At 43.3% G+C, this 116,820-nt stretch overlaps 4 protein-coding genes across 5 annotated transcripts; 3 read left to right on the top strand and 1 right to left on the bottom strand.

Annotated features, from left to right (window-relative positions):
* Positions 1-3,301: 3,301 nt before the first annotated feature.
* Positions 3,302-15,270, top strand: LOC139201352 (fibroblast growth factor receptor substrate 2-like). The gene is made up of 7 exons (XM_070830641.1): positions 3,302-3,685; positions 8,789-8,877; positions 8,994-9,085; positions 11,891-12,077; positions 12,265-12,399; positions 13,123-13,286; positions 13,734-15,270. The coding sequence occupies exons 3-7, from the start codon at positions 9,020-9,022 to the stop codon at positions 14,787-14,789; spliced, it is 1,608 nt and encodes a 535-aa protein (XP_070686742.1). The 5' UTR covers positions 3,302-3,685; positions 8,789-8,877; positions 8,994-9,019; the 3' UTR covers positions 14,790-15,270.
* Positions 15,271-30,102: 14,832 nt separating this feature from the next.
* On the bottom strand, positions 30,103-53,203 carry nup160 (nucleoporin 160). Of its 2 annotated transcripts, none has more exons than XM_070830177.1 (34): positions 53,113-53,203; positions 51,630-51,738; positions 51,068-51,278; positions 50,314-50,536; positions 50,022-50,212; positions 48,720-48,956; positions 48,512-48,609; positions 48,339-48,423; positions 46,145-46,213; positions 45,943-46,026; positions 45,090-45,260; positions 44,812-44,911; positions 43,641-43,806; positions 42,896-43,029; positions 41,787-41,947; positions 40,650-40,786; positions 40,149-40,219; positions 38,659-38,809; positions 37,939-38,008; positions 37,463-37,561; positions 37,234-37,353; positions 36,949-37,044; positions 35,694-35,788; positions 35,329-35,425; positions 35,103-35,208; positions 34,561-34,721; positions 34,373-34,433; positions 33,747-33,857; positions 33,070-33,193; positions 32,887-32,988; positions 32,308-32,449; positions 32,073-32,198; positions 31,325-31,420; positions 30,103-30,448 (listed from the first exon to the last, which is right to left on the bottom strand). In XM_070830177.1, exons 1-34 carry the CDS (start codon positions 53,201-53,203, stop codon positions 30,365-30,367), a joined length of 4,179 nt encoding a protein of 1,392 aa, XP_070686278.1. In that variant the 3' UTR covers positions 30,103-30,364. The 2 variants fall into 2 exon arrangements, with proteins under 2 accessions (XP_070686278.1, XP_070686277.1); XM_070830176.1 differs by having other exon boundaries at positions 38,659-38,812.
* A 2,370-nt stretch (positions 53,204-55,573) lies between these two features.
* On the top strand, positions 55,574-88,254 carry LOC139201162 (sodium channel protein type 4 subunit alpha B-like). The gene is made up of 29 exons (XM_070830416.1): positions 55,574-55,704; positions 60,098-60,275; positions 60,354-60,485; positions 60,746-60,864; positions 61,261-61,350; positions 63,286-63,414; positions 64,914-64,999; positions 65,158-65,373; positions 67,373-67,436; positions 67,537-67,678; positions 68,614-68,817; positions 69,498-69,558; positions 70,891-71,117; positions 73,020-73,123; positions 73,811-74,234; positions 75,192-75,563; positions 77,163-77,253; positions 77,348-77,502; positions 79,321-79,494; positions 79,633-79,746; positions 80,812-81,096; positions 81,185-81,238; positions 81,362-81,503; positions 82,906-83,015; positions 83,752-84,022; positions 85,107-85,704; positions 86,389-86,533; positions 86,610-86,672; positions 86,771-88,254. Exons 1-29 carry the CDS (start codon positions 55,601-55,603, stop codon positions 86,876-86,878), a joined length of 4,962 nt encoding a protein of 1,653 aa, XP_070686517.1. The 5' UTR covers positions 55,574-55,600; the 3' UTR covers positions 86,879-88,254.
* Positions 88,255-88,462: 208 nt separating this feature from the next.
* Positions 88,463-113,980, top strand: LOC139201163 (cadherin EGF LAG seven-pass G-type receptor 1-like). The gene is made up of 31 exons (XM_070830417.1): positions 88,463-91,982; positions 98,797-99,438; positions 99,530-99,752; positions 100,705-100,820; positions 100,926-101,014; positions 102,748-102,905; positions 103,485-103,648; positions 103,752-103,877; positions 104,586-104,749; positions 104,914-105,099; positions 105,711-105,824; positions 105,971-106,145; positions 106,254-106,395; positions 106,625-106,745; positions 106,840-107,023; positions 107,283-107,384; positions 107,483-107,577; positions 108,536-108,745; positions 108,930-109,110; positions 109,455-109,589; positions 109,823-110,006; positions 110,159-110,326; positions 110,708-110,834; positions 110,917-111,292; positions 111,448-111,560; positions 111,712-111,791; positions 111,903-112,029; positions 112,174-112,296; positions 112,409-112,494; positions 112,938-113,044; positions 113,814-113,980. The coding sequence occupies exons 1-31, from the start codon at positions 88,463-88,465 to the stop codon at positions 113,978-113,980; spliced, it is 8,505 nt and encodes a 2,834-aa protein (XP_070686518.1).
* Positions 113,981-116,820: the final 2,840 nt, after the last annotated feature.

The following is a 116,820-nucleotide window of genomic DNA, read 5'->3' on the forward strand; positions in this document are numbered from 1 at the left end:
GTTAATTTTACCTGAAAAACATGTTAAGACTGTAGAAGATCATTTTCAGCCCTGAGTAGTGTCTGCAGGCTTCCTCTCAGGCTGTTTGCCCTGAATGTTGTCTGCAGGCTTCGTCTCGTGCTTATACCCTGAGTATTATCTGCAGGCCTGTTTTCATGCTATTGCCCTTAGTATTGTCTGCAGGCTTCCTTCTCAGGCTGTTTGCCCTGAGTATTGTTGGCAGGCTTCTTCTTTTACTATTGCCCTGAGTATTGTCTGCAGGCTTACTCTTAAGCTATCTCCCTGAGTATTGTCTGCAGGCCTCTTTTCATGCTATTGCCCTTAGTATTGTCTGCAGGCTTCGTCTCTTGCATATGCCCTGAGTATTGTCTGCAGGCTCCCTCTGAGTCAAAGGAGGCAGTTTAAAGAGATTCTACTGAGTAACATCAAACTATAAATGAGGTTGACAAAAAAGTTTTAAAATTGAATTCTCCAGCGGACATTGCACAACTCCATTGAGTGTGGTTAACCTGCAGACTGTTCATGTAGTGACTAACAGCTGACAGTCTTTTATGTGGTCTGTCCTAATGTCGTAATCCATCCAGCTCATAATGTTTTCACTGGGCACACAAAAGCTTAAAATCTGTTCATGGAGCATTTCTCTGTAACAGGACACACGTGATGATGTGCACTAAGCAAATAAACACAGCTAAACATTCTTTTATTTATTAAGTTTAACACCTAGAAACTCTCTGTGGGTGTTTGTTATGATTATGTCTGATTTAAAAACACCCAGCTGCAGTAAAACTTTGATTCAAATGTTCTTAAATCTAAATCTAAACCTGAATCAGTGTGGATGAAAAAACAGCACAAGCAGAAAACGTCTCATCATGTGAAATAACTCTGAAACCTTTTGAGAAAATATGTTTTCAGGGCCTGTGATGTTCATGAAAAGTGCATAAATGTTGTCCTGTTGTACAGCCATGGCAGGTTCTTGTACCAGCGAAAGGTAAAAGTGATTTTTTCTTAAATCATAAATGTATGTAAGATGTTATTTTAAATGAGCATTGTGTATTTTAACTGTACTTTATGTTGTAAGAACACGCTGTACGTGCGAGCAGTTAATTAAACACCACAGAAGATGTAGAAATATCTCATTATTCATCCATTATCAATGCAAACCTGCTCCAACACGACTGAAAACTCACTGTGAAGGAATGTTTCATGGCAGCAGCAGCAGCAGCAGCGGTGGTGGAAGATAGAGATACTCAGATCTTTTACTTAAAGACAAGTGAAGTAAAAATAGTTTATATACCCCACCGCACAAAGTTCTCTGTTAGAAGTAAAAGTCCTGCATTACGTAAATAAAAACACTAAACACTAAAACTCATTATGCACAAGTGTCCATTTATTAATAGTTTTTATATTATTTGAGTATAATTATTAATGCACAGCTCATATATTACTTTACATATACTGATTGATAGCTTGTGAATTCCCCACACGGGACTAATAAAGACTTATTGATTCAGTTTGGTTTAATTCAATAGTTTTATTGTCATTTGCACAGATAAAAACAAGTTTCGCCGTACAGTGAAATTCTTACTTGGATTAAAAATAGATAGATGGAAAAAAGCAAATGATGAAAAATAATATGTTAAAAAAAAAAACTCTAAACAGATTTCATGTAATAAGAGCAGCTTAGAGGTCTATCGCACGTACTGCACTGACATAACAATATGATATATGTATTGATTATATTTTATTTTGTTAATATGAATCTGCAAAGTGATTAAAGATGTCAGAAGGATGTCGTGGAGTAAAAAGCACAATATTTATGTAGCAGCATTAAATAGAAATACTCAAATAAACTACAATTTGGACTAAAATACAGTATTTTAATAAAAGTACAAACAAAAAGTTTGTCTTCATATAAATTACCGTCCGTATGAGACATAAGATGATTCACATTTGATGGGTTACTCATGAATTTCCCGCTTGGGACTAACAGACTTACTGATATAGTGCAGTAAAAAGCACAATGTGTATGTAGAAGTAGAGAGCAGCATTAAATAAAAATGCTCAAATAAACCACAAGAGCCTTAAATTTGTACTAAAACTTACTTACTTTCCACCACAGAACAGAGATGTATTCCCCTAAAGAATAAATATACAGTAAAATATAAATATACATAAAATAAACAGTTTATTCTTCCTATAAATGACCCTCTGTGTGGGACATAACATGATGCATAATTGATGGATTACTCATGACTTTCCTGCTTGGGACTAACAGACTTACTGATATAACAATATAATATATTTTTTGTACTGTTAATATGAATCTGCAAAGTAATTAAAGCTGGTAGATAAATGTAGTGTGGAGTAAAAAGCACAATATTTATGTGAAATTAGAGAGCAGCATTAAATAGAAATACTCAAATAAACCACAAGAGCCTTAAACTTGCACTAAAATCCAGTATTTTAGTAAAAGTACAGAACAGCAGTGAGGTTTATTCCCCTAAATAACAGTTTATTCTTCCTCTTCCTATAAATTATAAGAGATAAGACATAAGAGGTTTTATTGTCATTGTACAACTGTTAACAGCACACAACGAAATTGCGTTGGTACGCCCGGACAAGTCTAAAGATTAAAATATAGATATGTATATATATACATACATACATCTAAAGATCTATATCTTAATCTAAAAATTAAAATATAGATGTGTGTGTGTATATATATGTATATATATGATAAATAAATATATCAATAACAAAAGAATTATAACAATCTTGAACAAAGAACAAATGAATAAATAAAGATAACAATTGGCTGCAAATATTCACATTGTCTATTATATATTATTATTATATTAGATTCATATTATATAGATAGATAGATATTGTTTATTGATCCCTCAGTGGGGAAAATTTGCTGTTACAGCAGCTCAAGGGGATAGACAAAAGCACACAGTTAAAGAAATAGAAAACTAAATAAACATAATATATACAGAGGAAAAACCTGCAGACACAAAGAAACATTACAAAGAACAACACCAGGGTGATATAATATATTCACATATCAGTTACCCTCAGTATGGGACATAAGATGATGCAGATATATTTGGATAAATCATGTATTGATGTGATTTCTGTCACTGTGCCCCCCCCCCATCCTGCTGGGAGAGCACCCCCCCCCCCCCCCCCCCCCCCCTCTCTGGCTGTCCCAAACCACACCGCCCGCGCATGCGCACAGCGGCGGGGCTTCACCACATTGGAGGCTGCTGGAACTCTCGGAAGTTTAGCCAAGTTGCAGCGAATTAGCCCAACAGGCTAGCAGGCAGAAAAGACGGTCCGACCGCCGCAAACTTGGTTTTCGGCGAGAAAAAAGTGCGTTTGGACGGATCCCCTTACCCCGCAGTGAACCCCGGAGGTCTCCCGATGGATTTAAGCCGTCTCCCGCTGTCTCACTCGCGCAAAAACGAGCGTTAGACACATTTGAAAGAAGTTGTGATTGTTTTTTTTTTGGCGCTCTAGCAGCGCAGAGGAAAGATGGAGGCTCTGCTGGTGTAGCAGCGGGCTAACGCTAGCTGGCTCGTTTGGTGTCCCGGCCAGCCCGTCGTTTTTTGGGGGGCAAATCGGAGCCGCTTCACATCCGAGTGGATGTCCCGGAAAGTTTGTCCGCGGTAATCCAACACACTGAGTAAGTATGGCGGCCTGAAAACGGCCGGTTTGGTGACATTTAGCGGAAAGCTAGCGAGCGGAATGCGTTGGTGTGTTAACGCTAACTGTAGCATCGGAGCTAATTAGGTAGCTGAAATCTGTGTTAGCTTATTCAACCAGCAGAGAGGTCAGCTTAGCTTTGTGCTAACTAGCTGCCATTACACTCCCTCATCAAACCACACTGGGAGAAGCGAAGCTAACCCCTGGCTAATTACCCCAAACCCTAAACTTTGTCCGGGCTGCTAGCTGCTGCTGCTAAAGTTCAACTTGTGTGCAAACTTGTGCAACTTTAGCTCGGCAGCCTGGCGGAGGTAAAAGCTGGTGATCACCAAACCAGCAGCTGCTCCTGGTGTGTTTGATTTGTGTGTTTTGTTGGGAGTCGGAGCTGCTCCCCTGGTAAACACCCATACATGGTTAAACTGGGAGCACTGGGAGTTTGTATGGAGGAAAGTGATAGTGAAAATTAGCTCAGCTGGATTCAGACACTGTGGCCCATTGTGTCCCACTCAGACTCGTTTAAACTTGATAAGCGCACGTTTAAAAGGCTCCATTATTGAGTAATTGTGTTTTATTTATGTCTCTGCTGCACATTTAGTCCATCAGATGTTGAGGGAAAAAAAGCACAAATGCTGTGAAGGCAGCAGAGCTCACAGAAATTAAGTTTAGACATGTTTTTACAAGCTGTAACTGACAAATGGTGGGTTTTTTTTATTGGAAACTGACTTAAATTCTCACTGATTGAATGTTTAAAGTAGAGCTGAAACAATTAGATGATCAATTGTTTAGTTGATAAAGAGAAAATAACAACAAATGTCTGTTTTCAGCTGCTTTAACACGCCAGGATTTGCTGTTTTTCTGTGTTTTGTTTTGTTTGGAGAAACTGAGACACATTTTATAGACCGAACGAATAAACAATTAATCAATGGAGAAAATGATCAGGTTAATTGATAATGGGAATAATTAGAAAGTATTGAAGTGCTGGTTTGTCCAGTAAATCAAGACATTTAACAACATAACTGTGGACTGAAGAGACGTCAGACTGAATTATTAAAATGACAACAGACCAACAATTAATCTCACTATTGAATAATCAGATTATTTTCTCGATCAATCAGGTCTGCACAAGTTAATCGGTTATTTATCACCTATGAAAATAATAACCAACTATTTTTTTAAAGTAAAAAAACATTAACTTGTTTTGGTTTCTTCACACCTGCATGACGGTAAACTCAACATCTCTTTGGGACATTTGAGGACATTTTATGGGCCGAACAGCTGATCGATTAATTGGTAAAATGATCAACAGTGATTTGCAGTCCTGCAGTAAATCAGATTAAACTGATAAATGTCCATTAGTGTCTCTGTTCACGGTGACGGTCCAGAGAGAGAAACCGAACATGTTAGACACCAGTTAATCTTTGACATGATCTCCTCATCAATAACTTAGTAACTAATTGTGTCCAATATATAATCAATAACAGGTTACTTGGTAAGAAAAAACTTCTGTGCAATAAAGTCGTCAAATTAAATTTTCTGCACTCAAGCTGCAACACAGTCATTTTCATTATCGGCTGATCTGTCAGATATTTTATCTCTTAATGAATTGATCATCTGGTCTGTGAAGCATTGATCAGATTTATCGTCTTTACTGGCAAACAGAAACACGAGAAGCTGGAAACGGTGAATATTTGACATTTTTACTTGATTGGTGATTAGAATTGATAACTGATTATCAGAATAGTTGACTGTTTATTTTCCTGCAGATCAACTTATTGATACAGTTGAATATTCGCATAATAAAAATGCAGAATATTTGATGGTTGTCGCATCTCTGATGTGAAGATTTGTGGTTTTCGTCGTCCTCCATAACAGTGATTTAGATATTTTGGGGTTTTGGACTTGGATGAAATAAATATATAGATAATAGATATAAATTTGACGCCCTGTGAACCCGTCAGCGACAGTTAATTATTATTTTTTATAGTTTTTCAGGCTGTGAAATCGTGTGTGTTTCTGGTCACTGTCATACTTCCTGTTAAATCCTGTATTAATGCAGTTTTTAATATATCGATGCAGCGATTAATCCATTAATCAATTAGCCCACAGAACATTACATGTACAGAACATTAGCAAATCAAATTTTTAATGCTAAAATTCAGAAGTTGCAGCTTCTCAAATTCTGTTTTCTCCTCTTCCGTCATTACAAACTGAATCTCTCGGCCGTCTTTCACACTTTGTTGACTTTATTGATCAAACTGTTAATCGAGAAAATAGCTGGAAGGTTAATCAATGATGACAAAGAATGTCTGGGAAGTTGCAGCCCCGTAGCAATAACAACACAGACACAGTCACCAAAACCCAACTTTGTGTTGTTATTGTATTATTTTAACTCCTTATTTACACTCAGACATACTTATTGATTCAAATGTGGGTTTTATAGTTTTCATATTTAAAATCAGGCGAGAATACAGCACTTTTAAACAATGTATGACATTAATTGTGCCTCCATCCCCTGTTTTTATCATAATAATAATAATAATAATATGAGAAATAATAAGAATAATTGGTAGATGAATCCATAACAACAGTAAGAAGTTAGTAGCAACCCTCCTTTTTCTGCACACAGATATTTTCTTGTTTTCATTTCAAGCTGATGAGAAGATCCAGCAGGTTAAATTGGACAAATTAAATTTATTTATCAAATTTCCAGGCTCCTGAGTACAGAAGTCTTTTTCTTTTTGTGTTTCCCACTGACGGTGTTTCCCTGCTGAGCTGCAGAGACGGAAAGTTTTAAGCTGAACAGAAGTCACTTTGGAAGTTATAACAGCTGAGCAATGAGTCAAATAATCGATTTAATCAGCGGACAGAAAAATACTTTCTGCTATTTGGATTATCGAGGAATTATTTTAGGTGTTTATCAAGAAAAACGGTGAGAAAAATGCAAATATTTCACCGGTTGTAGTTTATTTTTTCTGATTTTTCTCTGTTTTCTGTCTTTATTCACTCAATAATTTGGGGTTTTCTGATATTTTATACACCCAAAGGATTAACTAGGAAACTAATGAGTAGATTGATTGATAATGAAAATAATGTCCAGCATGAGGACAAGATATTTTCTGATGTTCAGCTCAAACTAATATGAAGCTGCGGTTGTTTAAATTAGACAAATAAAATCAAATTACAGTTTTTTGTGTTTCCACAGTTTGATATTCAGCAAACAAACCACCTGATGTGTTTAACTCCGACTGCCGAAGCTCTTTAAAGTAATATTTTTGGAAAATAAGGGTAGAATTTGTCCTCAATCACTTAATAATTAATTAGTTGGACAAAACAAGAGATTAAATAAATTCACTTCAGGCTGAAGGACATTTTAACAGACTCTTCTTACTGTTTTCTAATATTCTAATGAATCTGTATCAAACAGAAATGTTAGTTGCAGCTTTAATGATAGTAAAACAAACCATAGAATACTAAAGAACAAATGAAAGTACCTCAAATATAAAAGATAAGTTAACCCATGATGTACCTTAAAGTACCAGAAAGAAGTACAAAAACTGTAAAGTACCTCAAAGCTCCAGCAGGTAATTTTATTTCATGAGTACTTTGGTTGAATTAAATATTGTTAGTGACATGCAATGATCAAAATTAATAACTGAAGGGTGATTTAGTGCTCCGCTTTGTATTTATTTATTGTTTATTTCACTGGATCAAACAGCCAATCAGGATTAGCTAGCATATAACTGTCCAATCACAGTTTCTCTGTACAAACAAGGTCTCTTGTGGCTAGCCTGTTGTTAGCCTAGCGAGGCTAGCCTGCTGTTAGCCTAGCAAGGCTAACACAGACATTGTGTCAAGAGCTTGTGATAAAATACCTCTTTTGCCTACAGCTGCGTATAACTACAGCCTATGTTTCTGTGGCTAGCCTGCTGTTAGCCCCGCTAGGCTAACTACAGGCTAGCCACGGAGGGCTTTTTAAGAGTACAGGGTCGCTATGATTGGCTAGTGACGTGCTAGCTAATCCTGATTGGTCGTTTACATCAAAGTGGGTCCGGTCTGGGGTGAGCGCTCAAAGACAAACATTTTTAAAGGAACTTTTCAATTGATTAAGTAATTAAATTACTCAGATGTAATGGTCATAATCAGTTATTTCAACAAAAATATATAATGAAGTAATTTTGGATTCTGCAGCTTTGAAGTCGCTAAAGTTTGTCTTTGAGTAGAACAGGAAGTGGAGAACGTACTCACGCTGTAGCTGTGTGTGTGTGTGTGTGTGTGTGTGTGTGTGTGTTCACCTGGTGTCGTACCTGTACGGTGGGTGATTTGTCTCATTATTGATTCCAATAGGAGTCAACTTGTGTCTCGTGCATTAGTCACATTAAGGCTTAAACCTCAAATCTAAAATTGGCTTCGAACTGTTGAATCTGCATCTGTGCATGTGTGGATAGGAGCATGTGGATGGTTTTCCAGGTGTTAGTCAGACCCCAAGCTGTTTTCAGGGAGAATGCACGAGCAAAGCATTTTATTTTCAGAGCGAATCACCCAAAAAAAATATGAATTCTATTTATATATTTAGTTTTTAATACACATTAGCTGAGGGTTTGCCCTGAAACAAGACCTGCTGCATAGCAAGGGAGTGGATAGCTGTGGGTCCGACTAATACCTGGAGAACAACCAATCACATCCACAGACTCCTACAAATCCACAGTTTACCGCTACACAAAATAATGCTAGCTATAATCTGCTCGGGAACATAAATAATCAATATAATACAGGGGGGGGGGATGCTGCTCTACTCCGCACATGAAAAAGAAAGTTAAATATTCTCAAAACGTGTCATGTGATCCACAAATGCAGATATTAGACGGTCTTACTTATAATATAATTATAAAAAAATCAAATAGTTTATGCAACTGTGTTCTTGTTTTGTACGTCTAATATGTACGTTAATAAATCATCACACATTCATTCAAAAGCCGGCTGCCGCTAGCGTTGATAACAGTAATGAGATAAATCCCTGTGTGCATAAACCCGAGCCGTGGTGTCGTCGTCGGCTCTGATGTTTGATGTTTTTGTGTCTGTGCAGAGCTGCTGTTCATGTTTCCAGATCCACTTAAGCATGAGAGTCCCTCAGGCTCTGAGGATGGAACCAGGGCTACTGGAGGCAGGATTTAGGTGAGGAAGCCTTCGCACGCAGAGGGTGATGCTTTTTAATATCGGTGTGTTTTAGTCTCCCACTCGACACGCTCATATGTGTGTGTGTGTGTGTGTGTTTGTCTTGTTTCCCCCAGACATCAGATGGTGCTCTGAAGAAGCCATGGGTAGCTGTTTAAGCTGTCCAGAGAAAGAGTCAATTCCAGATAATCATCAAAGCAAATTCAAGGTGAGTTCCTGCCCCGGCCTGCCTCGACAGCGACCTTGGAGTCAGCCAGAGTCTGCCAGCCCACACCCTGGATTATTCACTAATGACTGTGGTTGTGAGCGCTCACAGTCGCTGCTCGCTTCTCCGGCTCCACAAGTGTTTTCCCCCCAACAGGAGTCTCTCCTCTGTTCCCCCTCTGGTTCGGTCGATGCTTCTCTCTGTGGTCACAGTTTCATGTCAGCGCCGCCTTCCTGGAGTTTAATATTCGATTGGTCTGCAGTTTGTTTCAGGGTGGAGCCGGACTTGTTTGTCTGAAAGAGAAACAAGAGTTTTAATTGAGTCACGTCCCACGCAGGATTAAAAGCAATTAGACGTTGTTATGCTGCCTCAGAAATGTAAAACAGGTTTTTTTACGGTCGTGAAAGAGCATGCTGGGAAGTCGAGCTGCCGCTGACTTTTTGCCAACGATTTAGACAATGAAATGTCTTTAAGTTGACTTGTTTTATCTGATTAGCTGTCCAAAAGCCACAGAGATTCAGTTTACAGCGGTTAGAAAGCAAAGTCTTAGAGAACATTTGACATTTTTAATACTTTTAATGCTTAAAAAGAGGCTGAAACGACTGAATTTGTCTGCAGTTATTTCATCTGTAGGTCAGTTAATCAACCACTTGTTTCAGCAGTCGGGAAACTTTACAGGAGTCGAGTTCAGTCTGATTTAAGAGTGCTTGAAGTTGGGAAAAGGGGCCATTGACCTCCCTCATGTTACGCCCCTGGCATAGACTGTATTTAAGAAGTGGACGTCAGCCGTTGGTTTGTTGACCAGCCGTTTTGAAGCCTCGGGTGTTGCCATCTTGGATTTTTGGAGCCAGAAGTGACGCTTGTAAATAAACTAAATTAGGAAAATGTTTACTGAGCTAATAGAAGCTATGAGCTAATAGAAGCTATGGGCTAATAGAAGCTATGAGCTAATAGAAGCTATGGGCTAATAGAAGCTATGAGCTAATAGAAGCTATGGGCTAATAGAAGCTATGGGCTAATAGAAGCTATGGGCTAATAGAAGCTATGAGCTAATAGAAGCTATGGGCTAATAGAAGCTATGAGCTAATAGAAGCTATGAGCTAATAGACGTAATAGTCATTTTCTCATTGACTTCCATCCAGTCAGACTTCTTTTCGGAGCCAGTGGAGTCGCCCCCTGCTGGACATTAGAGAGAACGCAGCTGACCAACATTTGTTTATCCACATGATCCTTCCTACTTAATCTACACACACTACTTTAAATCCTTAACCCTCTGCTCTCTAAACGCTGCGTCTGCGTCCTCGCTGCTGTTCTTGGAGGACCTTCTTCTTCTTCATGTCTCTAAAATGTGTCCAACCTCAGCTAGAAGGTTCCAGAAGTCACTAAAGCAGAATTAGTGAGAAAAGGCTTCAGATTGGGCCACATGGAGAAAATCCAGGAATCAGACCGGTTGTTCATCAGATGAGACTAAAGAGAGACAGAGAACATGTTGATCCAGAACAACAGTGATGTAGAAACATCTTCCACATCATAATAACTGGTTATTGTCCAAATACTTCTTCTGCTACTTGGCGATATGTGAGTTCAAACATAATCAGGGTGTTTCCTGTTATCACTGGGGAAAACAAACATGGCCTCAAACACACACAAGCCTCATGACTCAGTGCATAACCGAGATAAAACACAGTATCAGTGCCTGGAGAAATCACAGGAACAGTATTATAACAACAGTAAGGTGCCCTTTAGTGGCTCCTCATCAGAACGTCCAGAGGAGACCGTTTTTAGTGTTTGTAAAGGTCCATCAGGGACGAGTGTGTGTGTGTGTGTGTGTGTGAGGGCTGAATGTGAAGTGATAATTGTGAGTTAGTGAAGTACGTTGAGCTTTCAGTGTCACCAAGGTGTCTCTCTCTACCTGATCACCATGGTAACCAAAGTTGCAGATTTGCCCTGATCTGGATTCAGAGTTTCGGCTGAAATTGGCGGGAAAAAGTGCAGCCGCAGTGTGTGTGTGTGTGTGTGTGTACCTGCCTCTGACGGTGTGTGTGTGTGTGTACCTGCCTCTGACGGTGTGTGTGTGTGTGTTGTGTACCTGCCTCTGACAGTGTGTGTGTGTGTGTGTGTGTGTACCTGCCTCTGACGGTGTGTGTGTGTGTGTGTGTACCTGCCTCTGACAGTGTGTGTGTGTGTGTGTGTGTGTGTACCTGCCTCTGACAGTGTGTGTGTGTACCTGCCTCTGACGGTGTGTGTGTGTGTTGTGTACCTGCCTCTGACAGGGTGTGTGTGTGTGTGTGTTGTGTACCTGCCTCTGACGGTGTGTGTGTGTGTTGTGTACCTGCCTCTGACGGTGTGTGTGTGTGTTGTGTACCTGCCTCTGACGGTGTGTGTGTGTGTGTGTTGTGTACCTGCCTCTGACGGTGTGTGTGTGTGTGTGTTGTGTACCTGCCTCTGATGGTGTGTGTGTGTGTGTGTTGTGTACCTGCCTCTGATGGTGTGTGTGTGTGTGTGTTGTGTACCTGCCTCTGACGGTGTGTGTGTGTGTGTGTTGTGTACCTGCCTCTGACGGTGTGTGTGTGTGTGTGTGTGTGTTGTGTACCTGCCTCTGATGGTGTGTGTGTGTGTGTTGTGTACCTGCCTCTGACGGTGTGTGTGTGTGTACCTGCCTCTGACTGTGTGTGTGTGGGTGTGTGTGTGTGTTGTGTACCTGCCTCTGACTGTGTGTGTGTTGTGTACCTGCCTCTGACTGTGTGTGTGTGTGTGTGTTGTGTACCTGCCTCTGACGGTGTGTGTGTGTCTTGTGTCCCTGTCCAGGTGATAAACGTGGACGACGATGGGAACGAGTTGGGCTCAGGTGTGATGGAGCTGACCGATGCCGAGCTCGTCCTCCACACCCATCGCCGTGACGACGTCAGGTGGCCTTACTTGTGCCTACGTCGCTATGGCTACGACTCCAACCTGTTCTCGTTTGAGAGCGGCCGGCGCTGCCAGACGGGACAAGGTACAGAACACACCTGATATTTCTTCATTTAGTGTTTTGATAAAGCCGGTGGTTCGTTCTGAGCTGTGTTTGCTGCCGGGGTTTGAACGGTTCATCCTGCTGTGACCACGAATCACCTGAAACGTGTTTTTTCGGCCCTGTGAGGAGTTCTGAAGGTTTTAGTTCTGTGTTGTTTTTGCATTTTCAGGTATTTTTGCCTTCAAATGTTCTCGAGCCGAAGAGATCTTCAACATGCTGCAGGAGGTGATGCACAGCCACAGCATCAGTGTGGTGGAGGAGGCGGTGCTGGAGCCTAACCACCAGGCAGCACACACTCCAGCAGGTAACACACACACACACACACACACACACACACACACTCTCTCTACATAGTTAGACCTGTTAGGATCCTCTTCGTTTAACTACAAACAGTCGTTCTATCACTCCACCAGACTCCATTTAAAAAAACAGTAGTTTTACCTCCCTGGATGCTGAACTCGCTGGTCGTCCGCTGCCTCCATCAGTTCGCTTGTTTGTGTGACTTTGATGTTTTAAAGGGTTCATTCAGGTCCAACACAATATTTATGTAACACACAGTAACACAAACTAACTAACCAGTAGAAGCAGTAGACCAGAAAATCCTGTGTTCTGAGAGGTAAAATTACTGTTTTTGTCAATGGAGTTTGGTGGCTTTTAAGAGAGCGATTTAACAGCTGATTACACAAAAAGAATTTGCAGGTTTGTCTCTGTAGATAATAATTAGAATAATCAGTTGCTCATCTACTGCTGCTTTTACCGGTTGGTTAGTTAGTTGGTGTTATTGTGTGACTAGTGTTGTAAAGGGTTATCTGTTTATTACGTCCTAAAATCTGCATCACAGCCGTTAAAGTGCATGTATCTCTGTGTGTGTGTGTGTGTGTGTGTGTGTGTGTGTGTGTGTGTGTGTGTGTGTGTGTGTGTGTGTGTGTGTGTGTGTGTGTGTGTGTGTGTGTGTGTGTGTGTGTGTGTGTGTGTGTGTGTGTGTGTGTGTGTGTGTGTGTGTGTGTGTGTGTGTGTGTGTCAGCAGCTCTGGGTTACTCGGTGCCCACGGTGCCTAACGGTGTGACCAGGATCCCGTCTGTGGGTGAGGCTCCGTCTCACCCCTCCACCCGTCACCCGTCTGTGGCGAGCACCCGTCTGCCGTCTGTGGGCGAAGAGTCCACGCACCCTCTGCTGGTGGCCGAGGACGCGGTAAGAGATGACACCCCCCCCCCTCCGATATTAACACAACCGGTTGACTCCAGTGGCTCAAAACCTTGAGAATAAAAGCTGCCAACAGACAGGAAATTAATATCTGGGGAAAAAAACCCAGCTTTTCAAAATAAAACACATAGATTTAGATGAAAATCATCTGTTGGTTTATGTTTTGAAGCCTCAAGTTTTGCTTTACAGTCGGTAAAATACTGGTGTATCTTCCTCTAAATGGACCCTAACTCACTAAATGAACTGAGGAAGACTGTAAACTAGAGACTGAGAGCAGAAACTCATCAGGAAAATGTCCACTGAGCTGATAAATCACATAAACACACAGAAAATAAATAATTAAAAGTTGAACAGTTCAGTAATGTTTCAGTTTAAGGTCCTGTGTCGGACATGATGTCATGATGATGTAATCAAGCGTTGGTCTCGTCCGTGCAGGTTCACACCTACGTGAACACCACGGGGCTCCTGGAGGACCAGCCCAGCCCGCTCACCGTCACCACCCCTCTGGAGAGTCCCACCTCTCCCCAGTCCCAGTGCCCTCCCACCCCGCCGCCCCCGCCGAGGGCCCGCGCCGAGCCCCCGGCCCCGCCCGCCCAGCCGGAGCCCCAGGTGCTGCTGGAGCATCAGGTCGTGCGCTTCGTGCTGGGCCCCACCCCCGTTCAGAGGCAGCTGATGGAGAAGGAGAAGAGGCAGCAGGAGGCCAACAAGGGGGAGGAGCCCCGAGAGACTAACGGCCACACCGAGGCCCCCGCCGAGGCCGAGCCGGCCCCCCCGCTCTCCAACGGCTCGTCCTCCTCCACGTCCAATCCATCCACAGCTCCCCGCCGCCACCGCCCGCCCCCCCTCACGCCCGACCTGCAGAATGTCAACAACTCGGCCCAGCGGCGCACCGCCCTGCTGGACTACGAGAACCTGCCGGCGCTGCCGCCGGTGTGGGAGGCGAGGAAGCCGAGCTCGGAGGAGGAGGAGAACGGCTGCAGCGGCCTGAAGACGCCGTCGCTCAACGGCTACAACCACCACCCCCACCACGGCCTGCTGCACCACTCCTACTCCCACCCTCTGTCCGCCGCCCTCGAGTCCTCACACAACTACGTCAACACCGAGAACGTGACGGCGCCGCTCAGCGCCCACCGGCCCGACACGGCCCGCCGCCGCACCGACGGACCCACCATCTTCAACTTCGACTTCCGCCGGCCGCCTCTGCCGGGTCACCAGGAGCCGCCCAAAACCCTCAACTACATCGAGGTGGAGATGGACAACAGCGCCGGGAACAAGGGCGCGTCGGACGGCAGCAACCCCCACACGCCCCGCACCCCCACCTCCCCGCTGCCCCCCACCACCCCCACCCGCCGCACCGAGCTGTACGCCCTCATCGACATCGAGCGCACCGCCGCCATGTCCAACCTGCAGAAGGCCCGGCCGCGGGACGACGGCACGTCACGCAAGACGCGACACAACAGCACGGAGCTGCCCACCAAAAGCACTGTGTGACACGCACCTTGGACTTCCTGTTAACCCCTCGTGGTGTCTGCTAACGGGACGCTCGGACGGAGCTCCTCTTTATTCCCACACGGAGACGCAGTGGCAGACTCCACCTGAACCAGTCTTACACGAGTTAATGACTTCCTGCGTGGTCGCCTGTCGAGGCGGACCGCCACGTATGAACCTAGGTACTTGCCATATAGCAGTTTCTTCCTACGGTGATGTAATACCTCTGATGCTGACTCACTCTGCAGAGCGCCGCGGTGATGTTAATAAGACTGGACTGCATTCCTCCTCCTTATATGGTACAAATCAGTATTACTGAACAAAGCATTCCATTTAGCCTTTTTTATATGATTCACTACATGCTGCTGTAATTCAGTATCTAAGGACGACATGGTACACTACATTATGTTTCTGAATATGTACAGTAGATTCTGGCACAATAAATGTCTGTTCTGTTTTTATTTGTACTCGGTGGAGAAGAGGCCTCGTGTCCCGACTCGTACGTTATCCCAGCCGATGATGATGATGATGATGATGTTCAGGGAGGCTTCATGTGTTCGGCTTTTTTGATTAGCTTAGCATACAGGTTTGAAACAGCAGGGAAATGCTAGCTTGAAGCAAAGATCCTCTGTTACAGAGATGCTGCATTTTCCGGTTGTGTGGAGTGAAGGTGGTGTCCACTTCCTGGTTGGTGTGGATGGAGGGAAGCTGTGGAGCATCGATAATCTATCAGTAATCTATTTGAACACCAGCTGACTCCGACCTGTTCGGTGTTTAGCATCAGTCAGCTGCTGTTCAGGCCGTCTGCAAACAGCTGTTAGCCTGTTAGCTTCCATGCTAACTAGCTCTGGCCATCAGAAGCAGCTTCAGAGTCTGTGAGGACGTCAGTTTGTCTCCGGCTGCTCTTCAAACACACAAAGCTTCTGTTTATCGTCGGTGGCTGTTGCTGCACATCAGCAGCCTCCCTCCGGAGACGCTCCACGGACCAGATCAGTGTCTCCCTCAGAGCTCAGGTCCTCCTCAGGTGTCCGACTCTAACGTCCATGTCAGAGTCTGTGTGAGACAAACGACACGACATGTTCATCAGAGTCCCTTTGGATGGAGCCAGGCTAACAGTTTCCCTGCTAAGCTAAGCTAACAGGCGCTAGCTGCAGGGTACAGACGAGCGGAAGAGGATTTACCTAAATGTTGCACTGCTCCTTTAAGTGCTGATCAAAATGAGTCTGTTTAAACATAAACACTCACAGGCGTCTGTCTGAGGTCGTAAACGCCATCGATCATTTCCTCACTATTGATACTCGAGTGTGTAAAATTAATAAGAATAATAATTAAAATGTAATTTATAACACTGAAATATTTAAATCTGAAAAACTGAATTCATGTTTTGTGAAGATTTCCATTAATGTTTCGTTCATCAAATCCGATTTAGCTTCAACCTTATTAACCTTTTTATGAAGTGAATCAGCTGATCAGATTTAGTTGTTAATAGTTAAACCAGCGACCAAATCATTGATCTCCACTCTTTATTTATTTATTTCTCCTTAAATGACGTAACTTAATAATTCTCTGAAAAGGTGATTGATGGACTTTATGACTTCGGACCGATGGAGGGAAATGTTTATTAATTAATTTAACGAACATAAATTAATACCGTTTGATTCACAGGTAACTCTTTTCAGACCTGAACGCAGTTTTTATACATTTTTGGTTTGAAAAATAGTTTGTGTTGGATCCAGATTAAACCTTTAAAGTCTCAAAGTAACACAAACAAACGTAACGAACTGATGCAGCAATAGAGCAGCAGCTCCTGTCGTCTGTGAGGTAAAATTACTGTTTTTCTCAATGGAGTCTGGTGACTTTGAAGAGAGAGATATAACGGCTGTTTGTGATTTAAAAAAACATCTGCAGCGTACGTTAAGTGATCTGTTTTATCCATCAGATTCCTCCACATCATAAGTCTTTATTTGGATATTTCACTTTGCCTTTTTATGAGTCGTTTCTTCGAAAAAAAGTCGGCATTTCCTGTCTTTTCTGACACCGTTTTTTAAAACGAGGCCCTAAAACAGAGGAGAGCAGCTCTCCTCGTACTTCCATCAAAAGGAAAATGTTATTTATTTGTAACCAAAATAAATCTGAACTCTTTATTTTAATAACTCGAACAAACTGACAGATGGAGGCAGCAGCAGCTCTGTGAGGTAAAATCACTGTTTTTGTCAATGGAGTCTGGTGTGTGTGCAGAGCCCAGGGTAAAGTAAAGTAAGCGAAGCGTCTTTTTGAGCAGCTGGAACTTCAAAATCTTCAAAGTCGTCTTTTTTGGTTCTTAATAATTTTGTGTGTGTTGAACACTTCTGGTTTTATTCGTACAGGTTTTCTGATCGTCTTTCTCTCTTTATTTGTTCACTGAATCGTTTTAAAAAAGAAGCACAAAAGATCTTTTATTGACAAAAAAAACAACAACAAAAAAACCCAAACTGTCTGATTGTGAAGTTACTAAATGTGTTTCTATAAAAGGAAATATTTCAGGTTGTATTTTAAGGGACGCAGCTCTGATCCGAGAGAGAGAGGATGCTGTTTCCATGACAACGAGCATCCTTCCTGCTGACGAGTCTTCGACCTGAAACGTCGCCTCGCTGCTGCTGAACAAAGACTCAGGTACGAAAACAGACGTCACAGTAAAACTTCTGACGGTGTGTTCGTGGTCGTTGGTGTTTCTGGTGCCGTTGAGGCCGTTACCGTGGTGATCAACTGGTCACGTGGTGGCGCCGCTGAGATCACTGAACATCTGAACACACTGAAGTCTGAACTTCTGTTAAATTTTAACATGTTTTAACATAAATAAAGTCTGAGGGGAGACACACCACGGACATTTACACTAGCAGATGCAAGAAAAGGGCCATCTGGATCATGAAGGACACACACACACACACACACACACACACACACACACACACACACACACACACACACACACACCTACCTGCACCAAGTACTTCTATCTTATTTCATATAGGACCTCTATTTTCTATATTTTATGTGTTATTTGATATTTATCTTGGCTTAAAACGGGACCTGAGAATGTACTTTAGTACCTCCCCGTGTGTAAACGTGTTGGTGTGACAAATAAATAATTAATGTCGTCACAAATAGCTACTGAAGTTTAACAGCAAGTTTAAAAATGTATCTGAACACTAAATGTGAAGGTGATACAGCTCCAACTTCAATCAATCAATCAATCAATCAATCAATTCACCTTTATTGATCCCCCAAGGGGGGAAATTCCATTTTTACAGTGGTGGGGAAAGTGGGGGGAGAAAAAACAAGAGGAGAGAGAGGGGAGGAGAAAAAAACATGCGACACCAGACTGTACTCATGTGGAGTGCAGTGTGGGACCGGTAAAAAAACCTCAGCACATATTTTTGCACATCACATGACAATAACAACATGGCAACAGGGTATGGGAAAAGGGGAGTAGAGAATTCCAGCACCGCAGGAGGCAGGTCACTGGCTACAGCCCCGTGCAGGCGAGCCCTTGGACCACGCCCCTCGTACTGGAGGGGTGGAAGCTGGCGAGGGCGTTGGATATAGGGCAGGAGTAAGTCCCGATGTGTTTGCCCATCAGTTCCCAAAACCCGCCTCAGTTCATTCGCGGTCGTCGGCGATAACATGGCGGTTGCCATGGAGACGTCCCTGGTCCGGTTCCAGATAAGCCAACAAACACCAGGTGGATGGGGGAGGGATGGGGAAGAGCGTCTCAGCTGCAGTGCACTCAGAGGGGAGATTGTTCAGACAGTGACCTTGGCCAAGGCCACTGCTTAGGGAGGCCAATTCAGATTAGATGATTTGGGTTAGAGCGAGACAGCCATATTCAATAGACTTGGCTTACTCTATTGTCCATTCTGGTCACTCAATCGATCCAATCCTTTCTGCAGAGCCGAAAGCTTCTCCAAGATGTTATCCGAGCGGTTGAGAACCGCAGCCACGGCCGTGGCCTGAGCCCTGCCTAAACCCTCAATCATGGTTGGCAGCGGAGTGGGGCCCTTGACTGCTACCACCGTCTTCCAGATTTGACGATACATCAGTACAAAGCCTGACCCAATCAGCAGAGCACCTAGTATCATGGATCCAAACAGATAAACATCTTCCACGTCCTCAATGGACAGGTCCGCCAGGCACATGGTCCTCCACTTCTCCCACGAGTCGACCGTGTAGCCAGCTGGAAACGTTCCTTGAGGGCATGCCGGTTCCCCAGGCACCGCTCTTCTGGTACTGAAAATTTTATCAACTGCATGGAGAGACCAGTTCACTAATTCCATGGTTCAGGTTTAGAGTTCTAGAGAACAGTGCAGAGAGAGGCTCCTAGTCAAGACAAGACTGAGAGCAGAGCAGGAAAAGATAACTTCTGATCACTTATTGATTGATTCTGTTTCCCGTCATGCTTCAGGTGGGCTGCTGTTCACACGTCTTCAGGTTCGTCCAAATCCTCCTCCACTTTTTATTCATCTGCATCCTGCAGTTCTCCACTTTCCCCACGTTCCTGCTGACTGTAAACACAACTTGTATCAGATGGAATTGTCGTACTATTTGTCTCGTGCGGACTGAAGCGACGACACGTTTGAAGAAGAGGAGGTTCTGCAGCCACAGAGGGAAAACCTGCTCTGTGCTGAAGCTCTCAGGTAGGAGGTTTGTTCTCACCTCTGTTAGATGCCGAAGGAACATCGAAAACACGCAGGACATTTTCAACGTATTGATTTCTTGCTTAAGAAAAAGACTTAATGGCTCAAATGCTGGTGTAGTTTATTTCCTGAGTGTGGTTGCTGCCTGGACCCTCTGCCCCTCGGCTGTGTTGTGTGTTTTAAAGCTGAACAGCGCCGTCGTTCACACCTTGGAGAGCAGCAGCAGCCCCCTGGTTGGATGTCATAGTGGGGCCACAGGGAGCTACTTTAGCATCTTCATTGTTTATTTCCACTAATACTGACTTGATATACACTACTCACAACAAGTTAGGGATATTCAGCTTTCAGGTGAAATATATGGAAAATGTAAAAAGTTAATGCTACAGTGATATTATATATATAGCATGCAATGGTGATTTCTTCATCTTCAATAAATAAATTGGGACGTGGCCAAAGGACGTCCACTCCTCTCCTTTCTGTGACTCTTCCAGTCTCTGTATCACTGTTCCAACCTCCTGATGACACTCTGTGACCCTCTAAGCTCAGTGAACACCTCCGTCTGAGGACTTCCTGTTTGAAGCCTCCAGTGTTGAGGTGCTGCTGATCAACTGTTAGGTGTCGTCTTGGTCTCATGATGTCAGAATGTGAACAGCAGGATGAGGAGGACTGTTTAAATACCAATTCTAACTGAAGCAGGAAATGTATTGGTGGATTCATGGATCAAACCTGTTGTGAATGTTGCTGTTAAGCTTCTTGTTAGAGAACAGCAGCTGGTGCAGAAAGTACTGAGACACTGAACAGTTGGACATGTGCATTCAAAGGTTTAGAGAAGGTCACATTAAGTTCACCTGGAAAGGTTAGAATGTATTTTAGGTTCATCCTGAGATTTCACCTGAAAGCTGAATATCCCTGACTGTTAGTGAGTAGTGTGTATAGTCAGTTATTGTTGGAGCTAGTTTGTGATCCTGTGACCTGATTAAGATCAATTACTGTGTTATTTAACTGTTTTTTTATCGTGTCATTTCTAAATGAACCCTGAAAGACATCCTCCTCATCAGCTGTTCCTCAGGCTGGAGTTTGTACTTGTTCTTTTAAACCAGTTTCTTGTTCTCGCCGCTCAGTTCTGACAAGAAACAGTCAGGATTTAATCTCTTCACCTCAGACTTTTAGCCATCAGTCCATCTAACTCCTCAGGTAGTTTGCTCAGGTTACGTGACATTTTAAAAGTCAGCTGATGATTGAAAAGCTGCTCTTGTGAAAACTCCTGGTCTTCATCTGGTTGTGGTTCAATATTTCTGTCGCCTGTGGGATGAATTCTGTCTCCATCATCAGTAAGTGGAGCAGATTTTCTTCTAGGATAAGAGGCACATTACTCTAATACTTTAATGTCGCCTCTTATCATCCGCTACCAAAACCAAATGATGATGGAGACAGAATTCATCCCACAGGCGACAGAAATATTGAACCACAACCGGATGAAGACCAGGAGTTTTCACAAGAGTCTTTGTCCCTCCTTTCCCTCCAGTACGTGTTGGGAAAGAAGCATAATTATTAGTAACTTGAATAAAAAAAAACAAAACAGCAGTCTCTGTACAGGACAGAATGTGTTCAACTTGCCAAATTTACATAAATGTTCAGTCACTAGCAGTGTGACTTTTAAGTGCTGCCTGTTTGCAAGACAAACAAACAAGAGATAAATGTGAGAAAAGTGTATAAACTGTATGGTGAGGGGTTTTACAGCCTTAAAATATATATAATAATTGTAAAAAATAAAGCTGACTACTTCGCTTATTGCAGGTTATTTTTAGAACGTAACCCCTGCAATAAATGAGGGACCACTGTATTTGATATATTAAATTGTGATTCTATGACCTGATTAACATCTTTCACCTTTAAAGTGTCTGAAGGTTCAAACGTAGTCTTGTTTGTTTTTTTCAGATGGTCCGAGATCTTCCTCTAGTGCGACAGGGCTCATGGTGTGGTGGGTTAAGTCGCAGCCATACAAGGCACTGAGGATCAGAGGTGTGTTAGATCCTCACCCATGGTGAGGGCAAGACTCGGGGGGTGGTCTATCTCCCCAGTGTTTCCAAGTCTGGAGTAAAGGGTTATGCAGCTTTTTTTTTACTGAAAAGCCACAAAAACACTTGTAAAATATTACTAAGTGTTTCAGCCCACTTTGAGGCTTCAACCAGGTGTAAGTATTTTCTACCTGCTTCCAAAGTGGGCTTCTGTTTAGAGTTAAATTCACCTTGTTGGGATCAGAAATGATCAATTTCACATTACACTGAATCCAGGACCAGTAAAACACAGGATTCTGCTCCAAAATAAAATTGGGTCAGCAGAAGGTCGGGGGTTCGATCCCCAGCTCCTGTGGGTCAGCATGGCTTCAGTGTGTGAATGAGGAGGTCATGTACAAACAGTGACCACAGGTGGATCCACAGCTTTACCTTCTCATCAGTGCAGTTCAGCAAATGCAAAAATCAGTTAGAATATAAAAGACAGAGGAAACAAGATTTAGACAAAACCTCTTTTTATTTCAGATAGAAGACACAGTGAAGGTGCTGCTTCACTCACTGGACATCCAGCAGGAACATGGACAATTATCTATCAACTCTTTCCATAAAGAGCAGCAGCATAAAAGTAAAAACATTTATTATTTTTATGTAGAAATCAGTGCTAAACTGAGGCTCACAGTTCTGTTTGGATCCACAGCTGGTTCAGGTTCTCCTGCTGCATCCTGGGAAAACACGAAAAGAGTGGCCAGACAGAGGGTGAAACTGATCTGTTCATGGATCATTTGGGAATTGTTCTCTTCATTTTAAATAAAGTTTTATGTGACAACATCCTGTGTTCATCTTTACACCTGGATACTTTTCCTTTAGATTCTCTTTATTTTTTAATATTTTAAACTAATGAACAAATCTGCGGCATTTTTAACAAAATTATGTCTGTTTACATTTCATGAAGACACTTTTGAATTGAACACAATTAAAAATCAATATTTTTATTTAACGTTGCCATGACACCGCCATGTTGCCCCTGACAACATCTGGTATCTGTTTGAAAATGTGGAGCATGGCGGTGTCATGGCAACGTTAAATAAAAATATTGATTTTTAATTGTGTTCAATTCAAAAGTGTCTTCATGAAATGTAAACAGATATAATTTTGTTAAAAATGCTGCAGATTTGTTCATTAATTTAAAATGTGGTAAGATTTATCTAAAAATATGAAAGTTGATTTTTCTTAAACATTAAATAATTGATAACTTTTACAAACATAGTTGATGATGTGTTTAAAGGCTCTTTGTCAGTGGGCAGTGAAAATGGAACATTTGTTCTATGAAATGTTGTAGAAGTGATCATCTGAAAATGTAAACAATTGCTGAGATTAATAGAAATGAAATGTGTAATATTGATTTTATCAGTTTTCCACCTTGTTAAGTCATTGTTGATAATTATTGTGAGAAATCACTAACGTGATCAGTGTCTTCACATAGATGAGTGTCATTATTATTATATAATACAGCTCACTCTGAGTGTACATGTTATATATTATTATTAGTAGTGGTATTATTTGTATCATTATTATCATCATCATTATTATTATTATTATTATTATTACTTTCGTGTTTGAAGTTTATTCTTATTCTCTTGGAGCTGTGTGTAACAAAAAGCAATTTCCCCCTGGGGATTATTAAAGTCATTCTGATTCTGATAGATGAGTATCATTGATCATGAATAATAATATATAACTAAAGACAAACTGAGCTCATTTGTTATTTCAGAGGAGTGTGACAAACTGGTAGCCCTTCGTCTGACTCAGTACCATGAAGTAGCTCTCAGTTTCTAAAAGGTTGGTGACCCCTGATTTAGATAGATTTGAAAATGACAATATCTTAAAAATAAAAGAGTTAGTTTAGATAGTTTTAGGTGAACTCTGACCTCTTCCAGTTCAAAGGTCAAAGCTGCCTTCAGCTCACGGGCTGTTTCTGCCCGTAGCTTCCCGGTGGGCAGTTAGCATGCTAGTTAGCATGGCAGTTAGCATGCTAGCTCTGTGACCCGTAGTGAAGTGTCTCTCCACATTGAGCCGCTTTGTCGTCGCCCCGCAAATGAGACACACGCAGTTTTCTTTCACAGTAGTAACAAAGAACTCTTCCTCCCATTCACTGTGAAAATGATGAGCTTTCTTTCTTTTTTCTGCCATGTTTTTTAGGTTAGAAACCACATTCAGCTCCATCATCTCCGCTGCTCCCGCTAGCTTACTCTGCACGAGCGCCACAGTTTAGTCATGCGCACAACACTGACCTTTGACCTTTGAACTGGAAGAGGTCAGAGTTCACCTAAAACTATCTGAACTAATTCTTTTATTTTTAAGATATTGTCATTTTCAAATCTATATAAATCAGGGGTCACCAACCTTTTAGAAACTGAGAGCTACTTCATGGTACTGAGTCAAACGAAGGGCTACCAGTTTGTCACACTCCTCTGAAATAACTAATGAGCTCAGTTTGTCTTTAGTTATATATTATTATTATTGATTAATCAGAATCAGAATCAGAATCACTTTAATAATCCCCAGGGGGAAATTGCTTTTTGTTACACACAGCTCCAAAAGAATAAGAATAAACTTCAAACACGAAAGTAAAAATAATAATAATAATAATGATAATAATAATAATGATACAAATAATACCACTACTACTAATAACATATAACAACATGTACACTCAGAGTGAGCTGTATTATATAATAATAATGATACTCATCTATGTGAAGACACTGATCACGTTAGTGATTTCTCACAATAATTATCAACAATGACTTAACAAGGTGGGAAACAGATAAAATCAATATTACACATTTAATTTCTATTAATCTCAGCAACTGTTTAAATTTTCAGATGATCACTTCTACAACATTTCATAGAACAAATGTTCCATTTTCACTGCCCACTGACAAAGAACCTTTAAACACATCATCAACTATGTTTGTAAAAGTTATCAGTTATTTAATGTTTAAGAAAAATCAACTTTCATATTTTTAGATAAATCTTACCACGTTTTACAAATCTGCAGCACTTTTAACAAAATGATCTCTGTTTACATTTCATGAAGACACTTTTGAATTGAACACAATTAAAAATCAATATTTTTATTTAACGTTGCCATGACACCGCCATGTTGCCCCTGACAACATCTGGTATCTGTTTGAAAATGTGGAGCTCTAAACGAGGCTTCGGCTGCTTGTTGGGATTTTTCCTCCGGCCTGGTGAAAACAGACTGCTGCTTACCCAAAGCTGCCTTCAGCTCACGGGCTGTTTCTGCCCGTAGCTTCCCGGTGGGCAGTTAGCATGCTAGTTAGCATGGCAGTTAGCATGCTAGTTAGCATGGCAGTTAGCATGCTAGTTAGCTCTGTGACCCGTAATGAAGTGTCTCTCCACATTGTGCCGCTTTGTCGTCGCCCCACAAATGAGACACACGCAGTTTTCTTTCACAGTAGTAACAAAGAACTCTTCCTCCCATTCACTGTGAAAATGAGGAGCTTTCTTTCTTTTTTCTGCCATGTTTTTTGGGTTAGAAACCACATTCAGCTCCTTCATCTCCGCTGTGCCCGCTAGCTTACTCTGCACGAGCGCCAAAGTTTAGTCATGCGCACAACACTGACCTTTGACCTTTGAACTGGAAGAGGTCAGAGTTCACCTAAAACTATCTAAACTAATTCTTTTATTTTTAAGATATTGTCATTTTCAAATCTATATAAATGCAAGTGTGATTAAAAAAAGAATAGCAACAGAAAAAAATAAAATTTTAGACGCAGCTCACTGATGAGTTGTGCTATTTTTAGAACAGGCCTGTGGGGGGCGACTCATGTGGTCCTTGGGGGCGACCTGGTGCCCGCGGTCACCGTGTTGGTGACCCCTGATCTAAACTAATTCTTTTATTTTTAAGATATTGGCATTTTCAAATCTATATAAATCAGGGGTCACCAACTTTTTAGAAACTGAGAGCTACTTCATGGTACTGAGTCAAACGAAGGGCTACCAGTTTGTCACACTCCTCTGAAATAACAAATGAGCTCAGTTTGCCTTTAGTTACATATTATTATTATTGATTAATGATACTCATCTATGTGAAGACACTGATCACGTTAGTGATTTCTCACAATAATTATCAACAATGACTTGACAAGGTGGGAAACAGATAAAATCAATATTTCACATTTAATTTCTATTAATCTCAGCAACTGTTTAAATTTTCAGATGATCACTTCTACAACATTTCATAGAACAAATGTTCCATTTTCACTTCCCACTGACAAAGAGCCTTTAAACACATCATCAACTATGTTTGTAAAAGTTATCAGTTATTTAATGTTTAAAAATCAACTTTCATATTTTTAAATAAATCTTACCACATTTTGACCTAATGAACAAATGTGCGGCATTTTTAACAAAATTATATCTGTTTACATTTCATGAAGACACTTTTGAATTGAACACAATTAAAAATCAATATTTTTATTTAACGTTGCCATGACACCGCCATGTTGCCCCTGACAACATCTGGTATCTGTTTGAAAATGTGGAGCTCTAAACGAGGCTTCGGCTGCTTGTTGGGATTTTTCCTCCGGCCTGGTGAAAACAGGCTGCTGCTTACCCAAAGCTGCCTTCAGCTCACGGGCTGTTTCTGCCCGTAGCTTCCCGGTGGGCAGTTAGCATGCTAGTTAGCATGCTAGTTAGCATGGCAGTTAGCATGCTAGTTAGCTCTGTGACCCGTAGTGAAGTGTCTCTCCACTTGGTGCCGCTTTGTCGTCGCCCCGCAAATGAGACACACGCAGTTTTCTTTCACAGTAGTAACAAAGAACTCTTCCTCCCATTCACTGTGAAAATGATGAGCTTTCTTTCTTTTTTCTGCCATGTTTTTTGGGTTAGAAACCGCATTCAGCTCCTTAATCTCCGCTGCTCCCGCTAGCTTACTCTGCACGAGCGCCAGAGTTTTGTCATGCGCACAACACTGACCTTTGACCTTTGAACTGGAAGAGGTCAGAGTTCACCTAAAACTATCTGAACTAATTCTTTTATTTTAAAGATATTGTCATTTTCAAATCTATATAAATCAGGGGTCACCAACCTTTTAGAAACTGAGAGCTACTTCATGGTACTGAGTCAGACGAAGGGCTACCAGTTTGTCACACTCCTCTGAAATAACAAATGAGCTCAGTTTGCCTTTAGTTATATATTATTATTATTATTAATGATACTCATCTATGTGAAGACACTTATCACGTTAGTGATTTCTCACAGTAATTATCAACAATGACTTAACAAGGTGGGAAACAGATAAAATCAATATTACACATTTAATTTCTATTAATCTCAGCAATTGTTTACATTTTCAGATGATCACTTCTACAACATTTCATAGAACAAATGTTCCATTTTCACTTCCCACTGACAAAGAGCCTTTAAACACATCATCAACTATGTTTGTAAAAGTTATCAATTAAGTAATGTTTGAGAAAAATAAACTCTCATATTTTTAGATAAATCTTACCACATTTTACAAATGTGCGGCATTTTTAACAAAATTATCTCTGTTTACATTTCATGAACACACTTTTGAATTGAACACAATTAAAAATCAATATTTTTATTTAACGTTGCCATGACACCGCCATGTTGCCCCTGACAACATCTGGTATCTGTTTGAAAATGTGGAGCTCTAAACGAGGCTTCGGCTGCTTGTTGGGATTTTTCCTCCGGCCTGGTGAAAACAGACTGCTGCTTACCCAAAGCTGCCTTCGGCTCACGGGCTGTTTCTGCCCGTAGCTTCCCGGTGGGCAGTTAGCATGCTAGTTAGCATGGCAGTTAGCATGCTAGCTCTGTGACCCGTAGTGAAGCGTCCTCCACATTGTCCCGCTTTGTCGTCGCCCCACAAATGAGACACACACAGTTTTCTTTCACAGTAGTAACAAAGAACTCTTCCTCCCATTCACTGTGAAAATGATGAGCTTTCTTTCTTTTTTCTGCCATGTTCTTTGGGTTAGAAACCGCATTCAGTTCTTTCATCTCCGCTGCGCCCGCTAGCTTACTCTGCACGAGCACTAAAGTTTTGTCATACGCACAACACTGACCTTTGACCTTTGACCTGGAAGAGGTCAGAGTTCACCTAAAACTATCTAAACTAATTCTTCTATTTTTAAGATATTGTCATTTTCAAATCTATATAAATGCAAGTGTGATTAAAAAAAGAATAGCAACAGAAAAAAATAAAATTTTAGACGCAGCTCACTGGTGAGTTGTGCTATTTTTAGAACAGGCCTGTGGGGGGCGACTCATGTGGTCCTTGGGGGCGACCTGGTGCCCGCGGTCACCGTGTTGGTGACCCCTGATCTAAACTAATTCTTTTATTTTTAAGATATTGTCATTTTCAAATCTATATAAATCAGGGGTCACCAGCCTTTTAGAAACTGAGAGCTACTTCATGGTACTGAGTCAGACGAAGGGCTACCAGTTTGTCACACTGCTCTAAAATAACTAATGAGCTCAGTTTGTCTTTAGTTGTATATTATTATTATTAATGATTAATCAGAATCAGAATTACTTTACTAATCCCCAGGGGGAAATTGCTTTTTGTTACACACAGCTCCAAAAGAATAAGAATAAACTTCAAACATGAAAGTAATAATAATAATAATAATAATAATAATAATAATGATAATAATGATACAAATAATACCACTACTACTACTAATAATATATAACATGTACACTTAGAGTGAGCTGTATTATATAATAATTAATGATACTCATGTATGTGAAGACACTGATCACGTTAGTGATTTCTCACAGTAATTATCAACAATGACTTAACAAGGTGGGAAACAGATAAAATCAATATTACACATTTAATTTCTATTAATCTCAGCAATTGTTTACATTTTCAGATGATCACTTCTACAACATTTCATAGAACAAATGTTCCATTTTCACTGCCCACTGACAAAGAGCCTTTAAACACATCATCAACCATGTTTGTAAAAGTTATCAATTATTTAATGTTTAAGAAAAATCAACTCTCATATTTTTAAATAAATCTTACCACATTTTAAACTAATGAACAAATCTGCTGCATTTTTAACAAAATTATATCTGTTTACATTTCATGAAGACACTTTTGAATTGAACACAATTAAAAATCAATATTTTTATTTAACGTTGCCATGACACCGCCATGTTGCCCCTGACAACATCTGGTATCTGTTTGAAAATGTGGAGCTCTAAACGAGGCTTCGGCTGCTTGTTGGGATTTTTCCTCCGGCCTGGTGAAAACAGACTGCTGCTTACCCAAAGCTGCCTTCAGCTCACGGGCTGTTTCTGCCCGTAGCTTCCCGGTGGGCAGTTAGCATGCTAGTTAGCATGGCGGTTAGCATGCTAGTTAGCTCTGTGACCCGTAGTGAAGTGTCTCTCCACATTGAGCCGCTTTGTCGTCGCCCCGCAAATGAGACACACGCAGTTTTCTTTCACAGTAATAACAAAGGACTCTTCCTCCCATTCACTGTGAAAATGATGAGCTTTCTTTCTTTTTTCTGCCATGTCTTTTGGGTTAGAAACCGCATTCAGCTCCATCATCTCCACTGCGCCCGCTAGCTTACTCTGCACGAGCGCCAAAGTTTAGTCATACGCACAACACTGACCTTTGAACTCGAAGAGGTCAGAGTTCACCCAAAACTATCTCACCTAATTATTTTATTTTTAAGATATTGTCATTTTCAAATCTATATAAATGCAAGTGTGATTAAAAAAAGAATAGCAACAAAAAAAAAATAAATTTTAGACGCAGCTCACTGGTGAGTTTTTAGAACAGGCCTGCAGGGGGCGACTCATGTGGTCCTTGGGGGCGACCTGGTGCCCACGGTCACCGTGTTGGTGACCCCTGATCTATATAAACACGAGACTACATTAAAAATAAGCCAGTCTGATTAACATACGGGAAAGTTGTACAAATGCAAATTTATATTGTAAAAGTTTGTGTAAAGCTTGAGCTTCATAAAATGACAAAAATATGAACAATTTAAATGTTTTTCAAAAAGGCACACAGGCCTACTCATAACAGCTAACTAATGTGTTTTGCTAATTAGCTAACAACTGACCACTGATTTGTTTGAGATTGTTCGGCCATTCAGCCTCAGACTGACCTCATTAACCAAAGCCACCGTGCGGCCAATCACATGCGAGAACAGAGTAGGATCGTACCATTCTGTGAAAGTAGGAGGGGAGACGCTCTGAAGACAGCTAGTAGTGGTACAGTCCAGGTACAGAGCCACAGACGGGAGCCGGATTTAAACTCAAGCGAGTCTGGAAAGAGTGAATTGATTATTGATTTATTTGCTGTGGTTCTGTGTTCAGTTGATCATTCAAAGGTTTTATTAAAATATTAAATAGTAACTGTGTATTTTTTTTTTTATAACAAAATTGTTCTCATTGTTCCAGCCGTGTCATAAACACTGATTTACTGTTGGTATTATTGGCTTTTCTAACCGAGGAAGACCATGTGACGCAGATGAAAGCTGTGAGCTCTTGAGTGACAACTCGCTTGATGAAATGCAGAGAAACTTTTAATATTTCAATTTACAGCTCAGATGGAAAAAACACGACGAGTAAGAAAATTATAAAAAAAAAAAAAAACCTAAACACACGTTTGCTGAACAGCTGTTTCATATTTTTAAGCTCGTGGACACAGAATATTTACAACATGTTTAATAAGTGAAGCCGCTCAGAAACAAAATCGTCATTAAAACGTGTTTGAAACGGTACAAAAATATGATCTGAGTTCTGTCGTTCCTGTTTCAGCGGAGAGTCTCTGATTGGTCGGAGCCGTCATGTGACCCGGCGGGCCGAGCCTTCATCGGGTGACGAGTCTTCGTTTGGTCGTCTGCTCCACCAGCTTGTAATAATCCTCCAGTTTGTCTCGAACTTTATTATAAATCTGAAAAGAGACAATGAGGAAGCTTCACTAAAGGAGAACTGCAGTGAACTGGTGTCTGAATGACTGGTGGGTACTAAAAGTGTTGGAACTGGTCCTCTAAAAGAGCTTGTTTGATCCACTGACAGGCTCAGAGTGTTATTCTAAGTGTGTGACAGCATCATGGAAAGGATCCCTACAGAGAGAGACCTGGAAGATCCTTTTGGTTTAACCACAAACAGCACACACACCAGACTACATTCACTAAAACAGGGATTTTAGAGAACAGGACACAGGAGCTGCTGGTCTGCTGCTTCCTGTATTGGCTAGTTTGTTTCTGTTACATCTGAACTAACCTTTTAAAACACCAAATTCAGACAAATTATTATTGAGGGATCCCTACAGAGATCAACCTGTAAGATCCTTTTGTGTTTAGGAACATTTCTTATCCAATCCACCAGATTCCATTGATGAAAACAGTAATTTTAAATTCAGAATGTGGGAGTTGCTGGTCGACGCTGTGTTGATCATGAAGTTTGTTTGTGTTATTGTGTGTTTTTTAAGGGTTAGTTCTGATTCAACACAATATTTGTGTAACACAAACTAACTAACTAATCAAGACAGCAGCTCCTGTGTCCTGTTCTCTAAAATCCCTGTTTTAGTGAATGTAGTCTGGTGTGTGTGCTGTTTGTGGTTAAACCAAAAGGATCTTCCAGGTCTCTCTCTGTAGGGATCCTTTCCATGATGCTGTCACACACTTTGCCAGGTTTGATTCCCTGATTCACATCACTGAGCTATTGATTAGGAGCTATTGATTACTTCCAGCCCGCGTGGAACTCGACAGAAAACATGACGACACGAACGGTTTCACGTAAACAGGAAGTGGTGACGAAGACTCACGCTGCTGTTGGTCTGAGTCTCGCTCAGAGTCTGCAGCAGCTGATCGATCGACGTGTACGGCAGCCAGACGGAGGACGCCGTCGCAGACAGAGGCCTCTGAAACACACACACACACACACAAACGACGACTGTAATCAATAACTCAATGATTAAAAAGGATTACAAAGGTAAAATACAAACATTAAAAACAGAAATATCTATTTGTTTGACATTAGTGCATTTAATGTCATTTTCTTCTTTATTTTAGATTTAGTTTCGTCCTCCGTAGAACCACATTGTGTTCAAGTCTAACTTTTATTTAAGGCTTCGTATAAAACACTGAACCTCTAATTAAGAATTTAATTTAAGGTAATCTATAATAAATATCAGCGCTGAGACGTTCAACCTGCTTTAATGGACATCAAACACTATGAAAATAACATTTTAAGGTGTAAATCCAGAGTTCTTTAAACCATTAACGGACATTTTAACTCGTCAGCAGGTTTTTAGAACTTAAATCTGTTCTGTTAAGTCAAAATTAAACAGATTATCCTCAAGTTTATGTGTAAAAACTGTTTGGTTTCACATTTTCTGAGACATTTTTTAAAAGAATTACTGAATAAATATAATAAAAAATACTGAAAACAAGTCATTTTGATGGTTTAAATCAGATTTGTTGCCTGATTAGAGGCACACAGTATTTATACTGCAGACCGTGTGACTGTAGTACTTCAGGAAGTACTTGAAGTACTCTTTGAAGTACTCTTACCTCTATTCCGTAGTACTGGTGTCCTTTCCCCAGCAGAGCGTCCACGTACTCCAACACCAGCTCGGCCGCCGCGTCCAGCAGGTCAAAGTTCAGGTAGAGACGCAGCAGAGAGGCGGCGTCCACGGCCTGCGACAAACACAACGCCGCGTCATAACTGTCGCAGTGCATCATGGGAAAATAACCAGCAGAATAGAGTATAAAGCCAAATTGTCCCTATTTGGCTGGTGTCCCTTACCTTGTAAGACTTGATCAGCCAGTCGGGAAGAGGCACGCCGTGTGACAGCAGCTTGTTGATGACGCAGCGGTGGTGCTGTCCGTTAGCGGAGGGATACCTGTCCAGGTAAGAGGCCAGCAGCCGCCACGCCTCGTCTGTCGCACTGAGCACAGCAGACGAGGAAACAGAGAGAAGAACAAGACATTTCTAGTTTGGTAAATAAGCTTTCATTATATTATATTAGATTTTATTATATTATTATATTATATCATAATATAATATACTATATTTCATTATATTATATAATATTTTATTATGTTATATTATTATATTATATTTTCCAGTATAAAATGATGCCGAATTAGTTGTTAGCAGCTTCTGTTTGCAGTCCAATCAGGCGCGTACAGATAACCACCACTGGATTACTGCGATACTGAAGAAAAGTTAAAAACACGATAATTCTCAGGCAGGTTCTGTGGCGTCTTTTCTTCACTGATATTTAAGGATATCGTCGGGAAGTCAACGTCAACTTGAATGCCAATAAAAACCCGTTAATTCCACGATGAATCCTCTGATGAATAAACCAAATGAAAGTCACACCTGGACTCTTTGGTGTTGACCACAGACGACAGCTGATTCGCAGCCAACCAGCTCCAGGCCTCGTTCTGAGTCTCCTCCCCCCCAAACTGAAGCTTGATGCATCTGGAACAAACACACGACGGGCCGTGAAGTTTAAAGTACAAATAAAAACCACATGAAGGTAAAATAATAAACCCGTCTCACTTGAAGGTCAGACCCTCGAACACGGACGTCAGGTTCAGTTTGAAGGTTTGACAGACGGACAGAGCCGAGTCAAAGAGACCAGTTTGGACCAACAGGGCCACCATCTCCACCGCTGAGGCACTGCCTACAGACGGGGGAGAGAGAGACAGGCAGGGGGGAGAGAGAGAGACAGGCAGGGGGGAGAGAGAGAGACAGGCAGGGGGGGGAGAGAGAGACAGGCAGGGGAGAGAAAGAGACGGGGGAAGGCAGGGGAGATGAGAGGGAGCGACAGGGAGGCCGAGAGATGGGGGGAGAGAGACAGGCAGGGGGGGAGAGAGAGGGAGACGGTGGCAGAGAGATTGGGGGGGGGGGGGGGGACAGGCAGGGGAGAGGGAGAGACGGGGGCAGAGAGATGGGGAGAGAGAGAGAGAGACAGGGAGAGGGGAGAGAGACAGGCAGAGGAGATGAAAGGGAGAGACAGGGGAGATAGGCAGGGAGGAGAGACAGGTAGAGAGGGAGGGGGGAGAGAGAGAGAGAGGGAGACAGGGGTGGAAGAGAGAGACAGGCAGGCGAGGTCAGGCAAGGGAGAGAGAGAGAGAGACAGTTAAAGATCAACTGATGTCACAGGTTTACTGATGTCACAGGTGTACTGATGTCACAGGTGTACTGATGTCACAGGTGTGGGCGGTCTGGCGTACCGGCAATGGCGGCAGACGGTGGGTGGTGTTGGGCGAGGGTGAGACGGCTGCGGGACAAGATGTACTCCTTCTCCAGGTCCTTGAGTTCCAGGATGTCGACCTGACGTTTGACTGCAGGAGGAAACACAGAAGAAGAAGAAGAAGAAGAAGAAGAAACAGAAGAAGAAGAAGAAGAAACCTTTATTCAACTCGTCCACCAGGGGGCAGAACACCCCATAATAAACTCTGAGGACTTCCTGTCTGCTGACCATCAACAGGAAACGTCCAGAGGTGAAAAGCTGAATATAACTCACAATAATTCAGTAAAGTCACGTCACAAAGACTTATTTTATCTTAATAATGTTTTTGTTACTAAAAACACACTAATGCTTCTGACAGCTGATGCCAATGAAGATGCTAATAAAGTTTTACTGATGTCAGAGAGGCTGCCAATAAAGTTTTTATAAAGATACCGTCAATGATGCTGCTAATAAAGTTTTGATTAAGGCAGTTTCAGTCAATAAGGCTGCTAATCAGGTTTTTTAAAGACACCAATGAGGCTGATGTCAGAGAGGCTGCTAATAAAGTTTTTATAAAGACAGTGTTAGTCAATGATGTTGCTAATAAAGTTTTTTTTAAAGAGTCACCTGGTTCAGAAGAAAACTCTCCGTCAGAGTTCCTCTTCGGAGACGCTCCTGGACGCTCGTACTGCAGCAAACACAAGCTCACATCAACCAGACTCAATTCAAAATATCACTAATTTTAGACTCCTACTGTGTGAAAGTGTGTGTGTGTGTGAGTGTGTGTGAGTGAGTGTGTGTGTGTGTGTACGTACCACGGCTCCGGAGGCCGGCTGGACGATCCAGGCGTACTCTGGCCTGATGAGGCGGAGACAGTTGAGAGCAGCCAGGTAACAGTTCACCTGCTTCTGAAGGCCGAGACGAGTCCGAACCTCTCGACCCAGACGCATGCCGAACTCAAACATCACCGTCCCCGCTACACACAAACACACAACACACACACACACACAATAAAAGACAAAACAAAAGAGTCCATAATTAACAGTCTGGTTTGCTTTTAACTATTTTAACACTTTATTATATCAAATTAAATCATTTAGTTCAGATTTTGAGTTTAAATTCCATTTTTTTTATGTTGAGATCCAACATGATTCTGACATAATGGCTTCATTAACCAGATGTTTAGTGTCCGTAACTAGTTCTTTGACCTCAGTAACCAGAAGCGAGAGTTAACTAACCAGGCATTCAACTTCTGTAAGCTGCTCTTCAGCCTCAGTAACCAGTACTATAACTACAGGAAACAGTTAACCAGACGTTCAGCCTTGGTAACCAGACAGTTAGCGGCAGCGGTCGTCACCTTTCCTGTAGTTGTGTCTGTTGATGTGGAAGGCGTACAGCAGCTCGTAGTAGTTGTGAGCCAGCAGGTCCAAACCTCTGGCCCGGGACTCGATGATACTGACGACCTGATGACAACAACAGTTCACACACACACACACTTAACACTGTGTCTCCATATTATTCACAGCATATCAATAAGTTTTTACTATCTAGTGGGCTCACGGGAGTGCGTGAGAAGGTTTTACCTCGTCGTGCAGGTTGACGTAAGAGAACTGGACTAAATCCTGGAGCTGAGAGCGTTCACACAGAACCACCACAAGCTGTCGGAGACAATCCAGCTGCCTGCAACCGTTAATACAACCAGTTTATATACACATCAATTTATTTTACGCAGAGAGCACCAGCAGGGGAGAATCAGCTGTTAAACCAAAACAATAAATCATCAAACTCTCCACTTTTTATTTAACATTTTAGTCTTTACTTTGAAATATTGTAATATAAAAAACATCATTACTGACATTTACAGCTCTTTCCCTTCGTCTTTATACATAAATATGAATATAAGTGTGTGTGTGTATATATATATATATATATATATATATGTACGTACATGCTGCTGTCTGGGTTCTGTGTGAGGGCTTCGTAAGCTTCACTGTTGTGTCCGAGATCCAGATGATGTTTGAATATCCGCGTCCACAAAGCTGCCTGAAGACAATTATCAACATATTTACATTATACTACGTTAATATTTACTGCAGCGAGCAGTCATCTGTAGACGGCAGAGCTTATCTGAACCTCAGAAAAAATAAACTAGAAGTATGTAGAAACAAGAATATGAAACGCCAGAGTTGATAAATAAATAAAAACACAATATCCAGTTACTTTAATAACTAAATAACAGCCAGATGTCTCCCTGTGTTGATATTAACAGTCCAACATAAACACATATTTGGTTTTTCCCACAGAAACGTTGAGTTTTACAGGTTCAGTCGGCCTTCTTCACTCCAGCAGAGTTACTTTCTTCACATTACAATAAAATCTGATCATCTGATGAAACCGGCCGTCGTGGAGTTGGCCAATGAGAGCAAAGCAAAGCAAATCTTTTCCTGCAAGCGAATTATATAAAAACGACGGGTGACACGAAAGAAGCGAGTGACACGATTAGGGCGAATTTGCGTGTTGAAAGTATTCAACTTGAGTGATTCAATATTCGCCTGGTAGAGAGCTCCGGTTTCCCACAGAGACGCCTCAGTGAATGCATCCTTGAGGGAAATCTCTGCTCTGATTGGCTGTCCTCACATCAGCACAAGCATTAGGTGGCACGAGCGTTAGCCACAGTTGGCACGAGCGTTAACCACAGTTAGCACGAGCGTTAGCCACAGTTGGCACGAGCATTAGCCACAGTTGGCACGAGCATTAGCCACAGTTGGCACGAGCATTAGCCACAGTTGGCACGAGCATTAGCCACAGTTGGCACGAGCATCAGGCACAGTTGGCACGAGCATCAGCCACAGTTAGTACGAGCATTAGCCACAGTTGGCACGAGCATCAGCCACAGTTGGCACGAGCATCAGCCACAGTTAGTACGAGCATTAGCCAGTTAGCACGAGCATTAGCCACAGTTAGTACGAGCATTAGCCAGTTAGCACGAGCATTAGCCACAGTTAGTACGAGCATTAGCCACAGTTAGTACGAGCATTAGCTCTGGCTCTCCAGTCAGGTTTCACTCACAAATAACACAACCATTGTTATACTATAAAATCAGAATCTGCAGGTTATGTGTTAAAAAAAAAAACAAATCCAGATCGGCAGAGAAAATTGCTTCTCCACTGCTGACTGTCACCTGGCTGTTAACCGACTGTTACCTGGCTGTTGACGTCGTTGGCGGCCTCCGTTATGGCCAGAGAGGCCAACTGGATGACCAGCTCAGGTAGACCCACATCCTCCAACAGCCGCAGCACCTAGACACAATCAATGTGTTGAAACAGGAAGTAACTGAAAGGTAACTGAACAGTTTTACCTGAAGCACACCTGTCTGCTACGGTCATAACACTAAAGGCATACTGACATCATGCTATACTTGTAGAATATGATACAGACAAAAAAAATGTATATTATTACTTCCTGTGTCTGTTTCAAAATAAAAGTACCTTGTTGTAGTACTGTAATCTGGGGGTGGATGCAGCCTCCTCCTCCTCGGAGCCCGTCAGTCTCATCAGGAACTCCTCCTTCTCCACCTCCGTCGCTGCCTCCTGGAAACACTGCAGAGCCTGAGGAGAAAAAAACAACGTTGGATGAGTCAACAAGTCGTCTGAGGCCTCAAACTCGCCGCTACAGCAAAACGTGTCTGGTCTGGTTGTTGTTGTTGTTGCGACCCACCTTCTGGCCTTCCCCGTTGGCCAGGTAACACTGACCCAGCATGAAGCGACAGGAGCCGATGTTCACCTGACACCAAGGACCAATCAGCCTCACGTACTCCTGCACACACAGAGCACACAGGTGAGACACACCTGAGAAACAGAAGACTGAAACGCTGATCTGATGCAGCAGTCTTATAATCAGAGGCTGCAGATTTATCAACATGTTGTGTTCAGAGGGATTTCATGAAGTGAAGGAAACATTTTAACACAGAATAAAGCAGCTGTGGACAACAGACGCTAAAATAATCACTGACTTTGCTTTGAACACATCAGATGTTTAATTTAAATCCATCTGCACATCGTTCTTCTCCTCAAATCAATAAAAACAAAGCTGCTGCTGCTTAACATTCACACCTGCTGGATTTATCAAAACTCTGCCTGACTGAGCGCTGGGATGAGGATGAAGATGAAGAGTAATTCGGTAAAATAACAAACCTGCAGCTGTGTGTACTGGCAGTTGGCCATCAGACACTCTGGGAACTGGAAACCGGGGTTACTGGGCCAACTGGGAGACGCCGCTTAGGATTCAACAACCAGCAACAGAAAATACATACAAATAAAATGTGAATATCTTCCTGGAAACGAATAACCGAGGCCGTCTTCTTGTGACCTGTGGCGATATTATCTAGAGACACGCAGGAGTGGACGGTGTGACAATAGCAGAAATTAGCTCCTTTATGTCGAGCGATCAATACAGTGTTGAAATAACGTCTGAAAAACCGTCATGCGAACAGATCGGACGTTAAACGCGTTCTCTTACGTGACATGAACGAGAGCGAGCGACCCTGAGCGCGTTCACTGGCGTTGCCATGGATGCACGTACACACTACGGTGTCTCAGAGTGACCAAAAAGCACGATCGTTCAACCAAATGATCTGAGGAAGTCTAATAAAGACGGTCTTTGGTTTAAAACATCCTGGAAATATTCACTTCCTGCTTCTGTCCTTCAGTTATTTCATTATTTTGAGACTATTTGCTTAGTTTCATCTTTTTCTACCATTTACTTTTATAACTTCTTCAGAATTTATGATCTTGAGGAAGTCGCGTCCGTTCCCGCCGCTGTTACTTCGTTCCTGAGTGTGTGTAGAAAGAAATACCTGCTCAGTTTGTGTGTGTGTGTGTGTGTGTTAGCGTGCCGCAGTGAATGAAGGATACAGCAGCTGAGCGAGCAGGTTGACCACGTTGGAGATCATGTGTGACCAGTGGAGCAGAGAGTTGCTCTGCTGCTGAGAGTAAATCTGAGAGATGATGATCTTCCTGGCAGCAGTCTGATAGAAGAGCTCCACCACCGTCTGAGGACTCAACGCTGCTGCAAAAGAGAGAGAGAGACAACAGGGGCACTTTTTACCTCTCATACAGAGCTGATAATAAAGAGCACTGGGGATTTGTTACCTCGCTCTCTTCAAAGCCACCAGACTCCATTGACAAAAACAGCTATTTTACCTCACAAAACACAGCAGCTGCTGGTCTAACACTGCCTCGGTCAGTTAGTTTGTTTGTGTCACAGTGCGACTTTGGTGTTTTAAACAAGGAGATCACACCCGACAAAATATTTCTGTAACACACAATGACTAAAACTAACTGATCGAGGCAGAAAGTAGACCAGCAAATCCTGTGATGTAAAATTGCTGTTTTTGTCAATGGAGTCTGGTGTGTTTGAAGAGAGCCTCCTAACCTCCAAGCAAGGAAACAGATCAGCCGACACTAAAGATGATCTTCGTCACATCAGCTTGGCGTCACTGACCTGATCTGTTGGTGGAGAGCGCCGGAGTGTCAGACAACTTGCTTGTGTTGCAAGTTTTATTGTGATGGAAATGAGAAACCAGACGACTGCCAGATGAAGCCACGCCGTTTACGTGTTGAAGCTTGAATCTGACGTTTATGCAAAACAAGGCGTTCTGTGTTGACTGTTTACTGAGTTCAGTAGCTACGGAAAGCATGTTTGCCAGGTTTTGCATGAAATGACAGGTGACTATTATGTACGAGTCAGCAGTAAATGCCACACTGTGGTTAGAGAGAGACAGTTTTCAAGACTCGCCAACTGAGTGTGCAGCTCACGCTCACTATAGTTTATGCAACATCGTTTCTCCAGTTTAGCCGCGATAGATTTAGATTTTTCTAGAAATCCGGGCTCAACAAAGGCTCCATTACACTTTGAAAACCCTCATCTTCTACAAAGTTGACTGGAAGCATGTCTTTAGCTTTTCATCTTTGCTCGGCACGTCTACCATCAAACCTACTTCGTCTGGTGACAAGCCTAGACATCGATTGTTGATCTGATAGACCGACAGAGCCGCCACCGACACTTTCTGCCGGGTGCATCCTCGTAGTGGACTTGTGACATGCTAACTTTAGCTAGCAGAGTTTGCGCTGCGCCTCACTCTGGTTTAGCTTTTTGTTTCTCCTGCTTGCAGGCGCCTAAATAAGACGATAGTTGCACCAACTATTCAGATTTTTTTATATCTTACAGGCTATTTGATTATTCTAAAATCATGACTCGTCCCCAAAATCTACATATCTGGACCACAACTCTGTGCAGATCCTCAGTCTGGTGTGTTTGAAGAGAGCCTCCTAACCTCCAAGCAAGGAAACAGATCAGCTGACACTAAAGATGATCTTTGTCACATCAGCTTGGCGTCACTGACCTGGTCTGTTGGTGGAGAGCGCCGGAGTGTCAGACAGCTCCAACACTGTGAGGTGCTGCAGGTTAGCGTCTCTGCAGGAGGTCAAAGGTCAGACGTCAGTAAACCTTAATGAGCGCTGTATGTTTTTCTTAAATCTCTACATTTATACGTGTGAGAAAGCTACAGATATTCTTAACTGAAATCTGTGTCTCCTACCTTTAACTACCTGCTACAATGATTCTTCTCAACCAAATATTTTCTATCTTTTTATAGAAAAACACTTTCCGACCACATTTTAAAGCCATTTAGGGCTGCAAAACTAACCAAAACACAACAACGCTGTTGATTAAGACTTTTACACAACCTCATTTCTTATCTGAGATCTGCTGAATCAAAACAAGAGCTCCTAATTTCTACATGCTGCATCAACAATGACGTGTGTGTTCGTCCTCATGAGAAACTGCACAGGACATCAGTGTAAACCTGATATGTGTGTGTGTGTGTGTGTGTGCGCGTACTCACATGATGTCTACAGGGACAGAGGAGGCCAGGCTCTGACTGATGTGTTTGAGGAGGTAATAGGAGGAGAGGAGGTGGGAGCTTCGTGGGATCAGGTCCTGCTGGAGCTGCAGCAGCTGAGCCCCTCCACCTAGAAACACCTGACACACACACACACATACATGTTCAAACTGCAGACGGATGACCGGTATGGCCAGATCATTCAGTCAGGTAACTAATAAACTGTGTGTACAGAAAGTGTTGGAACTGGTCCAGTAGATCACCTCAGCCAGCAGCCACCAAACAGGCTGCAATGGCTGCAACGTGATCCTTTGGGACAACTGCACCTGATCACAGTAGATCCACTATAAGAGCTTGTTTGATCCACTGACAGGCTCAGAGTGTTATTCTAAGTGTGTGACAGCATCATGGAAAGGATCCCTACAGAGAGAGACCTGGAAGATCCTTTTGGTTTAACCACAAACAGCACACACACCAGACTACATTCATAAAACAGGGATTTTAGAGAACAGAACACAGGAGCTGCTGCCTTGATTAGTTAGTTAGTTTGTGTTACACAAATATTGTGTTGAATCACAACTAACCCTTAAAAAACACCAAAGTCATACAATAACACAAACAAACTTCATGATCAACACACCGTCGACCAGCAGCTCCCACGTTCTAAATTTAAAATGACTGTTTTTATCAATGGAATCTGGTGGATTGGAGGAGAAATGTTCCTAAACAAAAAGGATCTTACAGGTGGATCTCTGTAGGGATCCTTCAATAATAAACCTGTTTTTGTTTTGTACCCATGAGTCATTTAGACAATAAATGCTGCAGTGTTACTAACACACTGCTGTACTGAACACTGGGGAAGGAGTCAGTCAGTATTTGGTTTTTATTATATTCTTCTCCTCTGTTTTAGCCTTTTGTATGTGCGTTTATTTCTCCTATTAAGTAACGTGATGCTTGTTTGTCTTTGTTCAAACAAAGGAGAAAATTAAATAACATACAGAGCGTGTGGAGAAGTTTGCCTTGCAGTCCAGCAGAGGGCGCTCTTAACAATCACCATCAGCTAAACCTGTTGCATGTCCTATTGATCGATCAGCAAAGTGTGTTTTGTGTGCGTGTGTGTGTGTGTGTGTGTGCTCGTACGTTGTCTCCGAAGCGCAGGTAGAGCTTCTGCAGGATGAGCAGGTCTCTACAGAACAGGGCTCTGGTCATGGCCATGTGACAGACAGCCTGACAGACCACGGACACGGCCGAGCTGCTGCCGTACAGCTGAGACAGGCTGATCCTCATGTTCAGGCTCTGACCTGCAAGACACAGACCGGGGAAAACACACACACTGTTAGACACTTCCACACGGGTCACCGGATAGGTATTCCGTATTCGATAATTATTTTTTAAAAAATGGTTGTTGCTTGTGTTGCAAGTTTTATTGTGATGGAAATGAGAAACCAGACGACTGCCAGATGAAGCCACGCCGTTTACGTGTTGAAGCTTGAATCTGTCGTTTATGCAAAACAAAGCGTTCTGTGTTGACTGTTTACTGAGTTCAGTAGCTACGGAAAGCATGTTTGCCAGGTTTTGCATGAAATGACAGGTGACTATTATGTACGAGTCAGCAGTAAATGCCACACTGTGGTTAGAGAGAGACAGTTTGTCAAGACTCGCCAACCGAGTGTGCAGCTCACACTCACTATAGTTTATGCAACATCGTTTCTCCAGTTTAGCCGCGATAGATTTAGATTTTTCTAGAAATCTGGGCTCAACAAAGGCTCCATTACACTTTGAAAACCCTCATCTTCTACAAAGTTGACTGGAAGCATGTCTTTAGCTTTTCATCTTTGCTCGGCACGTCTACCATCAAACCTACTTCGTCTGGTGACAAGCCTAGACATCGATTGGTGATCTGATAGACCGGCAGAGCTGCCACCGACACTTTCTGCCGGGTGCATCCTCGTAGTGGACTTGTGACATGCTAACTTTAGCTAGCAGAGTTTGCGCTGCGCCTCACTCTGGTTTAGCTTTTTGTTTCTCCTGCTTGCAGGCGCCTAAATAAGACGATAGTTGCACCAACTATTCAGATTTTTTAATATCTTACAGGCTATTTGATTATTCTAAAATCATGACTCGTCGCCAAAATCTACATATCTGGACCACAACTCTGTGCAGATCCTCACAATCCTCCATCAAAACTTTAATGAATCTATTCTATAACAAATCCAGGTGAGACGTGAGGTCCATGATTTGTCTCCTACCAGGTGTGATGGGTCCTTCTGCCCCGACCTCGGAGTCCATCTCCAGGTCCATCTCCCTCAGCAGGGCCATCATGGCCGCCATCGGGTTGCGGATGTCCTGCAGTTTGTTCTGGATGTCCTCGATCACGTTGTCACTGCAGGAAACCAGACGGGACGGGAGTTTATAACCTCTCACCATTTATTACTGTTAATGCAGACTTAAATGAGACAGTAATCTTATTGTCAGCCGAGCAACATACCGACACTACAGAGCGTTTCTATACTGAAAGGTTGAGCAGAGAGGGGACGGTCTAGTTTGAGGGCTTGTAGACACACCAGGGATCACGTTTACATTTAAAAAGACATTAAAAAGTGCATTTTGTATAATATTTCCCCTTTGATATCAATACTAGCTTTTAAAATACCAATGAAACCCACCATTAATAACATTAACAGTTACTACAATAACACTATTTGTGATATTTTTGAAATTAAAGGATCAATTTAAATTTGAGAGAAAATAAAACACCACATGTTCTATTTTTGTGTTCTATACTCGTGCTGTTAAAAACTTTGTACAGGTATTAAACTGATTATGTTATTATGTGATTCCAAACAAAGGTAATATTAAAAAATGTACCATGTGTATCATATAATGTTCCTACACTGTTTCCAGAGTGAAATTCAAGCACATTTCAGGCATTTTCAAGGAACCCTGATTGCAGACACAAGGTTATACAGACGATGACGTGAGCGGTGGACTGACTTGTCGTTGGACAGCATGTTTTCCAGGACGAGTTCGGCGGCCCTCTCCGGTGACTGAAGGTGCTCCAGAGCCTTCTCCATCTCGTACGCCATCTCTCCGGAGACCGCATCACTGACGAGCCGCAAACACTGAACCAGCTGCAGCACGTCCCGCCCCACCTCGGGGTCTGAGGAGGACCACATCACCACACAAATCAGATACAGAGCTGGCTTTTCAGAGCCAGAAGTGTCCGTCGTTCTACAAAGACCTCCTCTGATTGATCAGTGAGCAGGTAGCACCGCCCTAAAGCCCCCCCACCCTCTTCCTGGTCTATTTTCCTCTAAATGGACCATAATTGACTAAATGAACATCCTGCTGTGCTGAAGAAGACTGTGAACTACAGACTGAGAGCAGAAAGTCATCAGGAAAATGTTCACTGAGCTGATAAATCAGGAGAGAAGTCGACTCATTTCCTCATTGACTTCCATCCAATCAGACTCCTGTTTGGAGCCAGTGGAGTCGTCCCCTGCTGGACATTAGAGAGGAAGCAGCTTTAAGGCTTCACCGTTCAGACCTGGAAGCTTCGTCCACTTCTTTTATACAGTCTATGCTACAAACAGAAGTCTGATTGGATGGAAGTCAATGAGGAAATGATTTATCAGCTCAGTGAACATTTTCCTGATGACTTTCTGCTCTCAGTCTCTAGTTCACAGTCTTCTTCAGCACAGCAGGACGTTCATTTAGTAAATTATGGTCCATTTAGAGGGAAATACACCATAAAGCAGGAGATGCTTTAGGAAAAAAAAAATCAGAGGTGATCTTTGAGGAACAAATGTCATTTCTGGCTTTTAAAAAAAAAAAAACAAGATGGCGACGAATGTAAAGCCAAACTCAAGACTTCAAAATGTCCACTTATTATACAGCCTTCATGGTTTACATGCTCCAAAGCATTTGGTCTAATCTGCTTAAGATATAACAGAAGACGACGACGCTGATACCCTCATGTGGGGCAAACCTCGCAAGAAGAATAAATTCACTCCAACCAAATAGAGAATTGAGAATGTTCACAAATACTAGGCCCTAATAATCTCCTATTCAAAAGGATTATAAAAAGGTTTATAACATCCCTCTGAACCTCCAACGAGGCATTTTCACTCTGAACCTCCATCAGTGGATAAGAAGGTGTAGTTACCCTCGGTGATGGGCGTCTCCTCCTCTGAGAACAGGTACTCGTCATAAGAGAGGTACAAGTGATCCACTGCGAAACACGGCAGGAGGAACGACACGAAGCCCTGAAACACAAACACAAACACTGTGAGGAAGTTTCTCTGGGACCTAATCAGAAGGATTCTTGTTGCCGTATGAATCATCATCATCATCATCATCATCATCAAAACAGGAACCTGCAGTTAAACTGATGCTCTGTCTGTGTGTGTTTTTCTTCCAGGTGTGCTTGAGCAGCTTCTTTACCTTCTTGAGCAGACAGACCATGTCGGTGTGCTGGCTGACCGTCAGGCCCAGAGGCATGGACAGAGCCTCCTGGTACTGCAGACAGCAGGCGTAGAACTTGGACCAGAACTCCACCTGCAGCTGACGGTACTCCTCCTGAGAAAACTCAAACTCCGTCACGCTGCTCTGAAGCTGCAGGAGGACAGATAGGGGGGGGAGGACAGACAGGTGAGGACAGACAGGGAGGTGGGGGGCAGGTGGATGGAGGACAGATGGATAGTTGGAAGATGGAGAGACAGGGGGAGGGATGGCAGAGGGAGGACATTTGGGGAAGGACAGACGGGAGAGGACAGATCAGAGGACAGACAGGAAGGAGGACAGATGGGGGAAAGCAGATGGATGGAGGGAAAATGGGTGGACAACAGACAGACAGGAGGACAGACAGGGAGGTGGGGGGGCAGGTGGATGGAGGACAGACAAAGGAGAGGACAGATTGATAGATGGAAGATGGAGAGACAGGAGGAGGAATGGCAGAGGGAGGACATTTGAGGAAGGACAGACAGGAGGACAAACAGATAGATGGAAGATGGAGACAGGAGGAGGAATGACGGAGGGAGGACAGACAGGGGGACAGACAGGGGGACAGACAGGGGGACAGACAGGAGGACAGACAGGGGGACAGACGGGGGGAGACAAAGATTACTGGCTGTCAGCTTCACTGTCAAATACACTTATTTAAAATCTTATGTAAACTTAAAGGATCTAAAATGACGGCACAAAGACAAACAAAACTAAGACCCAGTGAAGAAGAGGGCCCAGTATTGTTTGTGCTCTTCCTCTTTTAAAACCAGAGCCTATATCAGCCGTGAATCACCTCGCTCTCCACAGCCACCGTCACCTCCTTCTTCAGAGTGTCCCAGGACACGTCGCTGATCCTCTCCGAGCCTCTGCGGTAGATCTGAAACACACCAAACGCCCACCGTGGTGACACAGCGTTCTGCTACGTCCACCGGTTTCACACCCTCTGTGGTCCGGATTGAGTCAATTCCAGATTATAAAGACCGGGATTGTCTCACCTGTAGGGCTTTAACTATGGCTGAAGCGGTGAAGCGCAGCGGCGAGAAGAGAACCTCCAGGTACGTCTCCTGTTGACGTACGACACACAGCATCACCACATCAGTCAACAAACCACCTCTTCAGATTAAAATTTCCACTACTGTAGTTTTCATTCTTTTAATTACTTTTTATCCAATTTGTCATTTGATTAAAGAATGAATCATTATTATGAATTATGCAACACAATAACTCAGTGCGAGTATTTCAGTCACATTTACGCCCTAAAAGTAGACGAGAGTCTGTAAGATTCTGACGGACGGGACAATTTGGAGTTTCATTTCCCAGCACTAATGTATACCAGAGGAGATATGGAGGGCCTTGGTGGACAGCCAGCACACTGACAGGAAGTGTAGTGTGCTCTGCTACACTGAGACACGGCTGAGTGGGAATATGCCGGATGTGTGGGCGGACAAGAACGGTAAAACGGAGGAGGAGGAGGTCTCACCGTCTATATTATCATCTTCCAAGTGGCGTAATCTTGAACATGTAACTGTGAAGGAATGCATTTGCACTCTATATACATGGAACCCGGGGGGTTCTTACACACGCTATTGTTGCAGTTCACCATCTGCTGAGGAACAGTTCCAGGAGACGTACGGGGGCGAAATTTACCGTCTCTCTGCATAACACCTGTTTCTGAGAGGACAATGTTGTTGAAAAAAACAAAAAAAGCTGCCGATTCCCGAACAACTAATCTTTGATTTATGTGGAAATCAAAGGCTGTGACAGCAGAAATGGGCAAGCAATCATGAGGAGCTCCAAACAGCTGAAGAGGAAGCCGAGAGACGCCAAAAACAACTTCAGGGAGAGGCCTGAGGCCCAAACTGGGACAGAAGAGTGTGGGATGGAAGTACAGGGGAGCCTTAGTGAGCTGAACTGAAGTTTTTAAGTTTGACAAGCTTCTCCCCACTCCAGACAGCGTGTCTGGGTCTGGACTCATCTCCTCCAGCCTTTATCATTATATAACCACTTTCATAATGAACTGAAAGTATGTTTATACTTCTCATGAGAACATAAAAAGATCTCTAACGTTGTGTTTTGCTCCGTTGCTTCAACAAAGCATCGCTCACAACTCCAACTACACACCAAGACAAAATCTATTATCAGTTTAGAGAATTTCAAAGTCTTGGCTTTGTACGTTGATACGGCCTCCAGGGTGAGGACGAGGGTTGATGCCGTTGCTGATTGCCAACTGCCGACAGTCACCAACCACTAAGCCTCTACTGTCGTGATTTGAAGGCTGCCCTCTCACGGGAGAGGAAGAGATTTAAGGGAGAGTCTCTACTCCCCCGTTTTCCCACTGGAAAACACCTCCATGTTTCCCCGGGGCATATCATACATCAGTTGATTAGAAATCTCCCAACCCCTAAGTTGACAGGATAATTGGGGCCGATCTGCCCTCCAATACAGGACTCGTACCTGTCCAGGGTCAGGAGGAGGGCAGGTAGCATCTCTGCAGACCCCCGCACATAAACTCTTTAAACTCCTCCCGTCTGGTAGGCGCCACAGAGCACTGTACGCCAAAACCATCAGACACAGAGACAGTTTCTTCCCCCAGCCTGTCACCCTGAACTCTCACTAGTCTCAGGATCCACTGTGCAGTAGTCCCATACCTGCACATTTGCACTATGCACTACATACATGCACCACACCTACCTCCACTGTACATACTGTTGTTATGAGCACTTAAATTGTTCCTGTTCTTATTGTTGTAGTTTATTTCTTACTGTACACAGAGAGACAAGCTTCACCGGAGTCAAATTCCTTGTTTGCTTGTACAAACTTAATAAAGTAAATATAGTTGACTCTGAGTCTAATGGCATCAGGCTATGATATCGTTTGCACGAGCACGTGAGTGCTCTGAAAAGACGAAAAGTTAACGAGCATGTGCAGCTGTTGAATCTCATTTGCACTCACAGATTTTTGGCAGTGACATACTGTGATATACAAAAGCAAGAAATCTTCACGTTTAAGGAGGATGTTTGACATTTTAGCTCGACTCACACGATTAATTATCAACTTTCTTGCTCTGATTTCACCTGCATCACCTAATTCTACTGTTTTTTTTGTGATACTTTGATTGTGATCAGTGTATTTGTTCCCCCTGAGGCCACAGTGTGATCAGTGTTGGTGTGTGGGGAGGGGGGGTCTTACTCTGGGGTCCTGGTCTACTCCTATGTGGACTTCTTCTTCAGGTAGAGGCTGAACAAACACCTGGTTCCACTGGCCTGCTGTGTTACTGGAAAACACACCCACAGAGTTAAACACATAAACTCAGTCTGAATCAAGCTTCTGTCTTTATTATCTTGGTCATCGTTCACACTTACTGTTCAAAGTTGATGTATTTGACTACAGTGGCGTTGGAGTCGTCCACCCAGACCCCCCAGATGTCTGTGGAGGTCAGAGTGAAATCCACCAGAGTCTCCTGTGGCAGAGACACATTCAGACAATATTCTCATATAAATACTGGACATGTTGGCTGATATATATATATACACACAACAAGAAGTGACACCATCTCCGTCTGCAGTTCACCTGTGTAGTGAAGAGAGAGGAGATGTGGTCCAGGCTGTAGCGGTTGTTGTCGGTGGCGACCAGCTGCAGGACGGTGAACTGTCCCCTCTGAGGTACGGCCATGTACACCGCCAGGCAGAGGCCGGTGGTGGAGGAGAAGGCCAGCCTCAGACGGTGGCCCTGACCGGCCAGGCGCTTCACTCCTTTACAGGCCGGCATGTACTCCAACATGTCCGCCTCCAGCAGACAGGCCTGCTCCTGGAGGGGGGGGGGGGGGGGGGTGACACACGTGACAAGCATTTAGTTTAATGATGCAGTACTTATTATTAAACAGTAACTCTGGGCCACATATTTACATGTTTTGGGACTGAAATGATTGTAAGGTACAAAACTTTTTGAAATTACTCCAAATGGGCTAAATGATCCTTTGGGACAACTGCACCTGATCACAGTAGGTCCACTAAAAGAGCTTGTTTGATCCACTGACAGGCTCAGAGTGTTATTCTAAGTGTGTGACAGCATCATGGAAAGGATCCCTACAGAGAGAGACCTGGAAGATCCTTTTGGTTTAACCACAAACAGCACACACACCAGACTACATTCACTAAAACAGGGATTTTAGAGAACAGGACACAGGAGCTGCTGCCTTGATTAGTTAGTTAGTTTGTGTTAAACAAATATTGTGTTGAATCAGAACTAACCCTTGAAAAACACACAATAACACAAACAAACTTCATGATCAACACAACGTCGACCAGCAACTCCCACATTCTGAATTTAAAATGACTGTTTTTATCAATGGGATCTGGTGGATTGGAGGAGAAATGTTCCTAAACAAAAAGGATCTTACAGGTGGATCTCTGTAGGGATCCTTCAATAATAAACCTGTTTTTGTTTTGTACCCACTAGTCAAAAAAGGGGTTTTATCTTGTATAACACAGAGCTGCTAACTCTTTAAAACACCAAAAGTCAAGCAATAGCACAAACAAGCACACAGATCGAGACAGCAGTTCAACAACCAACTAGTGAGTTCCTCCAGATCAGCGAACGGCATCATTGTCACTGGAGAACATGGAGTTACACTCAAAAACATAGCAGCGGCTAACAGTTAAAAAAAATGGAGACTTCAGCGTTAGTTCTGTCCCACGACCATGAGCTGAGACAGAAATATCAACGTATGTTCCCGCCGGCGTGTCGCTCGGCAAGCGTCTGTGTGTTTAAAATCCACACACTTTGGATTTGAAATGTTTAACTTTATGATTAGGATACGATGTCCCTTCCATCCCTTGCCAATATGTGTGACTATGTGAGTGGGCGTCTCACCCTGAAGGACCACATGCGCAGTTTGTGATCCTGACAGAGGGCGAAGATGAAGGAGTCTTCCTCCAGCTCTCTGACAGCCAGACTGACGACCAGGTCAGCTGGACTCTGCTCCCCACGGATCGCCGTAGGCATCCAGCCGGACAACCTCTGCATCATGGAGCTCCTCTTCAGCTCCACCACCGACACACTGCCTACAACACACACACACACACACTCTTCAAAGCAGCTCTTGTGCAGAAAGAAATAACATCAACAGCATGTGAGCGTAGTTTAACACATGAAACCTCTTTACCCTGTGTGTCGTGAGGTGGCAGCGTGACCACCATGATGCCTCCAGCGGGTGAAGCCAGAGAGTAGTGAGCCTCTCCGGACTGACTGAGCCAGGCCGCTGAGGTGCTGGGACTCCCCGTCTGCCCCACTGAGCTGGGGATGACGGCGCTGTGAGAGGGGTCCTGCAGACTCAGCTTCCCCACGTCAGTGAAGATGGACTGCATGTGAAGCTCCGTCACCAGCTCCTGGAGAGGATGGACAGGTGAACGTCCACTGTTATTTATAGCACACAGCAGGGGGACCTCAGTCTGTTAGCAAGATGTCATGTGTGGAGCCAACAAGTGTATATTTTAAGGGAGAGTTTGGGTTATTTGAAGCAGGGTTGCATGAGGTACTGAAGCTGCCATCTCTCTCTTTTCACTCTCTTCAAAACTGCCAAACTCCATTAACAAAAACAGTCGTTTTACCTGGCGGAGCATGGGAGTCGTCTGTCTAATCGCTGCCTCAATTAATGAACTGACACGCTAATTCTGATCCAGACTAACCTTTACAATGCGTAACACACACAATAAATACAAACAAACTAGCCAGTCAAGACAGCGGTAGACCAGCAAGTCCTGTGTTCTGTGAGGTAAAATGACTGCTTTTGCCAGTGGAGTCTGGTGGTTTTGAAGAGCGAGACAGAAAAAGCCTTTTCCACATCCAACCACACTTCAAATACTCCAGACTATCCCTTTAAGAGTCTGGTCAGGTTGACGGCAGAGATATTTACTCACGCTGCGGTACATGCGTGTGGGGTGTGGCAGCACCAGCCTGTGGACGCTCTGGTTGGTGGAGACGAGGATGATGACATTGTTGAGGGTCTCCTGGATGACGACCCCTCCAGGCAGCACAGTGCAATGTGGGAACTTGAGTTTGACGGCGTTGTTGAGCAGGTTGGTGTCCAGAGACTGCTCCACCAGCTGCACCGTGTCCCCGGATGTGGACCTGCGTACGGTCAGTGTTAACCCACACGCTTACAAAACTGAATTTCCAGAAGTGGGATTAATTACGTACTTCCTCTTCTCCAAATCTCCATATTTAAAAAGGATCTTATGGGTCTAAAACGGCTGAAGCTGAGCATCAAACTACAACCAAGTTTTAAATGATCTATAATGAGTCTGAGGCCACTTCAGGGTTAAAATCCACCTGAAACTGTACAGCCAAAGTTGTTTATTAGCTTTATTTTAACAGCAACACATTTAAAATCACATACTGACTGAGATACTTTAGACAGAATGAGATGAGCTAAGATTTTATGAGCAGATGCATGTGGATGCTGGTGGTGATGTTACTGACCAGTGAATGAATCTGTTGCTGGTGACAGACAGCAGCTTCCCGCTCTCCTCATAATGAAAGGCTCCGGCGCTGTCGGGAAACTTCACCCCACCGGGAAGAGCATTTAGACCTGCAGACGGTTACAGCAAAGCACCAACTGATGTATTTGTTTCAGCACACAGCAACACTGACAGAAGCTGTAATCCCAAATATTATGATAGTCTGGGGTTGTGTTAAATGAAGAAAACCACCCAAATCAAAGCTTCAAACATCTCTGCTGCTTTGCAGTAACAGACATAATCTTATAAGGAGCGGTCTGCTGGGGTCAGGAAGAGACTGGTTGCCCACTTAACCCAGCGGACATGAAGGAGGAAGGGAACTGTGCAACATATTCATCCAGAACAACCTCATCTTTTTACCTCACGTCACAGTGTGCAATACTAATAATATCCCCCACTTGTACATGATATTGTCTCTCTTTTTTTGTACTTCGTCTACTCTAGCTGTACATATCTTCTTCTTATATCTCCTCCTGTCTGCTGTGACACTGTAAATTCCCCCATCGTGGGACTAATAAAGGAATATCTTATCTTATAATCATTGGGATATTTCCCAAGTCGTAACAGGACAGGACACAAACCTTTACAAGCAGATTCTCGAATATCACCACAGCCTGTTACAGCAGCTTGTAAATTTCCCCCGTCGTGGGACTAATAAAGGAATATCTTATCTTAAAACCACCAGACTACAAACAGAAATGTCAGGAAACAGGATTTTTTATGTGCATAAATCCAATTATGCACATTTGGATACACAAATACATTCATTCTTGCTGGTAAGTGTATTTTTCATATCTTTAAAGGACATCAGTGAGGTGCTGTAAGTGCTTTGGCTCCACTCATTACTCAAAACGCACTCAGACGTATTGTTTCCATTGGATTCATAAAGCTGTGTGTGACTTTCCCCTTTGAGATCAACAGTCTGTTCTTAACATCAGAGGAACAAAAATGTTAAATTGACCTGTTTTTGAACGCAGTTTGGCGTGCGTGCAACTCTAGTTTAAATAAAAGCAGGAGTTGAGAAGTAATAACACTTGCAAATAGTTATATTACGTTGTGTGTAACGTTGTAGCGTTTCCTGCTTTACTGTTTGACAGGTGAGCACCAAGACAGAAGTCACCTGCTAACTGACTAGCTTTAGCCAATGAGAGAGCAGGACACCTGGACACAAGCGGAGGAGGTGAGCAAATGTTATTCCAACGTGAGTTACCTGCTCACAAGCTAATGACGGGGAATTTAATAGACAAACACAGAAAAATAACACCCACTGACACTCCATAGGGCCCCCTAACATTCGGCTACACCGCTAACGCTACTGGTAAAGCGTGTTAGCCGCGCTAGCTGTTGTTAGCATGTCAAAATATTCAACCCCCGCGTTGACACAAACTCCTGGAAATGAAAGAAGCCCCGGCGTGGAGCTGTAAGGACTCCCGGAGGAAGTTTACCGAGGTTTACTGTCACTTCTCGGAACCTGTGCAGAGTTTCCCTCTCAAATCCACAGATCTCTATGAAGCTGCGCTCCAACGCCGCCGCCATCTTCCCCGCATGGAGCCCGTGACGTCAGGAGCCAGCGTAGAGGCCGCGCGCTGCCCCTTTCAAACATTTAAAGAGACAGGACACCTGGAGACGGCAGGGGGGAAACACCAACGAAGAAGAAGAGAGGGGGAAAAAAACACAATTAAAAACAAAAGTTTGATTAATAAAGTTCACTAAATATTCACTATAAAAACATTTATCTATGTTCATCATTAAATCTGATTTTTTTTCTTCCTTCTACTGAATTTATCAGCTTCAAATGGTGAAATTGGAGGAAAATGTTTCTGCTAATCTGATAAATGGAAACATGCAAACACCAATATTTAGGCAAGTTAGGCTTATTTTTTTGGAACCAATATGACAACAGGAAAAATTAAAGTCATATATGTTCATGATTAGAGCCATCAGGAAGAACATCAGCGAGACCTTCAAAAGTTCATCCAAAGTCCTTCTGCTGTAAAGTCAACTACATGTAGGTGCTGCTTTTTGTCTTTTCTTAGTCTATTTTTGTTGCCGAATTGTTTATTAGGAGTTCCTGTTTGCAGTGTACTCATTTATATACAGACAACTATCACTGGATTACTTGGATACTGAAGCGAATTTAAAAACACAACGATTCTCAAGCAAGTTCTGATGCATCTTTTCTCAATGACTTTTCTAAACAGATTTAGGGACGTTTATTACGAGTGGACACCAGAGATAGGGGATACCACTGGGAAGCATAGCTCACACTGAAAGACATCAATGTGTGTTTCATGTCTGTTTGTTCAGATTTGACTGAGTTATGACCCTGAGGAGGTTTTTTGACACAAATAATCTCAGGCTTTTGTCTTTGTACCGATGAATATCATTTCCTCTGGCTCTCCCTAGCTTCTCCTCCGTGTCCTCTCTCCTCACTCAGGCTCCTCCGTGCCGGACAATCGGGCGTCCTGGGATCTCCGTCTCTCCCCCTCTCCCCCGGATCCAGATCCAAACATCGTGCCTCATTCCAGATGTTTGGATCTGGATCAAATGTTCGGATCTGGATCTTTGTCCTACAGGAGATTCAAGCTCTCTGTGTGTTTGCTTATGTTCTCTGTACGTATAACATCCATTTATGTCATCTATGTTGTTAAAAAGGGATTTTTGTCATTTCTTTCTTTATCTGAATCGAGCATCTAAGCATAGAGGTTGTTGTATGCTGTCGTATTTTTGTGATATTGAGCTTTATAAATAAAACCAACTTGACCAATGGTGAGAATATCACTCCATTTAGATATAGATAGATAGATATAGATATAGATAGAAATACTTTATTGATCCCCAAGGGGAAATTCTGGTGCTACAGCAGCAAAAGAGCAAAAGCGAGTAAAAGTGGCCACCACCATGAACACAACAATAAATAAGCAGATAAATTGATAAAAAGATTAAAACCAAAGTGCGAGTCAAATTAAATAAAATAAAAACTATAGTGCACGTTAAAGAACAGAAATACATATTTGTTAAATAGCAGAGGGTGCATTTACCGCCATTAATAATATTATTACTGCCATGCTTTTCTTTTGGAGCTGTGTGTAACAAAAATCCCCCTGGGGATTATTAAAGTAATTCTGATTCTGATTCTGATGCTGTCCTCATTCAACCCATGTTATCCACATGTTGTATTAATGTAGCCCACATGTTGTCCACATGTAATCTGCACTCAGGTTTTATGTTTATGTGTGTGTGTGTGTTGTTTGTGCTACAAAGACACAAATGTGTGTGTGTGTGTGTGTGTGTGTGTGAACAGTTGAATGTTGGCAGTGGTATAAAGTGCTCTTCATTCACAGATGAACAGAAATGAGGCCGAGTTCTCAGTTAGCAGACAATAAAATTCTTTGTGTCTTTTCTTCTCTCGGTGCGTGTGTGTGTGTTTTAGTCTGTTAGAGTTAGGCAATGCTTTCAGAGCTTCCAGGAACTGGCCGTAATGTTCTGATGAAACTATGCGGACAACAGGAAGTGTGTTTGTGTGAAAAGGAGCAGCTGGGATGCTCTTTTAGTGTGTGAGTGTGTGTGTGCGTGTGTGTGTGTGTAAGAGTGTGTGTTTACTATAATGATGAACAGAGGAGGGCTGACAGTGATATAATCAAGATGGAGAACAGAAGGAGATTGAATTGCAAGCAGAGTCATGTAGAAATTAAGTTGGGACAGCCACAGTCATCTCTGCATCCGAGGCAGGGAGGAGCCAAAATGGCCGACACTGAAGCCTGCAACGACCCAACCCTGCAGACGCATCACTCTGGATAAGTGAAGTCAACATTAAAACAGGTTTGTGAGTCAAGGAGTGGCAGACCACTCAAGACTCAACAAGACAGACAGATAGACAGGTAGTGGGACAGAGCTGGGGCAGGTGGATGCAGAGGACAGACAGCTGCAGCCATGGCAAGCAGAAAATTGTCATTTTTGGAGTTTTGGAGGAGCAAGAAGGAGAGAGAGGAACTCCTGGAGAGAGCCAATCAGCTGAAACTTCTTCCATCACAACTGTAAGTCTGATTTGCTCCATACATACATGTGTTAAACGTGTGAGAGCTGTCTCACTGTCTGACAGACAGTCTGACTGCTTGCAACAGGTCAGTGACTTCAGTTTAATGGCCAAATGCTCACAAAGTGCATTATGGTCAGGTTTCATCTTCATGCAGCTCAGATTTCAGCAGAATTTCCCCAAAAAATGGTGCAAAGAACGTGTGAATTAATGTGCCTTCATCCACAAAACAAGGGCGTGCACAGTAGGGATGGGCAGTATATCTCTGCAATGCTAATTAAGGTTTTAAACGCAAAAACATAGTATTTTCTAACGGCGTTTGATGGACAAAATACTTTACCGTGGTGTATTTTTGTGTTTTGAAAATATTGAAGATGCTTTTCCTCGTGATGATGTCACCCAGGCTTTCTTGAGGAGGGGTGAAAGTGGAGTTAAAAGGGGGTGCGACCAGATAACTAAGTGGTTAGCGTGCAAACAGTATGGGATCGATGTCCTCAGCAGTGATTCCCAGCTGGCTGGACCCTTTGATGCATGTCAGTCTCTCTCCACTGTCTCTATCAAGTAAAGGTATAAAAGTAACAGACTGTCTATTTGCATTCGGGTTAAAAATATGCAATATATCGAATATTAAGAATATTATTGTCAGTTGATCAATGAGGAAGAATTGTTTGGGTACAGGACTTTCTATCAGGAGATCAGGATTCATGTCTCCAAGTGAGATTAGCTGTCAAAATGTATAGATTATTTGTAGACTACGTCAATTTACATGTTTTAATTTTCATTTTTTATTATCATTGTCAGTTTTCAGTCACAGTTTGGTTAGGTTTAGGCAACAGAACGACTTGGTTAGGTTTAGGAAAAGATGGTGGCCTGGGTTAAGATAATAAGTCAAATACAAATAAATACATAATATAAAAAGGCAGTTAAACACAAAATATACTCTTTAAAAACATCTATGCACCAAAACACAGGTGCAAATAGTATTATTGGCTGCTGACACCCGGGTGCAAACAGCATCTGCTTAAAATGAATCATTAACAACAAAATAAAAGACAGAATGCAGTTAAAATGGTAAACTAAGTTAACTATATAGTGAGTTTCAGAGCTGTGGTATAAAAACCTTAGCATGCCGACGAGAACGTGTAGCCGGCGCCACCGTTATGTCACCAGTTGGTTTGAATCTCGTGAATCTTGAATCTTTGAATCTCTTGAATGGACTGCCGTTGTGAAGCCTCTGGTTTGGCGTTTTGACCATCGCCATCTTGATTTCTTTGGAGCCAAAAGTGATGCTAAACCCCAAACAGCTGCAGCTCAGTGCAGGTCGGAGTTAGTTGGTGTTCAGATCCAGATCCACGCCGACCACACCCACTCAGGTGACAGGAAGTGGACTCCATCTCCAGACATCACTGGCACAGCCTTGTAGTGCAGCATCTGTAGTTAGAGAGGATCTTTGAGTTGCATCATGCTGCAAAATACACTATATTGTCTGTATTTTCTATGTTTTATACTTCTTCTACTGTAGCTGTACACATATATGTTTGTGTCTGCTGTGGCTTTGTAAATTTCCCCTGTCGTGGGACTAATAAAGGAATATCTTATCTTATCTTATATTCATTTTCCTCAAATTTCATTATTTTCCTAAAGCACAGTGCAGCCAGGAGGAGTGTAAGAGGGGAGAGTGGCTGAAAAACAAGAAAGGGGATCTCAGGGATCTCAGGAATTTGAGGTCTGCAGGCTCAGAAAGCTGCAGGTCAGAAAAAAAAGAGTAGTTTGGATAAGAAAAACAGCATATCTGAGTTTATTAGCTAATATATCTTTTGCTATATAATAGTAGTTGATCTTGAAGGACTCTTTGGCAAGTAAAGTCTGATGTTAGTTTAAGAGGTTGTGCAGGAATGTATGATTTGTTGATGTTCAGTCTATGGACCTGGCTGGATACATCTGGTGTCGGCATTAAGAGGACGAAAAAGTCATAAAGAGGAGCTTGTTTCACACGAAGATCTCTCCCTGTTGAATGATGAACGACGAGTGGATTTACAGATGTTGAGGTTAGAGGTGAACGTACACTTTGGGGGCTAATCCTCAGATGACAAACTAAATCCGCCAAATTAAAGCTCAGCTTTTGGTTTGGGTTTAACGCAGGAACACAGCTAATGCTTGTGCTAACTTTTACTAATGTGACGTAACACTTGGTAGAAACACTTGAGAAGAGCAGAGGTGTGGCGACCAAACCTGTGCTCCTCTAGACCAGTGGTTCTCAAATGGGGGCAGGCCTACCCCTGGGGGTACATGAGATTTTTAAAAAATATTTTAAAAATAGCATCAATTAAAAAAATCCTTTATAAAATATATTTATTCAATAAATATTTCAATAAAATATAAATGTAAGTTCATAAACTGAATTTTATGTCAAGTAGGCTATTCAATTTAATCACCCCAAACCCAGAGTCTCCCCCATACCAGGATGGTTTGACCCAACCTGGCTGCCACCTGGCATCACCTGTCACCTGTCTTGAGGACGCAAACAGTGGAGTCCTCGGTCTCCATTAACCCGGGTCCTATTGGCGCTTACCTACTCGGCTCGACTCGGTTTGGTTGGTTTTCCATTACAGTTGAGTTCCACCTCAACGTGAGTGGTGTCGTCATAGCAAGGTGGGCGGAAAACTCCTCTGACGTCATTGGTATGGGACACAACACAACTAAAAGGACTCGTTGGACCAGGTGTTGTTTTACCTGCAGTCATTTTCCATGTTTCACTTTTCGCTAAATGATAAAAAAAAAAAAAAAACGCCCGGTCGCTGTTTCCAGGGTTTTAAAAATGGCGGGACAACGAGTCGCTCTCGTGACTCATCCAGTGACGTCACTCCCTGGCCAATCAGTGGCCTGCAGTATGTTGACGTCACATTTTCAGCTCGACTCAGCTCGAATTTGGAGCCCCGGCAGAGGAGGTACTAAAATACCACCTGTTGCCAGGTACTGTCACCTGGTGGACAACCAGAAAGACCGAGCCGAGCCGAGCCGAGCCGAGCCGAGTAGGTTCTAGTGGAAAAGCGCCATTAGTAAACAAGGCGAGTTAGCGGACTCACCGGAAACACCGAGGACTCACCGGAAACACCGAGGACTCAGGTGACTCAGGTGATTCTGTTCACTGACTTCAGCCAGTGAATCTTAGTAATAAGTTAAATAAGCAATAAACAGGTGGTTAAACACGCTGGTGTTCGTTATGTGGCTGATATATTTTATGCACATGATGATGATGATGATTATCAGTAGTAGTGGTATATATATATAGAGAGAGCAACATATTTTATTGTAAGCAAAACAACAACAAACTATAGTTGTATTATCATTTTAATTGTTAGACAACAGACAAAAATGCTTACAGGCATATACATGTTTTAATTTTGGTTCACTTATAATTGATTTGCACATTTTTGTTCCATTTGTTGTTATTTTTCATTATCAACCCCCTGTGAAATATTTTTTCACAGGGGGTACATCACTGAGAACCACTGCTCTAGACGATTCGTAAAGATATAAATGACATCACAGAAAACTTTTTACTTTACTGGAGTAATAATGCTGCTGTAAATATTATTATATGGGCTTTGAGCTCGACTGGTCTCGACAGCAGGGGAGCAGCTTTTTGTACTGACTGTTTTTGTACTAATACAGATACTAGTCGATCTGGAGAAGAACATTCTGGATGATATTTATGTATTTTTACAATAATAGGATTTACAAAATACAATTTTCTCGTTTTCAGACCGTTTTAAGGCAAGTTTGGAGACTTTCAGACTGTTTTAAATAAAGTTTGGAGACTTTCAGACTGTTTTAAATAAAGTATGGAGGCTTTCAGAGTGTTTTAAATACAGTTTGGAGACTTCAGACTGTTTTAAATACAGTTTGGAGACTTCAGACTGTTTTAAATACAGTTTGGAGAATTTCAGAGTGTTTTAAATAAAGTATGGAGACTTTCAGACTTTTAAATAAAGTTCGGAGAATTTCAAACTGTTTTAAATAAAGTTCGGAGACTTTCAGACTTTTAAATAAAGTTCGGAGACTTTCAGACTGTTTTAAATAAAGTTCGGAGACTTTAAGACTGTTTTAAATAAAGTTCAGAGAATTTCAGACTGTTTTAAATAAAGTTCGGAGACTTTCAGACTGTTTTAAATAAAGTTCGGAGAATTTCAGACTGTTTTAAATAAAGTCCGGAGACTTTCAGATTTTTAAAAATAAAGTTCGGAGACTTTCAGACTGTTTTAGGTATCTCAGCATTAACTTGCATTTTCTGTGCAGCAGCCATTCCACATGTTTACATGCTGTAATTATGTACAGCTAATAAGTACTTAATAGTTCATCCCTGCTCTGGTATGGCTCCCCTTCCTCCACAGGAGACAGTTGCACAGCGACAGCGGGGTTCGAGCGGCGCTGCAGAACAGCAGGTTGGCGTCTCTTCTGCCCCCTTGTGGTAGAAATGTCTTTAGGCGCTTCTCACCGACCTCGCTGAGGGAGATCCAACAACCCCATGAAGCCGAGGAGAAGGAGCCGAAGAAGAAGAAGAAGAAGGAGGTAAAATATTTCTTTTGTTTGAGATATCTGCACGTTTTTAAGTCCTCCCGTCTGATTGGCCGGATGTCTTGTTGACAGGTAGCGGAGAAAGACAAACCGTCCGGTGACCTGGAGGCCGGGAAGCCCCTCCCATTCATCTACGGGGACCCGCCCTCTGAGCTTCTCAACACCCCATTGGAGGAGCTGGATCCCCACTACCAATCACAGAAGGTCTCTGTCTCTCTCTACTTTAATAAAACAGACTTCTGAATCATGTCAGAACATCAAAACCAGGTTCAAAAGAAACCGACGAAGACGTCCAGTATGTTTTTAAAGCTGTTAAACTGAGTCTGAAGCATCAGGAGGAAAAGTTACTGCTGCACTTGTGTTGTTTTAACACTTTAGTTTTCCTCGCAGCCACTAAATGAAGTCATCATTAACAGACCGAAGTTAACAGCTGACCTCTAACCTTTGACCTTTGACCTCTGCAGACGTTCATCGTGATCGGCAAAGGAAACATCATCCACAGGTTTAGCGCCGAGTCGGCCTGTTACCTGCTGAGTCCGATCAACCCGCTGAGGACCGTCGCCATCAAGATCCTCCTTCACTAATATCCTTTGTGATGTCACAACGTGCTCCTCCCTGATTGGTCAGCAGTAACCGGGTCAAACTCATGTTGATGTCGTTTTGTGTAATTTGTTTTCTTGTAGTCTCTCTCTTGCATCCTTTTGTGGTTGTTTTTGTCTCTTTGTGGTCATTTCGCAAGACTTTAAGGTTTTTTGTCTCTTTTTTAATTTCGATTTTAAGTCTAATAATAGTAAATAAGTACTAATTTACTAATTGTGAAGGTTTTGCACATCTTTATGATTGTTGAGCATCACTTGCTCTTAAACCAACTTAATGTTTTTTGCAGAGCGTTGTAGTTTGGTTTTCAGCATTTTTATCACTTTTTCAGAGATTTAGTTAGTTTGACAGTAAGTTTGTTTTTTTTTCTTAACACCAAAACTTTATTCCATTTCTTCATCCTGGCAACAATCCTGACCAACTGTGTGTTCATGACGCTGAATGAACCTCCAGCGTGGAGCCAGACTGTGGAGTGAGTTAACACACACACACACACACACACATTGAGCACTGATGTGACTCTACAACCGAACCAGAAAAACAAGAAGAAGAAGTGTTGACTGCAAACTCCAGTCTGGAAATAACAGAAGAGTCACAGCATAAAACTGTAATTCAAAGTCAAAAGTTCGTGGCTGAGGAACAAAGTCTCTCCTCAGTGTCCAACGCTCATTATTCATCATCATTCTGAGGAAAAGCAGATTGAAAGTCACAGAGTTTGAACTTTGACCTCCATGCAAAGTTTTTAGCCCTGACTTGAATGTCTGTCCTCAGGAAATGAAACACTGAGCGTTTTGTCTTTGATGGAGTCACATAACAAAAAAGTGGAAAACATTTTAATTGAGTTCAGTTCGTGCCCCCCTGAAGGCTGCAGATTATTAAAACCTCATCCCGACGATTGGCTGAAGAAGATCGGGGTGTTTCATCGCTAACGTTACGTTTAAAGCTCAGCTATCAGTTGGGGTGTAAGACTCAGTCAATTGTCCGTATGCTGCATCCAAGGCTTTTGATGCTGTTGCTCGTGAAGCTTTGTTCGATGATGATTGATCAGACTGATGCTGATGGGTTTAAATCACGTCCACAGATGGCTGATGAAGGCGTCCCACAAGGTTCAATATTGGGACTCCTTCTATTCACTCCTACTGTACATAAATCGCATTTATGACTAACTGAACTGAGCTCTATGAAAAGATGAGAGATCATCACTGTCATACTTGTGTTTTCATTTATAAGATAATTATATTCTGATAACATCTTTACAGACTGGTACACTTTTATTCGTCTTTTTTTTGTACGTAATGTCAGGCTGCAACTAACAACAAATTTAAAATTTCAGATTAATCTGCTAATTAATCTGTTTTTTAATTTATTGTTTGGTCTATAAATGTCAGAAAATATAGAAAGCCCATTTTAATTTCCCTCAGGCCAGGGTGCCTTGTTTAGACGTCTTGCTCTAACCAACAGTCCAGAATTCAAAGAGATATAGGTAACTGTGATAAAAACAAAAGAAAAAGACCAAATCTTCACATTGAATAAGCTGGAATCAGCATTTTATTTCATTTTTGCTTAAAATAGATCTTTGTGTTAACCATGTATTGTGTCTTATAAAAGCTACCAGACTCCATTGACAAAAACAGCAATTTTAGCAACTCCTGTATTCTGTGAGGTAAAATCACAGTTTTTTTCAATGGAGTCTGGTGGCCTTGAAGAGAGCGATATAACGGCTGTTTGTGGTTAAACCAAAAGGATCTGAGGTGATTTACTGGACTAATTCCCAAAACATGTAAAGGTTTAAATATACTAAAGTTATCCTTTAACTATCTAACGTACGTGAGATTTTTAAAAACTATTTTAAAAAGTATTGTAAAAACTATTTTAAAAATAGCATCAATTCAAAAATCCTTTATAAAATATATTTATTCAATAAATATTTCAATAAAATATAAATGTATATTCAATTTAATTCCCCCAAACCCAGAGTCTCCCCCATACCAGGATGGTTTGACCCAACCTGCCACGTGCCACATGGCATCACCTGTCACCTGTCTTGAGAACGCAAACAATGGAGTCGAGGTTAAAGCGTAGCAGCAATGCTGCTGGAAACACGGAGGGACAAGAGCCAAAGAAGGCGAGACCAGAACCCTGAATCACCGGGTTCATGAGTCCTGTGTCAGGTACTGAATCAGGTGTCCGAGGTCTCCATGAACCCGGACCCGAAAAATATTTCACAGGGGGTACATCGCTGAAAAGAGGTTGAGAACCACTGCTCTTTTAGTTTCTAATGAGAACATTTCATATTTCTACCGTGTGATTCTGCCGATTTGGGAGTGTTGGTCTCGTTGCAACTGTCATATCGATGGTCGCACTTGAATATCGCGGCGTTCTCAGTGTTTTTTCTGTCTTCAAACAGATACGTGTTCATAGCCATCTACACGTTAGAGGTCATCGTAAAGCTCGTGTCCCGGGGCGTCTGCGTCAGAAGATTCACCTTCCTCAGAGACCCCTGGAACTGGCTGGACGTCATGGTCATCATCCCGGCGTAATTATCAATAACACATATTCAACTCAGACATCCCTCTCTGTGTCTCTGTGGGAGTTTGCCATCTCTTTGTGCTTGTTCCTTGTTTCCTTGTAGTCATTTTTATTAGACTCATTTTGAATCTGTAGTAGTCGTTTCAACTCCCTTTGTGGGTCCTTTTGTGTCTCTTTGTGGTTGTTTTGTGTCTTTTTATAGTTGTTTCAAGTGTATTAGTGCTGGTTTTGCATCTCTTAGTCATCTCTTTGCGGTTGCTTTGCATCTTTGTTGTCATTTTTTGTCTCCTTGTAGTTGTTTTGAGTCTTCCTGTAGTCGTCTCGTATGTCTTTTGTAGTTATATTGAGTGTCTTTCTGCTTGTTTAGCATGTTTTACATACCTTCACCATCTTTTTGTGGTTGCTTCCTTTGATTGTGCTTGTTTTGGCATCTCTTTGTTGTCTGTTTGTAGTCATTTTGTGTCTCCTTGTAGTTGTTTTGAGTCTTCTTGTAGTCGTCTCGTATGTCTCGTATGAGTGTCTTTCTGCTTGTATAGCATGTTTTGCATATCTTCACCATCTTTTTGTGGTTGCTTCCTTTGTTTGTGCTTGTTTTGGCATCTCTTTGTTGTCTGTTTGTAGTCAGTTTGCGTCTCCTTGTAGTTGTTTCTTTGTTAGTATCTTTGTTCTCGTCTTTCATCTCTTCATCATCTCCTCGTAGTACTTTGAGTCTCTTTCTGCTTGTTTTGGCATCTCTTCGGGGTTTCCTGAGTCTGTTCGTATCTCTTCCTGTCCTTGTCATCTCTTTGTAGTCGCTTCGAGTCTCTTTGTGCTCGTTTTGCGTGTCTTTGTTGTTGTTTTGTGTCTCTTCATAGTAGTTTCAAGTCTATTAGTGCTTGTTTGAGATCTCTTTTGTGTTTCTTAGTTGTTTGAGTCTCTTTGTATCTCTTCATCATCTCTTTGTAGTCATGTAGTTTGTAATTCTATGAGTCTGTTTGAGTCTTCTTGTAGTCGTCCCGTATGTCTTTGTAGTCATATTGAGTGTCTTTATGTTCATTTTGCATCTGTTTGTGGTTGTTTTGCACGTTTTACATCTCTGCACCATCTCTTTGTTGTTTGTCTGTTTGTATCTCTTCATGATCTCTTTGTCATTCTCCGGTGTCTCTTTGTAGTCGTTTTGAGTCTCTTTGTTGTCATTTTGAGTATATTTTCAGTTGTCTGAGTCTCCTTGTTATCATTCTGTACGTCTTTGTAGTCAGTTTGAGTCTCCTTGTAGTTGTTTTGAGTCTCTTTGTATCTTTTCATCTCTTCATCAGCTCCTTGTAGTCATTATCTGGCTCGTTGTGCTTGTTTTGGCATATTTTTATGGTTTCCTGCATCTGTTTGTATCTCTCCCTGTCTTCGTCATCTCTTTGTCGTCAGTTTGCGTCTCTTTGTGGTCGTGTCATTGATCTCCTACCAGGAATGCTACCAGTCTATTTAAACTGATGATAGTCATGGTGGCGATGACGTGTTTCTGTGTTTCAGATATATGGAAATTTTTGTAAGTTTGGGGACATTTTCTCTGCTGAGTACAATTCCTCGAGTACTGAAGATCATCACAGTCATCCCAGGTCACTGTGTGTGTGTGTGTGTGTGTGTGTGTGTGTATTCATACATTAAAGGGTTATTACGTAGCGGACAGCTTTTTCTGTTTTTATGTCAGTGACTGGACGATTTGAATTCTGATGCAGTCTGTCAGTTTTTAAACTCCACCCTCTCTCTCTCTCAGGTCTGAGGACGACTGTCGTAGCTCTCGTTCAATCACTGAAGAGGCTCGCTGGCGTCTTCGTCCTGATGGTTTTCTGGATCAGCATCTTCGCTATGATTGGCCTGCAGATCTTCATGGGAAGTCTGCGTCAGAAATGTATGATGAAACTGACCTTCAACCGCAGTGACGAAACAGAAATGAGCAATTGGGATTTCCAAGCGTACATCAACGACCCAAGTATGATGATGATGATGATGATGATGATGATGATGATGATGATGATGATGATGATGATGATGATGATGATGATGATGATGATGATGATATTTGTACCTAAAGTGTTCGGCAGATTTTTATTTATTTGTATTTTACAGGAATAAAACTCGCTGGTCGACATTACTGTAAACGTAAATTAGAATAACGATAAAAATAAAACATCCGATAATAAACTGTCGCTCTGACAGTCGTCATGTTCTCAGCGCTTCACGTCATCACAATGATCCGACAATAACTGTCTGTCTGTCTGTCTCTTCCTGTCTGTCTCTTCTTGTCTGTCTCCTCCTGTCTGTCTCTCCCTTTCTGTGTCTTCCTGTTTGTCTCCTCCTGTCTGTCTCTTCCTGTCTGTCTCCTCCTGTCTGTCTCTCCCTGTCTGTTTCTCCCTTTCTGTGTCTTCCTGTTTGTCTCCTCCTGTCTGTCTCTCCCTGTCTGTCTCTCCCTGTCTGTCTCTCCCTGTCTGTCTCTCCCTTTCTGTGTCTTCCTGTTTGTCTCCTCCTGTCTGTCTCCTCCTGTCTGTCTCTCCCTGTCTGTTTCTCCCTTTCTGTGTCTTCCTGTTTGTCTCCTCCTGTCTGTCTCTTCCTGTCTGTCTCCTCCTGTCTGTCTCTCCCTGTCTGTCTCTCCCTTTCTGTGTCTTCCTGTTTGTCTCCTCCTGTCTGTCTGCCTGTCTTCCTGTCTGTCTCCTCCTGTCTGTCTCTCCCTGTCTGTCTCTCCCTTTCTGTGTCTTCCTGTTTGTCTCCTCCTGTCTGTCTCTTCCTGTCTGTCTCCTCCTGTCTGTCTCTCCCTGTCTGTCTCTCCCTTTCTGTGTCTTCCTGTTTGTCTCCTCCTGTCTGTCTCTCCCTGTCTGTCTCTCCCTTTCTGTGTCTTCCTGTTTGTCTCCTCCTGTCTGTCTCCTCCTGTCTGTCTCTCCCTGTCTGTCTCTCCCTTTCTGTGTCTTCCTGTTTGTCTCCTCCTGTCTGTCTCCTCCTGTCTGTCTGCCTGTCTTCCTGTCTGTCTCCTCCTGTCTGTCTCTCCCTGTCTGTCTCTCCCTTTCTGTGTCTTCCTGTTTGTCTCCTCCTGTCTGTCTCTCCCTGTCTGTCTCTCCCTTTCTGTGTCTTCCTGTTTGTCTCCTCCTGTCTGTCTCCTCCTGTCTGTCTCTCCCTTTCTGTGTCTTCCTGTTTGTCTCCTCCTGTCTGTCTCCTCCTGTCTGTCTGCCTGTCTTCCTGTCTGTCTCCTCCTGTCTGTCTCTCCCTGTCTGTCTCTCCCTTTCTGTGTCTTCCTGTTTGTCTCCTCCTGTCTGTCTCTCCCTGTCTGTCTCTCCCTTTCTGTGTCTTCCTGTTTGTCTCCTCCTGTCTGTCTGCCTGTCTTCCTGTCTGTCTCCTCCTGTCTGTCTCTCCCTGTCTGTCTCTCCCTTTCTGTGTCTTCCTGTTTGTCTCCTCCTGTCTGTCTCTTCCTGTCTGTCTCCTCCTGTCTGTCTCTCCCTGTCTGTCTCTCCCTTTCTGTGTCTTCCTGTTTGTCTCCTCCTGTCTGTCTCTCCCTGTCTGTCTCTCCCTTTCTGTGTCTTCCTGTTTGTCTCCTCCTGTCTGTCTCCTCCTGTCTGTCTCTCCCTGTCTGTCTCTCCCTGTCTGTCTCTCCCTTTCTGTGTCTTCCTGTTTGTCTCCTCCTGTCTGTCTCCTCCTGTCTGTCTCTCCCTGTCTGTCTCTCCCTTTCTGTGTCTTCCTGTTTGTCTCCTCCTGTCTGTCTCCTCCTGTCTGTCTGCCTGTCTTCCTGTCTGTCTCCTCCTGTCTGTCTCTCCCTGTCTGTCTCTCCCTTTCTGTGTCTTCCTGTTTGTCTCCTCCTGTCTGTCTCTTCCTGTCTGTCTCCTCCTGTCTGTCTTTCCCTGTCTCCTCCTCTCTGTCTTTCCCTGTCTGTCTCCTCCTGTCTGTCTTCCTGTCTGTCTCCTCCTGTCTGTCCCTCCCTGTCTGCCTGTCTCTCTCTCTGGTAGTAAACTGGTACCACCGGCCTTATCACACTGATCCTCTGCTGTGTGGAAACGGCTCTGATGCTGGGTACGTACCACACCACTATGATAATAACTGATGAAGATGATGACGATGATGAAGATGATGATGATGATGATGATGATGATGATGATGATGATGTGTTCAGGGTCTGTCCGGAAGGTTTTTACTGTCAGAAGGGGGGAAGAAACCCAAACTACGGCTACACCAACTTCGACGACTTCGGCTGGTCTGTGCTGTCTCTGCTCAGAGTGCTGACTGGAGACTTCTGGGAAAACCTGATGCTGCTGGTCAGTGACAGACTGGTCCCAGTACACAGACTGGTCCCAGTACACAGACTGGTCCCAGTACACAGACTGGTCCCAGTATACAGACACACAGACTGGTCCCAGTACACAGACACACAGACTGGTCCCAGTACACAGACACACAGACTGGTCCCAGTATACAGACACACAGACTGGTACCAGTATACAGACTGGTCCCAGTATACAGACACACAGACTGGTACCAGTATACAGACTGGTCCCAGTATACAGACACACAGACTGGTCCCAGTATACAGACTGGTCCCAGTATGGTACCAGTATACAGACACACAGACTGGTCCCAGTACACAGACTGGTCCCAGTATGGTCCCAGTATACAGACACACAGACTGGTCCCAGTATACAGACACACAGACTGGTCCCAGTATACAGACTGGTCCCAGTATGGTCCCAGTATACAGACACACAGACTGGTCCCAGTACACAGACACACAGACTGGTCCCAGTACACAGACTGGTCCCAGTATGGTCCCAGTATACAGACACACAGACTGGTCCCAGTACACAGACACACAGACTGGTCCCAGTATACAGACTGGTCCCAGTATGGTCCCAGTATACAGACACACAGACTGGTCCCAGTACACAGACACACAGACTGGTCCCAGTACACAGACTGGTCCCAGTATGGTCCCAGTACACAGACACACAGACTGGTCCCAGTACACAGACTGGTCCCAGTATGGTCCCAGTACACAGACACACAGACTGGTCCCAGTACACAGACACACAGACTGGTCCCAGTATAATGATGTCTGTGTCTTTACCTGTCTGTGTCTCCACCTGTCTGTCTGCTTTGCACTCATCTGTTTCACCTGTCTCTACCATCTGTCAGTCTCTCACTCTCACTCATCTGTCTCACCTGTCTGTCTCTCCACCTGTCTCTCTCTCTGCAGACGTTGCGAACAGCAGGTAAAATCCACCTGAGCTCCTTCCTGGTCATCTTCTTCCCCGGCTGTTTCTGCCTCGTCAGCCTCTTCGTGGCGGTGGTTGCCATGGCGTCCGTGGAGCCGGAGAAGGTCAGGGTCACCGAGGCCAAACGGAAAGAAGAAGAGTTCCACCGGATCCTGGAGGCGCTGAAGAAGAGAGAGAGACCGGAGGTGAGACCGTTTCAGTTCATCCTTTGAATAACCTTTATTCAGCCGCAACGCTGTGACGCAGTCCGGTGGAGGTCGTCAGTTTTTAAAGATGGACGACATGGCGGCTCCCCTAAACGTCCGGATCTGTCTGTCTGCCTTCCTGTCTGCCTGTCTGTCTCACCAGTATGTCTCTCTCTCGCCTGTCTGTATCTCCTCTCCCTGTCTGCCAGTCTGTCTCTTTGTCTGTCTGTCTGCCCGTCCCTCCCTCATCTGTCTCTCTCATTGTCTCACCTGTCTGTCTGTCTCTCCACCCGTCTGTCTCCCACTCTCACCTGTCTGTCTTACCTGTCTCTCTGTCTCTCCCCTCTCTCTCTCTTTCACCTGTCTGTCTGTTTAGCACTCATCTGCCCTAGCCCATTGCTAACTTCCTGTTAGCCCTCCGCTAACTTCCTGTTAGCTCTCCGCTAACTTCCTGTTCCGCTAACTTGAATGGGGATAAAAGGGTTTAATTGTGTGGCTCTTGTAGACTCTAAGAGTTCAAATATGGCTTCTGTGGTTTTTGAGAAAGTATCTCAATAAAAACAGTGAAACAATGAATAAAGGTGTGTTATGAAAGTCACAATGACATGTTGTCATATGGTCTTAATGACAAAACAGGATTTAATAGTGTGTGTGTGTGTGTGTGTGTGTTGTTATTACAGCAGGCAGTCTCAGAGATAGAAGATGGTGAAAACAAGAGCGAAGAGCAAAAGCTCATAGAAGGTAAACACACACACACACACACACTCACATGCAAAACAGATGACTAAAAACCTCTTAATCACATTTTAATCATGTCACGACATCACTTCCTGTCTAGCATCTGCTCTGCTAACTTCCGTAATTCAACCAAACACTTCTTTCATCTGCTTCCCTGAAGAAATAAGCGTGTTCTTGGAGTTTTCAGCTCCGCTCCAGCACTGGATGTTAGAAACTAAAACCTTTTGTGTTATGTTTCCCATAACTTTCACCCAGATCCATAAAACTTAGATTTTTTTTGCAGCCCTCTCTCTGCCTCTTCTATCTAGCCTGCAAACGTTTAGGGATTATGGGAAATGGTGTTCATTAAAAGAATAACAAACTCAAATATTATATAAACAACAATATCAGATAGTTGAAAAACAAATTTTCAGTCATTATTTTAGAGTTTTTCTTACTTCTGGAAGTTTCCCTACACGTTTGTTTTCATCCTCGGTTGCTAACGAGTACATTTAAAGATTTAACACATCATCAGAACTGAGCCTGAACCTCAGTCACTTCCTGCCTCGTTCCTGTTTACATTTCTGCCTTCATCGATTGGTTAAAGTGGACGCTTTTAGTCCTTCTGACAGAGGAGACTTTTACATTAATGTTCCTCACATCTGAACTGCTAAGACCTCAGATTTTACTTCATGTTTATGTGTCGCCGGCTTCCACTCAAAATGACTTTATGACATTTTGCTGCTTGACACCAACAAACAAAACACATGAAATTACCACCACGTTAACCCTTAGAGGTCTGCGATCACGTGACGTTTTCAAAGCGCAGAAACAAAAAAACTAAGTCACCTGGAGCTCTGCGGTCAACTTCACCCGAAAGTGCAGATTTGAAAATCTCTCCCAGTTTTTGTTTGACGTTGATAGACCGCGTAAAACCGGAGATATGATGGTTTTAATTTGATAGTACAAAAATATTTAAAAGTGGGATGGGCAGGCGTTGCAATTAAAACCATCATATCTCCGGTTTTACGCGGTCTATCAACGTCAAACAAAAACTGGGAGAGAGTTTCAAATCTGCACTTTCGAGTGAAGCTTTGAAAATGTCATGTGATCTGAGTCATCTGGTCATGTGGTTAAGTCAAGGAGGTTCACGAATCCTTGAATCCTTCATTTTGAATCCTTGAATTGTTGGGTCTCTCTCTTAATTAAAGAGTTTGGTCTAGACCTGCTCTTTCTGGAAAGCGTCTTGAGATAACCCTTGTTATGAATTGCCGCTATATGACTAAAGATTGACTTTCTGGTGTCACTGTGTGTGTGCTGCCCTCAGCTCGTCTCACTATCAGCGTTGTGTTTCAGTACCTGAGAAGGACCAGAGGTCGTGCTCTCCGTGTTTGTTTGGCTTCACCGACCGCTTCCTCAAGTGGAACTGTTGTGGCTGTTGTCCGCGACTCCAAGCCTTCGTCGCGAGCCCGTTCTTTGACCTGGCGATTGTCATCTGCCTCATCATCAACACCATCTTCATGGCCATGGAGCATTACCCGATGACGATGCACTTCGAGGAGTTTCTGTTCACTGGAACTTTGGTCAGTGTTAAAGAAAAGTCAGAAGCAGCGCAGCAGTCTCTTCAGACCACTTTATAATTCTCTCTGCAGAGGGTTAAAGCTGCAATCTGCAGTCACTTCCTGCATCTGTGTCAGGTGGTGTGTCCTCAGCCCCGCCCCTTTTAGGAGAGCAGCTGCAGGTCCTGAGTCTATTGAACGTGATCACAGATTATGACTAAGTAAATAATGGAGCCAGTTTTCACAGGACACAGATCCTCTGAACACTGTGACGCTAACATGGATTGAATCTGTCTCAGAGACAGAGGAGGCCGTAGAAGTTAACTTTAACTGAAGATGAACTAATGTCCTAAGTGGACTTTGAAGCTGTTTCTAATAGAAAACTTTCATTCTGCTCCACCAGGGGATGTTTTGGTTATTTTTAACCTGGTGTTGTCCAAAGCTAGTTAGCATGTAAGCTAACAAGAACAAGTGAGTCGCTGAACAACAGCTAACTACAACCTCCACTGAGCTACAGTCTGACTGATATTAAACAGCTGGAGCTCAGTGCAGGTCGATATTCAGATTATTGATGCTCCCACTGCTCCGTCTGCTTCCCCCCATCCACACCGACCACACCCACTCAGCAGACAGGAAGTGGAACCCATTTCAGACCACTGGCACAGCCTGAAATGTTATCTTTAGTTATAGAGGATCTTTGATGTAAACATGTCTTTGAACTGACACAGAGAAGAGGGGTGTTATGGGTAACCGTGGGTTAAAGATGTAGAGGTTTGTTTATACTGTCACCTGAGTGAAACAGGTCTCCTTTTCTTTATGGTTTGATAAATAGATATGACACTACCCCCTAGTGGACACGTATGATATAGAGTATCATGCATGAAAAGTCAACAACGACTCCCAGGGTGCATTTCACTGACTCGCTGCAGCCAATCACAGAGCTGAAGCTAAAGATTACACTGCTGAGAAAACAGATTTTACAATGTGAAGCTTCAGTTAATTCAGTTTCTGATTCCGGATCAGGACATAAAGCGTTTTTTTAATTCTCAGTCACTCTGATTTACACCTCTGACTGGCCTCCTCTCCATAGCAACAGCAGCTGAGGCTCATGGGTACTGTAGTATTTATACAGAGAGAGAGAAAAAAAAGAGACTGAACAGAAACAAAGTGTAAATAGTTCAAACATGGGCTGTGTGAAACAAGTGGAGGTAGCCAACGTCACCCGTTGGTTTTATGGACTGCTGTTTTGAAGCCATGAGTTTGGCTTTATGGGTGTCGCCATCTTGGTTTTAAGGAGCCAGAGGTGACGTCTGTTCCATGAAGACCGCCTCTGATTACTCTCACTCTTCTTGGTTCTGTTTTCCTCTAAATGGGACCATAATTTACTAAATGAACATCCTGCGGTGTCGAAGAAGACTGCAAACTAGCGACTAGCTCATTTTCTCATTAACTTCCATTCATTCTAACTTAAAATGCAGGTTTAAGGCCCGTCAGTGTCGACTTCACTGTTCAGACCCAGAAGCTACGTCCACTTCTTTCATACAGTCTGCAGTGTTAAGTAAGGTTCAGAAGATCTATTGAAGAAACATTTAAAATAAAGAATGCTTTTGGAACCAGCAGCTCCACACACTGAACAACTCGTACATGTTTTAAAAGAAAATGAAGAAGAAGAAATCGTTGGCGCCTCATTGAAATACAAACTAATGAAATGTATGAGTGAAATAAAGTAATATCATAAATATAAAGTATTATTCCGATTAATCTGTTGGAGGATGCGTGAGTCATGCTGTTTTAATCACTCACTGACACCTACGCGGCTCTGGCTGCTTGTGGTGACATCACAAATCTACCCATCAGGCTGACCAATGAGAGCAGAGCTTACAGATGACCTCAGTGTTCTAACCGTGACCTCCGACCTTTCCCTAGGTCTTCACAATGATCTTCACAGCCGAGATGGCCGTTAAGCTCGTGGCCATGGGCCTGCGCGGGTACTTCCAGGTCAGACTTCCTGTTTCTTGGCAGCTAGAGTGGTGATGACTGACAGCCGTTCCCATGGTAACGTGTGTGTCCGCGGCTGTTCTGTTGCCGCGGTTACAGGTGCGCTGGAACATCTTTGACAGCGCCATCGTCGCCTGGAGTCTGGTGGTGCTGTTTCTGATGGACATGAACTTTTCGATGTATTTTCGCGCCTTCATACTGGTCAGTGTGGCGACATCATCAGAATTAACACATACTATTGTTAAATACTGATATTACTGTCTACCTGTCTGTTTACCTGCCTCTCTCCTTACCTGTACTTTACTTGACTACCTGTCTCCTTTCCTGTCTCCTTACCTGCCTGTTTACCTGCCTGTTTACCTGTCCCTTTGCCTGTCCTCTAACCTGTCTGTGTCTCTGTCCCCTTACCTGTCTACATGTCTCCTTTCATGTCATTCTTACTGTATGTCTGTCTGTGTCCTTGCCTGTCTAACTGTCTCTTTACCTGCCCACTGTCTGTCTACCTGTATTGTTACCTGTCTACCTGTATCATTACCTGTCAACCTGTATCCTTTCCGGTCTCCTTACCTGTCTGTCTACCTGTACTCTTACCTGTGTCCTTATATGTCTATCTACCTGTATCCTGTCCGGTCTTCTTACCTGTCTGTCTACCTGTACTCTTACCTGTGTCCTTATATGTCTATCTACCTGTATCCTGTCCGGTCTCCTTATCTGTCTGTCTACCTGGACCCTTACCTGTCTCCTTACCTGTCTGTCTACCTGTATCCTCACCTGTCTCATGCCCAGTTGCGAGTGGTTAGACTGGCCAGGTGGTGGTGGTCCTTCCAGATGTTGCTAAAGCTCATGCAGATTTCGGTGAGAGCTGTGAGGAACCTGACTCTCCTCCTGCTCATCATGGTCTTCATGTTCTCCGTGGTCGGCATGGAGCTGTTCGGTGGGGACTACAGGGACAACGTCTGCCGCATCTCAGCCGACTGTCAGCTTCCTCGTTGGCACATGTACGATTTCTACCACTCCTTCCTCATCATCGCCAGGGTCCTTTGTGGGGAGTGGATCGAGACCCTGTGGGACTGTATGGAGGTCTCCAATGACGCCATGTGTCTGATCTTCTTCATGATAGTCGTCATCGTCGGAGATATGCTGGTGAGTCTCTGCTGGCAGTTTCTGACCTGAGTCTGGATCCTGTGTGTCACTATAAATCCTGTCTTGTTTTAGGCCTTGATTCTGTTCCGGACCTTGTTGCAGATGCTGAATGTGTTCCCAGTATTATTTTATTATAAACTTGTTCTTGCATCACTCCCTGGTCTTGTTTCAGGTCTTGAATCTGGTACTACCCTTTTTGCAGTTTCTCAATGTGTTCCTGGTCTTGTGTTAGATTCTGAATCTGTTCCCATTCATATTGTAGTTTCTAAATGTGTTCCTGAACCATTGATTTAGCTAGATTCTGAACCTGTTCTTGAATTACTTCCTGCTTTATTTCAGGCCCTGAATCTGATCCTATCCTTATTTTGGATTCTGAGTGTGTTCCTGGTCTTGTTTCAGGCACTAAATCTGTTCCTGACCTTGTTTTAGATTCTGAATGTGTTCCTAGTTTTGTTTTAGATTCTGAATCTGTTCCCAGTCATACTGTAGTTTCTAAATGTGTTCCTGAACCATTGATTTAGCTAGATTCTGAACCTGTTCTTGAATTGCTTCCTGGTCTTGTTTCAGGTCCTGAATCTGGTACTACCCTTTTTGCAGATGCTGAATGTGTTGCCAGTTTTATTGTAGTTCTAAATCTGTTCTTGAATTACTTCCTGGTCTTGTTTCATGTTTTTAATTGTTCTTGGCCTTCTGAATGTGTTCCTGGTCTTGCTATAGATTGCATTACTTGCATTACTCCCTAGTCCTGTTTCAGATCTTGAATTTGGTACTACCCTTTTCGCAGTTTCTCAATCTGTTCCTGGTCTTGTTTTAGAGTTTGAATCTGTTCCCATTCATATTGTAGTTTCTGAATGTGTTCCTGAATGTGTCTGTACCGTTGATTTAGCTAGATTTCAGATCCATAATCTGTTCCTACCCTTGTTGTGGATTCTGAGTGTGTTCCTGGTCTTGTTTCAGGCCCTACATCTGTTCCTGACCTTGTTGCTGAGCTCGTTCAGCTATGAATGTGTGACGGCTCCAGAACCAATGGAGAAAAACAAAGATATAAGCCGGTTGCACACGGCGGTGGCCTCAATCAAGACCTGGATTGTGGAACGTGTCTGCCCTTTGCAGGGAAAGAAGAAGCATGTCATCCCAGACCACACAGGTAGGAAGGAGTACCTGGCCTTGGACTTGACTTCTGACCAGCTGGCGTCAGAGCACAGCACCCTCAGCGGCGACCATGGCAACCTGACTGGCAAATACCATAAGACTGAGTCCCAGAGGGCCCCCATTGCTGACACCGAGATCGAATTCAAGACGCCTGAAAATGAAGAAAAAGAGAAAGAAGTAAAACATATTTTATTCTATTGCAGTGTTTCACCTAAAGCTGAATGTTTGAAAGACAACTGAAAGCTAAATTATCCCTGATACAGATACTAATATCTACTTCTGCAGTTTTTTTTATACTTAATTTCTCCTTTTTGCTCTGTCCAGTTTAGCCGTATTCATTAACTGATAGTATACACAGTGTGCATGGCGACTAAAACATAATTTAGATCATTTGAACAGTGAATCCACAGCGGTCATGTTCACAGGTATGGTAGAGATTGGGGAAGTACGGGATTAGATTTGTTTCAAAATAACTCGACAATTTTGTTCAGTTCATTTTAATGCAAAAATGGTTCCATAGAAACATGGCTGCCAAAATCAGCCCAACACCACATAAAGTTCAGAGTTCAGATATAAACGTGTGTGAAATGTTCAATGTAATTATATTACAGCTACAACTACTAATAATAATAATAATATTGATATTAGTAATAACACTACTACTACTACTATAATAATGATATTAAAAATAAAATACTACTACTACTACTAATGATAATAGTAATAACACTACTACTACTAATAATAATAATAGTAATGTTAATGATAATAGTAATAACACTACTACTAATATAATAATGATATTAATAACAAAATAGTACTACTACTACTAATGATAATAATGATAATAGTAATAACACTACTACTAATGATAATAGTAATGATAATGATAATAGTAATAACACTACTACTACTAATAATAATAGTAACGATAATGATAATAGTAATAACACTACTACTACTAATAATAATAATAGTAACGGTAATGATAATAGTAATAACACTACTACTACTAATAATAATAGTAACGATAATGATAATAGTAATAACACTAATACTACTACTAATAATAGTAACGATAATGATAATAGTAATAACACTACTACTACTTAGAATAATAGTAACGGTAATGATAATAGTAATAACACTACTACTAATAATAATAATAGTAACGATAATGATAATAGTAATAACACTAATACTACTACTAATAATAGTAACGATAATGATAATAGTAATAACACTACTACTACTAATAATAATAGTAACGATAATGATAATAGTAATAACACTACTACTACTTATAATAATAGTAACGATAATGATAATAGTAATAACACTACTACTACTTATAATAATAGTAACGATAATGATAATAGTAATAACACTAATACTACTTATAATAATAGTAACGATAATGATAATAGTAATAACACTAATACTACTAATAATAATAGTAATGATAATAGTAATAACACTACTACTACTTATAATAATAGTAACGATAATGATAATAGTAATAACACTACTACTACTTATAATAATAGTAACGATAATGATAATAGTAATAACACTAATACTACTAATAATAATAGTAACGATAATGATAATAGTAATGATAATGTTAATAGTAATAACACTACTACTACTAATAATAATACTAACGATAATGATAATAGTAATAACACTAATACTACTATTGATAATAATAATAATACCAATGATAAAAATGAATTTTATTGATTGATGTAAAATCAGCTGATTGTGTTTGTTCAGTGCGATGACGTGCAGAAACACCCTGAAGTTCAGCAGGACAAAGACGACGAAGATCCTAAACGAAACACACCTGAGGACTGCTGCAGCGACAGTAGGGGTCTCTCTGTAAAAATGATGAAGACCAGGAGCCAATCAGTGATCAATAACACCTCTGAGAAGTGTGTGTGTGTGTGTGTGTGTTCCAGAGTATTGCTGCTGCTGTCCGTTCCAGGACATAGACACGTCCCGGGGCGTGGGGAGGGTCTGGTTTAACTTCAGGAGAACCTGTCTCACCATTGTACGCCACCCGTTCTTTGAAGCCTTCATGGTCGTCGTCATCTTGCTGAGCAGCGTGGCTCTGGTAAACACACCTTTCACTCCAACTTTATTGACAACATTAAAGTTAACATTAACTGGTCGTTAATCACGAAACCGATCCCGGCGGGTTGATGATGGTCACCCTGAAGCTTCTGACATCAGAACGGCTTCGACCAATCAGAATCGAGTGTTCAGCAATGCCGTGTTATAAAACAAAATAATGAGAATAAATAGAGGAACCACATTGCCAAGGAATACAGTTATGATAAAATAAAACAAGATAAGATAAGATGAAATAAAATAAGATAAGATAAAATAAGATAAGATAAAATAAGATAAGATAAGATAAAATAAAATAAAATAAAATAAGATAAGATAAGATAAGATAAGATAAGATAAAATAAGATAAGATAAGATAAGATGAAATAAAATAAGATAAGATAAAATAAGATAAGATAAGATAAGATAAGATAATATAAGATAAGATAAGATAAGATAAGATAAGATAAAATAAAATAAGATAAGATAAAATAAGATAAGATAAGATAAGATAAGATAAAATAAGATAAGATAAGATAAGATAAAATAAGATAATATAAGATAAGATAAAATAAAATAAAATAAGATAAGATAAGATGAAATAAAATAAGATAAGATAAGATAAGATAAGATAAAATAAAATAAGATAAGATAAGATAAGATAAGATAAGATAAAATAAGATAATATAAGATAAGATAAGATAAGATAAGATAAGATAAGATAAAATAAGATAATATAAGATAAGATAAAATAAAATAAAATAAGATAAGATAAGATGAAATAAAATAAGATAAGATGAAATAAAATAAGATAAGATAAGATAAGATAAAATAAAATAAGATAATATAAGATAAGATAAGATAAAATAAAATAAGATAATATAATATAAGATAAGATAAAATAAAATAAGATAAGATAATATAAGATAAGATAAAATAAAATAAGATAAGATAAGATGAAATAAAATAAGATAAGATAAAATAAAATAAAATAAGATGAAATAAAATAAGATAAGATAAGATAAGATAAGATGAAAAAAAATAAGATAATATAAGATAAGATAAAATAAAATAAGATAAGATGAAATAAAATAAGATAAGATAAAATAAAATAAAATAAGATAAGATGAAATAAAATAAGATAAGATAAGATGAAAAAAAATAAGATAATATAAGATAAGATAAAATAAAATAAGATAAGATGAAATAAAATAAGATAAGATAAGATAAAATAAAATACGATAAGATAAGATAAGATAATATAAAATAATATATTTTTTTACTGCTTTTTAAAATTATTTTATTGATATAAAAATGATTTTATTGCTTCCGCTATCAGAACTGCGTCCATGGCAACGGTCAGTAGTATAGAAATAAGACCATTAGATACCGTAATTGACCAATCAGAATTGAGCGCTAAATTAAATCAACAATTGGACACAAGACAGTGACTTAAAAAAACAATTTTATTGATTCAAAAATGATTCTATTGCTTTATTTATCAGGATGGTGTCCGTAGCAACGGTCTGTTATACAGAAATAACAGACCGTAGCATGACGTAATCGGCCAATCAGAATTGAGCATTCAGCAAAGCCGTGTAATTAAAGCAAAATAATACATGAGAGGAGGAATTATACAAACATACATACATATTTACACACGTTTACATACATGTTTGTTTAACACGTTTACTTTTTGTTTTTAACAATAATTCATATTTGGTTTCAACTTTTCCAGAAGGTTATTTTACAGGAAGTGTTCTGTGAAACGGCCTCACATGCTAACATGCTAACACGCTAACACGTGTGCGTCTGTGTGCAGGTGTTTGAGGACATACACCTGCCGAACAGGAGGGTCCTCAGGGTGGTTTTGGAGAAGGCGGACCAGGTGTTCACCTTCGTGTTCCTGATGGAGATGCTTCTCAAGTGGATCGGACTCGGACTCAGGAGATACTTCACCGACGCCTGGTGCTGGTTCGACTTCCTCGTCTTAGACGTAAGAACGCCATCGGTAACGCGCCGGTGATTGGTAACGTGTTGATAACAGGAAGCGGCACCGAATCTGCTCTCTGATTGGCCGGCGACTGTCAGGTGTGAGGAGTGATGTCACCAGCAGGTGTGTCGTCTCTTCCAGGTGTCTCTGGTGTTTCTGGCGGCCGGCAGCATTGGATTCACTGGCCCGTCTGTCCTCTGGTCTCTGAGGGCTCTGATGCCCCTGAGGGCCGTGTCTCGCTTCCAGGGCATGAGGGTGAGATGGGCACTTGAAACACAGACTGTCTGTCTGTCTGTCTGTCTTTACCTGTCTGTACCTGTCTGTCTGTCTGCAGGCTGTATAGTGGCTCCATGTAATGACCTGTCTGTCTCTCTCTACCTGTCTGTCTGTCGGTAGGCTGTATAGTGGCTCCGTGTAATGACCTGTATGTCTCTCTCTACCTGTCTGTCTCTACCTGTCTGTCTGTCGATAGGCTGTATAGTGGCTCCGTGTAATGACCTGTCTGTCTCTCTCTACCTATCTGTCTGTCTGTAGGCTGTATTGTGGCTCAGTGTAATTACCTGTCTGTCTCTCTCTACTTGTCTGTCTCTACCTATCTGTCTGTCTGCAGGCTGTGTTGTGGCTCTGTGCAATGACCTGTCTGTCTCTCTCTATCTATCTGTCTGTCTGCAGGCTGTATTGTGGCTCCGTGCAATGGCCTGTCTGTCTCTCTCTACCCATCTGTCTGTCTGTAGGCTGTATAGTGGCTCCGTGCAATGGCCTGTCTGTCTCTCTCTATCCATCTGTCTGTCTGTAGGCTGTATAGTGGCTCCGTGCAATGACCTGTCTGTCTGTCTCTACCTGTCTGTCTATCTGTAGGCTGTATAGTGGCTCCGTGTAATGACCTGTCTGTCTCTACCTATCTGTCTGTCTGCAGGCTGTATAGTGGCTCCGTGTAATGACCTGTCTGTCTGTCTCTACCTATCTGTCTGTCTGCAGGCTGTATAGTGGCTCCGTGCAATGACCTGTCTGTCTGTCTCTACCTGTCTGTCTGTTTGTAGGCTGTATAGTGGCTCCGTGTAATGACCTGTCTGTCTCTACCTATCTGTCTGTCTGCAGGCTGTATTGTGGCTCCGTGCAATGACCTGTCTGTCTGTTTGTAGGCTGTATAGTGGCTCCGTGTAATGACCTGTCTGTCTCTACCTATCTGTCTGTCTGCAGGCTGTATAGTGGCTCCGTGCAATGACCTGTCTGTCTGTCTCTACCTGTCTGTCTGTTTGTAGGCTGTATAGTGGCTCCGTGTAATGACCTGTCTGTCTCTCTCCCCCTGTCTGTGTGCAGGTGGTGGTGCACACTCTGGCCCGGACCGTCCCGGCCATGGTTAGCATGCTGCCGGTGTTTCTGATCGTCTCGCTGATCTTCGGCATCTGTGGCGTTAATATGTTGGCGGGAAAGTTTTATTACTGTTTCAACGAGACGGCAGACGAAAGTTTCCTATCCGGCGACGTGGAAAACAAGACCGAGTGTATGATTCTGACTATGGAAAACTTCACCGAGGTCACCTGGCGGAACAACAGGTTAAACTTTGACACCGTGTCTCAAGCTTACCTGTCGCTGCTGCACGTGGTCAGTGTGAACACACACACACGGCTGTTGGAGAACAAACTTAAATTCTGTGTTTTTCTAATGGAGTTCTGTGCTGTTTCTCCGTCAGACCGTAGCATACGACTGGATATCCGTCATTTATGGAGCCGTGGACTCTGTAATGGTCAGTACACCACCTGCTAGCTTCAGTGCTAAAGGTGCTAATGTGTGTGTGTGTGTGTATTCATGCACCGTGTGTGTGTGTGTGTGTGTGTGTGTGTGTGTGTGTGTGTGTGTGTGTGTGTAGGTGGAGTCTCAGCCGATCTATGAGCACCACCCGTCCATGTACCTGTTCTTCATCTGTTTCTTGATCGTCAGCTCCTTCTTCACCTTCAACCTCTTCATCAGAGTCATCATCGACAAGCTGCAGAGAGACAAGATATGTTTCTGCACTCACTGACACACAGACGGGCTGAGAGAGAGACGGGCTGAGAGAGAGTGACAGGCTGAGAGAGAGAGACGGGTTGAGAGAGAGAGACGGGTTGAGAGAGAGAGACGGGCTCACAGAGAGAGACGGGCTCACAGAGAGAGACGGGCTGAGAGAGAGACGGGCTCACAGAGAGACGGGCTGAGAGAGAGAGAGAGACGGGCTCACAGAGAGACGGGCTGAGAGAGAGATGGGTTGAGAGAGAGAGATGGGTTGAGAGAGAGAGACGGGCTGAGAGAGAGAGACGGGCTCACAGAGAGACGGGCTGAGAGAGAGATGGGTTGAGAGAGAGAGATGGGTTGAGAGAGAGAGACGGGCTGAGAGAGAGAGACGGGCTCACAGAGAGACGGGCTGAGAGAGAGAGACGGGCTCACAGAGAGACAGGCTGAGAGCGAGTGACAGGCTGAGAGACAGACAGGCTGAGAGACAGACGGGCCGGGAGAGAGATGGGCTCACAGAGAGACAGGCTGAGAGTGAGACGGGCTGAGACAGAGAGAGAGAGACGGGCTCACAGAGAGACAGGCTGAGAGTGAGACGGGCTGAGACAGAGAGAGAGAGACGGGCTGAGAGAGAGTGACAGGCTGAGAGACAGGCTCACAGAGAGAGACGGGCTGAGAGAGAGAGAGAGACGGGCTCACAGAGAGATGGGTTGAGAGAGAGAGACAGGCTAAGAGAGAGACGGGCTCACAGAGTGACAGGCTGAGAGACAGACGGGCTGAGAGACAGACGGGCCGGGAGAGAGATGGGCTCACAGAGAGACAGGCTGAGAGTGAGACGGGCTGAGACAGAGAGAGAGAGACGGGCTGAGAGAGAGACGGGCTGAGAGAGAGTGACAGGCTGAGAGAGAGACGGGCTGAGAGACAGAGAGAGAGAGACGGGCTGACGGACTGTAACAAAATAAAGTTTCTTCACTCTGGTCTTTACTTTGTATTTACTTTGTCTTTATTCTGTCTTTACTTTGTATTTACTTTGTCTTTATTCTGTCTTTACTTTGTATTTACTCTGGTCTTTATTCTGTCTTTACTTTGTATTTACTTTGTCTTTATTCTGTCTTTACTTTGTATTTACTCTGGTCTTTATTCTGTCTTTACTTTGTATTTACTTTGTCTTTATTCTGTCTTTACTTTGTATTTACTCTGGTCTTTATTCTGTCTTTACTTTGTATTTACTTTGTATTTACTCTGGTCTTTATTCTGTCTATTTTGTATTTACTCTGGTCTTTATTCTGTCTTTACTTTGTATTTACTTTGTCTTTATTCTGTCTTTATTTTGTATTTACTCTGGTCTTTATTCTGTCTTTATTTTGTATTTACTCTGGTCTTTATTCTGTCTTTACTTTGTATTTACTTTGTCTTTATTCTGTCTTTACTTTGAAGGGAAACTTATTTTCATGACAGAGCAGCAGGAGAAATATTTCAAGGCTCTGAAGAAACGTTTGTCCAAGGAACCTCAGAAATCTGCTCCCAGACCTCAGGTGGGTTCACTGACCTGTCTCACTGTGACCAGACCAGGTCAGAGGTCAGAGGTCGCAGGTCTGCCTAAAATAATCTGTATCAGTTTAAGCATACACTATATATATTTAGAAGATTTCACTTTTTTTACCTCGCCACCAAAGCCACCAGACTCCTTTCACAAAAACAGTAATTTTATCTCGCAGAACACGCAAGCTTGCTTTGCTACCGCTGCCTCGATCAACGGACTAACACGCTAGTTTGGATCCGAATTAAACCTTTAAAACACCAAAGTCACACAATAAGACAAGAAGACTCACTGATTGAGGCAGCGGTTGCACAGCGAACTTCTGTGCTCTACGAGGTAAAATCGCTGTTTTTGTGAATGGAGTCTGGTGGCATTGAGGCAATCAAAGAAAAAGAGAGAACGGCGTCAGTTTCCTGTCAGAAAATTCTGTTTGACCTGAGTTAAAGCAGAGAAAATGTAACCCTTTCACAATAAAAGTCTTGAAGCTGAAATGTATTGGAGTCTGAATATGTTAGCTGGAGTTTTCCAACATAAACCAGGATACTGAGCCATGTTTCTGACCACAGTCGTGTCTGCAGGTGTATTATAAACCCAAGTTAAGCAGCAGCTAGCCAGTAAAACAAGAAGCATGATGGTAAATGATGTGATGATGCAAAACAAAGGGAAACTTAAGTGATGCAGATCAGATTTATCAGTATGAACTCTCTCTGGTTCCTGTGTTTCGTCCTCAGAGTCGGTGCCTGGCTTGGGTCTTTGACCTGGTGACCAGACCGTGTTTCGAAGTCGTCATGGTGACGGTGATCTGCCTGAACATGCTGGTCCTGATGGTGGAGACGTTCGATGATAGCATCCTGAAAATGGAGATCCTGTACTTTTTCCACTTCACCTTCATCCTCATCTTCTTCATAGAGGCCATTCTGAAGATCACCGCGCTCAGAAAGCACTACTTCTTCGACTGCTTGAACGTCATCGACTTCGTCGTGATCATTGCGATGACGGTTGGTGAGTTTTCGTGTGGTGACGTCATCGTCTGGTCTGGTGATGTAATCCCACAACAGTCACCATCTTCCTGTTTTACTTTTTCCATGCAGAGCCTTGACTTAAAGGGACAGTTCAGGTTATTTGAAGTATGGTTGCCTGAGCTCCTTCTCCATAGTCAGTGTGTTACCTATACTAGATGGCAGGAAAACGGATTTTAGCCTCTTAAAAGAAAGGCCCACCTAAAAAAATCAACATCAGTGAAGTGTACGCTATATTTCACAGCTTTACATCGCTGTCATACAGCCCTTTGGAAAGGGAACGGGCACCATTTCTCTTTCTTTTGGCTTGCTTCTAAGCCACCAGACTCCATTCAGAAAAACAGTAATTTTACCCCACAGATTATGGGAGTTCACTGGTCTGCTGCTGCCTTGATTAATAAACTACCATGCCAACGTGGATCCGAACTAACCCTTTAAAACACCAGAATCACCAGAATAACACGAGCAGACTAACTGATTGAGGCAGCAGTAGAACAGCAAAGTCACTGTAAAGTCACTGTTTTTGTCAATGGAGTCTGGTGGCTTGGAAGCAAGTCAGGAGAAAGAGGGAACGACTTCATTTTCAAGTTAAAGCAGCGACACTTAAACTGATGTTGATTTTTTTTTTAGGTGTGCCTTTATTAGGAAATAAAGAAATCTGTTTATGCCATTTTTAGAATATTTTCACCACTTGACATTGCTGTAACTGATGCCGTTTTCTTTTTCTTTTGCTCTCTTCAAAAGCACCAGACTCCATTCACAAAAACAATAATTTAACCTCACAGACGACAGGAGTTGCGTGTTTACCGCTGCTTCGATTGGATAAGTTTGTTTGTGCTATTATGTGATATTGCTGTTTTAAATCGTTAGTTTGGATCCAAACTAAGCTGTTAGTTCGTTGATAGAGGCGGTAGGTAGCACGGCAAACTCCTGTGTTGTGTGAGGTAAAATTCCTTTTTTTGTCAATGGAGTCTGGTCCGATGAATACTTTCCTGTGTATTCATTATGACATCAGTTCATTTCTGTGTGCTCAGATTGTGATTTTTACTCTCTGTCTTCTCCTTCAGCTCTCTTCATCCCCGACTTCATATTCATGTACTTTTTCTCGCCCAATGCCATCGCCGTGCTCCGATTGGGTCGCATCCGTCGCGTCCTCCATTTGATCCCCTTCACCAAGGGCATCAGGAAGCTGCTTTTGGCCTTCATGATGTCACTTCCTGCCGCCTTCAACATCAGCCTGCTCCTCACCCTCAACGTGTTCGCTCTCTCCTTCTTCGGCATGTTTAACTTTGCCTTTGTGAAGAAGGAGGGCATGATCGACGACACGTTTAACTTCGAGACTTTTGTGAACAGCCTGATCAACGTGATCGCCGGCGTGTTCAGGTTGGGGCTGAACACACGGGAGACCATGCTGTACTGCGACCCTGACCAGGAGAACCCGGGGACGGCGGTCCGAGGGGACTGCGGCAGTCTGGTGGCTACCGTCGTCTTTGCCGCCATCTCAGTCGTCGTCATCTTCCTGCTGACGCTCCACCTCTTCATCGCCGTCCTCCTGGAGACCTTCAGCTCCGAGGACGCCGGGCCGCTGAGTGACGGAGACCTTCAGATGTTCTACAACACCTGGAGGCAGTTTGACCCCGACGCCTCGCAATTCATACAGTACAGGTGAGACTCTGATGGCCTCTAATGGACTCTAATGATCTCTGGTGGTCTCTGATGGCCTCTAGTGCACTCTAATGGTCTTTAATGATCTCTAGTTGTCTCTAGTTGTCTCTAGTTGACTCTAGTGCACTCTAATGGACTCTATTGGACTCTAGTGGTCTCTGATGGACTCTAGTGGTCTCTGATGGCCTCTAGTGGACTCTAATGATCTCTGGTGGTCTCTGGTGGCCTCTAGTGCACTCTAATGGCCTTTAATGATCTCTAGTTGTCTCTAGTGGACTCTAGTGCACTCTAATGGACTCTATTGGACTCTAATGGTCTTTAATGATCTGTAGTGGTCTCTGATGGCCTCTAATGGACTCTAATGATCTCTGGTGGCCTCTAGTGCACTCTAATGGACTCTATTGGACTCTATTGGACTCTAATGGTCTTTAATGATCTGTACTGGTCTCTGATGGCCTCTAGTGGACTCTAATGGACTCTAATGGCCTTTAATGATCTCTAGTTGTCTCTAGTGGACTCTAGTTCACTCTAATGGACTCTATTGGACTCTAATGGTCTTTAATGATCTGTAGTGGTCTCTGATGGCCTCTAGTGGACTCTAATGGACCCTAATGGTCTTTAATGATCTGTAGTGGTCTCTGATGGCCTCTAGTGGACTCTAATGGACTGCACTGTGTTCCACAGTAAGCTGTCAGACTTCTGCGACGCGCTGCAGGATCCTCTGAGGATCCCCAAACCAAACACCATCAGACTGGTCCACATGGATCTGCCTCTGCTGCCAGGAGACAAGATCCACTACTCAGACGTCCTCCTGGCTCTCGCCGCACAGGTAACGTCACCTGACCACCTGACCACCTGACCACATGTCAGAATCACTATTATTACTACATTCTCTATGTGTGCAGGTGTCAGCTGATCAAGACATGGACGCTCTCAGAGGGAGGATGGAGGAAAAGTTCACGGCCAAGGTTCTACTTTATTCTATTCTATTTTATTTTCTATTCCATTCTATTCTATTTATTGTCATTTGCCACCAAACCTAACGGAGGGTCGTTGTCACCAGCAGGCGTCTAACGAGCCAATCAGCAGCACCCTGCGGCGGAAACAGGAGGAGGTGGCGGCGGCGGTGATCCAGAGGGCGTACAGGCGGCACAGGGGTGCCGAGGAGGCCTGAGTCTCTCCTCCGCCGGCGCCTCCTGACTTTCAAGTTTGCTCGCTGAAAGCAGCCCGTCGACGACTCGGAGCTCCCGGAGCTGCTGCAGGTTTTTTTCCTCAAACTGTCGGTCGATTCTTTTTTTTTTTCTCTTTTGGCTTCGTACATGAAAACATTTTGTTTCTGCGCCTGAATTCTGGGAGATTTCATCTTCTAACGGAGCTCAGTCTTCATCTGAGGCCGTAACTGACTGTGATACTAAACTTTCCAAATAAGCATAATACAACTAATAATAATCTTTGTCATTAGTAAACATTCGCATATCACTTACTATTATTATTATCATCATCATCGGGGATCCGCCATTGAAGGATTCATTTCCATTTCCATTCAGTCCCAAATCAGATAAAATCAAGAGTTTTAAAACTCTTCAATTAATACTACAGACACAAGTCACATATCTGCATCTCTGCTGGTCATAAATTTGATTATAACTTCATAACAATCTCTCCGGGTCACACCTGAAGCTATTATGCATCTATATATCTCTGTATATAAAGGTATATATGGGACATTAAGTTAAATACTGACTAAAAATATATAACAGTATAACAAAACAAATCACCTGCAATTCATCTCCGTGTTATTATTGCTTCACACAAATTGAAAACTTGTGAAGTTTTGGATCAATAATGGCTACTGGTGAGGCCACCAGAGGGTGCCGCCCCCAACGTAAATCAATAATATTGACCACATGTGTATTAACCGCAGGCTCCTACAATGTAAAACATACATTTTAACACAACATCAAGACATCAGAAGGTCATATTTCTGTTGTCTGTCTGTGATTTTAACCATCAGACTGTCAGAGACGCACACTTATAAATGTTTACTGATATTTGTGCACATTATTTTAGGTCACGTGTGTTTAGATTAACCAGAGAGCACTTCTTTTATACTTTTTCCTATGTTTTTTTAAATTGTTTTTTGTTGATATTGATGCACGTACAGTGGAAACCCTTATAGTGACGGATCAGAAAGCTCAGGAGAGAAACTCTCCAACACAAATACTGTTTAATTAACTAAATAGTCCCAAAAAAAAAAGAGCTTAAAACTACTTTTATTTTTATATTTTCTTTAAATGAAAAACATATTCTCCTCAAACAGCCATGTCAAAACAAAGCCGTCCATGTCAGTTCTTTATATCCATGTAGTGAATAGTCAGTAAAGAAGGTAATCTGCATGATGAATTAGGAAAAAGATCAATACATAGTGATCGTTTTGACCTGGGCAGACGTGATCACTATAATTTCCACTGTTTTTTTGTTTTTTTTGTGCAAAAGCTAACAAATAAAACAAACTAATGAATAAAAACCGTGATGCATTTCATGATTAAAGCGTGTTGTTTGGTCTTTATTCTAAGTGGTGGGTGTCAGTAATGGTTATTGTAATAACCCTCCTCCTCCGCTGGGGCCCTCAGGGGCCCCCGGGGCCTCTGATTGGCTGGTTTCGGCCCTGAGAGGAGCAGCTGGTGGGAGGACGAGAGTTTGAATCAGTGTGGGTGAAACATGGAGCGGAGGAGGAGGAGAGTTTAGTGTCTCAGTCATGGATTTCTCTCTGAACTCCGTCCGGATCTGCTGTTTTTACTGTTTCTACTGTTTGTTTCTTCCCGCGCTGGTCGGATCCGGATTCAGATCCAGCCCCGGATCCAGATCCACCAGATCCAGGTCCGTGCTGCTCAACGCATCGCTGGGACCGGGCTGGATCTATCACATTGACAGGGGTTTAACTCCCGGATCTGTGCGCCGCTTCATCCACATCCACAGACGAACCGGGATCGTTTTTCTCTACGCAGAACCGGACTGCGCGTCCCGGAGTAGGAACTCTGTTCCGGTCTATGTTCAGCTCCGATCACTGACTGACCCACATGAGTCCATCCTGATCCACCTCAGGCTGATCCTCCACAGCCGGGACTGTGTGATCCGACCCGGGACACAGTCCGTTAACCCAGCGGTGAGTGTGCACATGAGGCTCCGGTCCGATCCGGTGCCGCCGTGCGTCTCCACCGACGAGCTGCGGCGCAAAGTTCGCGACCACCTGCCGCATTTTCTGCGCAGAAAAAAACCTTCTCAGGTCTCCTGCGCAGTTAAAGCACAGAGGAAAAGTTTCTCTGGTGGTTACGGTCCTGAGTGTTTGGCTTCAGGGCTGGACGCGGTGTGTGCGCTGCGGGACGCCAGCAGCCTCCCAACCTCCACCCCTGTGCTCCTGAAGGTCCGCCCCGCCTCTCCACCTCCTGACGTCACTCAGGTGTCTCCTGAGCGCAGCAGACGCGCAGCTGCGAACTCAGCTCCTCAGTTCCAGCTGCCCAATTATCAGGTGTCCATACCTGAGAATGAGCCGGCGGGGACGCGGGTCATCACGCTGAAAGCTCTGGATGGAGACCCCGGAGCCGCCGGACAGGTGGAGTACGACATGGAGGCTCTGTTCGACAGCCGGTCCAACAACTACTTCCAGATAAATGAGCACACCGGCGGAGTCTCCACCCTGCAGCCACTGGACCGGGAGGTCAAGGACACACACATATTCAGGGTCGTCGCCATGGACAACGGAGAGCCGAGGAGGTCGTCCACCGCTTACCTGACCATCACCGTCAGCGACACCAACGACCACGGGCCGGTGTTTGAGCAGACGGAGTACAGGGTCAGCCTCAGGGAGAACGTGGAGGCAGGATTTGAGGTGCTGACCATCAGGGCGACAGATGGAGATGCCCCATCCAATGCCAACATGATCTACAGGATTGTCAGTGAGGAGGACGCCGCCGCCGTCGCCGCCTTTGACATCGACTCCAGGACCGGGCTGGTCCGGATCACGGAGCGCCCTGACAGGGAACATGTGTCGCACTACCAGCTGATGGTGGAGGCCAGCGACCAGGGCAAAGATCCAGGTCCTCGCAGCTCCACGGCCACAGTGTTCATCAGCGTGGAGGATGAGAACGACAACTACCCACAGTTCAACCAGAGACGCTACGTCGTCCAGGTGTTGGAGAGCATGGCGGCAAACACCAGAGTGACTCAGGTGGAGGCCACAGACGAAGACGAAGGCGACAACGGCAAAGTGCACTTCAGCATCATCAGTGGCAACGTCAGGGGCCAGTTCTACATCCACTCCCCGACCGGGGTCATCGACCTCCTCAGCCCTTTGGACTATGAGACCGTCAGGGAGTACAACCTGCGGGTCAAAGCTCAGGACGCCGGCCGGCCGCCGCTCATTAACAGCACCGGGCTCGTGGTCGTCCAGGTGGTGGATGTGAACGACAACGCCCCCATGTTTGTCAGCACGCCGCTCCAGGCCACCGTTCTGGAAAGCGTGGTCGTCGGTCACTCTGTCATCCACATACAGGCCATCGACGCCGACTCTGGCGTCAACTCTCACCTGGAGTATCGACTGACGGACGCAGCGCTAGGCTTCCCCTTCACCATCAACAACAGCACCGGCTGGGTGACGGTCAGCGCCGAGCTGGACAGGGAGACCACAGAGTTCTACACCTTCGGGGTGGAAGCTGTGGATCACGGCGTTCCTGCCATGTCATCGTCTGCCTCCGTCAGCGTGACCGTCCTCGATGTGAATGACAACGTTCCCACTTTCACTCAGATGCTGTACAATGTGAAGATCAACGAGGACGTTGCTGTGGGAACCAGTGTGCTGGTGCTGTCCGCCATCGACCGCGACGCCAACAGCGTCGTGACCTACCAGATCTCCAGTGGAAACACCAGAAACAGGTTCTCCATCACCAGCCAGAGCGCCGGCGGCTTGATCACCTTGGCGTTGCCGCTGGACTACAAGCAGGAGCGGCAGTACGTCCTGACGGTGACTGCGTCGGACGGCACGCGCCAGGACACCGCGCAGGTTTATGTCAACGTCACGGATGCTAACACCCACCGGCCTGTCTTCCAGAACACCAACTACCAGGTGATGCTGAGCGAAGACCGGCCCATTGGCTCCACCGTGGTCGTCATCAGCGCCACGGATGAGGACACGGGAGAGAACGCTCGCATCAGCTACATCATGGAGGACAACGTGCCACAGTTCAAAATCGACCCGGCGACGGGCGCCATCACCACGCAGACTGACATCGACTACGAGGACCAGGCCTCCTACACCCTCGCCATCATCGCCCACGACCACGGCATCCCTCAGAAGTCAGACACCACGTACGTCGAGATCATCGTGTTGGACGCCAACGACAACCCGCCACAGTTCCAGAGAGACCTCTACCAGGGCTCGGTGTTAGAGGATGCTCCGGTTTACACCAGTGTTCTGCAGATCTCCGCCTCCGACCGAGACACCGGTGCCAACGGCAGAGTCAGCTACACCTTCCACAGCGGCGACGACGGAGATGGAGACTTCTTCATCGAGCCGTACTCCGGGATCATTAGGACGGCCAGGAAACTGGACCGAGAGAACGTGGCGGTGTACCGGCTCCGAGCGGTCGCTGTGGACAAAGGTGTCCCTCCTCTCAGAGCGTCGGTGGACGTCCAGGTGTCCGTCCAGGACATCAACGACAACGCTCCGGTGTTTGAGAAAGACGAGATGGACGTCTATGTGACGGAGAACAGCCCCGTGGGCTCGGTCGTCGCCCGAATCACAGCTACAGACCCTGACGAGGGAACAAATGCTCAGATCCTGTTTCAGATCGTGGAGGGGAACGTCCCAGAAGTCTTCCAGTTGGATATCTTCAACGGGGACCTCATCACTCTCGCTGATTTGGATTATGAGTCCAAATCGAGGTACACCGTCATCGTCCAGGCCACCTCGGCTCCGTTAGTGAGCCGGGCCGCCGTCCACATCCACCTGCTGGACGTCAACGACAACGTCCCCGTCCTGCAGGACTTCGAGATCATCTTCAACAACTACGCCACCAACAGGTCCGACACTTTCCCCGCAGGAGTGATCGGATCCGTGCCGGCCCGGGACCCGGATGTGACGGACAAACTGAAGTTCGGTTTTTTGGAGGGAAACGAGCTGAACCTGCTGATCCTGAATCAGGCCAGCGGGGAGCTGCAGCTCAGCAGAGACCTGGACAACAACAGACCTCTGGAGGCCTCCATGAAGATCCGGGTGAGCGGTAAGAAACCTCCCAAACACACTTCTGCATTATATTTACACTCCTCTATGTCTGTGTGGTTTTATTTTGTCTGCATAATGGATAAATCTGCTGATTAAAATCTGTTTAAATCAGATAGATCCACTCAGAGTTACATGGAAACTATAATAGACCAAAACCAGAAAAGTAACCTGGTCAGTTGAAACTTTAATGTAACTTAGAAAAACATGAATTTAAACAGAACAAAGTAAAGTCGTCACACGTCTGTTTAAATCCTGACTCAACACTTTGAGCAAGGCAAATTAATTCACAGCTCAAGTTTTTGGTGTATTTTATTTTATTTATTTGGTTTTTTTCACCGTATTAACACCAACAGTCTCATTCAAAACTTTAAAGTTACAGTCCTTCAAATTTTCAAAATGGCAAACTCAAATTTTTTTTTTCCTGTTAGCCTTTAAATGTTCACATTGAACTCACCACAGACACCTGACTGTCCTACAGTTATTACAGACACCTGAACTCACCACAGACACTTGACTGACCCGCTCTTATTACAGACACCTGAACTCACCACAGACACTTTACTGACCCGCTGTTATTACAGACACCTGAACTCACCACAGACACTTTACTGACCCGCTGTTATTACAGACACCTGAACTCACCACAGACACTTTACTAACCCGCTGTTATTACAGACACCTGAACTCACCACAGACACTTTACTAACCCGCTGTTATTACAGACACCTGAACTCACCACAGACGCTTTACTGACCCGCTGTTATTACAGACACCTGAACTCACCACAGACACTTTACTGACCCGCTGTTATTACAGACACCTGAACTCACCACAGACACTTTACTGACCCGCTGTTATTACAGACACCTGAACTCACCACAGACTCTTTACTGACCCGCTGTTATTACAGAAACCTGAACTCACCACAGACACTTTACTGACCCTCTGTTATTACAGACACCTGAACTCACCACAGACACTTTACTGACCCGCTGTTATTACAGACACCTGAACTCACCACAGACACTTTACTGACCCGCTGTTATTACAGACACCTGAACTCACCACAGACACTTTACTAACCCTCTGTTATTACAGACACCTGAACTCACCACAGACACTTTACTAACCCTCTGTTATTACAGACACCTGAACTCACCACAGACACTTTACTAACCCACTGTTATTACAGACACCTGAACTCACCACAGACACTTTACTGACCCTCTGTTATTACAGACACCTGAACTCACCACAGACACTTTCCTGACCCGCTGTTATTACAGACACCTGAACTCACCACAGACAATTAATCTAAATGTGATGCAGAATATTTTATTCCAAGTCTGGAGTTTTATTCCTCCGATTGGTCAACAGTTTCTCACATTTCTGGTGTTTTCAACAGTTTTCAAGCAGCTTTAAAACATCTTCAAACGTCTCCTCTGATAAAACTTTTAGTTTAGACGTTGAGAATCTTCATGTGAGTGTTTTTGGAGACTTTTTTAGTACTTTTGTAGTTTATGTGAAGCTGAAGTTACTGTTTAGTTTGAGTGTAGTTTTACTGCAGCAGAGTCTGGATCCGTTTTATCAAGAGTCTCAGCAGACGGTCTGACAGGGACTCACAGGACAGTGTGGGGGGGTCAGGATGGTGGTGGTGGTGGGGGGGTCTTTGGCATTCTCTCAGTGTGTGTCACCGTGGCAACAAGGAGCCGCTCCATATTTGGGACATGTTAAAGAAAAGGGGAGCGAGGAGGATTTGGGGGAGGGCCGGAGGAGGCGGGGGGAGGTGTGCGCTCGTCTTTTGTCCTGATGCAGATTAGAGTGAACTCACACTAATCTGTGTGTATGTCAGGACTCAGCGACACAACATGCAACACAACACACAACAAAATACACAACCCAACATACAACACATGCAACACCACAACATGCAACAAAACACAGTACGTACGACATACGACACTAGAAATAACACACAACATACTAAACACAACACAGAACACAGCGCCCAAGACAACAGTACAGTATAGTAATGCAGTACACTGCAGTACTATATACTACTACACTTTTCTACTATGTATACCATACTACTATAGTACTGTTTGCAATAAACTATACTCTACTACAGTACAGTACAGTATAGTGCAGAAGAGGATGCTGTACTATACTAGAATACTATAATACAGTACTATACTGTTGTACAGTAGAGTACCATAATAGATAGACCATAACAAATAAGCAGATAATAAATAAGAAGATAAATTGATAAAAAGATTAAAATCAAAGTGCGAGTTAAATAAAATACAGTAAAATAAAAACTATAGTGCACCTTAAAGAACAGAAATACATCTCTGTTAAATAGCAGAGGGTGCTGAGAGCTCTCTGCCAGCCAGAGTTGACTTGTTAAAAAGTGTTGTGGTTGTTGGCAGAAAAGATTTTCTGTATCTGAACCAACCTGTCTGAGAAGCTGCTCCGCTGTCTGTCCAGTAGTGGGTGAAGTGGGTGGTCAGGACTGTACTGCATTAGAGTAGAGTACTGTAGTATAGTGGAGTATAGTACTGTACTATAGTGGAGTACAGTATTGTAGTATAGTGGAGTACTATAGTGGAGTACAGTACTGTAGTATAGTGGAGTACAGTACTGTAGTATAGTGGAGTACAGTACTGTACTATAGTGGAGTACAGTATTGTAGTATAGTGGAGTACAGTACTGTACTGTAGTATAGTGGAGTACAGTACTGTAGTACAGTGGAGTACAGTACTGTAGTATAGTGGAGTACAATACTGTAGTATAGTGGAGTACAGTACTGTAGTATAGTGGAGTACAGTCCTGTAGTATAGTGGAGTATAGTACTGTAGTATAGTGGAGTACAGTCCTGTAGTATAGTGGAGTATAGTACTGTAGTATAGTGGAGTACAGTCCTGTAGTATAGTGGAGTATAGTACTGTAGTATAGGACTGTTTTGCATTATACTACAGTACAGCGCAGTAGTTTATGCTGGACTGTACTACAGTACTATAGTACAGTACTATGCTGTAGTACAGTACTGTATTATAGTACTGTAGTACAGTACTATGCTGTAGTACAGTACTGTATTATAGTACTGTAGTGCCGTCATGTGACCACCGTTGACCAATGAAAACACGAGTTCAGGCTGTGGACTCACGCTGATCTGGATCTGGTTTCCTGGTGGCGTTCTGGTCCGACGGGTTCCCGTCTGGTCCCGGTCTCATTCAGACGCTTGGAGGTTTTTTGTCTGGCGGCGGCCTGAGTGACGGTTGCCGTGGGAGACGAGGAGGAAGTGTTGAAATCTGCAGCAGAAAGCTCCAGAGCTCAGAGGGACAAAGAGGCCGAAAACTCCTCCAGAGTCCAGAACAGAAAAACATCAGATTTTTAGGTCCAATAAATGAAAACGACTCAGAAAACATCTGATGTTTTATCTTATCGACATTAAACCTCACTGTGAATTTAACTGTACATAAAAAAAAATCTACAGAGCCAAGTTTCTTTTCTCATAAATCAATAAATTTCTTTCTTGTAAATTTGCTGCTTTGATATCAGACAATTATCATATTTTTTCTCCCACTTTAATCTCAGACAATATCAGGATTTTTAAATCATAAATTGCTGTTTTTTTTCTAATAAATTTACCACTTTATTAACAGAAAGGAGTTTAATTTTAACTTTAATCTTACATTTTATTCTGGGAATATTACCTCCTCCTCCAGCTTTTTTGTGCCTATAATTGTCCTCTTAGACCTTCGTAGCTTTCATCCTCAACAGACACTTGAATTGTTTCCACTGCTTACACACCAACTTCAACACTTCAGTTACTCCCAGTAAAGTGTGTGACGTAGTTGAGTTAAGAGTTCAAGGCTTGTTAGCGGGTGTAAAAACAATTTTACAGAGTTTAAAACCTGAATATTGAATGTTTTATGGCCCACGGAGGGACCCGAACCTGCTGCTAGCTGTTCACTGTAAACTCTCGCGTGTGGATCTCAGGTTTCAGATGAATGTTTAATAACAGATCACCGGTCAGTGTTTTGTTCTGTAATAACACACACAGAGAGTTCGATTCCTGCAGCTGCTGCAGTCTGATTCACCCAAACACACAGATTCAGTTTCTAATCCTCCAACCGCAGCTGTTGCTTTGTCTGTGTGTGTGTGTGTGGTTGTGCTTGCTACATAATGAGGACCAGAACAATGCATTTACATCGCAGAATGAGGACATTTTTGGGAAGTGAGGACATTTTTGGGAAGTGAGGACATTTTTTTGGCCGTCCTCACACTTTCAAAGGTCTGTTTGAGGGTTAAGACTTGGTTTTAAGGTTAGGGTTAGGCATTTAGATGTGATTATCATGCGTGCCCATGATAGATTTGCATGAAACACTTGTTGTGTTTATGGTGGATATTTGAGGCTCTTAACAACGAGGGTGTCCTACAGACTTCGTGTGTGTGTGTGTGTGTTTTAACTCTAGCAAAACATTTAGGGAATGTAAATGTACACAAATGTGTGCAGCAGCAGATTTAACCTGCGAGAGAAGTCGATCAGAAATTAAAACACCCATCAGTAATAATTATTAAGATTGTTAGATTATGTGGATCTGTTTAGAGTTCATTTCATCAAAGGGGCTTTACCAAAAATCAGGAATCAAAATCAAATCAGTAAAAACGATTGTTCAAGTTCAAGTTCTTTATTATCGTTTGCGTCATCGGAAATGAAAATCTCAGTTCTCAGGCTCCCTCCATCATGGCTCATACAGAATAAAAAATAAAATCACCTGAGAGGAAACTAGAATCTTAAAACATGAAGATAAAATAAAAGGTGATTAAAGTTAATATGTAACGCACAGCGAGCGGGTCATTATTGCAAAAGAAATCCCGACATGGTGACGTAGATGTTGTAAATCATCCTGACGGGCTTCACTTTGCAATAATGACGCCTTAAACATGATTTTATTGATTCCACTACCTGCACTGTGCCCTCAGCACTGCCCCTATAGGAACAGACAAAGAAAACAGATTAAATGTTGTGGTGGACAGTAACTGCTTGTCTGTGCAGAGCCTGTTTCCACATTCATCTGCCGAAAGAGGAAAATCTCTTTGTTCCACCTCAAAATTCAGTTTAACGCCTGCTTGTACCTGCAGGACTGATGACATCACAGGTAGCCCTGAGCCAATCAGGGTCCAGAAACTGTGGAAACATCTGAGCGTTGAGGAGGAGGAGGAGGAGATGTTATTTTAAGATGATTTAATGGAAAAATCAGGTTTTTAAAAGAGACAAAAACACTAAACTAATGCATGAAAATATAAGAAATTATATAATATAATATAACAAAACACAAAGAAAAAAATAAAGGAGGAACTCACGTAATAATCACTCAGCAGACAATAATCAATATCATATTTAAAGAGTGTGTGTGAATTTATCTGTGTATATTCATTATATATATATGTGTGTGTGTGTATAAATTGAAAGATTTTGAATTAAATGTGATGATTTTTTAATGTTTAGAAGATGGTGATCACTATTTAATGTGTCCTCTCACACCGACAGATAGAAACTATAACTAATAAAATAATAAAAATAGAATAAAATAACTTAATAAAATAAAATAAAAAACTTCTCTTCAAACAATATTCACAGTTTAGGAAACACTTTTGGATGAACTCGTTCACTCGTCTCTCAGCTGACCTGGAAAACATAAAACTGATCTCTGCCGACGTTTTATTATTGATAAACGGTTTCAACCAATCAGAGGCTTCTGCTGAGCTGTGTGTGTGTGTGTGTGTGTGTGTGTGTGTGTGTTGTCTGTCTGTGTGTGTGTCTGTGTGTGTGTGTGTGTGTGTGTGTGTGTGTGTGGTGACATAATGTGAACTGACAGTGTAACAGAGTGGAAAGCTTGTTTCTATTGTTCAGTCATTAGAGACGGGTGTGTGTTTGTGTGTGTTTGTGTGTGTGTGTGTGTGTGTGTGTGTGTGTGGGGTGGGGTGGGGGGTGTTTTTTGGGGAGGGTGGGGGGGGGGGGGGGCAGTCAGACATTAACAAAGACTCAAAAATCATAAAGACTCGTTGGGTCTGTTGTCTCTCGTGTTGTTTTTACTGACCAGACGCCCGCAGGGTCTCAAAAACCACCAGGTTCAATCAATCAATTAATCAATCACTCAAACTTTATTTGTGTTGCACCTTTCATACAGATCAATGCATTGTAAAACTGCAACTGAAATAAAAAAACTAATTGAGACCAAAGCATGCGAAAGAAAATTAAAACAAAACCGTAATAAAATAGATTTAACAGGGACAATAACAGTAAAAACTGGATTATAAAACTAGACATAGATTAAAAACAATAAAACAAATGAAAATTACGTCAATAAGATGAAATAATGATGATGATAATAATAATAATAATAATAATGATAAAAAATAGTTGAATAAAGCCTCGAGTAGAAAAGGAAATAGTGAAGCAGATTAAGAATAATAAAATAAAAATATAAATTATGTTAATGAGATGCAATTAAATAGATTTACTAAAAAAATGCATACAATAATGTTATATGTATCTATAATAATAATAATAATAAAAAAAATTATAATAATAATAAAAATAAAAGTAATAATAAAAATAAAAATAAAAATAATTCCTGGAGTACGAGTTGGCAGATCTGCATATTTGCTTTTTTCATAATCTTCTTTTTCACCTGAATGAATTATTTTTTAAACTTGTCCCAACTTGTCCTCCGGAGGACTTCATACTCATGTCTGTCTGCCTGTCTGTCTGTCTGTCTGTCTGCCTGCCTGTCTGTCCTCAGATGGTGTCCACCAGGTGACGGCCGTCTGCCTGCTGCGTGTCTCCGTCGTCACCGACGACATGCTGGCCAACAGCGTCACCGTCCGGCTGGACAACATGTCCCAGCAGCACTTCCTGTCCCCTCTGCTGTCTCTGTTCGTGGACGCCGTGGCCGCCGTCCTCTCCACCCGCCGAGACCACGTCTTCGTCTTCAACGTCCAGAACGACTCCCACGTGGAGGGAAGCGTCCTGAACGTGACGCTCTCCGCTCTGCAGCCGTCCGAGGACCAGGACGGCGGGTTCTTCACGTCCGAGACGCTGCAGGAGCAGATCTACCTGAACCGGACGCTGCTGACGCTGCTGTCCAATCAGCACGTGCTGCCGTTCGACGACAACGTGTGCCTGCGCGAGCCCTGCGAGAACTATATGAAGTGCGTGTCGGTGCTGAGCTTCCACAGCACGGCGGCGTTCACGGCGTCCGACACGCTGCTGTTCAGGTCCATCCAGCCGGTGGGGGGACTGAGGTGTCGCTGTCCGCTGGGGTTCACCGGAGAAAACTGCGAGACGGAGATCGACCTGTGCTACTCCTCACCGTGTCTGAACGGAGGCACGTGTCACCGTACGGAGGGAGGATTCACCTGCCAGTGTCCTCACAAATACACCGGTCGGTAAATATATTCAGCCGCGAGGATGGAAAATGTCTCTCTGGGCTTCTGTAGAAAAGTGTTACTGTTTAGTCTTCTGTCTCCGTCCAGGTGAGCGGTGCCAGGTGGACTCGGGGTCTGGGCGGTGTGTCTCAGGTGTTTGTAAGAATGGAGGCAGGTGTGTCGACCTGCAGGTGGGCGGGTTCATGTGTCAGTGTCCCGGCGGAGACTTTCAGACGGCGTACTGCGAAGAGACGAGCCGCAGCTTCCCGAGATGGTCCTTCGTCACCTACAGGGGCCTGAGACAGAGATTCCACTTCCACCTGTCCCTCAGGTGAGACAATCTGTCCCTCAGGTGAGACAATCTGTACCTCAGGTGAGACAATCTGTCCTTCAGGTGAGACAATCTGTACCTCAGGGGGAGAAAACGCATCCCTTGCATCAGTCCCTCAGGTGAGACTCCCTGTCCTTAAGGTGAGATATATCCCTCAGGTGAGACAGTCCACTTCCACCTGTCCTTCAGGTGAGATGCTCTGTCCTTAAGGTGAGACAAGATGCCCCTAATTTGAGACAGTCCACTTCTACCTGTCCCTCAGGTGAAACAACGCATCCTTCAGGTGAGACAGTTCCTTAAGGTGAGACAAGATTCTATTTAGCCCACACCAGTCTGCCCTTAAGGTGAGACAGTCCACTTCCACCTGTCCCTCAGGTGAGACAACATGTCCCTCAGGTTGTCAAATGACCAGATCTGATGTGGCAGACATTCTGGCTCTCTGATTGGCTAAAACATGTGACATATATCGATGACATCAGCGAATCGTTGCAGCTGTAGTTATAAGTAGTTCTTATTGTAAATGTAAGAGAACATCCTCTCTGTGCGGCTTCAGTTTGGTAAAACCTGATCTGAGGTTGTGTGCTGGACGTGTTGGATACAGGCGACAGGAAGTGATGCGGCTCCGTCCTGATTTCCGGTCGCTGTGCAGTCTGCTGTCCGACCCCCGACCCCCGACCCCTGACTCTCCCTCCGTCCTTTTATCTCTCTCTCTTTCCACCTTCCTCCTTTTCCTGAACTCTGCAGAACATTTTCCTGCTTTTAAAAATCGCTTCCTGTCATGAAAGTTCACTGAGCTGATTGGATTTGAATCAGTGGTTCAGATCTTAACTGGACACCTGATCCTGGTCCTGATCATCCTTATCAATACTTACTGGGGGGCTGAGGAGGGTGGGGGTTGTGTTGTACCATATGTTATCTTGTCTTATATGTCACATGTGGTGTGTTGCGTCAGGTTTGCGACCAGAGACAGGAACGCTCTGCTGCTGTACAACGGACGATTCAATCAGAGACACGACTTCATCGCTCTGGAGATCATCGACGAGCAGATCCAGCTCACCTTCTCTGCAGGTAGACGCTCTTCTTCTTCTTCTTCTTCTCTTCGTGCTCGTCGTCATCGGTTCGTTTTACGCAAGTCACAGAGGCCTTTACGGTCTTATGACGCTGTCTCCGCAGGTGAAAACACGGCCTCCGTAGAGACGTTTGTGGAGGGCGGAGTCAGTGACGGGGAGTGGCACACAGTTCACCTGCACTACTACAACAAGGTCAGTGTTTATTCTGCAATATTTTTATTAAAAATCCTACAAAGGTCCCAAGAGGAGGAACGCCCGACTGTCAGGAAGCTGCTGCTCCACCACAACCCAGACTGAGGTACATTCCTGAATACATGGCAGCTCCTGTGATTTTAAACTCTGCACTTCTTTGGGAATAAATCACTCTCTCCTCTGGAACTCACTGATCCCGATGAATTAGCTGTCAGAGAGTTTTGGTTCAGGTTTGGTTCGGTAATCTGGGGTACACTCCTAAATACATGAGGGCTGCAGGATTTCCTTTAATCTTAAACTGAGCACTTCTTTGGAAATATATCTTCTCTAGCTGAATATCTAACTGAGAGGATGGTCTGTCCCAATATGTTTAGGATTCTCAAGACATGTATATGTTGAGAAGACATTTTGCACAACGTTGGACCTTTTAAAGCACCAGTTTTAGAGTTTTAGGTTTTAGTCACAGTTCTGTGGTTTTGGAGGTGATGGTGTGTTTTGGTTAAAGGCAGAGTCTGCAACCTTGGAGAAGCTAGCAAGAGTAGCTAGATGAAATGTGCTGAATGTGTGAATTAATAAATGCCAAAATACTAAAACAAGAAACACCAGAAAAACAGAACACATTAGCTTTAGCTCATAGCTTCAGCTCGCATCTGTCAATAAGCCGTAATTAAATTTTTGGCTGCACTTTCTCTGCCATTCTTGTGCGACTAGCTCGCTACCTTTAGCCTTGTGGAAGACACGCAATGGGTGCACTTACAGCACGTGCACAGGTACGTAGGAAGGCCATCAGCAGTCATGTGACGGCCTTCCTGCCTGCCTACCTGTGCAATATAACAAAAAGTGCTTCTATTATAAGTTGCGGACCCTCCCTTTAATATGATCTTCAGTTTTTGAATGCATGAAAAAGTCCCTGCAGGTATTTTCCCTGGAAAAACTGGGACTGATTTTGTGTGGAATTTCCAGGAAATACCAGAATGTAAATTCCATCTTTTTTTCAACCATCATCACTTCATTGACTTTTAGTTTGAGCGTCTGTGGGGAGACTTTTGTCCTTCGCTGACAGGAAGAAGGAAAAAAAATCATCAGCGTCACACAGCTGCTGCCGTGGGACGCGGTGAAGGTCTCATCACTGACCCCCAGGGCATTGTGGGAAACACCTGGTGACCTGGCAGATCATACGCCAACGGGAAAAACACCGGGGACGCCCAGATAGTGAACAAATGATGGTGTTATGATGTTTCATGGAACAAAAAACAAACAAGAAAACAACTTAAACTTGAAAAAAGTGAAGAAAGTGTTTAATAACTTTGAAATCAAGTCTCTGCTCTGATGTAAAGATCTCTGCTGATGCTCTGAAATGATAAGAAGAAACAGCTCACATCACATTTAAACTCTGAACTAAAGTCGACTGAGCTGCTGTCTCCTAACAGGAAGTCGTCTACGCACAGAAACAGTTTGGATGTCGGTCTCAAAGGTCTTCTGATCAACATTTTTGATAAAAACATGTTTGTCATAGACCTAGATGTGAAAACATTTATTATTATTATTATTATTATTTTTCATGAAATGTGAAATAAACCTGTTTTAAAGTCTAATAAAAACTAAACTGAAATTGAAAACGGAGGTAAAAATGATTGTTCAGACGGATAAAAATGTGTGTTCCTCTTCCTCATCCTTACCACCCATGATGCTTTGCTCCCTGACCTCCTCTCTCTCTCTCTCTCTCTCTGCAGCCGAACGTCGGGCCTCTCGGTCTCCCCGTCGGCCCGTCTGGGGAGAAGGTGGCGGCGGTTGCCGTGGACGACTGTGACCTGGAGGTGGCGATTCGTTTTGGCGGCCGGATCAGAAACTATTCATGTGCAGCTCAGAGGGCTCAGAGCGGAGTCAAGAAGTGAGACGCAGAGAGAGGGAGACAGGCTGTCTGTCTGCCTGCTTGCCTGTCTGTCTGCCTGTCTGTCTGTGTGTTACTGAATGTGTTCCTGTATGTGTTCCTGTATGTGTGTGTTACTGTGTGTGTGTATGTGTGTGTGTATTATCGTGTAAACTGTTTGTCAGCTTCTTTGTGTTTCAGTTTGTCAAGGGTCAAAGGTCAAATCATACATTACATATGAATATTTGTACATTACAGACACATTATATGTTACATTAGCACCATAGATTACATCTGTGTTATTCTAAGTTAACACTAATATTACATATATGTGCATTACATGAACATTATAATACAACATTGTACAGCTGGAACATTCAATTAATCCTAACTTTCTCTCCTTTATGCTTTAATTTCTTCAATAATACCCAATAATGTGTTTGTTTATTGTGGGTTTGTAGTTTTAATTTAACTATTCTGGTTTATATTAACGTGGTGATTGATTTAATTGTGAGTAGTGCTACCCTCTGTGTATTGAAGCTCATTGTATGTGGTGTATCTCAGTATTTACTGCGTCCGTTGGCGTCTTTCTTCCTCCAGGTCACTGGATCTGACCGGACCTCTGCTGCTCGGCGGCGTTCCCGACCTGCCGGAGGATTTCCCCGTCAGGAGTCGAGACTTTGAGGGCTGCATCAGAGACCTGAACATCGATGGAAAGCAGGTGGACATGGCCCGCTTCATCGCCAACAATGGCACCGACGCAGGTTGTGCTTACAGCTTCACCGTCACCTGATATTTTAATCAGTTTATTTCATCATCTTGCATCCAGCCGACTGATTGTTCCTCCTGTTTTACCGACTGTTTCAGGCTGTGGAGTGAAGCAGGATTTCTGCGGCAGGGCGAACTGTCTGAACGGAGGAGTGTGTGTGAACAGGTGGAGTTCGTACAGCTGCCAGTGTCCGCTCGGCTACGGAGGAAAAAACTGTGAACAAGGTGAGCACGAGTGTGAGGTGTGATCGTGTCCAGCCTCGTTACTGAGCTGCTGTCTGGCTGCACATGTTCATTGATTCGGCCGTAACATGTCCACAGTCATGTTGTCCCCTCTGAAGTTTAAAGGTCCCATATTGTGCAAGATGCACTTCTTAATATCTTCTTCTTCTTAATATAACATAAATATTTGTCCGTGGTGTGCCTACAGACTGTCAAACAATGAGAAAAGCCCGTCCTCGCTCTGTTTCTCCAGCTCCAACTTTCAGTAAATGTGTGTGAAAACATGCCGTTTAGATTTACCTCCCTTTGTGATGTCATTAAGGGATCTGCTGATCATGTGACCTCCTCCAGCCCCTCAGCAGAGTGACTGTCTTAGCCCACTAAAGACTTCCTGAATCTAACTCGCTGTCTGCCATTGTTTTTTCCTCACGAACACCAGCTCCGGGGTAACACAAAGATGTCGAGGGCAAAAAGCAAATCATGTGCACTGTTCTGTTCTGCCAAAACGGAGCATTCAGACAGCTGCAGCAGCAACGTTTGTAGGAGACAAATAATGTGTTTTTTGAACATGAAACCATATAAACCTGATCTAGTAGGACCTCCAAATCAAGTATGAGCTAAAAAACTTGCATAATTTCCCTTCTGAACTTTAAATTTAACATGTCAGCACTCGTTGCGCCCCCTCTGAAGTTTAATTTAACGTGTCCACAGTCATGCCCCCTCTCAAGTTCAACGGCAAGGCATTGGTGTGGTGGGCGGAGCCAGAGGTGACCATCAGCGTGCCGTGGTATCTGGGCCTGATGTTCAGGACGAGACACAGAGGTGGATCTCTGCTGAAGGCCGACGCAGGAGAATCATCCCGGATTCATCTGCTGGTGAGGGGACGATAAAGTCAACTTCATGTTCAGCCAAAAGTTCGGTGTCTCTGTGACATTCAGATCACTCAGATCTTCTAAACTTGTGATTTTTGTCTCTAATTTTAACATGTTTTTCCTCTGCTCTTTGATAAGTAATTAACAGTCTACTTGTCCTTGTCCAGCTGAGCAGCAGTCACCTGAGTTTTCAGGTGTTTGTGGGTGTGAAGCGCGTTGCTCTGCTGGACTTCCACCAGACTCGAGTTGATGACGGAGAGTGGCATCATGTCCTGATGGAGCTGAAGAGCAGCAAGGATGGAAAGGACATCAAATACATGGCTGAGGTGTCTCTGGACTACGGCTTGTTTCAGGTGCAAAGACTGAGCATTTTTGATCGCAAAGAATCAATTACAGACGTCACGTTATGATTCATCTGTTGCTGATTCTCTAAAGAAAGACTATTCATGCTTCATTTGTCACACAAGTTCCACTGAGACACCAGTTTATTAGGTACACTTAACATCTCCAGTTCAAGAAGAACAGGAGTCGGTAGTAGATCCTTTCTTATGACGTAAGGAGCTGAAAAGACAAAGCAAATGCCCACTGGAGAAGAGTAAATACCTTCCACAACCTGGCGACCAAAGGTTGTTCTTATTAATGACTTATAACTGACCTACAAAACATTATTAAATGATTGATCAACTGTTATAAAGTCATTTCTTAGATGTTGTAAAACCGTTTTGAATGGTTGATTATCAGACGGTGATACTAAAATACTGAAATGAAAAGTGGCTCCAGTCAGGTTTCCTGTGGCACTCCATCAAGTCAAAATCAGTGTTAGACCACAAAGTAATTTAACTTTTAAGAAGTTGTTTTGTCTGCTGTTAAATCAAACATCTACTGGTTTGAAAACCACCTCCAGATCACATCTTCACAGTATGTTTTGGTAGTATTTTTTTTTAAAGTGCTTCCTGTCGTGCAGCGGTCGGTGGAGATCGGTAATGAGCTGCCGGGTCTCAGACTGAAGAGCCTGTTTGTTGGAGGACTGATGAAGAAGAATGGGTCGGTGGGAAATGGATGGAGAGGCTGCATCCAGGTGAGACTCTCACCTACCACACGTTTCACCAGAGTAAATACTTTGTACGGGAAACAAAAGATTATACGCAGTCATAATTCAATCAAAATGATGTGGTGGTAGAGTTATTGGCGATCAGACCCGCTCAGTGATCAATACCTCTTCAGGGCGTGAGAATGGGCGAGACATCCATGAAGCTGGCTTACGTTGACCTTCAGGGGGGTCAGAGGGTCGGGGTGGAGGATGGCTGTGACATGGCCGACTCCTGCAGCAACGTCACCTGCCCGCCGCACAGCTGCTGCAAAGACCTCTGGGAAGATCACACCTGCACTTGCCAGCCAGGTGGTTATTACCAGCTGGATTATTAACTTAACATAACATCATAACATAACATAACGATTGATTGATTGATTAGGTAAATGAGCTGTGTCATGGTCCTTTATTTCCTAGGATTCTTTGGGAGGGACTGTGTGGATGTTTGTCTGTTAAACCCCTGTCGGAACAACTCCACCTGCATCCACCAGCCGAGCTCCCCTAACGGATACCGCTGTCACTGTAGAAATGGTTACCATGGAGACTACTGTCAATTCAGGTAGGTTAGATGGTTACCATGGAGACTACTGTCAATTCAGGTAGGTTAGATGGTTACCATGGAGACTACTGTCAATTCAGGTAGGTTAGATGGTTACCAAGCACTTATGAGACAATCGCTTGCCACTAAAAACTCTGATCACATACTTGGCGACCTCCTGCGACAGTAGGATGCCTGGATGTGTCATCGGTATCGGTATTGATCCCTTGAATTGATCGTTTTGTTTCAGATCAGACGTGCCATGTGCTCGGGGCTGGTGGGGAAGTCCGGTCTGTGGGCCCTGTAACTGTGATGTTTCTAAGGGATTCAACAGAGACTGTAACAAGACTACAGGAGAGTGCAGCTGTAAGGTAATAAAACACACACACACACACACTTTGTGATTTCAGTCTGATTTTGTCTTTTCAGTGTGAACTTATTTTCAGCGTGAACTTGTGTTTTTAGGAGAATTATTTCCGTCCTGACGGCGGAGACTCGTGCCTCCCCTGTGACTGTTTCCATCTGGGCTCTGAGACTCGGACCTGTGACTCTCAGACCGGTCAGTGTCTCTGTATTAAAGGAGTGGTCGGACGTCAGTGCAACGCCTGCGACAACCCGTACGCTGAGGTCACATCCAGAGGCTGCATGGGTACGAGCGTGGGCTTCAACAACAATACACAACACTTTAGGGATCAATGAACATGATCTGATCTGATTAGAATCTTATCTGATCAGGAATAAAGACGGTTCTTTGTCTTTGTCTCCTTCCTTCTTCCGATGCCTCCTTTCCTTCTACTTTCTCACATTCCTTTCCTCCTTCCTTTTCTGTCTCCTTGACTGTTTTGCCTGACTCCCCCTTTTTTGCCTCCTCTTCCTCCCCTCCCTCCCTCCCCCCGTGTGTCTTATAGTTGTGTATGACTCCTGTCCGAGGGTGTTTGAATCAGGACTCTGGTGGCCGAGGACTCGCTTTAATCAACCTGCAGCTGTAAAATGTCCCCGAGGCTCCACAGGTCAGAGCTTACTCTGTTTATCAGTATATAGGGCGTTTACATTCAAACCGACCAATCAGAAGCTTTATGTCGTCTGTTTGACTCCGCCCACTCCACAGGTACGGCTGTACGTCACTGTGACGAGCACCGCGGCTGGCTCTGCCCCCTCCTCTTCAACTGCACTTCGCTGAGCTTCAGACACCTCCACTACCAGGTACTACTACACTGTACTGCACTTCCTTTTACTTTACTTTACCTCATTGAGACAAATAAAATATCATAACCTACTCGTCATGTAGTATTTAAACCTTTACATTACTTTATACTACTTTTTTACTACTTTATATTACTTTACAATCCTTTATAACTTTCTCTTCATGTAGTATTTCACATTACTTAACATTCCTTATTAACTTATTCTTTATGGAGTATTTACCTTTACATTCCTTCTAAAATTACACTCTAAGTAGTATTTACTCCTTACATTACTTTACAGTCCAATATAAGATGCAATTCAAGATTCTTTATTTGTCACATACACAGTTATACACAGTATAATGTGCAGTAAAATGTTCTCAGTGCCTGTTCCAGACTGAAACAAGTAAAATAGAAATTAATATAAAAAACACACAAAGTGAAAGAATAAGAGTATAAACATATATATATATATATATATATATATACATATATATATATATATATATATATATATATATATATTTATACATAAGATAAAGATAAATCAATAATAAATCAAAGTCTAAAACTGTGCAAGGTAAGAAAAAGTTGAATAAAACTAAAATAAAAAGAAAGTGGCCTGGAGCAGGTACGACGGCAGCCGCACTCACCAGCTCACCTTTAAGTAGTATTTAGTCTTTATATTACTTTGCAGTCCTTTACAATTTACTCTTGAAGTAGTATTTACTATTTACATTACAGTCCTCACTTTACCGTCCTTTATAACTCACTCTGTGTAGTATTTACTCCTTGCATTGTTACAATCCTTTATATCTTCATCTTTAGGTAGTACTTACTCTCTACTATTACTTTTCATGAAGTCCGTATTTAGTTTTACACAACAGACTCTTTGTTCAGACTCATTCATGAATTCGCACTGACAGCGTCCAACAGACACAACTCTGACCTCACCTCTCTGACCTTTGACCCCTCAGGAGGAGGAACTCAAGAGAAACGGCTCACGGTTGGACAGCGAGAGGGTGCGGAGGATCGCTGTGATGCTGCGAGAGGCGACCAATCAGACGGCATCTCTTCACGACGGCGACCTGAAAACGGCGTTCAGTTTGCTGAGTCAGCTGCTGCAGCACGAGAGCCAGCAGCACGGCTTCAACATGTCCGCCACACAGGACCGCCACTTCCACCAGGTTACACTTCCACGTCTTACATTTCATTTTAGCTTCAGCCTTTACAGTCAGCAAATCAATCAATCAAACTATTCAATCAATCAATGAGATTGTCAGGTCTGATGATATTCCTTTAGAAACAGTTTGTATTGAACCTTCCCCATATTCTGATGATTCTGATTATTGTTCAATAACTGGTGTGTAGAACATCGTTCAGACCGGAAGCGTCCTGTTGGAGCAGAGTGGCGAGGTGCAGCATCAGGTTCAAAGGTCAGAGGGCGGAGCTTCAGGTCTGCTGAGGGGATTCGAGCTTTACGCCCAAAACCTGGCTCACAACACGAGGAAGACCTACCTGAAGCCCTTCATCATCCTCACTCCAAACATCAGTGAGTGTGTAGACAAAACACAACAATCCACAAACATGAATTAATTACATTCAATTAACAAGATCTAAATTAGAAAAATAATCTACATTTAAATAACAACTGCAAAAATTATATATACATTAAAATAATAACCCTTACACACAAAATACCATCATCTGCATAGAAATAATTACATCCATACAAAACAAAATAACATCTACACTCAAAAAAAAGAAAATCAGAATATTAGTTATTACATAAAGATAAAATCATCAACAGATATTAATCTTTAGAGTCATTTGTGCATAAAACTCTTCTTATGTAACTCGACTGTCCCGTAAACTGTCCTCTACGTCTGTCTACAGTTTTCTCGGTGGACTTCCTAGACGGCAGCAGGATGAAGCCCCGCCTCTCTGACGTCCAGACTGAACTTCCTGCTGACCTCCAGGCTGCTGTCGATTTCCCACAATTCATTTCACACGATACCTTTAGAACTCCAGGTATCAGAAACAGAGTCAGCGGGAGAATAACATATTTAATTTCATGTTAATTGACTGAATATAAAGATGGATGATCAGCGCTTCTTCTTACTATATAAAAATGAATACCTGGGGATGTTTTGGCTTCACTTTTTAGGAGCTGTCATGTCGTCCATCTTTGTATACAGTCCGTATGACCCAGTCGAACAGAAATCTTCCCCTCTGATCTGTAGTTTCCACGGAGACGCCCACAGAGCAGCAGGGCGACGTCCTCTCTGACGTCACTGATGTCAGTCAGACTGTGTTGCCTCCGTCCGAGTCCTCTGTCAAGAGGAAACGTCACACTGAGGCCCCGAGCTCGCCGCTGGTTGCCGTGATGATCGTCTACCGAACTCTGGGAGAACTGCTGCCACAGAGCTACGACCACCAGAGGCCGAGGTATGACACCATCGCCACGGCAACAACAATGACAACGACAATAACGATAACGATGATGACGACAACCATAATAAACAACTGACGTGTTTTTATTTATTGTTGTTTATTTATTTTGGTTGTCTGATCCTGTGTGTGTGTCTTTGTGTCTTCAGAGCACTGAGTCGGCCCATCATCAACACACCTATTGTGACCACGGTGATGTACAGTGAAGGTGTGTCCTGGCCCCGCCCCCTAGACCGCCCCGTCTTCCTGCAGCTCCGCCTACTGGAGTCAGAGGGGCGAGCGAGGCCACGATGTGTCGTGTGGAGTCATTCAGCAGGGTGAGCTGCTATATGCTAAGCCCAGGCTTATGAATGATCCCACCCCCAGTCTTTGTGCTAAGCTACGCTAACATTGTTCCTCTGCTTCCAGTCTTTATGCTAAGATATGCTAACATTGTTCCCCTGCTTCCAGTCTTTATGCTAAGCTATGCTAACATTGTTCCCCTGCTTCCAGTCTTTATGCTAAGATATGCTAACATTGTTCCTCTGCTTCCAGTCTTTATGCTAAGCTATGCTAACATTGTTCCCCTTCTTAGTCTTTATGCTAAGATATGCTAACATTGTTCCCCTTCTTCGTCTTTATGCTAAGATATGCTAACATTGTTCCCCTGCTTCCAGTTTTTGTGCTAAGCTAGGCTAACAGTTCCTCTGGTGTTTCAGGGTGAACGGGTCGGGCGGCTGGTCTTTCACAGGTTGTGACCTCATCAGCAGGAATCAAACTCATGTCACCTGTCGCTGTGTTCAGGCGTCCAGCGTTGCCGTGGTGATGGACGTCTCCAGGAGAGAGGTACGACCACGCCCACCTGAGACAGGAAGCTGTTTCCACCCTCAAACCTGAAAAAAGTTAAACTGTGTGTTTTTGTCGACAGCGTGAGGACGTTCTTCCTCTGAAGCTCCTCACCTTCGCCTCCCTCTCCACCTCACTGCTCTTCCTCCTCGTCTCCTTCGTGCTCCTCCTCGTCCTCACAAACCTGGGCTCCAACCTGCACAGCATCCACCTGAACCAGGTGACCTCCGTCTTCCTGTCGCAGCTCGTCTTCCTGCTCTCCATCGATCGAACGCAGAACCAGACTCTGTGCAAGCTGGCGGCCATCTTGCTGCACTACTGCTGCATGTGCTCGTTCTGCTGGATGTTGGTGGAGGAGCTGCATGTCTACCGCATGATGACCGAGATTCGCAACATCAATTATCGTCACATGACCTTCTACTACACTATTGGCTGGGGCCTCCCTGCTGTCATCACAGGTGAGATCCGGGAAAACCTGGAATTCCTTATTGCAACTTTTGAATCCTGTACAAGCTGGAAAAACTCTAGAAATATCCTGAAAACAGAGCTTCTTACTGTAATGGAGCAGATTCAACATTGCAGTCTGATACAATTCATGGCTGTCCTCCTGCAGGTCTGTCTGTGGGTCTGGATCCTGGTGGATTTGGGAGCCCGGAGTTCTGCTGGCTGTCTGTTCAGGACTCAGTAATGTGGAGTGTCGCTGGACCGTTTGCTGCTGTCCTCACGGTCTGTCTGTCTATCCGCCCGTCCCTCAAAGTGCATGCTGGGACCGTTTGTATCTCTAAACTCCCACAGTGTCAGACTTTGATACTCTAAAGAGTTTTATTGCTGTTTTAAGGATCTGGCTTTTGATTGGTCGCCTTTCTGCCTCCTTCAGGTTACCTTGGTGATGTTTGTCCTGGCAGTGAAACAGTCGATAAGACAGAGACAGACGAGCTCCGATGCCGATGCTCTCAGGTCAGTTTGATGTTTAACATTTCAGTCTGATTGTTGTCCAGCAGGCCACGGAGATTTGACGCCTCCTCTCCTTCTTTATCTTTCCTCTCCTTGTTTCCTCTCCTCCTTCAGCTCCTCCCTGAGGTCGGCCATCGTGTTGCTGATGCTCCTCAGCGCCTCCTGGCTGTCGGGTCTGATGGCGGTCAACAGTGATGTCATTTCCTTCCACTTCCTGTTCTCCATTTTCAGCTGCCTGCAGGTAAAACTCCTCCAACCTCTTTAAAAATGCACTTTTATGTTTTCGTGTCATAACTTTTGACTGCACACATCAAAGAGTCTGTTTCTGACAATTAATCTGATGAGTCTGAGCTCAAACCTCTGAATCGTCCTCTGTGTCTTGCAGGGCGTCTGCTTCTTCTTCTTCTACTGTGTCTTTAACAGAGAGCTGAGGATGAACGTGAAGGAGGTTTTCATCAGGAAGAAGACCAGCAGAGAGCTCAGGAACAACCACACCCCTGTCCTGACCGTGCGTACAGTCACCTCTATAAGATATTTGACATTTGGCTGCGTGACTCAGGGTTCATGATGTCATCTGATCAGCTGACAGAATAATATTTATAATTGTTTGCTCTCTCCAGCGCTCTTTGAATGGGAAGCCGTCGCTCTCTGGGGATGAAGGTTTTTATCGAACCGCCATCGGAGAGTCGACGGCATCTTTAAACAAGTGAGCTGATCCTCACCTGGACACAGTCACACCTGAGAGACACCTGATACTGACACATTTCACTCACATATTTACTGACACATTTAATTGAATGTTTTATATTTATATATATTTTATATTATATTTTCTGAAACGTTTACTGTGGCGTTTACTGACAGGTTCACTCGCGTTAACTCTCATGTTGTGTTTACTGACGTGTTTACTGTCTTATTTACCGACATGTTTAGTAGTATAGCCTTTATTGTCGTCGCGTGTATTGTCGTGAAATGACTATCACGTTTACTGACACGTTAATGACATGTTTACTGACACAGTAAATTGTCATCGCATGCGTACAGTGAAATTACTGACACGTTTGCTGACACGTTAACTTTCATGTTACGTTCACTGACATATTTTCATCTGTCGTGTTTACTGAATGTAAATTTACTCTTTATTTTTAGGAATGACATGGGACTGAAATGCCCCGCCTCCTCCGGCTCCATCAGGAAGTGTTTCCATGGTAACAACAACTCCTCCATCTTAACCCGGAAGCAGTTCAAAAGAAAAGGTTTGTTAAACATTTCAGATGTTTGCACATGGATTTTTCATAAATTCATATCAGTACACTTAACACGAGTGTGTGGATGTGATGTGTGCTTATGTTGTTCAGCTTTGTTGCTCCTGTCTCTCTTTCAAAGTCAAATTCCTGGTATGTGTTGACATACTTGTCCAATAAAAGCTGATTCAGATTCAGTAGATTTGTAGTAAAATTACTAAGAATTAGAAACTAAACAAGCAAAATATTGAAAACATGCAAACACAAATCCAGTCAGCTAGTTGGAAAAGTCAGTGAGTTATCCCCTTTAATATTCATTTCAGAGTTTATTCTGTGATTATAATGGATGAGATGAACCACCTGAGTTTTACTACAATCAGGTTTTTAAAATATTTTTTGGATTCAGTACCAAAGAAATGGTGTTGCATCTCAGCGACATGTTTAAAAATTAAAATGACATCAAACTTTGGTGTTGTTTTAGACATCTGTTTTGACATTTCACATGTTTTAATATTTTTTACATCCAGAGAAATCTTTCAAGTGTGATGTTAAATCATCCTGTAATGTTCAAACTAGACAGCAGGGGCCATCAGAGAGCTAACAAAGAGGTCTGAATCTGAGTTTTTAGGGCTAATTTTTCACTAGAAAATGCAGAAAAACTCAAATCTAAGATGAATCGAGATGTGAGTTCATCCCCCAACAGAATCGTCTTAAATGAGCTGTGATCAGAGTGAAGACCTGCTGTGTGATCCACATCTGATCCTGAGTTCTGTGTTTTCAGACTCTGACAGCTCAGACAGCAGCTCTGATGCTTCGTTTCACTCGTCTGACAGCGAGGACGAGCGATGGAAGCAGAAACATCCGTGGAACAACCAGAGACAAGAAGACGAGAAGAAGAACAACACACTGCAGGGTAACAAACTGAAAACACACCTGAAATCAATATGAAAACGAGCAGCGGGAATCATAACTAAACATATTGAAAAAACAATCTGTCCCTGTCACACCTGTAACTCCTCCTCCTCTCCTGTCAAAGGTCAAACTCTGTCCAATCACGTGTCGCCTTGCTGGCCGGTGGATCCTCCCACAGCCACTGACAGTGAGGGTGGAGGAGCCGAGGAGGTGAAACTGCGCGTGGAGACCAGGGTTAACGGTGACCAGCTCAACAACCATTCAGGTGCCGAGAGCGGAGCCCCGCCCAGCTCACCTGACAGCAGCCAGCAGCCAATGAGACTACGAGGTGAGGATCATATGACCTGCTGACCACTCAGGACGCCGGCGCTCAGAATTTAACTTCATGATGTTTGTTTGTTTTCAGGGATCTTAAAGACCAGGACCCCCCCTTCCCCCCGTGCTCCCCTTCTGGACAGGAACAGGAAATACTCCCTCAGTGAAGCCCCGCCCCTCTGCTCCCTCGCCCCCTCCTCTCCAACCAATCACAGCCTCCGGCAGGTCGCCAGGGGGAACGGCATCCTTGTTAAAGTGCCACCTCTCTCCCCGCTGCTTCAGACACGGCCACCTCTGTCACCACGGCAACAGTACAGTGGAGTCACCACGGTAACCAGGAAGATGCTCGTGGCTACGGACGGGACCGAAGAGAAAAATGAGTCAGAGTGAGTTTCTGTTCAGGACATTTTTTCTTCTCTTTCAACTTTTTTCAACTTCAGATTTTACATTTTAGCCGTTTGGGTTATTTTTTTTTAAAGTTTTGGTTGAAATGTTCTTCTGACCAGCTGTGATGTTGTGGCAGCGTAGCAGCCACTAGGTGGAGCTCTGCTTTAAGATTTCACACTCTCTGTTCTGACACTCAGATGTCCAGTGAGATAAAAACCTGAATGGCCAGCAGCAGACAGGATTGTAACTTATAGCACATTTCTATTTTGTTTTCTATTTTTTTTTGTATTATTATTCCTGTCTTTTTGTCTCAGTTTCTTTGTTCTTTAGAACATTTATATTTCATGACATCTGTAAAAACCTGTGCAGTAAGTTTGGCTGAGGTTTGATAGTTTTATAGTGATATTTGCAGTTTATCTTAATAAATGTAGAATAATAACATTCAAACAACTAAGTGAAATACACTGAGTGGCCATTTTAGACATAGTTTTTAGTTTCAAGTCATATTTATTCATATGAGATGCAAAAAGGTAAAAAGCCAATTAATGGGATGATTTGGGGTCAACACAAATATATATAAATTTAAGTTTATTTCATTTATTTCAAGTTTGCATCATCAAAAATGGAACTTTAATCCGAAATTTCTCTTCATTAATCAGAGTTCCTGTTGGTTTTCAGTTGCAGCGATGAAACTTCCATCTGAAGATTCAAACTGACGACTTTTCACCTCCGGAGATGAACCTGTAGCTGCAGAAGAGGAAACCACAGAAGAAGAAGATCATATGAGCTGTTAGCTGGAAATGACTTTGTTCAGTACAAAGCTGGAGGTCAAAGGTCAGTCGCTGACAGGAAGTATGACACTGAGGTCACATCCTGTTGCCGCTGCTACACCTTGATTTTTAACATCAGAGATAAAATGGGGGCAGAAATCCAGGCGTGAAGGACTGATGAATCCTGGTTTACAGCCTCGTAGTTAAAACCTCTGGTCTGACTCAGGGTGCCGACACTGAATCTGCCTCTAAAACCAAACAGAACCTGGTCCAGAGCTGGCGCACATCTGGTCCTCCACTGCCAGAACACAGCCGACACTCAGCCAGCATTTAGCTGTCAACCGGCAGCCAGCCGATAGTCAGCCAACAGCCAGCCGATAGTCAGCCAACAGCCAGCCGATAGTCAGCCAACAGCCAGCCAATAGTCAGCCAACAGCCAGCCGATAGTCAGCCAACAGCCAGCCGATAGTCAGCCAACAGCCAGCCGATAGTCAGCCAACAGCCAGCCAATAGTCAGCCAACAGCCAGCCGATAGTCAACCGGCAGCCAGCCGATAGTCAGCCAACAGCCAGCCAATAGTCAGCCAACAGCCAGCCGATAGTCAGCCAACAGCCAGCCGATAGTCAGCCAACAGCCAGCCAATAGTCAGCCAACAGCCAGCCGATAGTCAACCGGCAGCCAGCCGATAGTCAGCCAACAGCCAGCCAATAGTCAACCGGCAGCCAGCCGACACCCAGCCGATAGTCAGGCAACAGCCAGCCGATAGTCAACCGGCAGCCAGCCGATAGTCAGCCAACAGCCAGCCGATAGTCAGCCAACAGCCAGCCAATAGTCAGCCAACAGCCAGCCAATAGTCAACCGGCAGCCAGCCGATAGTCAGCCAACAGCCAGCCGATAGTCAGCCAACAGCCAGCCAATAGTCAACCGGCAGCCAGCCGATAGTCAGCCGACAGCCAGCATTTAGCTGTCAACCATCAGCCAGCCGATGGTCAGTGACAGCCAGCCGATGGCCAGCCGATAGTCAACCAACAGCCAGTTGACAACCGGCCGACGGTCAGCCGACAGCCAGCCAACAACCAGCCGACAACCAGCTGACAACCAGCCAATAGTCAGCGGACACTCAGCCAGCATTAAGCTGTAGTCAGCTGTAGTCGGGTCGACTCAGCGGGAAAGATTACAAACTTCTGACAGGGTTCGTCTTCAGTCTGATCATAAATCTTTGATCCAGATTTGGTTTGTTGTTGTAAACTCATCAGTCAACAGGACAGAAGCTTCTCCTGTTGCTCTAAAAAGACATCGCAACTCAAACGGTACTTTCTGCACCACACTGGACAATTTACAGACAGCAGACACGAGTGTAATCACCAAAATAACAGCGATACGTGATGTCATGTCGGCACTGCT

The sequence above is a fragment of the Pempheris klunzingeri genome, chromosome 5, assembly GCF_042242105.1.
Source record: "Pempheris klunzingeri isolate RE-2024b chromosome 5, fPemKlu1.hap1, whole genome shotgun sequence".
In the NCBI taxonomy this organism is placed as follows: domain Eukaryota; kingdom Metazoa; phylum Chordata; class Actinopteri; order Acropomatiformes; family Pempheridae; genus Pempheris; species Pempheris klunzingeri.

Coding starts and splice junctions, on each gene's coding strand:
- LOC139201352 (XM_070830641.1), top strand. CDS start 9,020: ATGGGTAGCTGTTTAAGCTGTCCAGAGAAAGAGTCAATTCCAGATAAT. Junction 9,086..11,890: donor ATCATCAAAGCAAATTCAAG/GTGAGTTCCTGC, acceptor GTCCCTGTCCAG/GTGATAAACGTGGACGACGA. Junction 13,287..13,733: donor TGCTGGTGGCCGAGGACGCG/GTAAGAGATGAC, acceptor TCGTCCGTGCAG/GTTCACACCTACGTGAACAC.
- nup160 (XM_070830176.1), bottom strand. CDS start 53,203: ATGGCGGCGGCGTTGGAGCGCAGCTTCATAGAGATCTGTGGATTTGAG. Junction 51,739..53,112: donor AGAAGTGACAGTAAACCTCG/GTAAACTTCCTC, acceptor AACCGTCTGCAG/GTCTAAATGCTCTTCCCGGT. Junction 34,722..35,102: donor CAGACACAACTACAGGAAAG/GTGACGACCGCT, acceptor GTTTGTGTGTAG/CGGGGACGGTGATGTTTGAG.
- LOC139201162 (XM_070830416.1), top strand. CDS start 55,601: ATGGCAAGCAGAAAATTGTCATTTTTGGAGTTTTGGAGGAGCAAGAAG. Junction 55,705..60,097: donor AAACTTCTTCCATCACAACT/GTAAGTCTGATT, acceptor CTTCCTCCACAG/GAGACAGTTGCACAGCGACA. Junction 85,705..86,388: donor TCGCAATTCATACAGTACAG/GTGAGACTCTGA, acceptor TGTGTTCCACAG/TAAGCTGTCAGACTTCTGCG.
- LOC139201163 (XM_070830417.1), top strand. CDS start 88,463: ATGGATTTCTCTCTGAACTCCGTCCGGATCTGCTGTTTTTACTGTTTC. Junction 105,100..105,710: donor TGGACTACGGCTTGTTTCAG/GTGCAAAGACTG, acceptor CCTGTCGTGCAG/CGGTCGGTGGAGATCGGTAA. Junction 108,746..108,929: donor AGGACCGCCACTTCCACCAG/GTTACACTTCCA, acceptor ACTGGTGTGTAG/AACATCGTTCAGACCGGAAG.